At 39.5% G+C, this 144,179-nt stretch overlaps 1 long non-coding RNA gene across 1 annotated transcript; it reads right to left on the bottom strand.

Annotated features, from left to right (window-relative positions):
- Positions 1-38,503: 38,503 nt before the first annotated feature.
- Positions 38,504-131,754, bottom strand: LOC144365513 (uncharacterized). The gene is made up of 3 exons (XR_013424030.1): positions 130,706-131,754; positions 126,082-126,240; positions 38,504-38,742 (listed from the first exon to the last, which is right to left on the bottom strand). It is a non-coding gene; the product is annotated as an uncharacterized LOC144365513 (long non-coding RNA).
- Between the last annotated feature and the right edge of the window lie 12,425 nt (positions 131,755-144,179).

Here is a 144,179-nt window from a genome sequence, read left to right as displayed (position 1 = left end):
TAAGGGCTTGACTTCCACGAGGTTTCTCCCATATTCTGATGAGACATGATTGTTCATACTATTTCCAGGTGGCTATGGTCCTAGCTTCCAGCACAGTTCCCAGTCCAAAGCAGCTTCCTGATATCTCTTTATTGGGGGATTCCTTCCGTCCATGAGGGAAGGATGGCAAGACATCGTAGAAGAGATGGAAGTCAATAAGTGGAAGGGGTTTCAGCAACTTGAGAAGAGGAATGATATCCAGCATCACCAGCAGTCAATTAAACATTTATACATTAAAAAGATAATTAACCTTACAGAGGAGCATACAAGGATATGTTTACCCACATAGACTATATTTAGCAATTATGAATGAATATAGTACATAAAGGCCAGGGAGGGGCAAGGGAAGAAAAGAAATGATAAAAAAAAATCAAGAGTATTGAGACTTTGATCTGGGTCTTGTCCCTGGACATGGGTTGGTGGAGAAAAAAGGCAGAATGCTTCAGGTGAAAGAAAACACATACCTACTTACAAACTAACAATAAGGCCATGTATCCCACTGTCTTGAGTAGGGAGAACATACATGGATGTGGGAGGTACAAACTTATAAGTGGAAGAACCTTATCTTGCCTCCAAGGGAAATTGAGCTTTCCTGTATGCTACCCTCCTCTTCAATTATTCCAGATTCAAAATCAACCATAACTAAAAAAGGTTGGATTTACCCACCCACTTGCTGCTGCCTTCTGTACCCAACACTGGAATGACAATAAAACCTGAAAAAGCAAATATTATTATATAATGAGAAACTTTGGTTCTTAATGGCATTTCATCAAGGAGCATATCTGACTTTTAAAAATTTAATTCAGGTTAAGTCAACATGTCTTTACTGAACAACTTCTATATACCAGGAACCACTCTAAGCATGAATCTGTGATGATCCCTTCTTGAGTAGAGAATGAAAATGAACAATTGAATGAAATGCTATGTGCTAGTGCTGCAATGTCTGTTAGTCAGCTTTCCAGTGCTGTGACAAACTACCCTAGAGAAACAATGAAGGAGGAACGATTTACTTTGTTCATGGTTTCAGAGAGTTCGGTCCATAGTTGCTTGACCCCATTGCTGTGGGCTTGTGGTGAGGCAGAGCATCTTGGCAGAGAGCACATGATGGAGAAAAACTGCTCACCTCGTGGTGGCCAGGAAACAGAAAGTACATCCCCAACCTCATACCAATGCTGACTATTTCCTCCAACTAGGCCCCACTTACTAAAGTTTCTGACACCCCCAGTAGTGCCAGCAGCTAAGAACAAAGCCTTCAGATTTCAGATCTAAACCATAACAGCATCCTTTCAGAGCTACTCTCCCCCAGAAATGTAACTTCCTATTTATTCTTCATAAACTAGCTCTCAGCTTTCTTCATCCCTGTTGAGATGTTCTGGAAAAGTCCACAGAAAAACCCATGGCAAACAATCTCAATAAATAAAAACTATTTGTTGAAAAATTTATAGATTGTTCTGGGAAAATGCCACACTAAAGGAACTGGGAGCAACTGGGCTGTGTGCAAGTCAAGCTTAGAGCTGTGGCTAGAATGAGTCAACAGGAAGAGAGAGAGCTTGTCATCTCTGTTATTGCACCTGGCCAGCAGAAAATCATTTTCCTTCCCCCTCCTAGCAAGTGTGTAAAATAAAGCTTCTGCTTAACTCTGGTAGGAGCCATTTATTGGGGGGTTAAGGTAGTTCTGGACTACTAGACCTCTCTGCCTTCCAGGCCAGCTTTAGATCTGATGAGACTCAAGGACTATGCACCTTAGCTCAGAGGTCTTGGAGCCCTTGGGGAGGGGTGGGTGAAGCTGTGATGATCCAGTAGCTCTGCTCTATATGTGAGATAAGGGAGCAGCACCCCTCAAACAGCAAACAGAAATGAGAGAGCGGGTGTATCCAGGGCAGCAACTTTGAGACAGTCAAAAAACAAAGATTCTGCTTGTGGAGAGTGGGCACAGCTAATACAATTCAATTAGAATCCAGAAGACGAAAGTCAGCCAAGCAAGCACAAATACAGTATTTGTTGACTTGCCGGGGTTCACCCACACAGCAGGAACACTACAGAGAACAAAACAGACGAGGATGCTGCCCTTATGAGTATAAAATATTTAAAGGACGAACATTAAAAGCGTGAAAGCGTGATTACAAGTACAGTGGATACAGAGAAATGCCAAGGGCTGCCACAGCACATCCCAAGGTTTCAGCCTAATTTGGAATTGGGGGGGGGGGGGATCAAGGAAGACTTTCCTGAGGAAGTGATTTTTTTTTCTTTTTTAATGAAAATGAAGGTTGAAGAGATGTTGGCTAAAGAGAAAATGCTCACCACTGGACGATGATAGAAACCGGTCGCAGACCCAAGCCTGAGAACAGGGGTCTAGAAGTGGAGTTGGTCGAAGGACAGGACAAACGTGCCCACTGCCCTGTGGGATGCTTTATCCCAGCTGCATTTCTAGACACCAGAGCAAAGCAGGGCTGGCAGGACTGATATCCAGGGATGCTTCTGGGGAACACATGAAGCCATCTCAGGAAGGAAGCCCAGAGGCCCTTGCAGCCAGCTCCCAGAAGGGTCTGAATGGATATGAGGTTCCACAAGAGTGACAAGTTTGTCTGTGAACAAGGGAGGGAAAAGTGTATCTTTCTGATCTTTAAATTTCCATACTATGGTCGCCCCCCCAAACCAATAAGCAGTTAGAATTCAACTCAACAGAGAAATGTGTGTCAACAGAACAAGGAGCCTCCTGGAAGCTGTGGTGACTGTTTTGTTTTCTCTTGCTCTTGTTTTCCATAAACTTAGAAACCAAACATTGGCCGCATATTCACCCACACACATGTATCTTAATTAAAAAAAATATTGATTTCTGACCATCAGTTAAAAACTGGCATAAATAAAATATACACACTTAAATGCAATTAAAATTATAATTCTGCTATTTCATTCTCCTCTTACACTTTATTGTTGACAATGTATGTGAGTTTCAGATAAAGAAAGATGGTAGCCAGGGAAAGGAAAGCTGTTCCCACGTGTGAGACGTTTTGCACTTGCCCTTGTGAGTCTCCAGCCTCCATCACTTGCTGTCTGTCCATTCATTGCCCTGAGGGTGAGGGTGTTTGTTGTTTGTTTGGTTGGTTGGTTGGTTTGAGACAGCAATCTCACTGTGTTGCATAGATTGACCTTGAACTCCTGGGCTCACGTGATCCTCCTACCTCAACGTCCCAAGAAGCAGAGACAAGTGCATACCACCACACCCAGCATATGGGCGTCCCCAGTAAACTGGAGGACCAGAGGAGAGTCCCAGGTGTGTATTCCAGGACTTGCTGGACTTCACCATGATACCTGTAGGCTTCTGCTGTCCTGGTAACTGCTCCTGCCCCATCTCACACCCCTTAAGGTCTAAGGTTAGGGTCAGCTCCCCACTGTGCTGGCTCAGCATTACCTTAATACCCTTTGCTAGTCCTGTTAATGTTGCATGTACATTTATAAAAAACTTTCCTTGAACTTTCAGTTTCCTCACTAAATAAGCCAGAACCCTGGCTAAGACTCCAGAGAACTTTACACCAAATTTAATGAGTTTTTCCACAACTAGGGATGAGACATTGAGTTCAGGTAAACTAAGGGATAAAAACAAAGAAACAGCAGGAGAAGGAGTTGCCTTCTCCTCATTTCCCAGAGCTTCAAGGGGGTCTCAAGGAGACAAATGCAAGGGTCTAAGGCTAAGGAGGGAGAAAGTTTCATTGCTTAGATTAAAAAGGGGAGGGAATAGAGGGGGAAAGTCCACACTAAAAAAAAATAGCAAGAAAGCTGACATTCATTAAAAATGTGCACATGCATGACATTGAGTTTAATGTTCTATTTGCATAAGATCATATGATTCCATTAAAGTCCATTTTCCAGAAAAGAAAATTAGACTTAGGCAGGTTACTTTTCTTGGTCATGGTGGAAGGAACAGGATGTGATGCCAGTCTGTCTGCCACAAGACCCCAAGGCACCCACTACATGTTCCCTCAATAGTGCAATGCCCATAGCTGAGACTGGGGGAAACTGTCTAACAACTGCCATGTGTTGAAAAGAAATAGGGCCTGGATGCCCTATAAACACTGTGCCAGCCCCCAAGAATCTGCAGCTTCGTTTTACTATCAATCTGTTTAGATAATGACCCCAACATTTAGATAGATGGATTGTTGTGGTTTGAATGTTTGTGTGCACTCCATAATTCATGTTGAAATAATTTGCAGTGCAATGGTCCTTCGAGGTGGGGTTTGTGGGATGTGATTAGGTCATGAGGACTCATGAATGAAACTAAGACTCTGATAAAGAGGCTCTTCAGGGGACTGGCCTCTTTTCTGCCCTTCTGCTTTCTGCAGTCACCAGAGAACAGTGCAATAATGAGATAAGGAGATACCAAAGTCCTCACCAGACACCAACCTTGCTGGATCCTTTATCTTGGGCATCCCAACTTCCAGACTTCTATAAAGTAAATTTATGTTCTTGGTAGGTTATGCAGTCTCAGGCATCGGTTAAAGGGGTACAAACAGAATAAGCTATGTTCTATGTTCCTCACTATTTTCTTATGCTTTTCTTTCATTTAAATCTTTTTTTTCTCCCATAACTTCCATGTTCCTTAAACAATGACCATAAACAAACAAACAAAAAAAAAAAACAATACAACATTGTCTTACTTGAAATAAAAAAAAAAATAGTGATATATCCACATATAGGCCAAGGACTCTAAGAACCCGGAGAAACCCAAGAGGACCCAATTTAATTTAGCCATGGCAGCAAGAGAGGGCTCCTCTAAACTCTCCTCTCTGAAAATGGAGAGACTTTGGCAAAAGTTTAGCAGGACTTTGCAGGGAAAAATAAAATAAAATAAAATTATAAAATACAATAAGAGGGAAGCATTGCACAGCTAATTTTTGCTGATCTATTCCTAATAGGATCAACTACATAATGTGTGGAGCCCAGTATAAAATGAAAAGGCCAGAATTCCTTTTATTATTATTAAAAATTTCCAGCAGAACACTAAACCAAGTACAGACTTCCTGAGCTCAGGGCCCTCAGCGACTACACAAATCTCATGTCCCTTAAAGTGGATCTTTCCTGTCAGAGTGAAATTAACTTGTTAAAGAACTTTTAAAAAGCTCGACTCATAAGAGTGCAGAGAAAGCAGATTGGCATGGACCAAAAAAATCATGTGGAATATAACAACTCTTCCAAATTGTCATCTTATTAAAAAAAAAAAAAAAAAAAAAAAAAAAAAACCAGCAGCACAGAACACTGATCCAAAGGCTCATGAGAATCAGTCATCCTTCAATCTGAAGTTCACTGTCAGAGGCAGGGCCTCCCGGACCCACCCACCAGGACCTTTGCAGGAAACAGTTCTCTTCACTCATTCATCTCAGAGACAACACAGCTGTAGTTTCCAGGAAACAATGGGGACCCTGCTGCAGCCGTGTCCCCAGAAAACAGTCATTTAAATGAATCTCTGTTGTCTAAAATGTCAATTTCAACAACAACAAAAATGTTAATCAACAAATCCTAGCACTTAGAACCTGCTTCAAATTTGCCTAAATGTTGATTAATTGCTATTAATTTTGCACAGGAAAGGCCAAGTTATCATTTGTTTCCATCTGCTCATTAAAAATGAGTTTAATCTCTAAATATTTATGAGAAGCTTTCATTTATATAACCAAGGAACTTTTTTAGCTTTCTAGATACTACCATCACCCGTATAAATTAATCAGAAGTGTGTCAGCAAGGTCAAATTAAAGACCAATAGAAATCCTCACTAACTGGAAAAATCAAATCTGGCTAGATATCAGGCTTTGGGCAGAGAGTAATAATCTCCCCCAGTTCAATCTACATAGCTGAAGAAAGTAGAGTATGCTTGTTATTTTCAATTGTGAAATCAAATTAGGTCATTTATCCTTAAAGCACTCACTCTCTGGAATTGCCATTCTTCTGTTGTTGTTCCCTTCCAATTTTTTTTCAAAAGTAACAGCAGCACATCAGCTTTCTTTTGGGGACACACTGTGCTCCACACTGGTGGGGGAATAATTGAAGGAGCACCCTGTTGGCCTGAGCTTGGGTAATAAGACAAGCTCTCCCAGGATTCTGGATTTTTTTTAAATTAGCTACACATGACATTACAATGATCTTGGCAATTCATACATTTGAATCATTGAGGATTCTGGATCTTGATAGATCAAAATGATTGTTGAAACCTTTGTCATCCCAGCATTGGGGGTCTGCAAAGACAATTGACTTATTTCTGGTACATCTGTGTCCAAAGCTATCTGTATTGTGGCATTTCCCAACCTTTTTCTCCAGCTTTTCTAATATTTTTATGAGCTATCCAATATCCTTTTAGTAAATTACTTTTCTGATAAAGTTAACTGGAGTATCTGCTGCTTGAAACTAGAGGTATTCTTCACGTGACTTAAACTTCCATTTTGTACTGAGGAATGTCTTTGTTCCCAAAGAAATCAATCAATTTGTCTATGGCACATCAAGTTAGGTCAAGTGATGCACTTTAGTTTTTATTCACAGGAGAAACCCTGGGATATGTTTGATTCATGAAATACTTGAGCTACAAAAAAAAAAAAAAAAAAAAAAAAAAAAACCCTAAGGGCAACTTCCATGGGAACAATTTAGTATTTTTTCAATAATGTACAAATTTCAGTGGCTAAAAATATTTACATTCATATCCCTACCCCACTCCAGGTAAAGTAACATAGTCCTGTAAACAGCTGTAACTATTTGAAATGTACATTTTAAAAAAACCTTAACTTACTTTATTTTTAATGTAAGTAAAAATAACTGGGTTAATTTACTACAATGTATCAAGAAAACATAAAATATCAGTTTAGGGTAGCCACCTTTTGTCTGCTCTACATTTGATCTCAACATGAATCTCCTGTTGTAATGCACTGAGACCACAGGCAGGCTTCAGTATGCCCTGCCTGTCATCTGAGGCTTAGCTGCATTTCTTGGCTACTAGCTCTCCCAAGAGATCCAGTGCCCTAGCTTTGGCCCTAACCCAGCTTGCCTTTGTTCTCGGATGCTGCAGTTCCAACACTGTCAAAGCTCATCCTTCAAAGCTCTAATAGTTGGGACACAATTACCTCTCACCCAGAGATAGGGAGACTGGGAAACAGATTCCTCACCAGTCCATGGCAGATGTACCTAACACCCAGTGCAGTAGTATTACTGCTGCTAATCAAGTACAACCAGCTTTGCTTCCCAGACCCAGGGTAGGCTGGCACTACCTGGATTCCTTATGCTGGATCACACCACCTGATCAGTCTCAGCCAATTTTACACAGGAGCAAATGACACTTGCAGGCTAGAGCTTTAGTTGTCAGCAAAACACCTTCCAGAGCCTTTTTCTCTTGGGCACAGACAGCAGCAATACTCAATATAGCAGCTGTGCTAGATGAAGGGTTCTGGAGTGAAAAGATGTGGACTGGAGAAGCTAGCTGACCTGTGGTGGACAGGAAACATGAATAAGAACTCAAACTTTGCAGTTAGTTGTCTCTAGGATTCACAGCACAGCATCACTTATCTGACAGATAGAGGGCATTAAGCGTCAATGTCATCACCAATGCAATTTTAAACAGTACCTTCAAAAAGCAAAGCCAAGCTCTCAATTTTATCTACTAGGTCTTCAATTCAGTTGTCCAAAATGATACAGTTAAATACCTGTTCATCCTGCCACTACTGACCTGTGACATGACCACACCCAAAGAAGGTTGTTATACTCCATGGAGGCCACAAAGAAAAGAATTTTCCTCAATGTTTGCTCAATTCCACAAGTACCATCTGTGCATTTATTGTATGCCTAATGATTTGCTGAACTTTGTGAGGAATACAGACCCCATGATGTAGCCTTAAGCATCATATTGGCAAAGCCACTGCTTATGAGAAGCAAAATATAGACTTGGAATTTCCCACTGAATGTGACCACTAGAAAACCAAAAGCCGAATGTTTTCTTTGATATGAAGATGCAGACACATAATAGTGATGGGAGTGAGCATGGGAAGAATGGAGAAACTTTAGATAGGGCAAAGGGGAGGAAGGGGAAAAGAGGGGTTAAGGGGATAGGAATGATGGTGAAATGAGTTAGACATCATTTCCCTAAGTACATGTATGAGACACAAATGGTGTGAAAATATTCTGTGTACAGTGTCTTGAAAAATTGTGCTCTATATGTAAAATATGAAATGAATTGCATTCTGCCATCGTGTATAACAAATCAGAATAAATAAAAATATATATTAAATAATAATAACAAAAAAGTAACTTTTTTCTTTACTTCAGTGAGAAGTAGATGCCCCCTGGGTATGAAGGTTCGATGGGCAGTGCCACAGACAGGTTTGTGTTACCTCTTCTGCCAAACACATCTCTGCTGGTACATAAAGCACCTCTTCTTTGAATCTGAGCTTTGCATCCACTTATGGCTGGATATGAGATGCTAAGCTCATTAAGAGACTCGGGCATACATTAAAGTCTTTGCCAAAAGCTTATTTGTAAAAACTGGACTAGGCTTGTTTTAGTCAGACTTTTTGCCACTGTGACTAAAAGATCCAACCATAATACTTGTAGGGGATGAAAGTTTATTTGAGGGATCATGGTTTCAGAGGTCTTGGTCCTTGGAAGGCTCTCTCCATTTCTCAGGGCTCAAAGTGAGGCAGAACATCATGGCAGAAGAGTGTGACAGAGTGAAGCAGCTCACATGATGACCAGCAAACAGAGAGAGAGAGAGAGAGAGCTCCACTTGCCAGATAGAAATAGATACCCCAAAGACTCACCCACAATGACCCACCCTCTCCAGCCACAGCCCACCTGGCTCCAGTTATACTATTCACTTAAATCCCATCAGGGATAAATTCACTAATTAAGTCTAGACTATAACCCAATCATTTCTCCTCCAAACCTTCTCGAATTGTCTCATGTGAGTTTTGGGGGGGACACTGAATCTAAACCATAACAACACGTGTTACAAGGATGTGATTTTTTTTTTCTTTTTTGTACTGTGGATTGAACCCAGAGTGCTTAACCACCAAGCTATATCCCAAACCCTTTTTGTTTTTTGAGACAGGGTCTTGCTAAGTTGTTTCAGGCCTCACTAAGGCTGAGGCTGGCTTTTGAACTTGTGATCCCCTGTCTTAGCCTCCTGAGTTACTGGGATTAAATGCATATTATACCCAGTTACAAAGATGTACATTTTAAAGTCAAAATCTCAACTAAAATCCCAAACACTCATCATGAACAAGCAATGGATCATTGAAGGAATCAGAGAATCAGTTCCAAATGATGGTTAAAGTACTAATAAGGTAGGAGTAGTAAAGATTTAGAGGCTAAGGAAGGTTTCACTGAGGCTTGAAGCATGAGTAAAACCCAGAACATCGACAGACACATGCTGGCTATGAACATTTTTGGACCACTGTTCTTGGTATCTGAATGCATCTATTTATTTTTTTTTTCATTCTCTCATAATACTCTATTCATCTATGACTATAGGGCTATCACATGCAAGTTCAAAAATGAGTCCATATTGAATCATTATGAAAATGAATAATAGTTGATGAAATTTGAATCTGGACTGAATATTTGATAATTTTACTTTTTTCTCTTAGCAATGCAATAACTATGATTATTTGGGGGTTCAGTGTGCTATTTCAATACATCTATTTAATGTACAATGGTCAAATAAAGGTAATCAGCATTCCCATCTCCTAATCACTTCTTTAGATTTAGAGACTTTAAGCTTCTCTCTTCTAGTTCTTCATAAAATATTAATAAGTTATTGTGAACATAGTCACCCTCATGCTGCACAACACTAGAATTTATCCATCCTTTTTAATTTTATTTTGGTTCCTCTTACTAAACCTTTCTTGACCTGACCTCCTCCTCCCTTCCTACCCTCTAGTAATTGCTACTTAATTTCTACTGTAATTTTTGGCTTCCAGTTTCTGGTTTATTTCACCTAACCTAATATCTTCCAGTCCCATCCATTTTGCTTCAAATGACAGGTTTCATTCTCTTATGGCTCAATAATACCTCATTGTGTATATATGCCACAGTTCCATTATCCATTTGCCCCTCAGTGGATGACAGTATGTCCCATCTTGGCTCTTTTGACATGGGATTGCAGATACCTCTGTGATTCACTCACTTTGCTTCCTTGGATATATATACACACAGAAATGGGGGAGCCAGATCAAATGGTAGATTTATTTTTGGTTTTGAGAAACCCCCAAATACTGTTCTCCATAAATGGCTGGACTTCCATATTTGTTCCCAAAAGCATTGTTTTGGAGGTCCTTTTTCTCCATTGTCCCACCAGCATTTGTTATTTTTGCTTTTTGATAATAGCCATTCTGCCTGGGGTAGGATCATATCTCATTGTGGTTTTGATTTGCATTTCTCTAATGACCTGTGATGTTGAGCATTTTCTCATATACAGGTAAGCCCCTTGTGTTTTTCTTTTTATTTAAAAAAAATGCCTATTTAGATAACTAGCTCACTTTTTAAAATGGATACTTAACACTTGTTGCTGTGGTTTTCGTTGCTGTAAAGTTTTTTTTAAAAAAATTCCTTATATATTCTGGATACAGTTTCCAAATATTCTTTCCCCTTCTACAGGTTGTCACTTCACTATGTTTCCTAGTTGCTTATCTATTAAGTTATCCAAAGATAAGCAATAATACCTTTATTTTAGAGTAAGGTAATTCCCTATTCTTGAGGGAAATAAAAAGCATGTAATATGTCTATGTGACATCCTTTTTAACGACCTGGGGCAACACTTAGAACTTCTTTGAGCATCAGTTTCCTATTCTAGGAAATGTAGATCTGGGGCAAAATGATCTCTGCATTCCCTAACAGCTTGTTAATTCTCTAATGACTATATGCTATGATTTTATAGCCATCTATTTTCTTTAAATTTTACACACACACACACACACACACACACACACACACACACTTTTTTTTTTAACTTGTATTACAATTGACATGCTATTCATCCTTCTCTTGGCCAAATGAAGAAAGAAGAAATAAAAAGCAACCACCACATTTAAATGAAAGAGTTATCAGTCATTCTTGTATATTGCAGCTGCTCAAGAAGCCATAGGGCAAAGGCATTTATATGGAAGATAAGCTCATTGTGTTGAACAAATTAATGCTGGATTGTGAATTAAATGGCGTGTCTTCGGACAGCTAATTAGCTTTGTGCTGCTCAATTAAGTTTTGAAAGGACATGTTGTGTTTCTTGATGGAATACAGAATATACTTCCAGGCTATTGCTACTCTGGATAATTTCAATTTCAAACCCAGTGGAAATGAACAAAAAGAAGCAAGGGCTTTGTAAACTCCAAACAATTCAGACCACCCAAAGCGCTCAACTTTCAAACCAGACATAGCAAAATAACACGTTGTCTTTTTAGCCACATGTGGACACAGCTTCCAAACATAAAGCATAGTATCATTAACATTGTGAGCAGATATTTTAAAAGATAGAGAGAACACTAAATTGAAATAATCAAAAATCTTCCTCATGTCCTTTGAGTCTATAAGATGAATTCATGAATGTTCCCTCTTCTAGAACATAAGAGTAAGTGTTGTTGGTGGAAAGAGTCTCTGGTGCTGCAGAATGTTAAATAGAACTTGTTTATTTCCAATATTAAACCCAGCTACTGACTGTGGAAGAGTCCTTAACCTCTATCCGATTCCCTCATCCACCAGATGGGGTTATGATTCTTATCTTACAGGGTTACTATAAAGTCTTTAATAGTCCAAGGGCAGTGTCAACCCCAATTAAACCCAATATCTCTTAGTTTCCTGTCTATACACATGGGTCATGAACTGACCTAAGCCTATATATGGATCTTTTGTTAAATACAAACAGCCTCCAACAATCAGAAATATGCCTGCTCCTGTAGATACATTACTACCAGATACTGTGCTATAACAAAAAAGTTTTAGATGGAATTCTACCACTCAAACAAATACAGCGAGCAAACACACGATCCATCCTGCAATCTGTTTCTGTATGGCTGGGGATTTTCTTTTAAATTTCCCTGCATCTCTATCAATCCATCAAACCCCTAGAATGTAAAGTGGAATTTGCAGCCCACCCAGCAATGCTCCAGAGACAGGATCTGCTCACCTTCTTGTCACACCAGGTGGCAGGGTCAGGCAGGGAGCAGGGCACAAAGCCAAGCTGATCCAGACCCAGAACCCAGTCGCATGAGAGCATGAGAGGTTAAGACAGATATGCAGTCCCCACCACAGTCCCACCTCTGCCAGGGTGTTTTGAGTAGACCCAAAACCATGACTTCTCTTGGACTTATATAAATGCCCATTTTTCTCACTAAATTTGAAACCACAGAATGTATTTTTCCCCAGGTTTTCTCATTATCTGAAAGCCATCCACTTCTGAGAACTGAGAACTGAATATTTGCCTTGTCCCACATAGCACATTCTCGTTGGCTTGTTTCTTTTTATCTTAACTCACTTATGAGGCTGTGACACATAAAACCTTTGCTGTCTGCCAGAAAATGGGGCAGGCTTCCTTCCTGACACTCTCCGGAGCCCAGGGGGGAAAGCCCATTCTGCTTTGCTATGCTGAGGCCATCTTTCATTTGGGGGCTCTTTGACAAACGATGTGTCACTGGGTTTGCCTGACTTTTATACTTACTGCCCAGTCACATTCCTGGAACTCGGATCACTCCCCCACTGAAAAATTCCTTCCAGCATCTCACAGGCAACGGAACCTCTCCCCTGCAGATGGCAACAGCACATTGAAGCACGTGCAGAAGCCAGCTCTGAGGAGTGGATTCCTGATAAGTTTGACTCAGATGTTAACTGACCATGTATACAACGCAGAACTTTACCATATGTGGCAGATAATGTAAGGGCATCGTGGAGATATTTCTAGCCATACCTTACATTGTGGCTTTAGATTTTTAACCATCTATCTGATTTATATAAATGTGGTATGGAAACAAAAGGAGCTAAGTATTTTTATAGACTAGTTTAGGAGGGAAAAGGCAATAAATGAATTTTTTTTTTTAAATGACACAAGTTGACTGAGTCCAGTAGCTGTGCTTTATGTCAGTAACAGGGACTACACAGTATCCCCTGCTGGGAGTTCCAGGAGGGAGAGACACATTCCCAGTCCACAGGAAGCACCTAGACCAGTGCTCATGGAATCTCAGATGGTGTCCTGATCCATCTAAGAATCATTTCTATAATGTCACAAGCATACTTGATCCAGCTGAATACACTATAGGGACTAGAACCTTCTCTGGCACTCCTCTAGAGTAAGTTAATGGACTAGCTAATTTTTAAGTTGTGCATGTTTAGTTTTAAACTTAGTATCTGGTAGATATAAAAGATTGTCTTTGCTGGAGAGTGTATTTGCATTTCTATAACAGATTCTTATCTAAAGATCAAGTCATCACAGTGAGAACTCTCGGCCTGGCAGCAGACCAATCAGAAGGCTATTTCTTGATTGGGGTGCAAAAGAGATTTTTTTTTTCTTTGCCCTTCAAATCATACACCATGATTGGTTGCCTGTCCCATATAAAGGATCAGTCCTGCTTCTAAAGGATGAGTAATTGTGAAGAATAAAACACTTTTCTTTTAAGAAGTCACAAAAATAACCATCTCTGCCCTCACATCATTTCCCTTCCTTCATTCCACTATAATTTATGAAAATGATTTAAAACTTTGGACTTCAGCGAATACTGCAAAATCCGGTCTCCAATTAGTTTTGTATGTTTAAGGTTTCCTTCATCAGAGCAAATCATAATTCTTTAGAAGAAAAGTTAAGCTTTGAAAAAGATACGAATCTGCAAGCTTCCATTTTTAGAGAAATTGATTTATAAGAGAAAAGGACTTTAGTATGATATCCAAAGTAGAAAACCCTCTAAAACGAAACTCGAGGAAATTGGCATAGGAAGCAAGTCATCAGACTCAAATTCTCAGCACTTGGGATCAACTTGTATTATTCCAACAGCCAGGGACTATGCTGGGTGCTTTCATAGCATTAAACCATCAGTCTTGGGGGACTCACTATGTGCAATCTATCTGCAACCAAGTCGAGAATAAAGTATGAGAATATTATGAACTTCAGGCCTGTGGAACAATTGATAAGAAGTTGCTTCAAATCTCTCTCTCTCTCTACTATTTCTATGTACACCCCTTGATTAGCATGTGGCTTACCACTTAATTGTACCAGCAAATGCTTATGAAACTGAGCAAATGCCATATCAAACCTGAAACCTGCTGCCTCCAACATCTCTTCCAGCCTTCAGAAAGTTTATTGAAAGGCGGACTCTCCCACAACAGTCTGTCTTGGTGATTGATGACATGGGTAGAAGATGATTAAACATTCTCTAACTTGGACTCCTTAATACATTGGTAGTAATCTCTTCAAATAAATCACACATAAGTAATAAGTTAAGGATGTTGTTCAAAAATTACAAAAGAAGTCAAAATCTATTTACTGGGACTCTTAAAAACTGATTGATTGTTATTATCAGAAATATAATCCTAGATTACTTTCAAACCTGCTTCTTGAGTGACTCTTGTTTTATTTCAATGATGAGTCTGTATTAATTTGGCACTTAAATCTGCTTGCAGGACATGAATTTCACTCCATATTATGCATATTGGTTTTAAAGTCATATGTGTAAGGCCAAAGAGAAAAAAAACAGCTTGGGAAACAATGACCACCAACCAGTCCCTGAGTAAGTCCAGTAGACTGTGAGCATTTTCTTGGTTTGCAGGTCAAAGTGAATAACATCTAAACTGCATTATTTTTTTTTCTAAAAGAGACTCTTTTCCACCCAGAATTTCAGCTGCTCTAATACAAGAAATTCAGGATATCCCATGATCACAATGACCTCTGATACATATAGAGATTCAAAGTTAGAAAATAAAGGGGCTGGGGTTATGGCTCAGAGGTAGAACGCTTGCTTAGCTCGTATGAGGCACTGGGTTTAAGCCTCAGGATCACATATAAAATACATAAATAAAATAAAGGTATTGTGTCCAACTACAACCAAAAACATAAAGTTAGAAAATAGAATTTCTGCTCACCTGGAGCAGAAAAGTAGACACAGACAGATTGATGAGTTACTTAAAAGATTCCCCAATGTCCCTGTCAGGAGAGTGCCTTTAAGAAGGTTTCTCTAGTCCAATCTTAGAGTGGCATTTCATTATTTCTCATTGTTTACTCTATTTACTTATTCAGTATATATTTTTAAGAGCCTACTAAATCATCAAGTGCTGGGAATAGGAGAGTGTTCAAACTAGATAAGGCAGCTCCCATCGGGGAATTAACATTTTAATGGCAGAGAGAATCACAACCAGACATCACAGTTGAACGTGTAAACCTGCTTCAAAGGTCACACAGGGAACACCCACAATCGTGGACTTGACCTAGGCAAGGAGGTCTAGGAGGGACTCTGAGAGGAAGGGATCCTTTACTCTGGAATGTGAAATTGAACTTGCGATGAGTGCTCCAGGCAGAAGGAACCCCTGCACAGCCCTTGTCTCTGGAAGGAGCACAGTGACCATCATGTGGCTGAGACACAACGTAGGAGAGAGATGATGCAAGATAAGTTGGAGAGGGGACAGGAACAAGCCTGGGCTCACCTTGAGCAAGGGAAAGTGACAAAGGGTTTTAGATAGAGGAGGAGTCATGATCAGCCTTGGTTATTTTAAAGACAGATGCAGGGAGGAGAACATACTGGAAGGGGCCAGTGTGACTCTTAGCAAATCAGTAAGAAGACTCAGACCAAGCAGATGATGAAGGTTGTTATGATTTAGATATAAAGTGTCACCCAAAAACTCATCTGTGAGATAATGCAAGAATTTTCAGAGGTGAAAAGATGAGATTATGAGAGATATAGCATGACTGGTGTGTTAATCCACTGAAATAAGTTAACCAGGTGGTAAATGAAAGAGAAAATAGGTCACTTGAGGTGTACCTTTGGGGCAACTTTTAAGCTGACCCACAAGGTGAGCTCAGTCTTGTTTCTGTCCTCTCTCTACCTCATCTTGCACCATCTCTCTCCTAAGTTGTGTCTTAGTCACATGTTAGTCATTCCTTTCTTGCCTTGTTGTCACCATGCTCCTTCTGGGGACAGGGACTTTGCATTTGGAGTTCCTAGTCCCTGGTGAGCAGAGCTCTCTCTCTGCTTCCTGGTTGTCATGTCCTGAATTAACTCTGTGCCACTCCTCTGCGCCATGATGTTCTGCCTCACCTCAGGCCCAAAGCTATGGAGCTATGGAGCTGGATGACCATGATCTGGACTTCTAAAAACCATGAGCCCAAATCAACTTTTCCTCTTCTAAAATTTTCTTGTGTCACAGTAACACAAAGGTGACTAAAACAATGGAGTTTGGAGTGGAGAATGGCAGTAGCCAGGGAGATGGATAGATTTAAGAGAATTTCTCCTATCCACTTTCATTGGCCAAAAACTCCACTCTTCTTGGCATTGATTTTCTTGCCTGCTTAATGCTCTCATCTGCAGTGCCAGCTTTCAGTGCTAAGCTTTATAGTAAGGACTCAGCGTATATTTGTTATGAATGCGTAGTTCCCCCTTTCATTATGTTCTTTCCTGCACCATAAAATTTCTGCAGTTCAATCTGTCCTGCAATGTACCGTGTAGGCATGCACACAATGAGGTCACAAAACTGGCCCAAGGACCCCATGAATAAAACTGGAGATTCCCTTGGGGAACCCCCTTCTCCCCTCCCCAAGGCCAACCTTAAATCCAAGTGCTGAGCTGAGCCATTCTAGTGAGGAGCAGTCAGGAATGGATTTATGTCTGCACAGAATTTACTCCATAACACCTACTACTGTGTCACCAATTCCCGTCTCCTAAATCACCATTGATGTGATTTCTGTTAAACTGTTTGCACCTTTTCTAAATCTCGAGTAGATTTTTAATATTCTAATAGTCCATTTCCAAGACCGTATTCCATGAGATAATTCATAACCTAGTAATGACAATGTAAATAAAAGACATTTTTGAGAGGTCTTTTATCTGCATTACCTTCTCTGGTGCTTAAAATAATCCCACAAGACAGTCAAGACTGGGACCTTTCCCCAGACTCTTTTGACTATCCAACCAAACCTTTCAGGCAACAATTCAGCAAAGCAGTGACTTATACATCTAGTGAAGAAGATGCAATGGCTTCATAAAGAGCCACACTCAGCCCAAGGTCAATCTCTCAGACCTAGAGCACATCCCATTTCCCTCCTGAATTTTGTTTTTTTAGAATAATATCCAATTTTATTTATTTAAATTTATTTTTTATTAGTTCTAATCAGTTATACATGACAGCAGAAAGCTTTTCAATTCATTGTACACAAGTGGAGCACAACTTTTCATTTCTCTGGTTGTACACGATGTAGGGTAATGATGTTTGTCTCATTCCACCGTCTTCCCTACCCCTAGGCCCCCACCCTTCCCTTCCTCCTCTTGGCCCAATCAAAGTTCCTCCATTCTCCCCCCCACCCCCCACACACCCCCATTATGGATCAGCATCCACATATCAGAGAAAACATTTGGCCTTTGGTTTGGGGGATTGACTGACTTCACTTAGCATGATATTCTCCAACTCCATCCATTTACCTGAAAATGCCATAATTTTATTCTCTTTTAATGCCGAGTAATATTCCATTGTGTATATATACCACAGTTTCTTTATCCATTCATCTATCTAGGTTAGTTCCACAGCTCAGCTATTGTGAATTGTGCTTCTAGAAACATCGAAGTGGCTGCATCACTGACTTAAGTATGCTATTTTAAAGTCTTTTGGGTATAGACCAAGGAGTGGGATAGGTGGGCGAAATAGTGGTTCCATTACAAGTTTTCTAAGGAATCTCCATACTGTTTTCCAGATTGGTTACACCAATTTGCAGTCTCACCAGCAGTGTACCTCACGAATTCTACTTCTCCAAGATGCTTGTGATACTTGAGAAAGTTAATTGCACCATTTCACTTAGACAATGATCTGAAACTAGAAATAACATTCACTGCTTTGTTAAGCATACCCACCTTCTCTAATGTCAAGCAATCATGCCCACTAGAATTCCCTATTTGGGTTATTTACCAAAAGGGAGATGCTCTCCTGCAGTAATTACAGAGGCAAACATGGATGGTGGATAGATTAAAGCTGACTGTGACACTTCCCAAACTTTCTCTGGCTTAACTAAAATTGATAACAGAAGCAGAATTCCCAAGCAGACACTCTGTCTGCACCATTGAGACCTTTGCCTACATCAACACATAGGTACTTGCAGGTTTGTGGGTCCAGCCATCCATCTGTGAACCTGTGGGTTTATGTCAATCATCCTATTTCCCCAAACATTTTAGAAATGTTTTCTTTGGGAACTGTCATTAGAGTTACATTTTAAGCTACAGCAGGGAAAAAGTAGTGATTTTCTTTGAAGTTGCATTTCATTTTGACCCAGAACTTCAGACCAAGTTCTTAATGATAAATAGCATTTGATAATAAGCAAATCTACTCTCAAGGAATAAATATTGTGTCATTAAAGAGGATCAAGAAAATGTGGCTATAGGTGTTGCAGGCCACAACTGGCCTTCTAAAATGTATTAGCAACTTACTGTCATGGGCCCATCTCTAAAACGTGCGCTTGTTGGAAGACGGCATATTCAATTGCATGTAGAAGTTGGTTGCTAGTGTCTCTGCTTTGAGAAAAGGTCTGCTGCTACGTTGGAGTCACATTCTGGGTTTCCTCTGGCTTCTGCACATTCCCAAGGTCTCAACCACAGTTGCACCTTCCTTCTCTGTTCACCCAGCAGTACACAATCTGGGATGATGACTTAGTTGATTATAACAAAGCACAGTGACAGGCATGCTGAAACGCTCAAAGAACTGCGGTGACAATGACAAAACTCCTGTCTCAAACAACTTTACTGTCTGTGTCCATTAACATGCGGGAAGTGGCCATGTATTACATCAATTGATTTAACTATAAAGATTAAAATATGTGCAACATTTAAAATTGTCTACTGGCAATTGGCTCAGTGTAAGACTGGGGAGAAGAGAAGAAGGTGGAAATTGTATATCTTCTCTTGGAAAGCAGGGTTCTACAACTAAGAAACATGAAACCAAATTTTTTTTAGAATTTTTCAGGGGCTACATCTATTCTACACTCATTACCTTTCAGCCAAAAAAAAAATCTTTGAATCCAGGAATTTTACTTTTAATACTTTTAATGCGAACAAGGATGTTCGCACTTTATCTAAAAATGTACGTTTCTCAGAAATGTTTACAATTGAAAAAAATAAAAGCAATCCAGATCAAGAAGCTTATCAAATAAAGCATGGTATATAGGTAGATAAAATATTGTTCCACCAGTAAAACTCAAATCTTAGTAAAAAAAAAAAAATTAATGACAAAGAGAAAGGCTCACCCCACACCCAGGAGCCCTGAGAAGCAGATGGCCAAAGACCCCAGCTCTTCCCAGTCCTGGGTGTGTCACCCTCTTCCTCAGAACCCACTTTTGTCTCTAGATGCATCCCTGGGATTTTAACGTGTGGGAGTGACTCAGTGTTACGTTACAGTCACGCACCACATAATGACATTCCAGTCAAAAACCAGCTGTGTATGACAGTGGCTCTATAAGACTATATGACCTCGTGACATCATAGCCTTCTTGGTTTGTGTAGGTACAGTCTTCAGTGTTTACACAGTGATGAAATCAGTTAGCAACACATTTCTCAGAATGAATCTCGCTGTTAATGCCTCACTTCACATTTCCCAACAGGGAGCCAGGACACCACACTGCACAGCGCCACCTAGGAAAGCACCAGATTTGGTCAGAGATCCAAGGGGTGAGGGGAAAATGTGGCCCAGCCTTTAAAGGTGAGGAAGGGCAGAGGACACAGCATAGCAACGGCTAGTGAGAATCATGCCAATGGCTAGGGGACAACAAGGGATGGCTCTGGTTGTCCCAGGGTACTTAGGGCAGAGAATTATCATCTCCTGGAGTATAAGAGCCAAACAGGAGCCACTTCAGAGTGTGGCCCTGGATTGGTTGGTGTGTATACGCAAGCATACACCATGACTCCAACACAGCAGCAGACCTTTTCTCAAAGCAGAGACACTAGCAACCAACTTCTACATGCAATTGAATATGCCGTCTTCCAACTAGCGCACGTTTTAGAGATGGGCCCATGACAGTAAGTTGGTGTGTACATGCAAGCCTTTTGCTCTAAGAATTAGCTCATCCTAAGAGGGGCAATTCAAATCTCTCTTCAGCCAATGAGGCTACCAAGGCTATCACATCAAAAATACAGAAATTAAGAAAATATAACTAACATAAACTCTATGAAGAAGCACCTGTTCCCAATGCCTCTGGGCCACTGAGCAAAGCATTGCTTCATATGGGACATGTCTGTCTCCTTCCTTGAAGAAGTTAGACCAACCACATTGGCCTTCATGACACTATGTCACCAACTCCCCAATTTTTATAAAATATATACTTATATAACTCAAATACAATCATGGTCTTCTGCCTTACTGCTTTCCTCACTTACAGTAAGAGTGGGGCCATCATTTTATTCACCTTTACAAATACCACAGTGCAGACACTTCATAGATTGAGCACATTTTCAAGGGGACAGTTTTGACCACAGTCATTCCCATTGGCAGCTAGCAGGTCACCAAAGACCCTACATCAAGAGAGGACGTGTACATCAAGGGAGTGCACAGATTGTTGGCCATATATACCCAAGTGTGCTCACTATCTCTACCTGAGGTTCCAAAGTTTTAAATATACTCTGTCACTCTGAATGCAGTTTAAAAACCATGCTTAAAATAATTCTGTCAAATTGCCAGATTGGCCAATTTTAGGGGATGGGAAGATTACAGGGTGAGAGGACAGACAGAATAGGGTGTAGTAGGAGGGGTGTACTTCCTGAATGAAACTCAACCCAGGAATTAAAGGAAGGGGACAAAGACCCCAGTCAGAGATCCAAGGGGTGAGGGGATAACCAAACCACGGCTCTAGAAATGGCTTTTGTCTAATAGCTGAATGTGGCAGCTGATCCAGATGAAACAGGAGAACATCCTGGGTGAGGGGGCCAGCGTGGAGCTCTTCACATCTGGAGGCTTGTTAGGCAATTTCACATTCCTCTGGAGTTCAGCCAACTGATGGGCTGTGACATGAGATAATCGGTGCCACTGATGTGTGAAGGTCCCATAAGAGATGACAGGCAGACTCTGGAAATAGGAATCCCAGGGCCTCTGCATGTGCACAGACAGCGCAAATGCGAGTAATAACACGATGCCCATTTGCAGAGCGACAGCCTGTTTCTGCAAGATGACAGTAACAAGGATTTTCCCAGGGTGTTGCTCTTCATGATTTGGAAGGAAGAAAACATGAACCTCATTTTCTTCCTGGTTGTAAGGTACACATGGTGTATGTTGAAGATTTTCGGTTTGGGAGCAACGGATACTTGGAGGAAATGAAATGTATCAGTGTTTTGTTTTGTTTTGTTTTGTTTTTAACTGACTTTCAGGTATAAGAGCATGAAAGATGCAACGTATTGCATCAGAGATATTTATTACTGTTTTCCCTATACTCCTATTTAACCCTGTATCCACTGTATCTCAACTCCCCTACATCAAACCACGCTCCAGCTGGGGGGATCCCACTAATGATTTCCATTCTCTCAGCCCTCATTCATTTCTTTTTTTTTTTTTTATTGGTTGTTCAAAACATTACAGAGCTCAAGACATATCATCTTTCATACATTCGACTCAATTGGGTTTTGAACTCCCCAAATACATAATACAGACTCACTTCTGTTACATACTCACATTTTTACATAATGGCATATTAGTGACTGTTGTATTCTGCTACCTTTCCTATCCCCTACTATCCCCCCTCCCCTCCCCTCCCCTCCCAACATCCCTCTCTACCTCCTCTGCTGTTGTTCAATTCTCTCCCCTTTTTTCCCCCCACCCCCTTGCCCCTCATAACCTCTTATTATTTTGTGTATCACTGAAGGTCTCCTACCATTTCCATATGTTTTCTCTTCTCTCTTCCTTTCTCTCCCCCCATTCATCTTAGTTTACTGTTAGTCTTTTCCTCATGCTCTTCCTTCCTGTTCTATTCTTAGTGGCTCTCTTTATATCAAAGAAGACATTTGACATTTGTTTTTTAGGGCTTGGCTAGCTTCACTTAGCATAATCTGCTCTAATGCCATCCATTTCCCTGCAAATTCTATGATTTTGTCGTTTCTTAGTGCTGCATAATACTCCATTGTGTATAGCTGCCACAATTTTTTTATCCACTCATCTATTGAAGGGCATCTAGTTTGGTTCCACAGTCTAGCTATTGTGAATTGTGCTGCTATAATCATTGATGTGGCCGTATCCGTATAGTGTGCTCTTTTAAGGTCCTCAGGGAATAGTCCAAGAAGGGCAATAGCTGGGTCAAATGGTGGATCCATTCCCAGCTTTCCCAGGAATCTCCATACTGCTTTCCAAATTGGCCTCACCATTTTGCAGTCCCACCAGCAGTGAACAAGTGTGCCCTTTTCCCCACATCCTCGCCAACACTTATTGTTGTTTGACTTCATAATGGCTGCCAATCTTACAGGAGTGAAATGGTATCTTAGGGTGGTTTTGATTTGCATTTCTCTGATTGCTAGAGATGTTGAGCATTTTCTCATGTGCTTGTGGATTGATTGTATGTCCTCCTCTGAGAAGTGTCTGTTCAGGTCCTTGGCCCATTTGTTGATTGGATTATTTGTTATCTTATTGTTTAATTTTTTGAGTTCTTTGTACATTCTGGATATTAGGGCTCTGTCTGAGGTGTGAGGGGTAAAAATTTGTTCCCAGGATGTAGGCTCTCTATTTACCTCTTTTACTGTTTCTCTTGCTGAGAAAAAACTTTTTAGTTTAAGTAGGTCCCATTTGTTTATTCTTGTCATTAACTCTTGGGCTACGGGCGTTCTATTAAGGAATTTGGAGCCCGACCCCACAATATGTAGATCATAGCCAACTTTTCCTTCTATCAGACGCAGTGTCTCTGTTTTTATATCTAGCTCCTTGATCCATTTTGAGTTAACTTTTGTGGCTGGCGAGAGAAAGGGATTCAATTTCATTTTGTTGCATATGGATTTCCAATTTTCCCAGCACCATTTGTTGAAGATGCTATCCTTCCTCCATTGCATGTTTTTAGCCCCTTTATCAAATATAAGATAGTTGTAACTTTGTGGATTAGTCTCTGTGTCCTCTATTCTGTACCATTGGTCCACCTGCCTGTTTTGGTACCAGTACCATGCTGTTTTTGTTACTATTGCTTTGTAGTACAGTTTGAGCTCTGGTATCGCTATACCTCCAGATTCACACTTCCTGCTTAGAATTGCTTTTGCTATTCTGGGTCTTTTGTTTTTCCATATGAATTTCATGATTGCTTTATCTATTTCTACAAGAAATGTCTTTGGGATTCTGATTGGCATCGCATTAAACCTGTAGAGAACTTTGGGTAATATCGCCATTTTGATGATGTTAGTTCTGCCTATCCATGAACAGGGTACATTTTTCCATCTTCTGAGATCTTCTTCTATCTCTCTCTTTAAGGTTCTGTAGTTTTCATTGTATAAATCTTTCACCTCTTTTGTTAGGTTGATTCCCAAGTATCTTATTTTCTTTGAGGATATTGTGAATGGAGTGGTTTTCCTTATTTCCATTTCAGAGGTTTTGTTGCTGATATACAGGAATGCCTTTGATTTGTGCGTGTTGATTTTATATCCTGCCACTTTGCTGAATTCATTTATTAACTCTAGCAGCTTCTTTGTAGATCCTTTTGGGTCTGTTAAGTAAATTATCATGTCATCTGCAAATAGCGATAATTTAATTTCTTCTTTTCCTATTTTTATGCCTTTAATTTCTTTTGTCTGTCTAATTGCTCTGGCTAGTATTTCGAGAACTAAATTGAATAGAAGTGGTGATAGAGGACATCCCTGTCTTGTTCCAGATTTTAGAGGGAATGCCTTCAGTTTTTCTCCGTTTAGGATGATGCTAGCCTGAGGTTTAGCATATATAGCTTTTACAATGTTGAGGTAAGTTCCTGATATCCCTAGTTTTTCTAATGTTTTGAACATAAAGGGATGTTGTATTTTGTCAAATGCTTTTTCTGCATCTATGGAGATGATCATATGGTTCTTGTCTTTAAGCCTATTGATGTGGTGAATAGCATGTATTGATTTCCGTATATTGAACCAGCCTTGCATCCCAGGGATGAATCCTACTTGATCATGGTGCACAAGTTTTCTGATATGTTTTTGTATTCGATTCGCCAGAATTTTATTGAGAATTTTTGCATCCAAGTTCATTAGAGATATTGGTCTGTAGTTTTCTTTCTTTGAAGTGTCTTTGTCTGGTTTTGGGATCAGGGTGATGTTGGCCTCATAGAATGAATTTGGAAGAGCTCCTTCTTTTTCTATTTCTTGAAATAGTTTGAAAAGTATTGGTATTAGTTCTTCTTTGAAGGTTTTGTAGAACTCCGCTGTATACCCATCAGGTCCAGGGCTTTTCTTGGTTGGTAGACTTTGGATGGCTTCTTCTATTTCTTCCTTTGTTATTGGTCTGTTTAAATTGTGTGTGTCTTCCTGTCTCAATCTGGGCAAATCATATGCCTTAAGAAATTTATCGATATCCTCACTATCTTCTATTTTATTAGAATATAGGGTTTCAAAATACTTTCTAATTATCTTCTGTATTTCTGTAGTGTCTGTTGTGATATTGCCTTTTTCATCCCGTATATTAGTAATTTGAGTTCTCTCTCTTCTTCTTTTTGTTAGCATAGCTAAGGGCTTGTCTATCTTATTTATTTTTTCAAAGAACCAACTTTTAGTTTTATCAATTTTTTCAATGGTTTTTTTTGTTTCAATTTCGTTTATTTCTGCTCTAATTTTAATTATTTCTTGTCTTCTACTACAATTGCTGTTGTTTTGTTCTTCCTTTTCTAGGTTTTTGAGGTGTAGTGTGAGTTCATTTATTTGTTGGTTTTTTCTTTTTTTGATGAAAGAACTCCAGGATATGAATTTCCCTCTTAAAACTGCTTTCATTGTGTCCCATAGATTCCGGTATGTTGTGTCTGTATTATCATTTGACTCTAAGAATTTTTTTATCTCTTCCTTTATGTCTTCTGTAACCCGTTGATCATTCAATAACATATTGTTCATTTTCCATGTGGTGTAGGATTTTTCCTTCCTTTTTTTATCATTGATTTCCAATTTCATTCCATTATGGTCAGATATGGTGCATGGTATTATCTCCACACTTTTATATTTACTAAGATTTGCCTTATGGCATAATATATGGTCTATTTTTGAGTAGGATCCATGTGCTGCTGAGAAGAACGTGTATCCACTTGATGATGGTTGGTATATTCTATATATGTCAGTTAGGTCTAGGTTATTGATTGTGCTGTTGAGTTCTATAGTTTCTTTATTCAGCTTTTGTCTAGAGGATCTGTCTAATGGCGAGAGTGGTGTGTTGAAGTCACCCGTAATTATTGTGTTATGGTCTATTTGACTCTTGAACTTGAGGAGCGTTTGTTTTATGTAGATTGCAGCTCCATTGTTTGGTGCATACAAATTGATAATTGTTATGTCTTGTTGGTGGATGGTCCCTTTTAACAGTATATAGTGTCCTTCTTTATCCTTCTTAATTAACTTAGGTTTGAAGTTGATTTTATTTGATATGAGTATGGCCACTCCTGCTTGCTTCCGAGGGCCATGTGAGTGGTATGATTTTTCCCAACCTTTTACCTTCAGCCTGTGTATGTCTTTTCCTATCATATGAGTCTCCTGAAGGCAGCATATTGTTGGATTTGTTTTTTTGATCCAGGTTGCTAGCCTATGTCTCTTGATTGGTGAGTTTAGGCCATTAACATTTAAAGTTACAATTGAGATATGATTTGTACTTCCAGTCATGCTTCTTTATTTATTTATTTTAGTTTGGCTAGTTTTACTTTTTTTGGTTATTTTCCTCCTCCTTTACTGAGATACCTCTTGTTAGTTTTGGGCACTATTTTTCAATTCCTCTTCTTGTAGTATATTGCTCAGAATGCTTTGCAGTGCTGGTTTTCTTGCTGCAAATTCTTTTAGCTTTTGTTTATCGTGAAAGATTTTAATTTCGTTGTCAAATCTGAAGCTCAATTTTGCTGGATACAGTATTCTTGGTTGAAATCCATTATTTTTCAACGTTTGAAATACATTGTTCCAGGATCTTCTCGCTTTCAAAGTCTGTGCTGAGAAATCAGTCGTTAACCTAATTGGTTTACCCCTGAATGTAATCTGTCTCTTTTCTCTGGTAGCTTTTAATATTCTCTCCTTGTCCTGTATGTTGGCTATCTTCATAATTATGTGTCTTGGAGTTGGTCTATTATAGTTTTGAATGTTTGGGGTCCTTTAGGCTTCCAGGATTTGGCAATCCATTCCATCTTTCATCTCTGGGAAGTTTTCTACAATTATTTCATTTAATATGCTGTCCATTCCTTTGGTTTGAATCTCTGTGCCTTCTTCTATCCCGATGACTCTCAAATTTGGTTTTTTAATGACATCCCATATCTCTTGAATAGATTGCTCATGGGATTTAAGCATCTTTTCTGTGTTGACTATACTCTTTTCAAGTTGATAAACCTTGTCTTCATTATCTGATGTTCTGACTTCTACTTGATCAAGTCTATTTGTAATATTCTCGTTTGAGTTTTTAATTTGGTTTATAGTCTCCTGCAATTCTAGGATTATAGTTTGATTCTTTTTTAAGATCTCTATCTCCTGGTAGAGCTCGTTCTTTGCCATTTGAATTTGTTTGTTTAATTCATTTTCAAAATATATTTTTATTGCTTGGACTTGCTGTCTCATGTCTTCTCTAATATTCCTTTCCATTTGAGTTAGGTATGCCTTGAGTTCTTTCCCTATCCCTGCTTCTGATGTTTCTATGTCCTCTTGTAGAATTAAGTTGTCTTGCATTGTTTGTACTCCTTTTTTCCCTTGTTTTCTCATGTTGTCCCCGTTGCTTTCCAGCTCTATTTGATTGTCGTGTTTCTACTCTCTTCTATAGATTTGTTTTGGTTCTGTATTACTCTGATGCCTCTCCTTAGTGTTGTTAAATTATGCCTGCTGACGTGGATTCCACTGTGAAGGAAGATCCGACGTCCGAGCTCCAGTGACGACACTACTTTGCTATGACCGGCCCCAGTTCCTTGCCTGGGTATCCTGATGAGGTGGTGTGACTGGACTGTCTCTGTTTGATTTCAGCTCCCAGTCGCGGCAGGCAGGCGGTCTCTAGCCGCCCAGTATCACAGGCGGAGGGCGGGTGATCGGTCACCTGCGGCCGGGTGTTCTCCTACCGCCCAGCTATGCAGGCAGTGGGTGAACTGTCGCCGGCGGGCCTGCAATTTCCAGCTGCCCAGTCTCGAGGGCCTTGCCTCTAGCCTCCTGGTTTCTCCTGCTAGCCTTCTGTAGCCGCAGGGCAGGCCGCACGAATCAGTGGGCCTGGATCTCCGGGGTCCCACAGTTGGCGATTGGGATCCCAGGCACTCTGTCCTTTGGATTTTCCTGCTTGCCCCTCCCCCAGCTCTAGCTAGACAGGTTTCCTTTTGGCTGCAGATGGGTAGGGGGGGTTGCAGGTCAGGTGCCTCTAGTTCCCCCCTAGTCTTTATGCAGGCTCACTCTGATTCTCCCTCCCCCGGCAAGCCTAGGAGAGAATTTATGCGAGTTCCCGATGTATGGGGGATGGGCTGAGTGCCACACACCTGTTTTGTTGTTGAGATCTGTCGGAGAATGGCGGTGGATATATCAGCTGTTCAAGATGCTGACTGCTGATTCCCTTGGTGGAGTGTCCGCTGTGGGGGATGGGACTGTACCGCTTCCTTCCCCGTCTAAACTCCCGAACTCAGCCCGGGGGTCAGTGCGGGCTTGGCTGGTGGGATTCCACCTGATCGCAGCCGAGCCTCTCCCTGCTTGCTAATTAATGGCTTCCCTGGGGCGCCACGCCTTCTGTAGCCGCAGGGCAGGCCGCACGAATCAGTGGGCCTGGATCTCCGGGGTCCCACAGTTGGTGATTGGGATCCCAGGCACTCTGTCCTTTGGATTTTCCTGCTTGCCCCTCCCCCAGCTCTAGCTAGACAGGTTTCCTTTTGGCTGCAGATGGGTAGGGGGGGTTGCAGGTCAGGTGCCTCTAGTTCTCCCCTAGTCTTTATGCAGGCTCACTCTGATTCTCCCTCCCTCGGCAAGCCTAGGAGAGAATTTATGCGAGTTCCCGATGTATGGGGGATGGGCTGAGTGCCACACACCTGTTTTGTTGTTGAGATCTGTCGGAGAATGGCGGTGGATATATCAGCTGTTCAAGATGCTGACTGCTGATTCCCTTGGTGAAGTGTCCGCTGTGGGGGATGGGACTGTACCGCTTCCTTCCCCGTCTAAACTCCCGAACTCAGCCCGGGGGTCAGTGCGGGCTTGGCTGGTGGGATTCCACCTGATCGCAGCCGAGCCTCTCCCTGCTTGCTAATTAATGGCTTCCCTGGGGTGCCACGCCTTCTGTCCCTCATTCATTTCTTAACCCACCTCAATCTGGCTTCTCAGAATCTCCTTGAGCCAAGCTCATCAGTGGCCTCATAAATGCCAAATTCAAGGAGCATATTGGTCTTCACTGACATCTCTATTGCATTTAAAATACTCTGGCTAACGCGATTCTTGCACTTGGAAACTTGATGGTCCAAGGAAGAGTTCCATCAGGAAATCAGAGGTTTTCTTCCGTCTTGTCCTGGACCAGGAATAAAAGGGCAAGAACGCGCTGCTCAAGCACCCTGACGGGACACCATTGCCAGGGCAGGAGGAAGGGAGACTCTAGGAGAGGAGACTCCTAAAGCTGGATTTCCCTGGAGGCATGGGAGCAGGGGTGGTAAGTTCTGTAACTTTCCAGATAAAAACAATACAATCATTAATCAAAAGTGCTAAGTAGTACATTTTTGCACACACCTTTGTTTAATTTTTTTTTCAGAAAATTTTTACTCCTATGCAACAGGAGAGTATGATTTAATTGAAAGTATCTGTTCCATAAACTTGGGGGAGGTCAGTACTGGGATAGAGGTGTCTGTTGCACACATCACTCAACCAAAACGGATGGGTTCTGTGTTTCAAAACTGGAAAATGTTCCTGAGTTACATAGTCATGTCCAACCACCACGAACCTTTCTCTGAACATGTCATTGCCCCTGAGCAAAGCATTGCTTCATATGGAGCATGTCTGTTCCTTCCCCCAACTTCTTTTGAATGCTCCTACTTCTCTTTGGGAAGTCTTCCCCACCCCATCCCCAAGCCTGGATTAGATGACCATCATCTCACCTTCTGCCCAGTTCTGCCATAGAACTTAGACAGGACCCTTAGGCTAATTTGAGCTGAGTCTGTCTCCCTTGCTGGCTAGACTGCAAAATCACTGACAATGAAGGTGGCATGTCCTCCTCGTCTCTATCCCCAGGGCCTAATGCAATGTCTGGTAGTGAGTAGGCTCCCAATATATTTGTGTGGAACAAATGAAAGGAACAGTATTATTAAAAGCCTACAATAGCACCAGTTCAAGTTCACGAACATTCTAACACACAAGTGCTGAACGGTAGAATGCAGAGCCATACGCAAGTGAAATTACTGAGCTAATATCAGGAACCAGGACAATTAATGCTGCATGCTTGGGACCTGCTTGATACAGGAAAAATATAAGTCCGAGAATTAGTTTAATGCTTCTTGTGCTGATAGCACCCGTGTGCTATCTGTCTTCATTTAGCTTCATAGCGGTAGGTTACAAGAACACCATTTGAAAGGGTGTCATATTCTTTTATTGAATATTCAATAAAAGTGAAATAAAAATGAAATGCTAGCACCCAGAGAAAGCATTGTAATACTCCTATTATTTGTTACACCTTAAAGCAAAATCCTACTTTGAAAGAATTTAAAAGAGTTTTTTCAGTTCTAATCTCCCCAATAATGCTCAGTGCTATGAGAGGCAGACTTCTTGATTCTTCTGGAAAATGAGCATTCTCCCTTGGCAGAGTGACAAATTCCATATTTCCTAAAACCACTGTGTGCCAGAAACAGGAGAACTAGGCGATGCATATGTTCCTGAGAAAAGCCAATGTTGTTGGCCTCAGGAAGGAGAGAACAGAGCAGAGCCCCAGAAGTGACCATCCAGCCATAATAAATAAGTAAATGCATAGAGCAAATCAGGATCAGCAAGCTCTCCAGCACCTCCAACGAAGCTCACTCCTCGTCCTCCAGCCTAGTGGGCTCAGGGTCTCTGCAAAGAGTCCTGTGATCTCTCTTGCTTCTCCAGGATTCTCAGCCCTAACTTTCAAATTCATTTTTCCTTGCCTTCTCCCACCTCAACAGTCCCTTCAGAATCTCCTAAATGATTATATGTTTTTAAAACCAAAGAATCATAGGACTAACCAGCTACTTGTACTTTCTACCATGCAATGTAGGTCTCCCAAAGGAGTGAATTTGCTGAGCTGGTTATCTGCATAAAGGAAAGTACAAAAAGAAAAAAATAAATGAAGCAATTAGCCTCTCCATGTATCTCAGACTCCACATCCACAAGCACACAGAGATGGATTCCTATATGTCTTTTATAGAGAAAAGCACATAATCCAGAGACTTGGTTAGGATATTTGTTGGATTTTTTGATAGTACTGGAGGTGTTCTTCGTGGTTCTGAAGACCCATGCAGAAATGCTGCTAGACTTCCAGGTGAGCATATGGGAGCCTGACCCTGTGCATTCTCTCTGGGTTTCTGCTGAGTGGATCAGACAGCTGGGCGTTCTTGCCAGCACAATTGGGATGGAAGATCTCACCCTGTCTGCAGACAGTGATCAATCCAATTTGCTCACCTCCTGAAGCTATCTGCCCCCTGCCACTCCTCCTTGGGAAGTGGAAATGAAGCCCCCTTATGAGTCCCTGCCATGATGGATTTCCCAGTAACTGACAGTGACAGAAGCAAGGCTAATAGCTGGGCATGAACAAGAAGCAAGTCACCAGATCCTGAGCTGCAGCCCGGCAACCTCCACCATGACCTCCTTTGGATAATAAAGCGGGCAGCTCCAACAGCCACATCTTGATTTTTTTTTTAAGAAAATGTTAATTGGGAGGGAGGGTGCTGTTTAAATCCACTGCTTTTTTTTCTTCACAAACTGACAGATGATTTAATCAACTTTCTTAACAAGCTGTGAAGAACTGACCTTTAGAAAAAGCTTCCTGCAAGCAGGAATATTTAAAAGCAAAGGCTTTTCAAGCACCCACAGACCTAAATGTTATTCATTCATGTTTTCTGCTCCAAGGAATATGCAATCTTGGGTCAAGGATCTAAGCAACAACCAGAAGTATCTCTTGTATGCCCCGTTCAATCATTGGTGCTTTTGCATACTCTACCTCATGCATTCTTTCCTGGCAGGACTTATTATCTCCACTCTCTACATGAATCGTCTGAAGCTCAGAGATGTTAAGTAGATTCCCCAGGGTCACACAGCTTATGAGATCCCACTAGACAGGAGTCATATATCTGCAATTCTTATGACTCGTAACTTACTGCAGCCAGAAAACTAAATGAAATTGTGAACCGGCATATTTTCCTTGTCCCTTTCTCACCTTTGCGAGATCCTCTGCCACCATCAAACTTTGGCAGCCATATCCCCATGGAAAGGTGAACCCAGCCCAATTGCACACAATCTAACATACCTCAGGACATCAAAATGATTCACCCTTTTCAAGTACACAGGAGAGACCGTAAATCCAACGTCTCTCCTTCATCTGGGTCCAGGTGCTTCTTGGTGTTCCCATTTCATTCTCACCCCCATTAAAACATGAAACTGTTTCATTGTCAATTCATCATAACACCCGTAGCTGAAAGTTAGCACTGGAAGGACTTTTAGTTTTTTTTTTTCCAATGCTATCCCTTCATTTTTCAGGTAGGAGAAGTAAAACAGAGGGGTGGTGGCTTGGCAGAGGCCACCTAGTGGCTCAATGATGACGCCACTCTCCCTAGCCCTAGTCTATTGCTCTGAGCCACTCCATGGTGCTCCTGGATGGAAAGCACCTGAAGGCAACTGCAGAGATGAGACACAAAGGTAAGGAAGCTGGAGCAAGGAGCATTTGTGAACAGTTATGACCATTCCCCCCTCTTATTTTTAAACCTGAGATGGGGCATCCGATTTTGTTCACTTTCCAGGGAATTTCTGGCATCAGCCATTCAGTGGAGAAGTGACTGTCTCTAAAAATCACACAATTAGAAATCTCATGTCAATATTGCGGAGTCAACATGGAGCCTTTCTGCAGAGGCAGGGGCAGGGCAAGAGTGGAAGGAACAGCAAAGGGTCCTTTTCCATATATCCCCAGTCTGCACCCGACCCTGAGTGGCTGGGCCAGCCCTGCACCTGGAGTTTCTGAGTGGAGAATTTTATATTCTTAGGTCATTGTAGCAGCAACCTCAGGACCCTACTGTCAGGTCCCAGGTCCAATCTTATCTCTCTGCCTAAATATTTTGCACACATGCAGGCAGAGAATTTGGTCTTAACCCCTCAGCCTCACAATCCTCCATGCTTATTTAGCAGGATAAACAGAAGATGTAGGAAGGAGGATGTGCTTTTCAAGAAGCAGGAGGAATAGATAGGAGGAGTGTGGCTAGGAACAAGCAGGAGCCATGCCCCGGAGAACAGAAACAACAGCAGTCTCACAAAACTGTTTAAAATTCAGAGGATTCAACTTGCAATAAGGGTGTGTGTGTGTGTGTGTGTGTGTGTGTGTGTGTGAGAGAGAGAGAGAGAGAGAGAGAGAGAGAGAGATGCACATGCATGCAGTAGTGCTTCTATGAGACACAATCAGCCCTCTGTATCCACAAGTTCCATGTTTGTGGATTTCACCTACCACAGTTTGAAAACAAAATGCATCTGTACTGAACATGTATAGGCTTTTTATTGTCCTTATCCTTTAAACAATAGAGTGTAAAGGCAATTTACATAGCATTTACATTATGTTAGGAATTATATAGAGTCTAGAGATAATTTAAAGTATGCAGGGGGAATGTGCATAGGTTATATGCAAATAATGTGCCATTTTATATAAAAGGCCTGCCACCTGCAGATTTAGGTATGTGGGGGGGGGGAGGGTGTCCCGCGTCAATTTCCCTTCGCTTCCAAGAGATGACTGTATATGTGCACATGTGTCTGTGATGGTTTCTAGGGAAGAAAGTGTATGTGCCCATTTGTGTGTGTGTATGACCAGGATGATATAAATAGCACGGGGGAGACTGTCAATTACACCGAATGCCATGGTAGCTAGAAAGTCACTAATAGTAATGAGAAAATAAATCTGTCCAAGTGCAGTATCCGTGTGTGAAGCCATGGAGTGGACATCAGAGCAAAGGGCAGGACCCCGCTTGGGAACCAGTGGGGTGGGACACTCCTGTCACATAGACGTCCCTTGGATCATGGTGATGAGTATGTGAATCTGCACTGTGTCTGGCCCACCCTGAGGGCTTACTGAGTGCTTGTCCTGAGTGAGCTGGTGGGTGAGGGGTGGGCAATCAGGGGAAAGGAAGCCAAAAACCCATCATCCCTCTCCCCTCTGTTCTGAAAAGGGGACACATCAAGGAACTTCACATTTAAAATGCTTACACCCTGTGTCTCTTGACATCTCAGATACTGACTAAACATACTCTCAGGAACAAATAGCAACCTGGTCCTTCTAAGAAGATTGAAGCAGGCGTCAGCGGTGGTCTTAGCTATTCCAAAGAGCCCACTCAACACAGATCCTGTGAACGCCAAGGAACGCTGAGGCAGTGGACAGAGGAAACCCCTTCAGAGAGAGATACAGTTCTTAACAATTACTGCTAACGATGCTATGAAAGAGAGAACACTCTTTCAATTACCAAATGTCAGCTCTAATCCCTACTTATGAGCACTGGAAATGAAATGATGCAATAATTACACAATCTGCAGGAAAATTGACAAATATATTCCCAATACAAATGATTTATTGGGCCTGCCCAGCCACAGCCTGTCTTCCCTCCTTAATGGAAGCTGTAAAAATGGTGCCCTGTGCTTCGATAATCACAGTGATTTCTTACAAACCCCTGATTAAGCGATAGATGGAGCAAGCATTTGGGAAACTCTAAAATAGCTCTGATTTGTAAGACATCTCTCCAAAATGATGGTCTCTCTGCCTAGGTGGTCTATTAAAGAATCATAGAATGGTATTTCAGAAAGGGCCTTTTACAATTGAGGCCATTTCAAGGGTGAGAGGAGGTTAGGTGCCATACTGAGGGCGTGTGGTAGAGCCAGAATAAAACCCAAATGCCCCAGTCCTCAGCCTTGTCCATGATCCCACACCGTCCCACCTATTAACAAGGAATAATCAAATGAGGGCCATTAAGCTTTATTACTTCCCACTTGAAACTAAGCCAATCAATACGTTATTGTCACCAATAAGGTAATAATTTGATAAATTAATGACTTAGATAATATAGAAGTAGTAAAAAAAAAATAATAAATAAATTCTACTCTTGGGCATAAGATGGACTGGAAGAATCAGGTGAGAGCCAGAGGGCCTGGTAACGGCACTGACCCAGGGGGAGGCTCACAGTGGGCCACAGGCTTTTTTCCAGAGGGTTGCTGAAGCTCTCTGACACCCTAAGTCAGAAGAGGAAAGTTACTTAGAGATGAAGAGGATTGTGAAGCTAGCCCTGTGGGAAAGAAGATGGAAGAAGCAGGAAATAGTAGAAATAGAAAAGCAACATGGAAAAGATCTGCATGAAAAGATTATACTGCATTCCCACCGGCGCAGTGGCGCAGGCCTATAATCCCAGAGGCTCAGGAGGCTGAGACAGGAGGATCATGGGTTCAAAGACCGTCTCAGCAAAAGCGAGATGCTAAGAAACTCAGTAAGACCCTGTCTCTAAATAAAATACAAAAAAATAGGGCTGGGGATGTGGCTCAGTTGTGGAGTGTCCCTGAGTTCAATCCCCAGTACGCCTCCCCTGACCCACAAAAAAAGATTATACTATATTCCCAGGTCATGGAAAGTATAAAAGTCAATAAATATCTAAACTTACATATCACTATGAGTTTACAAATCACCAGTGGTAATCCTAATAATCAGTTATATTACTCTATTGATCATTTCAGTTAAATAATTGTGACTCCTTGAAGGAGTAATTATTACACTATTTGGATGATGAATTCTTTGAAAAGCTGATAAAAGACAAGAATTCATTCCTCAGAGAACTTCACATCTCTGCCATTGTAGCTAGAAAATCACTAACAGTAATGATGGATACAGTTTCAGGGTATTCAATGTTCTCCTGAAAATCCAATGTTGGATTCCAAGATAAATTTTAGCCAAGCATGTAAGTATAAATGTATGCATACACACACTCACACATACACACACACTCACACACACCCACCCACACACACACCTTACCCATGGTTTTGCTTTCTGAGGTTTCAGTTACTCTGGTCAACTATGGTCTAAAAATATTAAAACACAAATTCCAGAAATAATCAATCCATGGTTTTACATTGCATACTATTCTGAGTAGTATGATGAAATCTCATGCCATTCCACACCAGCCCACGAATCATCCTCTTGTTCAGCATATCCACACTGTATGCACTACCCCTCCATTCGTCACTTAGCGGCTGATTATCAGACCAACCATAGAAGAGTCACAATGCATGTGTTTGAGTAACCCTGATTTAATTTAATAATGGCTCCAAAGTGTAAGAGTAGTGATGCTGACAACTTTATATATAAAAATATTTTTATTATTTTTCTAGTTTGTTATCAATTACTGTGTGTAATTTATTAATCTCTTACTGTGTGTAATTTATAAGTTTAACTCTGTCTTAAATATGTATGAACAGGAAAACACAGGTGGGGTTTGGTTTTACGTATTCACAGGCACATGAGGGGCAGTCTTGGGATGTATCCGCTGCTGATGGGGATGGGGAACACTAAGTCCTGATGTTTAGAGTACTTCAAAATTTCTTGCTCTAAATACACTTCTGCTAAAAACTTCATACACTTGAGATGAATTTCAGTATTTCTGCACATCCTCCAAGCTTTCAGTGTGTTGCATTGTCTTTATTTTCTTTAAAGAGAGAGAGAATTTTTTAATATTTATTTTTTAGTTCTCAGCAGACATAACATCTTTGTTTGTATGTGGTGCTGAGGATTGAACTCAGGCCACACGCATGCCAAGCAAGCGCACTACCGCTTGAGCCACATCCCCAGCCCATTGTCTATATTTTTATTTATTCTTTTTAGCTTATAGTATATTTTGGTATATTTATACAATCATGGGGTACATCTTATTCTAATTAAGATCCCATTCTTATGGATGTACATGATGGTAAGATCCACTATGGTGTATTCATATGTGTACAAAGGGAAGTTATGTCAGGTTCATTCCACTTTCCCCACTCCCTTCCTTTCATTTCCCTTTGTCTAATCCACTGAAGCTTCTATTCTTCCCCCACCCCCTATTGGGTGTTAACATATGTATCAGAGAGAACATTCAACCTTTGGTTGCGGGGAATTAGCTTATTTCTCTTAGCATAATAGTCTCCAGTTCCATCCATTTACCAGTGAATGTCATAAAGTCATTCTTTTTAAACAACCCCATGACAGTTCAGTTCTCTGGACCTTCTTCTCTGGAAATACATGTGTGTTATTTTTTACTGTTCAGTGAATATGGATGTGTGGGTTTTTGCATGGCACGAAGCGTAGGGCATGACCTTTCTGAAGATCAGTTCCCTTATATGTAATATGGGGATACTAGTACTACCATATTACTCTCAAAGTTTCTAAGAAACTAAAATGCAATTGTGGATGGAAACATTTTTTAAAAAATAATGTATAAAAGATCACAAAAATCATAACATTGTCACTACTAGTGTCATCGTATTGTAATTGCATGTAACACTTCAGTGTCACGTGTGAGTATGTCTTTCAGGATGTTTAACTGAAATGTGTGTTCACTTATAAAATAAAGGTACTCTAGCTTTCCAATCATATTAATCACATTGGCAACACCTTTTGCTCTAAAAATAAATAGGGCATAGTCTGTATATGTCTTATTAGTAAATAAATGATCTGCGCCCCAGCAGGGCTGACATTTTGCAGGTTTTCAGAGGCGTGGCGTTCGTCTCTAACATCTGTTCTGACTGGTTGGTACATCACTTGCACCACTTACTCAATACTTTAAAAGTTTCTTGTGGTACCCATTAGGTCTAAAACACCATGCTGGGTGCTTTAGAAAATGAAAAAATAAATAAATAAATAAAACATGGCCCATATTCTCAGAGCCAAAAACCGGTTTGGGGAGTTAAGATTACTAAGAAGGTACTTAAGTATTTGCCTGCTGATATTAGTGCTTCATTAGGTCAAAGTGGCACTAACTTCTGGAAGGAGTGATGGAAAAAAATACCATGGATAAGTGGGATCTATGGTGGTCCCAAAGAAGACCAGCCCAATGCTGCTGGTCAATTGCCAACTTCATAAAATTGCGTGCAGGGAAAAGAGAGAAGACCTTTCTGCCAACTTTTTTAAAAGAACAGAGAAAAGAAAAGCCTTTGTGTTCTATTTTACAGATGGCTTCTCCTTCCTTCCCCCACTCCCACTTCCAGGCAGAGACTTAATTACTTTAGAGGTGTAATTTGCAAAGTTCTGAGACCTTCAGCCATCAGATGCTACATTGCGTTCAGGAAGCTGAGCGCAATGACTCCTGTATCTATTTTGGTGCTGTGGGTAATGCACCATTAGATTGGATCGACGTGGCACTCATTTTACGCTACCAATTTCTGTCCTATTAATTCTTTACTGAAGTCTACTAAGCACCTCTTCATTTGCCTCGCCACTGTTATAATTTAATATGTACAATCAGAGATGGGGTTTAATTGTTTCTCGAGTGAACTAAAAATCCAATATTTGTAAAACGCATCCATTTAAATGAAACCCCAGCAAAATTCTGCTGCTGCTTTCAGCCCCATCTGTGATGGCTTCGGTTTCGCTTCTGTGAAGACTCGCTGCTTCACAACACTGATTCCATTAGCCAGGAGAAGGCCACAGCCGCCTGGGGACTGCCCTCCAGTGGCCCTGCAGTACCCGCCAGTCCTGGCCTCCCTGCTCTCTCTCTAGGTTGGAAGAATTAAATGTGGCAGGAAGAACACATTATGTATGAGTGTCCACAGCCTGTTCCCCTGCCACCTACAAGAAGAAACTGGCTTTGCTTTCCTGGATCAAGAAGCAAGAGTCCAGCTGGAATTTCGTCAAACTGAAGAGGAACATAAAAGAGAGTAAGAAAGTCAAGAAAGCAAAGGAGTCTATGTGACCCAAAGGGGCATTTGACTGGGAAGTTGGGGGCTGGGGGTGGGAAAGGGGCAATATATAAAACGGGGGGGACTGAAAATGTGGCTCTGTGCAACGAAGCTAATCCGTCTTTGGCTTTTTCTCAAGACTGAAGTCAAAATTTAATTTGTTTTTCAAGGATTATTAGTTGCTGGATGGGAATTTCTTTGGTTGAGGTGTTGCCAAGAGGATGGGCCTGAGGGTGGCTTGCTTTGCAGGTTCTTGGAGGGGCTGCAGGCCCAGTCTCTGTCCACTTCACACCTGGGGACGAAGACAGAGCAATATTAGTGCCTTAAAGTTCCCCTTCACAGGCAGGATGAGGTTGGCCAGAACACTGCTTAATCACATGCACCCCAGACATCCAGTGTGTGTGCTGTTGTCCTGAACCAGCAAGTTCACACATCAAGTCCAAAATCAAGTCCAAAATCATTAGACTGTAACTCAGTAGACCCCAGAATCATCTCCTTACTACTTTTTACTATTTCCTGGTCAGGACCTCCCTAATCTTCTAACTACCCTTTTTCTCAGCCCTTCTTCACAAGTTGAGGTCATTTCATTTATCCCGAGATATTCCCTCTGGAAAATTCTCCTGCATGTTCATCATTTTTCCCCCCGAGGCCAGCCCCCCTGTATGAGGCCTGCTGAGGTCCCTTCAGTGCACACTAATTTTTACTCCTTCTAAAGCTGGCAGGCTGATTATCCTTTTATATGACTCATGTCGTTATTAATTTATTGGAAAATTATTGCCTGAGGGGAGAAGCAGCAAGCATAGCAGGCAAGGAGATGTAAAAGAGATGGTTCCATAGAGAGTTCCAGAATAGTACCAGTAAAACTAGGCAAAAAAAAAAAAAAAAATAGAATGTGATACTCAGGCAAGACCCATTGCCCCTGGGTAACTGTGGCAGAATAATTGCCCCTCAAAGATGTCTGTCAATTTCCTAATCCCTGAAATGTGTGAATACATTACTTTACGTGGGAAAGTGGAATTTAGGTTGTAGACAGAATTAGTGTTGCCAATCAGCTGACCTGGAAATGGGGCGGGGGGGACAAACCTGGACTACCCCAGTGGGTCCAGTAGAATCACAGAGTTCTTTTAAGTACAAAGAGGAGTGGAAAGAGAGATCCAGACAGATGGCAGCATGACAAGGACTCTCCTGCTGCCACTGGCTTTGAAGATAGAGGAAGAGGGTCATGAGTAAGAAACACAGGCAGCCCCCAAAGGCTGGAGAGGTGAGGATTCCACTTCTGCCCTACAGCCCCAGAAGGAATGCAGTCCTGCTGACACCTTGATATTTGCCCTGTGACACCAGTTTAGGACTTGTGAACTTCACAGCGATATGACAGTAAATTCATGTGGCTTGAAGCCACTAACTTTGTAGTCATTTGTTATAGTAATTGTGAGAAACGAATTCAGCACTCTAGGCCCCATGGCCTGGTTCTGGCTTCCTAAAACCCCAACCCCAGACCATAAGCCTTATCATCAGCAATATGGAGCTAATGAAGTCCTTGTTCACATTTCACAAAAAAAAAAGAAAAAAAAAAACTTCTCATCCAAGTAGAGCTAGCAGATATCTGTGGAGTCCATAAAATAGCTCATTTAAAGGTGGCAAGCTGGGAAACCTAATTATTATAGTTTTATTAAGGAAATAAACACTAATGCCAAAGAGCCAACTTCATCTTGAGTATTTGGAATTCCTCATATTGGCCAGTTATCTGTGCTGATAGATAAATACGAGTCATGAGTTACAGACTCCAGGCCTGTAGGAGTCAAATTATTATTAATTTTCAAGGGTATGAAATTCTAGCTTGTTACCTGATCCAGAAAAACTACCTGCCTTAGAAAGGACATCCCTGAGTACCTTAGTAGAGTTTTCAATCCATGTATTACATTACACACACCCAAGTTTGCCTTGCAAGGAACACATTGAAACACTCCTGAGACCTTTTCTTCAGAACTGCATAAACTGGAAGAGAATTCCACCAGCATATTTCACTAGACAGCAGGGGTTGGTAAGTAAGATATGTGCAATATCAAATGTATTTTCTGATAAAATTACAAAACAGATATTAAAAATGCATCTGATTGTGTTCTCCTGTGAGTACCATGACCATGTGCCTCAGCCAATAACAGCCCAGCTTTTATCTACTGCATATCCTTAATTATCAGTCATTTTCCTTTTAATTCTCAGAATTGTACCATTTTGATGACAGATCATGTGGTCACCATATATATAAAAGGCACAACCAGGTACTCTTAAATGTCTCAGGGAAAACATATTAATGTACTTAAGGCTCTTATGTTTTCTTAAATTAGAGTAATTTTTTGCATCTTCTCCTAATCTGATGAGATCTTGCATATTTCAGTATTGATACGATAAGAGAAATACAGAAAGCAAGCAAAAAGATTTAACTGAAAAGCACATGATATATACTTATATGTAATTTTGATACAATGCAACTAAGGAGCAAAGCTATGCCTGGCGTGTGTGTGTGTGTGTGTGTGTGTGTGTGTGTGTGTGTGTGTGTGAGTGAGAGAGAGAGAGAGAGAGAGAGAGAAATCCCAGACCCAGGCCATGAACCTTGTTGTCAGCCACTCACTTTTAGTAGGAAATAGAACCATATTTCCTGAGAAAAACATTCTTGTTCAAGCTAGTAGAGCTCTATGCAGTCAATAATACAGATATCGATATAGATGAAGATATATCCATATACTTTAGTATATATATATAGTCACATGCCATAGCCAGTGACAGACTGCTTATGTGACAGTGGTCTCATAAAAATTATATTATCTAGTGACATCACAGTTCATCCTAGTTTGTGGAAGTATATGTGCACAATGATGAAATCACCTAGTAACATGTTTCTCAGCCTGTATTCCTATCATTAACATGTGATTCATAAAAACATAAAAATCATATTTTTTAATGGAGTACCATTAATGTGTACCCCAGTGTACCCCATATCATCAGGAAGAAGAGACAAGGCTGGGTGGATAAGGACATGGCCCCCACCTGCAGATATTTGCTAAATAACTTACAAAAAAGACTATTTTCAAATCACAACCCACATGACTGAGGTCTCTGCCTCTCCAAAGAAGGAAAAACGCCTGATTGATGTTTTGATTGGACCCAAGTCTGCATGAATATCTCATGGACACTGAGTGCCTTACCCAGGATTGGCAGGGGACTGACTTTCTTAAACCTGTAGATCCACATAAACTCCTAAATAGCCACTTTTCAGTATCCTTCTCTTGGGAACCCTCCCACTTTGGGAGCTCTGCTTTCTTCCTATTACTCTAATAAATCCTGTTACTCTGCTCTCACCCTGTGTCTCTAGATTTTATTCTTCGAATTCATGAAGCAAAAAAACTCAACCCCATGCTCTGTGCTACACCCTGTGTCATTTGGATATATATAAATCGGGCTACACACATCTACCACCTAAATCACCCATCATTTCTTCTTGATGAAAACATTCAATACCCTTTCTTCTTGCTTCTTGAAGTCTATAGTACATAATTGTATCTATCCTCACGGTGCTGTGCCAGGCCACACCAAAGCTTCTTACTCCTATGTAACTGTAGCCCAGTACCATTGATCGACCACTCTTCTGTGTCTCCTAAGACATATTCTGTGACAAAGAATATTTGTCACACAATATGGTTAAGTGGCAGAGTTGCTTCAGGCCGTCTCTGTGTTAATTGCTAATAGACTGCTTTTCCATCACAGACCATGTTAAGCCTTAGACACATCAAAGATCTTCCCTACTGATGTCAATGAAAAGGAGAGGAACAGGCAACAATGATGATAAGAAGCATATGAGGTCAGTGTAATCTCTTTATGAGTAAAGTAAGTAATGTGTTAAAATTTTAGTAGTTTATTTATTTTAACCCCTTTTATTATTATTGCAAATAAAAGTGTAAATAACTAGACAGGCACAGCGGCCCACGCATATAATCCAAGCCATGCAGGAGGCTGAGGCAGGGGGATTGCAGTAGTACCAAAAACCCCAGTGGAGAAAGGATCATATCCTCAATAAAGGGTGTTGGGAAGCTAGCTATCAACACATTAAAAAAAAAAGTGAAATTGAACACTTACCTATCCCTTTATACAAGAATCAACTCAAAATAGACTAAAGGCTTAAATGTAAGATATGAACCTGTAAAACTGCTAGGAGAAAACAGAGGTTAGAAAGTTCTATGACATTGGTCTGGGCCATGATTTCTTACATGTGACCCCAAAAGCACAGTTGTTTTTTTTTAATGGACAAATAGCATTGCATCAAACTAAAAACCTTCAGCACAATAAAAGACACAATTAACAAAATGAGACAACACACAGATTGGGAGAAAATATTTACAAATCACATATCAGATAAAAAGTTCATATTCAAAAATACATATGGAATCCAAATTACTCAATAACAAGAAAAACTGATATTTCTTAAATAAATAAATACAAAAGGACAAAAGATTTTTTTTAAATGCTCAATATCACTAATCATAAAGAAAAGCAGATTAAACCCATCATGAAACATTACTTCACACCTGTTAAAACCACAATTGTTAAGAGATAGCAAGCATTGGTAAGATTGGAGGAAAGGGAACCCTTGTACACTGTTATGGGAATATGAATTATTATACCTATTTTTTAAACAATATAGAGGTCCTCAAAAACTAAAAATAGAATTATCATATGATCCAGTAACCACCCTTCAGATTCTATTTCCAAAGGAATTGAAAAAAGTACATTGAAGAGATGTTTGTATACTTGTGTTTACTGTAGTCCTATACACAATAGCCAACATGTAGCTATAAGCTCCCATTAATAGATGAATTCCTTTTTTCTAATATGGCTTATATGCTCAATGACATGCCAGTCAGCCTTTAAAAGGGATTCAATCACATCATTTCCACAACATGGATGAATCTAGAAGACATTATGCTGTGTGAAAAAAGCCAGGCACAAAAATACAAATATTGCATGATCTCACTTTCATCTGGAATCTTAGAGAGTCAGATTGATAGAAATAGACTAGAATAGTGGTCACCTGAGGTTAGAAGGGTGAACGTACATAGGGAAAGAGACTTGGGGTCAAAGAACACAAATTTTCAGCTAGACGGGGAAATTAATTTGATGATCTATTGTGTAGCAAAGTACAAATCCAAAGAATTCAAATTCAGTATATTAAAAAAGTAAATATAGTTGATAATAACATTTATTTCAAAATCGCTTGAAAGAGTACAATTTAAATGTTGTTACCTCAAAGAAATAATAAGTATGTGATGAGGTCATGGATATGTTAATTACACTGATTTTTTAAATTCTACAATGCATACATGTATTGTACCCTATAAATATATGCAATAATTATTTCTCTATTTAAAATTAAAATTAAATTAGAAAGAAGGCATGGCCTATACACACACACACAAGCAGTCCATAGAAACTGCCCCCGAAAAAGTCTAAACATTAAAGTAACAAATATTCTAAATTAGTCATTCAAAATATTTTCAAAGAAATAAAGGACACCATGTCTAAAGGACTAAAGGAGAGTATGAGAACTAATAGAGAACATCAACAAAAACCTAAAATTTTTAAAAGACAGAGCAAAATAGAGATTCTAGATTGAAAAGTACAGTATCTGAAAACAAGCAGATTTGAGCAGATAGAAGAATCAGTGACAGTGAGAGATTCAGTGAGATTATCCAGTGTGAGGAAAAGGAAGGGAGGAAGGAAGGAAGGAAGGAAGGAAGGAAGGAAGGAAGGAAGGAAGGAAGGAAGGAAGGAAGGAAGGAAGGGAGGAAGGAAAGAAGGAAGGAAGGAAGGAAAGAAGAAAGGGAGGGAGGGAGGGAAGAGAGAAAGAGAAAGACAGACTTCAGAGAGACCAGCAAGTGTGCCAACAAACATAGTGGGAGTTCTAGAAGCAGACTAGAGAGATAAAAATGCAGAATAAATATTTAAAGAAATAATGGCTGAAAAACCTTTCAAGTTTCATGAAAAGCATCAATCACATATCCTAGAATTCCAGCACCTCCAACTTGATTAAACTCAAAGATTCATGCCAAGATATCTTATAATCAAACTGTCAAAAGCCATGAGAAAAAAATCTTGAAAGCAGAAAGAGAAAAGCAACATGAACAAAGGATAGTCAATAAGGTCAACAGCTGATTTCTCATCAGAAACCATCACAGCTGGAGGCAATAGGATGGCATTCGTATTTAAATAAACTTCCATTTTCAATAGCATCAAAAAGAATACCATAGTCAGCATACATTTAATCAAAATGACAAAACTAGCACATAAAAAAACTATAAAACATTATTAAAAAATTAAAGGACATTTCCAGCTTCCAGATTGGCATGAGTCACCATTCCATTTGATCAAGTAAAGAAGCTAAACAAACTGAAATAATTGACCATGCCCTCAGGCAAGTGAGGTCACAGGCAAACAGCTGCCTTGAAAATGGGAGAGACAGACAGGCTGGCACACCGAATCACACTGAGAGACCCACAGCTCCACAGGAGCTAGTGATGGAGCAGGAAACCTTGAGCTAGAACTGGCAAATTGCTAGATCAATGCTGACTGCTCAGGGGGACTAAATCACAGTGAACACTCACGCTCTCCTGAGTTGTTTTGCCTCCAGGAGCTCACAGTGAATAGATGAGAGCTCCTTATGATTCTGCAGGAGAAGGAGGGGATGAACCTTTTTGAAATATGCCAGAACTTTCTATGCTTCTTAATAATCCTGCCCTCAGGAGAAACTGTTTTACCAGGGCCTAACTTTCTGGGGTTAAATTATAACATAACCTGCCAGCAGGGAGGAAAAGCACCCATCTCCAGCTTCCTTTAGCTTTCCTCATGGGGAAAGGGAGACACCCAGTTCCAGCTGCCGTTAGCTGCCTCGCACCTCCTAGAGCAGAGCAGTGACTGTGAAGGACTGGTGGAGTTCATAGTACCAGGCACAAGCTCACCAGAAGACTGAGACCTGACTACAGGACTCCAGAACAATTCCCCTTGTTCCATACTTGACCACGATTACTAAAGGACATATCTGATAAAGGATCATTATCCTAAATACACACAAAAAAAATACATTAAAGTTCAAAAATAAGAAAATAAACAATCTGATTTTTTAAAGGGTAAAAGAAGTGGACATCTTACAAAGATGGCAAGTAAGCAGTTTAAAATATATTCAACCTCATGCGTCATTAACAATTGTAAATTAAGACAACAAAGAAGTTCCACTACACACCAATTAGAATGACCCAAATCTGAAACTAAGTCAGCATCAAACAATGGTAAAGATTACTTTCCTATGGACACACAACCATGAAACTCCATATCATATACAGCCACAAAAATGGCAAGTTATATTCCATGTATGTTTAATACGTCAAAATACATCCTATTGCCATGTATAACTAAAAAGAATAAACAAAAAAAACTTTTTAAAAAGATAAGGATGAATAAAGATTATCATTGACTGCTGGGGGAAATTCAAAATGGTACAGCCACTTGGGAAGATGATTTGATAGTTTATTATAAAACCAAACATACCCTTATTATTTGATCCAGCAATATTGCCCCTTGGCATTTGCCCCAAAGAACTGAAAGCTAATGTCCACATAAAAACCTTCACATGATTTCCATAGCATTTTCATTCATAATTGCTCAAACTTGGAAGCAACCATGACATTCTTCATTAGAAGGACAAGTAAACGGTGATGTATCCAGACAATGGCTTTCTATGCAGCACAAAAGAAATGAACTATCTGACCAACCAAGACACATGGAAGAAACTTAAATATATGAAATAAATGAAAGAAGTCAATCAGGCTGCATGTAATACAATTTCAACCATATGACATTGCTGAAAAGGCAAAATGATGGAGACAGTAAAAAATTTAAGTTGCCAGGGGTTTGGAGAAGAGAAGAACAGGCACAGCATAGAGAAGTTTTGGTTTGGTTTTTGTTTGCTTGTGTGTGTGTGTGTGTGTGTGTGTGTGTGTGTGTGTGTGTGTGTGTGTTGCTAGGGATGGAATACAGGGTACTTTACCATTAAGCTGCATTTCCAGCATTTTTTATTTTTTTATTTGAGACAGGATCTTACTAAGTTGCTCAGGCTGGTCTGAAACTTGAGATCCTCCTGCTTCAGCCTCCCAAGTTATTGTGATTATAAATGTGCCCCACCATGCCCAGCTGAGCATAAAGAATTTTGTGGACAATGAAATCATTCTGTAGAATACTGTGATAGTGGATACCTATCATTATACTTAGGGCTAAGAATGTAGCTCAGCAATAGAGTTCTTGGTTATGAAGAATTAGGTCCCAGATTCAATTCCTAGACCCACAAATAAAAAAACTTGCTTATATTTTTGTTAAAACCCATATGATGCATAGCACCAAGAGAAAACCTAAGGTAAACTATAGACATTGGGAGATAATGATGCATCATGGATGATTTTCATCAATTGTAGCAAAAACATCACTCTGTGAAGGATGTTAATGTTAGAGGAGGCTGTGTACATGTGGGCACAGGGAATACGTGGGAACTCTATATTTTGTCTACTTTTGCAATAAATCTAAAACTGCTCCAAAATAAAATTTATTAATGAAAAGAACTGAGGAACACCTAACTAAATGGAAACACATCCCAAATTCATAGATGTGCATAATATCACTGATACTAATACGTACCAAATTGATCTGCAGTTTCAACACAAGCCCTATCAAAATCTCAGTGCTTTTTTGAAGAAATTAAGCTGATTTAAAAATTTATACAGAGATGTAAGGAGTCTATAATTTTCAAAACAATTGTAGGAAAAAAAGACTTGTAGAAATTGAACTTCCTAAATTCAAAATTTACTACAAAGTGATAGTAAGCCAAACTGCTTGATATTGGCATGATGATAGACACTTAAATTAATGAAAAAAATAAGACTCACAAAATATATGCATACATTTATGGTTATTTGATTTTCATCAAAGGTACCAAGAAAATTCAATGGGAAGAAAATAGTCTTTTCAACAAATGGGAGTTAGGACTTCTGAATATGCACATTGAAGTTGAACCACCCCCACCTCATAACATAGGCAAAAACCTTATACACACCATATAGAAAAATTAACACAAATGGATCAACATTCTAAATGTAAGCACTGAAACTATAAAACACCTAGAAGAAACTATAGAAGAAAACATCTTGACCTTGTATTAGACAATTTTTTTGATATGACACTGAAAGCAAAGACAATGAAAGAGAAAATAGATTTAAAACATTAAGCATTTTTTTGTTCTCGAAAGATATTGTAGAGAAAATGGAAATGCAAACCAAAGAATGGGAGAAAATATTTGCAAGTGGCATACCTGATAAGAGTATTCTATCCATAATATATAAAAGACTACTATGATTCAACAACAATTAAATTAAAACTTGGCAAGAAATTTGAATAGAATTTCTCAAAGAAGATAGAAAAATGGCCTAAAAGCACATTAAAAATGTTCAACATGATTAATAACTATGGTCTATATCACAATGATATATACCACCTCACATCCACCATAATGGCTATAATAAAAAAGTGCTGGCAATGCTATGGAAAATTTCAAAACTTCATACATCACTGGTAGACCTGCAAAATGGTGCAGCCACTAAGGGAAACAGTTTGGTAATTCATCAAAAAGTTAAATATAGTGGGGCAAGTTTGGCACACACTGTAATCCCAGCAGCTTAGAAGGCTGAGGCAGGAGGATTGCAAGTTTGAGGCCAACTTCAGCAATTTAATGAGGCCCTAAGCAATTTCATGAAGAAATTGCTTCATGAAAGAAGAAAAAAAAGGGCTAGGGACGTGGCTTAGTGGGTAAGCACCTCTGGGTTCAATCTTTTGTACCAAACATAAATTTTTAAAAAATATAGAGTTACCATATGACTCAGGAATTCCTCACCTAAGTATATACCCAAGAGAACAGAAAACATGTGTTTATACAAAAATTTACATATGCATGATCATATCAGCATCATTCACAATAGGCAAGAAGTGGAAAACAACCCAAATCCATCAACTGACGAATGCATTAAAAAAGTGTGGTATATCCATAAAATGGAATGTTAATCAGCCATGAACTGCAACAAGGTACAAAGTGGATGAATATTAAAATAAAAGGCTAAATAAAAAGGGCCAATCATAGAAGACCACATACCATATGGTTACATTTATGAAATGCTCAGAATCAGCAAATCTAGAGAGACAAAAAATACATTAGTGGTAGCTAAGGGCTAGAGGTTAGGAAGAAATGAGTTGATTTACTGAACTTCTTTGGAAGATGATGAAAATGTTCTGGAGGTTAATAGTTGCTCAGCAATAAAAGAGAATAAAATCATGGCATTTGCAGGTAAATGGATGGAGTTAAAGAAGAAAATGCTAAGTGAAGTTAGCCAATCCCAAAAACCAAATGCCGAACATTTTCTCTGATATAAGGAAGCTGATTCATAGTGGTGTAGGGAGGGGGAGCGTGGGAAGAATAGACAAACTCTAGATAGGGCAGAGGGGTCGGAGGGAAATGGAGGGGGTATGGGATTAAAAATGATGGTGGAATGTGATGGACATTATCATCCAAAGTACATGTATGAAGACATGAATTGGGTCAAATATACTTTGTATACAACTAGAGATATGAAAAATTGTGCAATAAGAATTGTAATGCATTCTGCTGTTATATATGAATAAAAAATTAATTTAAAAAATAAAATAAATAAAATAAACATCAGTACAATTTGGAAACCAAAACTCAATGGCTCTACCTCAATGACATGAAATAATAAACTAAGGGCAGAATGAAGGTCTTAAAGTTGAAAAAGTATTTTTAAATTGTTAAATGATAAAGATGCTTATTTTGGTTTTTTGTAATTCATTTTCATTTTGATTATCTACATTCAAATAAAAACTTTGCCCCCCTCAAAAAAAATAGTTGTGATAGTCGCACAATTCTGTGAATAAACTGAAATGCTCTTTTTGAAAGAGTGAATTTTGTCATTTGTGATTAATATCTCATTCTAAAAACAGAAAGGAAAAGGGATAATAGTGCTACCTCCCCTCCCTCCCAAATGTTACTATGAGGATTAGAAATAAAGAAAGCTATGTAAAGCAATTAGCATAATACAGGTCTTGATGATAATGGTAGCGGTGGTAGCTTCACTTTGGGGGAATATATTGTGCTCACAGGTTTAAAGCCTACATTTCAGATTCAAAAGTGATCCATCTGCCTTCTACTTTGTTTTTTTCCCATCCCTGACTCCCCCATATTCCCTTTTTCCTGTCCCTGGTCTTTCTGGATCTGGTCCTGAAAAACCCTTTTACTCAGATCACTCCAAACACCAGTATCTACTCTTGGTCATTTCCTGCTACCTGTTTCCTGTGTGGTTTGCAAAGTGAGGCTGTCTCAGAATTGCTCCAAGCAGCTGCATCTTCTGGCACACAGCCCAAGCACAGAGATCAGCTCAACACCCACTGACACAGCACAGCAGGAACCTCAGGTGTGTGAGGAAAGGAATGATTCTGGAAACTAAAAGACGGACGACCATCTTCATGAAATAAGAAAAGGTTTTTGGGGTTTGCACCCATTGTCAATGTTGCCACTCACCACTGAGAAACTTCTCAGAAAAGGTGATTCATCAGTCAGCCATCCCAGGGCAAGCAGTAGAGAAACAAATCACCAAGCCGCACACATCATAAAAATGGAAATCGAGGAGGCTGTTCATTAATGCAGATTAGTTTTAAGCTAGGCACAGCTTTGCTCTGCCGAGATTAATACACATGCAAAAAATTCTCAGTGGGCCTTGGTTCCTGGTAATATATAGTCCTTATTACCTCGCTGACTAATGAACCTTCAAGTGCAGGAGGGACAACTTCCGACCCTCCACTTTCACACTGGACCCTGCAGATGGGCCAGGGATCCCAGTTGCCTGGGAAAGGGTTCCCATAGGTCTGCCTTCCTCCGCCACGATGTCTCTGCAGCCTCTGCCCTCCCTGAGGCAGCAGGGATTGCTACAGTTGGTCTGTTCTTTCCAAAACCAAAGATTGATTCTGTATTCCCGTCTCCTACCTACTTCCCATCGAGGCAACTGAGCACCAAGTCATTCAATGAGCTAATTAACAAAGAGTTAATTATGGCTTCATGTGTTGCCCTTTTCAATATCAGAATACAAATGTATTTTAAAGAAGACCTTAAATTTCCATAATCTGAAGAGTTGACTAATGAGAGAATTTCAGACTTTGAAAAAACCCAATAAGGACTTTTTTTTTCTTTTTCTTTTTTTATTTTTTTGACCTATGGGATGACCTTCTTAAATGCTTTAAATTACACCTTGTAGGCACCTGTGTACTGCAATCAGATTAGAGTTGGTTTTAATGTCCAGCCTAACTCTAGAGTATAGGAGAGCCCTGCATGTGCACCACTGGTTACAAGGTAGTGTGTCTTTATTGATTCTCTTTCTTCCACTCTTCTTTTCCTCTTCTCTCTGTCTCTCTCTCCTTTTCCTCTCCTCTCTTCTTCACTTGCTCTCATATTTGATCTGGTCACAATTCCTCTCTTACTATGTAATCAAGCAATTTGTTCTTTTTTTGTACCAGAGATTGAGCACAGGAGCACTTAATCCCTGAGCCACAACCCCAGCCCTTTTTCATCTTGTATTTTGAGTCAGGGTCTCATTAAGTTGTTTAGGGCCTCACTAAGTTGCTGAAGCTGGCTTTGATCTTGAGATCCTCCTTCTCCTGAGCCACTGGGATTATAGGCATGCACCATAGCACCTGGCTCAAGTTCATTCTTACTCCATGGAATTGACATGATGAAAATACAAATATTGCACAAAAAAAGAAGATGTATGAGAGTATGATGGTAACACATGACTGACAAAGTAACTAGAAGACTAAAATGAAGTAACATGTGAAAGTATCTCAGAGATGCCTGGCTCCCAACTGGTCCTCACTAAATAGTTTGTATTCTTTGCTCTTTCTTCCTCATCCTCATGTCTCAGTATCTCTAAAACAAAAAGATCTCTACCAAATTCACATAATAACTGTGAAGACCTAAGAGATAAGAAATAAATATGCCTTTGGGCTAGGGATGTGGCTCAAGCGGTAGCATGCTCGCCTAGCATGTACAGGGCGCTGGGTTCAATCCTCAGCACCACATAAAAATAAAATAAAGATGTTGTGTCCACTGAAAACTAAAAATAAATATTAAAAAATTCTCTCTCTCTCTCTCTTTAAAAAAAAGAAAGAAAGAAATATGCCTTAAAAAATGGAAACTTCTCAGTTCATGAAATATTGGGGTCTAATTAAAATCAGTCTACACTATCTCAATCTCAATACATTGTCACCTCATAATTCTTTGAATATCTTTGGTCACCAAAAGGGGAAAGAAATCTTCTACATTCCCCCTTCAAAAGAGATTGCCACCAATTAATGCTAACCAGGTACCTTCTGTGTTCATTGGCAAAGGTTCTTCCCATGCAGTTTCAAATGGCCCATGAGGAGAATATTATTCCCAAAGACTTCCCTTCTGTAATCATATCAGCACCAGTCTTGACAGACTCGACCCAAATTCAAATCAAGATGATTAAGAAAAACAAAGGAGAAATGCAATTCTTTCTCCTTTTGCAACATCCCACAATATAACCACAGGCCAGAGAGCTTTAAGCTTGTTACCTGGAAGCTGTTCTAGGTATTCATCCATGCTGTATGATCTGAGAGAGGCCAAATCACTTCTGTGTTCAAAGCCTATACTACACATGACCTAAAATGTCAGGATTATCAATTTTTTATTCATGGAGAAATTTAGCAAATATGTGTGGTTTTCTCTTCAAGGCACATGGCAGAATTGGACATGTAATTGGTTCTAGCCAATGAGAGGCAATCAGAAATCTCACCAGCATCCCCAGCTAGAGGATTTAAATGCCAATGGGAGACATTCCAGGCCTCTTTTTCTGCACTAGTATGGTGATGTACAACATTCAAGATAGTGGCTGGTCCATTAACCAGGGTGAGACAGATAAGCAGAGCTCATAACCACTTTATAATAGACTTGCTATATAATTATAAAATAAATCCCTGGGGTTTTTTTAAGTCACTAAGATTCAGGAATCACTTGTTAATGCAGTATGAAACAACCTATCCTTTTAGCTATACCAACAAAATCAGTCTTTTTTGTTTTTCATTAACAGTCAGTTCTTCAAAATATGACATAGTGCCAAGGAAGATTGGCCAGATTGAGAAAGTATTAGAAATTCCTTTGAACACATAATGGCTTGAGAACAATAATGTACTTATAGTCAGTAATTATTATTACAAAAATTGTAAATATTTAATAAGAATCTACTGTACGTTAAGAATTGTGCCAAGTGCTTTACATCAAATATGGTATCTCATTTAATCCTTACAAAAATACTAAGAGATAAAAAAGTTATTCCAATTTTGCATGGGTGGTAGAGAAGGTAATGAAAAGATTAACTTATTTGCTGGTTACTTTCAGATTTGTCTGAAGTCTGATTAGTCTCTAAAAAAGAATATTAATAAGTAAAACCTTAGCAGTGGTACACATTTGTAATCCCAGCTACCCAGGAGGATCCCAAGCTCATAGCCCTCCTTGACAACTTAGTCAGAACCTATCTCAAAATAAAATTTGAAAATCCTGAGAATATACTCAATAGAACACTTGTCTCTTATACATGAGTCCCTGGGTTTCAATCTCCTGTAACACACACACAAAAAAAATAAATAGATGATAGATAGATAGATAGATAGATAGATAGATAGATAGATAGATAGATAGATAGATAAATGGTAATATATATATATATATGATAGAAAGTCAAAAGATGAAAGGGAGGGAGGAGACATAATGTTATAATAATAGATATAAAGCATATGAATCTTCCCTTATTTGATAATATTGAATATTTGTATTCCAGGTTCTTGCCAAAGAACATAATTTCAAATTTCTATTCCCTGATCTTTATCTAAAGCTCAATGGTAAGAAATCATTTTTCCTGGAAGACTGCCTAAAGAATATATTCTCTACCCCTTCTTTGAGATCAATGGCTCTTAATAATTAGGTAGAGGGCATAGATACCTTTATAAATCTAATGAAACCTTTGGACCCTTTTTCTAGAAAAATATATGTACACAGAACTTTAGAGGATCCACAGACAGCCCTTTGAGCTCCATTATAGATTCTCAAGGGGACCATAATCTCAAATGGCTTTTTCTAGTAACTAGTAACTGCTCTTGGATTATTGGACCCTGTGCCCTATAATCCCATGCTTTCAATCACATACTGGGACTTTGTCCTGTGCCTACAGAAGACTTGGTGGAGTTCTGATAGTAAAAAAAAAAAAAAATACTCTGGTGCTTACATCTCATAGAAGTTGCAGGTGACAGATCCCAGTGACGCATGCCCCTCAAGGTGCAGAGGAAATATCAGGCAGGAGACTGTTCAGTGAGCATGAATTCTCTGTTCACCTGATACTCTCATCTTCTCTTGGTCCAAAATGAAATCCAGGGATGTCAGAGTAAGCCATTATACTAAGCCTCTTATACCTCAAACATGCCAACTTGAAACACAAAAATAATCACTTTGTATGATTGCAAAAACTGCAAAATCTACCCACCAGATTTCATCCCTTTAAAACATGACACTTTAGGGGGCCAAAGTGCCTCCTGGCTCTGGCTTATCTCCCTACTACCCACCAGTCAAATCTTTCTTGTACCCAGCCCTATCAAGTCTAGACACAAAGAATGTAGTTCCTTCTCACAACTGATTAGGGGAATTCTCTCTCAAGATGAGTATCAATGTACCAATAAGTGAGAAAAGCAGGTTACAGCTGTACATGAAAAATGAACAGCTGCCCCATCATGGCTTAATCAATGGGAAAGAATACCAAAATGCTAATAGTAGTTCTGTCTAGAGGGAAGACTGAGTTTTGTTTATAATATTTGATGTTTTCTGAATTTCTCTATATAAGCATATATTTATAATGCTCATAATATGAAAAAATAAAGGCTATAAAAATGATCATATCAGACAATGAATGGATAAAGAAAACATGGCATTTATACATAAGGAGTTTTACTCAGCCATAAAGAAGAATGAAATTATGTCATTTTCTGGTAAATGGATGGAACTTGTGAACATTAAGCTAAGTGAAATAAGTCAGACTCAGAAAGTCAAGGACTGAAGGTTATCTCTCATTCGCAGAAACTAGAGAGAAAAAAATGGGAAACAAAAATGGGAGGTATCATGAAAATATAAAGAACAATGATGGAGTAGAGGAAGGGGATCAAGGAGAATGGAAGGGGAGTGGGTAAGGGGAGCAACTGAGAATAAAATCAAATGACTTGTGCTACATGCAGGTATGAACACATCATAATGAACAGCACTTCTGTATATAATGATAATGCACCAATTTAAAAAAAAACAATAATTAAATAAAAGGAAGACCAGTAAGATAGAGAGAGATGGAGGGAAGAGAAAGAGGAAGTACTGAGGAACGAGGAGCAACTGTTACATGATCCCCATTATTATGCACTATTTAAAGCACGTTTAAAACTATCAGAAAAAAATAAATGCTATTAAAAGGATAGAAGAACTATTAATTCTTACTAGCATCCAGCCATGCACCACCCGGCAACAAGTCAGATAATGAGGGACAACATATATAGTAGTATATTGGGATTCATTAAGATCCTAATACAGCCTAGACTTGTGGTAGGTTATGCCAAAGTTTGTCAACTACACTCTATGATGTTCACACAGCAATGCAATCAGCTAGCAATGCATTTCTCAGAACATGTCCTGTTGCTCAGTAATGCAGCACTGTATATTACTAGTTCTGAAAACGGGAAGAAAACTGATCAACATTTATGTGTTAATAATTTCATGTTCATTATTTTATAAAATCTTCACAAAAGGCCTATATTATAGATGCTATTCATCTTTTTAACTGGGAAAAAAATAGTATAAAGATTAATGGAGGTTTAAGAAAGTTACCTATAATCACATGGGTAGAAAAATAATAGAGCTGAATTTTACTCTTGGGTCTTCTGGATTCTACCATCTGGACACTTTTTACTACTTCACAAATGGTAGCAATAACCAAACAATGAAATTATTAGAGATGGCTTTTCACCTTACAAGCCTCCAACATGACCGGTGAAGATGTTCTGTGTGTGGACTGTATCCACGCAACAGAAAATCCTAGTTTCTCCTTTTAAAGCCAATATCATCAATTTACTGGGTACAATGTTTCTCTCCTTGAAACACAAAAAAGTTTTAGAACTTGAAGAAATGTGAGAGCTGGGCTCAGTAATCAGGTAATGAGCTTTTCCAAGGAAATCAGGTCACTGACTATAGCTGCAGAGAAGACCCTGACCCGCAGTCATGGCTCTGGAACGCCGGCTCCCACACAGCCTGCCCATCCTTCCATTAATCCTCCAAAGATTCCTAGAGAAAAGCCATGTGACTTCTCATTGCAAGACTTCGGGGCCATGCCTGGGGCCTGGAGCAAGACCGTACTTGCCTGGAATTTGCATCAGATGACTGCATGACTGACTCTGTGGATTGAAGCTCATAAGGCCAAGGTTGCTGTTTCACTCCAGTTATCTTTCTGAGAGAAAAAAAAAAGGGGGGGGGACTCTTTGTAGAGGCTGCACTAATCTCTACCAGCTGTCTCACAAATGCTCATGTAGGGCGGAACTGAGGCTGCAGGGAGGCTGAGGGAGAGCAGAATTACTTTTGATGGGTCGTTTTTGACAGCTGTGACTTTAAACTAATGAGACTTTTTAAAAAACATTTTGTAAACCAATGTATTCATCAATGTCACCGATTCTGGAAACATGAAGACAGCCTCTCATCCTTCCCAAAATTCACCATGTGACAATTTTAAAAATTTATAAATAGAATAAACTCACGGAGCTAGACACAGGGACACACACCTATAATCCCAGTGACTTGGGAGGCTGAAGCAGGAGGATCACAAGTTTGGGACCAGCCTCAGCAATTTAATGAGACCCTAAGCAACTTATTGAGACCCTGTCTCAAAATTTAAAATTTATGCAAAAAAAGGGCTATGTCTCATGCTCAGTGGTAAAGTGCCCTTACATTCAATTCTCCATATCAAAATAAATAAACAAACTCATGGCAACATTAAGAATAGGAGAAATGGACCTGTATCTGATCATAAAAGTTTACAGCCTTCCGGAAGGTAAAAGGGGGATGGGGCCACACTCTTCCATAAGTGGACAGAGGAAGCCACAACCCAGAATGAACAAGGAGAAAAGTCTCCCATGGTGGGGGCTGATCCTCCTTTCAGGTCTGTAAAGTTTACTCCATGAGTATTAGTTTTCTACTGCTGATGTAACAAATTACCACTAATCCAATGGCTTGAAACACTACCAATTTGTGATCTTATAGTTCTGGAGCTCAGAAGTCTAAAATGAGATTCAGAGCTAAAATCAGAAGCTGCATGCCTCTTGGAGGCTCTAAGAAAAATTTCTTCTGTGCCTTCTAAAGTTTCCCACATTCCTCAGCCTATGGCCTTTCTCTGCTTCAACCGCCATGTCTCCTCTGACTCTGACCTTGCTGCCTACCTTTTATTTACTTATTTATTGGGGAGGGGGGAGTACTGGGGATTGAACTCAGGGACACTCAACCACTGAGCCACATCCTGAGCCCTATTTTGTATTTTAGTTAAAGACGGGGTCTCACTGAGTTGCTTAGTGTCTCGCTGTTGCTGAGGCTGGCTTTGAACCCACAAGCCTCTGGGATTACAGGCATGCACCACTGCACCCGGCTGCTGCCTACCTTTTATTATTACATTAGATGCACCCAGATAACCTAGGGTAATCTCCCATCTCAAGACCCTTAATCACATTGTGAAGTTCCTTCAGTCCTGTAAGGAGTTTATATCTACAAGTTCCAGGATTACAGTGTGGACAACTTTGGGGGCCATTAGTCTGCCTACCATGCTTGGTGAGTAGGCACAGAGAGGGAAACAAAAGAAACAAGGCTCTAGAGTCAAGATACCACAAAGCAACTATAGAAGCTGCTCGACACTCTGCACTCAGAACCAATTAGTAAAGAAATGTTTGCCCCTGAAATGAAGCTGGAGAAACACTCACCAACAAAATTTAACCGTCTTTAAGGAGGACCATCAGTTTTCATATGATAGGAAAGATCAAGAAGAGCACACAAAACAACCAATTCCAGAGGAAAGAGACATGGAGCTGGAGAGGGGTTGGTTTTAAAATTTTAATAATTATCCTCACAGAGATTTTAAAGTGATTGTGTTCACAAAACAAAATAGTGCGCTATAAAAATGAAGCAATTGAATAAATGCTGTTGGAAAATAAGACAATCATTGGAGGATTAAAAAAATACCAAAACAAAATCTGAGGATCACAAAGTAAAGAAACAATGTGATTCTGCAATCTGTATATGGGGGAAAGATGGGAGTTCATAACCCACTTGAATCAAATGTATGAAATATGATATGTCAAGAGCTATGTAATGTTTTGAACAACCAATAAAAAAAGAGTGGGAAAGAATGAAAAAAAAACAAAGTAAAGAAACAAGGATAGAAAATATGAATGAAATAGAAGATAAATCCGGAAGGCCCAACATCCATCGAACAATAGTTTGAGAGGGAAAATAATTAAGGGGCATAAATAATTAACAAAACAAAAGAAGAAAATTTTCCTGAACTGAAGAGAGATCGACTCTTCTTTTAAGAGGGCCAGTTAAGAGTCCTAGCAGGGTAAATAATGTGATTCACTCTAAGACACAACTTCAGAATATTATTGACACCATAGTAAGATGAAAGACTGAGGAGCCTCCAAAGAGAATTAAAAAGAAAAAAAACATCCTCACCTACAAGAAACAAAAATCAGTTCCCAATAACAACATTATTCAGAAGACAATAAGCAGTGATTTCAAGATTCTGTAGAAATTTATGATATTAAATGTAGAATTCTAATCCTCAGACAAAGAGACTGAATACAAGGGGTAGTAAAAAATCAATATGTTTTCTGACGAGTCTCAGGAAGTTTTCTCAGGAGGAGTATTCAGGAAGTTACATCCTTCTTATAATAGTTTGTGGGAAGTATTACCACAAAGAAGAAAGAAAAGAGGAAGATGTAGAATATAGCTATAGCACATACTGCCACTAACTCACCCACATTCACTCCAAGCCCCTTTGCCATGTGCCTTAATGCTACAGAGACTGGGAAGTCAAGAACTCTATTTCCCCTAAAATTCCTGTAGCTAGATGCTGCCCATTTCTTGGTTTCACTCAAGCAGATAAACCTCTTAAAATTTGGAATGTGGGAGCCATGTGAGCAGGAGGCACCTGCTGAGACCTCCCAGGTAGAGAGGTCCCTCTATACCCCACCCCTAACTCCACAGCACTGCATCACAGCACAGAGTTCCACTGTGACTTTTCTATTAGGAGCTTGGGGGTTTCTCCTGGCAAAATCATTCATCCTTGTCTCTGTCACATCTTTTCTGAAGGACATATAAATTCTGTAAACCATTCATTACCTTGGAAAAAAAAACATTTTCTGTTTACATAAAATAGTATGGATTCTGTTGCTGGCCTTCGGAGTTCAGTGGCTAGGATAGAAAAGTGGTTATTGTTCTGTTATAAATGCTTTTGTGCTGTTTTATGTTTTACTATGCACATGTGTTATTTTAAGTAGGAAATTAAAACTTTTGAAATATAGCAATGAGCAGAAGAAATGAAGACCTTTATCTCATTCACAGGATAACAAATCCAGGGGGCCACAAACCTATGCGCAGTCTCCAAGTCACTGGTAACTACACAAATGCAAATTGAATTTATTCTGTACCCATCAAGTGGCATAAATTTAGAAGTGCTGTATCTACTGCAGGCTGAGAGGTAGACAAAATTGTACTTTCAGGAGGAAATGTGAAAAGTTGCAGCCTTTTTAGAAAGCAATCTAGCAACACTGATTAAACTATAGATTAAAATTCAACCCAGCAAACCAAGTACCAGAAATTTATCCCACAGAAAATCAATAAAACCCCCCAGAACTTAAGGACTGTTTGTTACAGCATTGTTCCTAAAAAAAAAATGGTGTAAAAGGAACGTAAATGGCCAAGAACAGTGAAAAGACAGAATACGTTAGGGTTCACCCACTGCATGCCTTTTAAAAGAATGAGTCTGAGTCCATAAGAAGGAGTTTCCATAAGATGTTGCTGTGTGTAAAAGAGCCTGCTTAATAAAAATGTGAAAACTCTCCAAAGATAGTAAGTATTTTCCCAACTCCCAACTTTTTCTCATACTGTTCCTTCCACTTAGAATATCTTCCCTCCCTGACAAGAGTCCCTTAACTCAGTCTAGCAAATTTTACTCTGAGGTAAACTTAAATCAAGTTAACCTTTTCATAAGAGCTGTACAAAAACATGATTCAAAATATAAAATGTATTATAATTTGACCCACAAATTAAATATCTCTGAATTTACAATGCTGAAGTAAATACATACATGGAACATGAATCATGTATAGGGAATTTTATAAGAGCAAAAATAAATAATAAAGACACCTAAATATTCATCACTGGATGGCTAAATGAGTTATGATTCATATACTCAATAAAATATTATATGATGGTGGAGTTCATACCAAACACACAAAAAAAATCTAGGACATACTTCTTGCATAAGTGATAAAAGTTAGTTACAAAGGACCATATTATGATATGATATAAAATCAGGTCTCTCTGGGACTGGGACTGTGGCTTGATGGTAGAGCACTTGCCTAGCATTCATGATACACTGGGTTCCATCCTTAGCACCACATAACAAAATAAAAGTATTGTGTCAATCTACAAAAAAAAAAAATCAGGTCTCTCTGTGAATGTATTTATATTTATTTATGGAAAAATTGGTGTTAAAAAGATTTTCTAATCTATAGACCAATGGTACAGAATAGAGGACACAGAGACAAACCCACATAACTACAGCTATCTTATATTAGACAAGGCGCCAAAAACATACATTGGAGAAAAGATAGCCTCTTCAACAAGGTGCTGGGAAATTTGGAAATCCACATATAACAAAATGAAACTAAACCCCTATCTCTCACCATGTACAAAACTCAACTCAAAGTGGACCAAGGACCTAGGAATTAAACCAGGGACCTTGTGCATAATGGAAGAAAAAGTAGGACCAAATCACTATCATGTTGGATTAGGCCCCAACTTCCTTAATAAGACTTCTATAGCACAAGAATTAAAATCAAGAATCAATAAATGGGATGGATTCAAACTAAAAAGCTTCTTCTCAGCAAAAGAAACCATCATTGAGGTGGATAGAGAGCCTACAGAATGGGAGCAAATCTTTACCACAAGCACAACAAATAGAGCACTAATCTCTAGTTTATGTAAAGCACTCAAAAACTTTATCACTAAAAAAACCAAATAACCCAATCAATAAATGGACTAAGGAACTGAACAGACAATTCTCAGAAGAGGATATATAATCAATCAACAAACATATGAAAAATGTTCAACATCTCTAGCAATTAGAGAAATGCAAATCAAAACTACTCTAAGATTTCCACTCCAGTCAGAATTGTAGCCATCAGGAATACAAACAACAGTAAGTGTTGGCAAGGATGTGGGGAAAAAGGCACACTCATACATTGCTGGTAGGACTGCAAATTGGTGCAGCCAATCTGGAAATCAGTATGGAGATTCCTTGGAATGAAACCACCATTTGACCCAGCTATCCCACTCCTCAGTTCAAACCCAAAGGACTGAAAAACAGCATACTACAGGGACCCAGCCATATCAATGTTTATAGCAGGACAATTCACAATAGCTAAATTATGGAACCAACCTAGATGCCCTTCAGTAGATGAATGGGTAGGAAAACTTTGGTATATATACACAATGGAACATAACTCAGCATTAAAAGAGAATAAAATCATGGCATTTGCAGGTAAATAGATGGAGTTGGAGAATATAGTGCTAAGTGAAATAAGCCAATCCCAAAAAACCAAAGGCTGAATGTTTTCTTTGATATGAAGATGCTGACTCATAATAGTGATGGAGGGGGAGCATGGGTAGAATGGAGGAACTTTAGATAGGGCAAAGGGGAGGGAGAGCAAGGGAGGTGGCAAGGGAGTAGAAATGATGGTGAAATGAGTTAGACATCATTACCCTAAGTACATGTATGAAGACATGAAGGTGTGAAATTACTTTGTGTACAACCAGTGACTTGAAAAATTGTGCTCTATATGTGTAATATGAAATGAATTGCATTCTGCCATCATGTAAAACAAATTAGAACAAACAAATAAATAAAAATACTAGAATAAAAAAAGAAAGAAAAAAAAAAGATTTTCCAAAATGTTATAATAGTGGCTATCTTTGAACATATTGTATTTAAGCTAGTTCCAATTTCTTTTTCATCTTTATTATTTACATTCCCTTAGAATTTACATATAGAAATCCTAACTCCTAAGTCAAAAATATTAGAAGGTGGGAGTACTTGGGGAGTTGACCAGGTCATGAGGTAGAGCCCTCATGAATAAGATTGATCCTCTTATAAAAGGTCCAGCAAATGTGTGATCTTTTCTATCATGTGAAGACACAGTGAGAGGACCCAATCTGTGAATCAGAGCACATGTCCTCACCAAACACCAAATCTGATGGTGGTAGATCATGGATCGGGTTTCCTAGTCTCCTGAATTATGAGAAATAAATTTATGTTATTTATGAATTACTCAATCTACAGCATTCTCAAAAATGCAACTCAAAAGTACTAAGGTATGTGCTGTTTTAATTTTTGACCGATGATATATTATTTACTAAAGTAATAATGCTATTTTTAAAAAATAAGTTTACACCTATATATTAAATTTTAGAAGATCAATTATGTTCAGTAGACTCAAAATAATAGCTACCCTTTCAGGATCAATATAGCAGGTACCATCCTACCATCCTACTTTTCCATATATTAACTTAGCCTCACAACAAATGTATGAGGCACACAGAGCTGTTATTACCATTTTACAGGGAGAAAAGTAAAACATAGAAATTTCACTTACTTTAGAAAACTTTAACAGTTTGGAGGGATTTACAAGTTTTGAAACAGTAATAATAACAAGTTTTCTATGTAATGGCACTCACCCAATTACCTAGAAGAGCCAGTATTACAGTTTAGATGTGAGGTATCCAAGAGCCCCCGTGTGAGACAATGCAAGAAAGTTTAGAGGTGAATTGACTGGATTATAAAAGGTTTAGTCTAATCAGTGCATTAATCCCTTGACTCTCTCTACCTTCTGATCATAATTGGTAATTTTGTAGGATATCCTTCAGTTTGGGTTAGTCTGATGTTTTCTTATGAGTAGATTTAGGTCTTGTAGTTTTGACATGGGGTATCTCAGAAGTAATGATGTGTTGTTCTCAGTATATCATTTCAAGCTTTAATAACATTAATTCTATCAATATTAAATTTCAGACTGTTTTCCCACTTTTTAAAAAAAATCATTATTTATTTTTATGTGGTGCTAAGGATCAAATCCAGTGCCTCTCATGTGCTAGACAAGCACTCCACCACTGAGCCACAAGCCCAGCCCTGCTTTCCTACTTCTAAAAATACACATAGGAACCAGGCTTGATGTTGCTTTTATCTGCCACACTCTTTTGCTATGATGGTCTGCCTCACCTCAGACCCAGAACAATGGAGTTGGCTGTCTATGGACTGATACCTCTGAAACAGTGAGACCCCAAATAAACCTTTCTCCTCTAATAGTTCTTGTCAAGTCTTTTAGTCACAGCAGTGAAAAAGCTGATTAAAATAGCCAATTAAACATAACTTCTTATTCAATCTTTTATTTTCTAAGCAATCTGTGTTTCAACTCTTTCTCTGTTCTGGTTTTTTGTTTTGTTTTTATTTGTTTTTGTTTTATTTTGTATCGGGTATTGAACACATGGGTGCTCCATCGCTAAAGTACATCACTAGTCCTTTTTAGTTTTTATTTTGAGACAGGGTTTCACTAAGTTGCTGAGGCTGGCCTCAAGTTTGCAATCCTCCTGCCTCAGCCTCCCAAGTCCTTGGGATTATACACAGGTGCCTCTGTACCTGGCTCTTTTCCCTTGTTCTTGTGTACCCTCTCTTCTGCTGTATTTTGCATCACTTTTTTACACATACAATAGTTGTACTATATTCTATAGTTGTACTTGGTTATGTTAATTTGCATGCACCAGTGTCTGTGTGGTTATACAAATCATCCTTTGCAAATTTTCCTTCATGCTGAGACCCCCAGAAGGCAAAAGAAGCATAATAAATGACTCAAAGTTTTAGAGCTTAAAGTGTTGTCATATGGGAAAAAAAAGTTCCACAAACACAGCAACCCAACACCCATGCACATCATATTTCAGAGCACGCAATGGAAGAGATGTAATTACTATGGTTAATTGGCTCCTGGTAAAATGTCACTGGAAATGAGAACTCATTAATACATCATTTCAATCACTGGAAACACCAGGTGCTCTTACTTAGGGTCTGCTCTGTGGTATCCTGACATCTTTCTCAGGGTTACTTCCCTCTATGAAAAAGAAAATAGAAACATCAATTTGAACATAATGATTAGGAATGCATTCTCTACAATTTCTGTTCAAAAATCATATAAATTATCTAGCCAGGTAAATGTCTATATAATTCAAGGAGGTCCCTGTGAGATTTCTGTCTGAAAGCCCAACCTTTAAGCATTAAACAGGTGTGTGAAATTTGGTAAAGTTAAATGCAAGCTGGTTAAAAAAAAAATACTCTGACTTCTCTTTATTAACATTGATTTGGAAATTTAAAAAAAAGAAACTGACCAAACAGAAAAGAAACCTGTTGTACCAGGGCTATCTCACAGGCCAGAATTCTACACCAGAGAATTTGATCAGCCCCAGAAATTAGAATAGTTTGAGGAAAAGTCCCAAGTGCATTCCACTAGTTTTTAAAATTGTCTCTTTTGCTCTTGTGTATCTCAGCACCCATGTAACTCCCAAATCTCTAAGTATAAAGTTGATAATGATTAAAATGCTGGCTATCAGGAAGAAGGAGAAGGAGATGAAAGGGAATTGGTAGAGGTGATGGCAGTGACGGTGATGATGGTAAAGATGATGATGATGAAGGAATAGAGAAATCGCAGATGTCTTTTCCTTTAGCCACAGACCCACTCTTTCAAGTTTTGAATATACCTAAAGTACATTTAAAAGACAATGTTTGGAAGGGAAAAGAAAAATTACAGTACTATATTAGATGTTCTTCCTTTTACTCTTTAGTTAGTTCCTACTTTTAGCACCAATCTCCATTATTACCTTCCATGAGAGATACTTTTAACATTTCCAAAGTGATATGCTTTATTTTTAGCTCAACAGGTTTGTCTCTATGCTGAAAAAACTCATTCTTGAAAATAGTTTTTGTGCTTTTTCAAATGAGTGTTTATTAATATGGAAAATTCATCTTGAAATGATAAGTGAACAAACTCAGGTTACAAAATAGAATGCATAGCGCGATACTCATTTTGTACAGAGATATAACATCAATATGTGGTTGGCTCTAGAATTACAAATGATTGTGTAAGTTCCTCGAGTTTGCTTTCTTCTACTTTTTTCAAAATTTTATTTTATTTATACTTTGTTGCAATAAGTATGTGATACTTTTTATGATGAGAAAAAAAAATATACTCTTTTAGCCTATGCAAAGAAAGAGGACATTTTTTTCTGGTTGTGGCTAGAATACTAACACTGGAAATAGAATGCCTATATTGAGAAGCAATGAAACCTGAAAATACAGACCTGACCTCTCTGCTAGGGCTCAGTTTACAGGCGTGAAGGAGCTCTGGGAGTGGTGAGGGGAGATAACATGAAGTATGGCAGAGGAAACATTTCAAAGGGTCAGAGAGAAGTGTCTGAAGGAGACAGAGTTTATTTAGCTAGCAAATACTTATTTATCACTGCTCTGTAGCCAGCATTGAGCTTTGCAGCAAGTTAGAGAATCAGAACATACTGGAACCTTATCTTTGATGAACCTATAGCCCAACAGAAGTGAGCACTGATATGGGAATTGGATACAGTGGGAGGGATGCCATGCAGGGAGCAACACTGGCTTCCATGAGATCCCGGAGGAGAGGGCTAGGAGGAGGGCATGAGGGTAGCTCAGAGAGATGGTATAAAATGACAAGTGAATTTGAGGAAGGGGAAAAGGAGGTAGAATGTTCCAGGCAGAAGGAATGGCACTAACAAAGATGTAGTCAATGGCCAGGTGTAGCCTGGGGTGTGGGCTGGGTGGGCATCACTAGAGTGAGAAGCAAGTCAGGACATGCTAATGAGGCTGGGATGTCCTCTCCTTATGTCACACCAGGCATGTTAGGATTTACCTGCAGGAGTAGAAATCCACTTGTGGATTTTAATAGGACTGATAATGTTACTCTCACATAATGGCTGTGGTTAAGAAATCCCCCCACCCTTTTGAGTTCCTCAGAGTTTACCACAAAAAGAAACCACCCTTCCTTGTGTGACTTAAGCAAGACATTTTCCCCTTTCTCCCAGGACCCCCATAAGACTCCAGATACCTCTCTTGAATATCTATGACAAACTTAAACACAGGCCTTTCCTCTTTTACTTGAATGTGTTGGGGCTGGGGATATTGCTCAGTTGGTAGAGTACTTGCCTCACATGCACAAGGACCTGGGTTCAATTTCCAGCACCACAAGAGACAAAAAAGAATGTGTTGACAAGGTGGGACACAGACTGTATGAGTTAGCTAGGGCTGCTATAAAAAAATAAGTCACTTAGACCACCCTGTGATTTATTGTCTCATAGTTCTGGAGGCTGGAAGTCTAAAATCAAGGTGTTGTCAGGGGCATACTTTCTCAAGACTTTAGGGGAGAATCTACTCTGTGTCTTTCTCATAGAGTCTGGTGTTGCCAGCAAACCTTGACATTCCTTGGCTTGCAATTACTAACTCTGCCTCTGTCACCATGTGGCATTCTTCTCCCTGAGTATCTCTGTTTTCTCCTCTTCTTTAAAGACACTAGTTCTTAGTGCACCTGGATTAGGGCACAGGATAATGACTTCTTGATTACATTGGCAAATTCACTGTTACCAGATAAGGTCCCATGCACAGGTGTGGAGGTGTAGGATGCCAACATGTCCTAGGGAGAAGGAAGGAACACCATTCAATTAAAAACACAGACCCTCCAACTTTACATTCTGCATCTCATAAACAAATAGCTGAGATTAGAGCTCTTGTGTCTCTGAAACTAAACACAGGTTAAAAACAATTTCTTATACAGATAACTGAGACCTACCCTGGTTGCAAAACAATCCCAGCTGTTATGGTTTTGATGTGAGGTGTCCCCCACATAATGCAAGAACATTCAGAAGTGAAAAGATTAAATTATGAGAGCTATGCTTTAATCAGTGGATTCATCGCTGATCTAGATTAACTTGGGGGTAACTGTTGGCAGGTAGGTATGGCTGGAGGAGGTAGGTCACATTGGCACATGCCTTTGGGGTTATATTTTTTCCCTGGTGAGTGGAGTTCTCTGTTTCCTTGTTGCCAAGTCCTGAACTGCCTTTCTCTGCCACACCCTTCCATCCTGAAGTTCTGCCTCACCAGGTCCATGGAGTCAGCCATCTGTGGAATGAGACTTCTAAAACTGTGAGCCAAAATACATTTTCTCTCCTCTGTGTTGTTCTGGTCAGGTCTTTTGATCACCGCAATGAAAAAGCTGATTAAGATACCAGCTATAACCCGTCCCTTCTGCCCAATGGCAAAAATGACCCAACCTAGGTTTTGTGATCTTAGATTTTGGGGCATTCTCCCTTTTGCGACAACAGCCTGAATAAAGTTAGTCTGTTTATTTTTTTGTTTTGTTTTGTTCTTCGACTGAGTACAGTTATCACAGTTGGATCTTACGTACCTACATATATTTTGAGTAATCATCCAGAGATGAGCAGTGGCATTGAGGACTAATACTTGTTGCTTGGCAGCATGTGCTACAGCAAATACCAGGGTGCTCAGTCCAGACCCTTCCATGGTCCACTTCACTCACACCCTGGTTGCTGAGACTATGAGCTGCATCTCTGGTAGGAGGTGACTCAGCTTGTTCACTTTCAATGCTCTGACATCTCGTCAGATGCATCTGTGCCTTCTCACTTCTAACTCTAGGTATTTTCCCTCTCCTCTCACTCCAGCAAATACAGACAAGGAACCAAGCCTGGTGTTGACTTTTCTCATGAGCTTTTGTGTCACACTGACACACTGAACAGACACTGATGAGCACCCAAGATCCATGACTCACTGAAGCAATGAGACTAAATGGTCCAAGAGCAATGGAGTGGAATCAGGGAGGGCAAATGGAAGCTCAAGAGAGCTTGTAGGTCCTTCTAAGATATGTTGGAAATGAGTCAAGCTTTGGTAGTCCCTGTGGTACTGAAATTGGCTCAAGGATGGTAGGGAGACTAAACAAGAGAAAAACCTAGTGAGAACACTAGACAAAGACACCAGGCCAGTGCTGGACATGGAAGCAGCTAAAGACACTCACCTCCAAATAGACACATCAGTTTGAACCAAAAGAATCTCAGCCAGCATAATGATGGTCTATAGTCCAAAGGCCCTTCCATCATCCATCATCCTCACTGCTCTGAACCCCGTGTGGCTATACTGAAATGCAGTGACCTTCCAAACAAGACTGAACTCTGATTTGTCATGTTCTGGCAAGCTAAAGCTAAAAGTCAGAACAAATTTAATTGACAAGAACATGATATTGCTTGACACTCATGTGTATAGATCCAACTTATGCTTTAGAAGCAAATGCAAGACAGACTGACAAAAGTCTATTAATAAAAGAAGTACAGATTGCTCACATATGTCCCACCAACCTCCAGCTCAGAGATCAGCATTAAAGGACCTCTGGAAACCCACCATTAAGAAAACCTTGGTGGATTGCCCTTCCCAATGCCCTGCAACAAAAGCAAACCCCTTCTCTCCTACTTGCCCCTGGATTATTTCATAAACAGAATATTTAAATGCCATGTCTGGATACAAATTGACTTAAATCCAGGTGTACAAGAGCAGGATCAGCAGGTCTTCCTCATCCCTGTGGTGAGTGCAGAAAAGGAGCCAGGTGCTCCTTCTTCCAAAAGTCCCCCCAGTTGGTTCTCAGTTCCTAATAGCTAAAAGGGAATAGCATGAGAAGACAGACTCTCACACTCATGAGGCAGCAACAAACCAACCAGCACCATGTCAGTGGGAAGCCCTGCAGGACCCTGGGAAGGAGGGAAATAGAAGGGGCTGCTTTCAAGAGTAGGAGCCCATTCCCAGGAAGTCTGCGTAAGCTGTGGAATATCCCTTTGTTGGTTGTTCACTTAAATCACTTCGGCAACTTATCCTGTAAGAGATGTTAAAAATCCCATCTCAAGGCTTTCACTGCTGTCTTCCTGGTAGCCCTGTCCACTCTCCCATCAGGCCCAGTCATGGAGATGCTACCTCGGTACTCCTCCGCTTCCCCATCTGCCCAAACCCCACTTCCAGGTCCCCTCTGGTTTCTGTAGCTGGTTTATAGGCCTCAGTGGGATGCAGGGAGAAATGTCCTTAAGGAGACCTCTGCTGCATTTCCCTTCCATGCACCAGGAAAGAGAACAGCTTTCCAGTCCTTCTGACTCACAAGAGTTTCATCTGAGCCATTTAGAAATGGAAAGTCCTTCCCAGCATCAATTGAAAGCCTACCTCCCCTGCAACAGAGAGTCTGTTCCCTTCTCCAGGTCCAGCCTGACCTGCAGCTTGGACAAAAAAAGGCACGATCGTGTCTGTACCCCTCCCCAGCATCCACCTCTTACAATCTGGTCTCCCTTCTCTTCAAGATTCAGAGTCCAGAAAGAGGTATAAAGGGAGGAAGACTGGTGGTGTTCTTCTTCACCAATGACACACTCACTGTGACAAGTGTTCCACACTAGGTACACAAAGGTTTCAGGAGTAAATCCTTCAGGGATCTCCCTGCTACCTGGTACCGGACTAAGACATACAAATTCCTCATGACTTCCTGTAACCTCCCTCCCTTTGCCTCTTGACCCTTCAGGTACCCCACATCTATCCGTGGCTGAGAATCTTCTTTGGCTAGGCTGCCCTCTTTGTCTGCCTCCAAGTTGGCCCAGGAACATGTGGACCACAGGAAACTGACCCAACCCTAGCGGGTTAAGTGTTAGAAAGGCAGAGAACCCTACAGCCCTGACGTCACAGGTTGCTCCCACTGACACCCACCTTAAAAAAATGATCTCTGCAAGAAGTATGTACCAGTCATAATATTCACAGTGCGTGTGCACAGGGCTTATGCCTTCTCCCAAGTCTCTCCCACCAGTCGCCATGCTGGAGACACCCTCCCAGATCACCTACGGTTTCATCTGCTCTGCGGCTATCAAGCCTAGTAGTGGCCTGCCAACCTCTCATCTTAGAAGAGGTGGGAACATCTTCTCCCTCCTCTGAGAGGAAGGGAGAGGAAATGTCTCACCACTTTCACTAGGCAGTCTACCTACTACTGAAAAAGCCTGGAAAGGACCTCCTCCAGCATTTATAATCATCTGCTTTTATGAACCAGGGGCTGCGGGCACAGAAGTAGGGAGTGGGCCGTGAGAATCATAGGATGTCCTAGCCACTTCTCTATAAGCCCTGACTAGTGCCGGCAGCTTCTTGGTGAGCTCTTTAGGCTGTGGCAATAATTAGGTCATGTTGTTCTCAGCCTTAAAGCTTCTGCAAAATATCTGAAACAATAGGAAAAGTTTTGCATGTGATTCTGCTACCCATTGGAATGTTCCAGATTCTTCAAAGCCCTGTGCCAGCTGCCAGCCCCTCCAAGAAGACTCTCTGCTCTGAGGACTCTGGCCTTCACCAGGAACTCCTTTTCTGGAACACTTAATGTCAAAACCACAAATTCTCATGCCAGTCTCTTGTTGCTTCTCCCGTGTTGGTCCTGATAGCACTGCAGACTTTTTGAAGCAAGAGCCTGTACTTTATACTTATTTTGTATCCCCTATGGCTTTTACCACTTTGCTGCCAACATGAAGGTGCTCAATACATATTTGAAGTGAGTTGAATTGAATTTTCAATCAGACCCACTAGACAGAGAGAGCCTCCATGTAGCTAGGGGTGCAGTGCATGGAGCTGAAGAAGAGATGGCACACAGTTTCTTTCTGAAATTTAGGAGCTATAAAATGAAACAGGAACTTTGTAAAGGTAACAGCTGCTGCTTTTACTTGGAGGTGGATGGTGTTCTTTATACATTTCTGAGAATAATAACCTCGGCTCAGAATGCAATACATGGGGTCCATTTGCATAGGCAGCCCCTGGCACTGAATGTAAGAGGGGAATGAAGGAAGGAGCTAGAATGTGGGCTCCTCCCGCACCTCAGTTTAAACCCCCTTCCATCCAGAATGTTCCATAACCAGACAAAAGTGTAAGACACTCAGATACGGTGGACAATCCCTGTGGGACCAGGTGCTGTCATTAGATGGGCATATCTATTTCTCTTCTCATTCACACAAAAGCACACAGAGCCATGCACACACTCACAGCGCTTCAGGAGAAAGTTACATACCAAAATGCAAATAATCAATGCAGACTGAGATAGTTCCTCTCTTTTTCCTTTGCATACCTTCTCCACCAATGCAGAATGCGTGTGTATTTATATGTGTATGTCCACATGCTCTAAGGCCTTGCACAGGCTAAGCACCAGCTTTACCACTGAACTAAAGCCCCAGCCCTGGGAATTTTTTCAAGAAAGATTACTATACTATTCAACCCCAGCAAAGTGCCACTTAATATATCTAATTTAAGATGCTGTTATGGTTTGGATATGCTTTGACCCCCAAAGAGCTCATGTGTTGGAGGCTTGGTCCCAAGATGATAGTATGACCATATGAACAGGTGTGGAAACTTAAGAGAGGTGGGGCTTAGTGTTAGGTATTTAGGTCATGGGGGTATTGTGCTTAGCAGGGACTAATTTAGTTCTCATGAGACCCCAGTGAATTCCCACAATAGTAGGATGTTAGGACACCTCCCAGCTTTCTGGCTTCCTGTCTTACCATGTGTTCTCTCTCTCACACACTCACTCCTACTGTGATGCCATCCACCATCAAGTGGTGTAATCAAGAGAGCAATTACCAAAGCCAAACAGATGTTGATACTGTGCTCTTGAACCTCCAAAGCTGGGAGATAAGTAAGCCTTTTACTTCATAAGTACCCAGATTTTGATATTTTTTATAGCAATGGAAAGTGAATAATACACATGCTTATTTTGAAACAGTGAAAAAGCACTTCAAGGTCTTGAACCTACCAGCTAACAAGGGTTGAAATATTTCCACTAATATCAACACCTGACACCCCACAGGTAAGAGCAGGAAATACAGACTAAAAACATTCCCCCCTACCTATATAGTTATGGGAATTCTTAGGCAGGTAGCCATCATTTGCTTCTAAAACTGGCTGGGTTAAAGTTCTCAGTCTCATCCCCTGGATGTATGAACCTTCTGCCTCTGTCCTTGAATCAGAAGGGCAGTAACGAGGCCCTCATCTGTAGGTTCACCTATCCCTCACCGCTCCCACTCCCCACAATGAGAAAGCAGACATCCTGGACCTACTAGAGCAGGAGGTCCCTCTGCCACTAGCAATCAAGTTCCTTCCCCCTGATTTCCCTCCCAAACTTCTCCCAGGAGCTCAATGTATACTTTGGGACTATAATGACACAGAAGAGTGAAGCTAATTTTGAAGCAGTTATAGGTCATTCATGCTCAACCCATCATCTTAGGAGCCAAAAGATGTAGAGCTAAAGAAAAGGCATTAGAAGCTATCTTAGTCCATTTGTGATGTTAGAACAAAATACTTTAGACGGGTTGAGGCCAGAAGTCCAAGATGGTGGGGCCGACAGTGTTGGTGTTTGATGAGAACCCACTTCCTAGGTGGTCATGTTTTCACTGTGTTCTTGCACATTGCCTCTCAGATATCTTCCCCTCTTTTTCCCTTCCCTCCCTCCCCTCTCTCTCTCTCTTTTTCTCTCTCCCCCTCACCTCCCTCTCTCCCTCTCTCCTTTTGCAGCTGGGGACTGAATCCAGGGATTGCACATACTAAGCACATGCTCTACCACTGAGTTACTCCCCCAGCCATGGGGGCCTCTTTCATAAGGACACTAACCCTATTCTTGAGGGCTCAGCCTTCATGACCTACTCACCTTCCAAACTTTCCACCTCCAAATACTGTCCATTTGGGATAGAATGTCACAATACAAATTTAGGGGGGACATATATTCAAACCCAGCAGGAGCTCTCCTTACCACCTTTTGGGTCCACTTGACATCCTCCCATCCTATGAATAAAGACTCGAAGAGTCAAACGTTAACGCAAGGGAGTAGAGACATCTGGGGCACATGAGTTCTATCTCTGCTTGGTTTCATGGCTGATGGCATCGTATTCCCCAATGTAATGATTCTTTCTAGGTGACAGGAGTTGGAGAAAGGGATGCTGAGCGAAGGAGTCTATATATCCTCCATAACTCGAATTACTACAATGAATTGCTCCATTACTCACCTTTGCACTGAGCATTAATCACAAAACCCAAAAACTGCAGAGCCAGGGAGTTAGCAAGGATGTGCTATTTCAACCCTGTACCCTGTGCCAAGTGGATGCAGCTGCAATGAGGGATCTGCAGTGCTCCCCCTTCCCATCTGTTTCTGAACCATTCGTGGAAAAGTTTGTGGGAGAAACAGCAGTGGCTGAAACAGAGCTGGACCCTTGGGAAGTTCTCCTGGAGTCACCTGCGAGAGCCACCTGCCTAGAAGGACTCACGGGGTCCTTCTCTAGGACCGAGTACCTGCCCTTCAACCTGCCTATATGGGCTCATGCCTGGTTTTATCAAACTATTAAAAATATAAAATATTAAAAACATTCATACTAAGAAATATTATGTAGTCACAAAAGATAAGGATAAATAAAATATATTTATTTTAAGTTCCATAAGGAAAGAGATGAATTATTAAGTTAAAAAGCAAGTTGACAAGATATGTGTAACTATAATCTCACTTATCTGTGTGTATATATTAACAAAATATATAATATTCTATTTTCTACCAGCCTATAGAAGACATGCCTAGATTTGAATCTAAATATGCTTATAGAAAATAAATCCTCTTAATATGTCAAAAACAGTCAAGTTTGGGAGTAGGATATCCCTTTAACATGACTTCCTGAAGTGTCTTCTCACTCCCACTTGTGCCCTAGTCCTAGGATGGGGCAGGAAGCTGGCCATCAGTCACCTGTCCATGCAGGCAGCATGTGTAGCTTGGAACAAGGAACCATCTGCCCTGGCTCCCTGTCCTGCAGTTCTGACACTTCCCGCAGTTATTTCTCTCTGGGTCTTTCCATCTTCTATTTCTCTTCCTGGGATTCAGCCTGGTTTTCCATACACGAGCATATACTGAGCTCTTCTCTCCCTTTCTCTCTTTCTCCCTCTTTGTCCTGAGGAAAATCTCATTTCACTTCTTTCCTTCTATACATTTCATAATCCTTGGCTCCACCAGAGGCTTTAGCTTTGAAAACAAAAACGGGAATTCCTTACAGTCATTCACATTCCAGCTTGCCACTTATCTCCTTTAAAATGTTGATAATCTTTATGAATGAGTAAAACGCCATTATGTATATATACTACATATTCTTTATCCACTCATCTGTTGACAAGCACCTGGGCTGGTTTTATAATTTGGCTATAGCGAATTGCACTGCTATAAACATCAATGTGCCCATATCACTATAGTATACCGATTTGAGTTCTTTTGGATAAATACCAAGGCATGGGATAGCTGGATCACATGGTGGTTCCATTCCTAGTCTTTTGAGGAATCTCCATACTGCTTTTCAAAGTGGCTGTACTAATTTTCAGTCTCATCAACAATGTATAAGTGAAAATTTTCTCATAAAAATTGAAGAAAGATCAAGTGAGGGAGAGGGAGGAGAGATGGGGAAAGGAAGAAATGCAAAATGAAAATGACAAATTAAGTTATGTAAATATATGAATATGCCACAGTGAATGTCACCTTTACATATATCACCAACTTAAAAAAATAACAAAAAATAAATAGAAGGAAGAGAAGTAGAGTAAAGGAAGGGGAGTGGGAGAGGGGAGGGAAAGAGGAAGTCCAGGGACTGAATGGAGCAAATTATACTCCAATCATGTATCATTATGTCAAAATAAACCCCTCAACTATGTATACCTACAATACACTTAAAAAGGTATTTTTAAAATGTTGACAATCAACCTGGCCAATTGCTTAAATGTCAGAGGGGAAAAAAGGAGAAATTAAGCTTTAAAATACATTTTGGTAGAAAACTACAGAAAAATAAAATTATCAGAACAATCATATGGTACTTGAACTTCTCAATCTATAGCCTTCTTACCTTAATTTTGAATTTTAAAAAATACAGAAAATGAAAGTTTAAATGTCTATGAAAAAAATGAAATATCCACTTCCCTCTTACCTTAATTTTGAACTTTAAAAAATACAGAAAATTAAAGTTTAAATGTCTATGAAAAAATTGAAATATCCATTTCCCTCTATCTATGGCAATATTCAGTCAAATGAGTATTCTATTATTTTTCCAAAGCTTGACTGAAGTATCATTTAGGGAATATGTATTCTGGAGAAGCAAAACAGTCCTACAAGCACACTAGAAAATTATAGAAGATTGTCTGGAAACCCTCAATTGAAAAAAAAATCTTAGAAATTATAGTAATCCTTATATGTTTATTATATCCACAAAAGAATGTGGGTTTGAGAATGCCAATTGGGATTTCCTTCCCCAAAACTTGCTATTTTGAAAGTACCAATAATGAAGTTGATTGCCACCATTGTTGTATGGCACACTCCTAGAATTCCTCATGCACCAGGCACTGTTCAAAGTTCTTAATGTGCTAGTTTATTTATTCTTCCCAATAAACTTAAGAGACAGGTATTCTGATTTTCATCATTTTATAGTTTAAAAATTATACTCACTGTAATCTGCCTGGCTGAGCTGAAGTTTCAGTACTGTTAGGCTGGACAGCACCCTTTCCCAGTATCCTCTCTCCCCAATTAAATAACTCACCATCAAGATACACATCTGCCCCTTTGCCAAGAAACCCTACTGTTCCCTGTGTTCCTTCATCCTGAAGTCAGATTATTATTTCTAATTAGAAAAGAGAGGGAATATTGGGAAGAAATCTGAGGGGAGAGAGAAAAAATGATATAGAGATGAAAGATGCCTGGTAGCTGCCCTCATATAGCCGCTCTGGCTGGGGCTGAAGCTCTATTTGTTGGAAGGTAAAACCCAGGAATCAGAGTATTTATCATGACAGGAGCCTTCCTAGGACTCTGGGCACCAACAGAATAGAAAAACCTGTGACCAGCCTCCAGGGACTATTTTCTCTCTGGATCCACATGCAGCCACCCCTGTTCTGACCTCCAGATGACCACTGCTTTTTGAACACTGGAAAGGAGCATGCTTAGCAGGATCAGTGTTTCTGCAGTGGGCACCTCCTGCAGCTTCTTTAGGAGAGCCAGTGGAGGACATATATTGATCACCAGGAGTCAGTCTAGGAGAAAAAGAGCCCAGAGACTCTGTGACAGAGCATTCCAGGTCGATACATTGTAGGAGACTTCTTTTCAATGGACAAGAGAGAGACTCAAATTGCAGAAAGGGAGATGCTATTTGAGCAGGGGGAGAGCATTGTTGGCATAGCTCCTTCACACAGACAGTAAGGGTGCCGTTTGGACAACACCTACTGTCCTTGTCTTCAGTTTTGAGCTCTGCAGAAAGTTTATTGGAAACTGGAGTATTTACAAGAAAAGGGGGAACAAGCTCAGAGAACATCCAGATAAGGAGCAATCAAAGGACTTGGACCTTCAATTTTAAAACAGAGAACACAATAACTGAAAAATTTAAAGGATTACCCAGTAGAAGGTTAATTGATTTTTTTTTTTCACTAATTCCAGAGAAGAACATGGGACTTTGGAAGAGATCATGGGGACACAGCTTTCAGTTCAAAATGAGGAAGACATTCTGCCGGAAGAGTTAAAATCACAATACAATGGTTCTATGCCCAGAATGGCATAAATGTAAGATTGCCTGAGATTAAATTGCCTCAACACTGCCAGGGCTGAGTTTTAAAATCTGAATGTGATAAACATTATTCTCAATTCTGAAAGATTCTGATTCAGGCTTTTGTGTTTTCCTACCTATAGAAGCCACTGATTTCATTCAAACCACTACATAAATTAAGCATAATGAGTAGGGTATTTTATGAATAAAAGCACTGAAATGGTTAAACAATAAGCTTGGTTCCACTCCATAATGTTCTACATAGTTATAAGCATTTTTAAAAAAATTGTTTTGTGCTCCCTGAGCATCAGTTTCTTTATCTGTTAAATGGGTATCATCATTAAGATGAAAAACTCCTTGGCAATAGATCAAGTCTAACTAGCCATGGAGCATTCTGAGTTTCCCCCCAAAGTCAGAAAGGAACTGGCCCTTGACAAATTGGGGAAGCGGGCAAAATTTTCTCTCGGTGTTCTCCCTTGTTGTTTTTCCCCCCTAGGAATTTCCATACACTACATTTTTCTTCTCAGAAGCTTGAACCCATTTCTTCCAATTCTTCTCTGTAAGGGAGGAAAAAAAATCTAGGACATTCCATTGGAGGAAGACATTAGAGACTTTAAGGTGTAGAACCTTGTGGACAAGTTAAGATTTTAAAAAATATATATATGTGGGACAAAGGGAACACTGAGCACATTGAATGAGTTGGCAATGTGACCCCCAAATATATGGCTTTGCATTTGGACTGCGAAATCTTTCTGGCATAGTTCAAAGTGGCAGGTGGCTTAAAAATGTGTAAATGTGGAGCCCAGGGATTTTTTTTTCCTCCCCCACGAAAGGCACTCAGCTTCAAATTGAAGAATGATTGCATGGAGCTGCACCAGGCATTGCCTCCTAATAAATGCAGCCGCAGGAGCCAGCCTATGAAATGTGATTTTCCAGCCTGTTTGGCCAAAGCTGTTATCATCTAAGATATCACTTACATGAAAACATTCTCTCTTAAAACAATAATCAATATTAGACACCTGCCACCTTCCCATTCAAATCCTATAATCCGCTGAGAGCTGTGAGCTGATGAAATTCTGAGCTTGTTTCATCACTCACACGAGCCAACTACAGGGACCTGGGTCAAGAGGGAAGAAAAGCATCGAGGCTGCCATCAGGAAGGTCTCGGTGTGGCTGGCTGGGGTCACTCCTTCTTTTCTTCCCACCTCCACATCGGTTGTGGGGTGAGGGTAGCTATTGGCATAACTCACTGGAGTTGGGCCACAGGGAATCATTGCTATAACAGCAGAAGAAAAGTTTGCTGTTGCTTCACCAGAGACATCCGAAAGGCCAGTACTGATCTCAGAGGGACCTGGGTCCTCAGCCTCAAACTCTGGGGCCACAGACAAGGCTCCAGTCTTTAGCATTGGGGGCAACTGGCATCATAGAAGCAGAGAGGATGAAGGGTATAGAGGGAAGGAAGGATGGATACCAAGGGGGAAGGGACCCCCAGGCTCCTCCTCAAAGGGTTTGGAATCGCTGCCTGGTAAGAGAGTGCTCATCTATCCTCTGCTCACTTCTGGCCTCACCGGCAGTGGGACTTGCGGCAGGGTCACACTCCCTGCAGAGGAAAAGCAAGTCCTTGGAATCAGAAGACTGAACTGGTTTTGAACATCTAGTGCAATATTTTCTGGCCTTTGGAATCTTTCTTAACATTTTTGAACCCATTTTCCTCTCCCCTGTAAAGTAAAAGTGATATTTTGTGAGGCAAAAGTCCTACCTAATGGTAAATCACTTGTGAAATTCATCCAACAAATATACATTGATTAATGATTACAATAGGTATCTGGAATTTGTTATATCTATTCTTTACTACCAAAAATAGTAGTATTTTCTATAAAATATAAAAAATAAATTAAAAAATTAATTTTAAAATATTTATAAATATATAGAGAGAGTTAAAATTTGCATTTGCATAACTTAGAAAGTATTCTTCTCTCCCTCTATGACTGGGAAAAAATTACAGTGAATACAGCAGATTCATCACAAGAATAACCCTTCCTTGAACCAAAGGTGCTCTGTGTAAATAGAATAGGCTCATGAAGGTGGTGAAATTAATACCGGTTACTTGTAATGGAATCTCCATCTACACTGATACCTTAGGGGCAAAAGGAAATTTCCCTCTATCCCCTGAAGTTTCACATGAACAAAAGATGGGTTCACTAGAAGAAAAATCACATAAATGTAATAATGTGCAAAAGGGGGGAAGTTAGTACACAGGGGAAAAAAATCACAGGAGTATGATTACCCCTTAACCCTAAATGAGTCATAAGCTTATATCCCCCAATTTCTATAGAATAAGGGGAGAATGAGGAATTTAGGCAATTTTTAGGGGAATAGTACATAATTTTTAGGTGAGTTCAATGGGCTTGGAGAACATACAATGGCCCTGGGCAAATTCTGTTGGCCCTGGAGGATAGTGGTTTGTGAATGATCTTCTATGAAACCAAAAGTCTATCCAGGTGGGAAGTCTCTTGCTGCATCGTGATTTTAACTAATGAAATATAAAGGAAGAGAGCAGAGGTAACTTTTCTTTGGCAGGTCCAGACTTTAGCCAAATGAGAGAAATCTGCAAAAACCCTTTCCCAGATCTGGAGGGAGACAAGTAGGAGGAAGTCAGAGAGACCCTGGCTTTTTAGGTAGATTCTAAAGCCTCTTAACATGTCAGCATACTGGTCTTTGGTATGCAGGTTTTCTGAACCCCAACAGCATAATAAAAAAAAGAGAGACAAGTCAGAGCAGCCTTCTTTGAAACAAAAAGCACAGCTTGGTAAGAATAAAAAGGAGTGCATTTGGCATTTGTTTTTTAAGGATTGGCTAGCTTCACTTAGCATAATCTGCTCTAATGCCATCCATTTCCCTCCAAATTCTATGATTTTGTCATTTTTTAATGCAGAGTAATACTCCATTGTGTATAAATGCCACATTTTTTTTTATCCATTCATCTATTGAAGGGCATCTAGGTTGGTTCCACAATCTTGCTATCCTGAATTGTGCTGCTATGAACATCGATGTAGCAGTGTCCTGTAGCATGCTCTTATTAGGTCTTTAGGGAATAGACTGAGAAGGGGAATAGCTAGGTCAAATGGTGGTTCCATTCCCAGCTTTCCAAGAAATCTCCATACTGCTTTCCAAATTGGCTGCACCAATTTGCAGTCCCACCAACAATGTACAAGTGTACCCTTTTCCCCACAACCTCTCCAGCACTTGTTGTTGTTGGACTTCATAATGGCTGCCAATCTTACTGGAGTGAGATGGTATCTTAGGGTGGTTCTTTGATATAAGGGGAGTAACCAAGGACAGGGTAGGGATGAAGAGCTTGAGAAGAAGATTAACATTAAACAGGGATGAGAGGTGAGAGGGAAAGGGAGAGAGAAGGGAAATTGCATGGAAATGGAAGGTGATCCTCAGGGTTATACAAAATTACATATAAGAGAAAATGAGGGGTAAGAGAAGAATAATACAAGTGGAAGAAATGATTTACAATAGAGGGGGTAGAGAGAGAAGAGGGGAGGGGAGGGGAGGGGAGGGGAGGAGAGGAGAGGGGAGGGGGGATAGCAGAGAATAGGATAGACAGCAGAATACATCAGACACTAGAATGGCAATATGTAAATCAATGGAAGTGTAACTGATGTGATACAGCAATCTGTATACGGGGTAAAAATGGGAGTTCATAACCCACTTGAATCAAACTGTGAAATATGATATATTAAGAACTACGTAATGTTTTGAACCACCAACAATAAAAAATTTTTAAAAAAGGAGTGCATTTCCTAAAAATGGAAAAATTGAAAAAAGATCTCAACATGTTGGAGGAAGGGAAAAAATTTTTTGAAGATAAAGAAGTCAGAAGGAAATATTTGGATTAATCTATATTCTCTCTCTCCGCATCCTTCTTCATGTAGGGCCATTGAGCCGCTGGAGAATTTTGCACAAAACCTACTTGTCAATAACTTGATGACACTACATATATACTTTGTGATTTCTTTAAGATGTTACTTCTTAAAAATATTTTAATCATTTAATTTTCAATTTTAATATTAAGTTTTCTTACTCTATATAACTTTGGTTCTTTTATGTTATTTCACTGCATTGGTTTTATTAACTAATAACTTAAATTAGAATGGACATCTTTTTATCTTTTATACTTTATTATATTTTTACCTCATGTTCTATAATATAGTTGTACATTTTCATGCTTAGAATCATTATGTGTTTGGTTTAAATATTGTGTTTTTTGAATTCTGAACATTTTTATATTATATGGGATTAACAATATTTAAGGATTACATAAAATAAAGACTGCAATGTTGATGTTGTTCTATTGCCCCAGTATTGCAATTGCTGATATTAACTGCTTTTATGTGCCAGGCATTATAAAAATATAGAAAAACAATAGTGAGCAAGACCTTTCAGAAGCTTATTGCTTAAATATATGGCCAGGGCCTTCTGTTTCTCCTAACACTATCAAAAATATATATACAGTTATATAAGTTGCTGTTAGATTGAAACTAAAATCACTTACTATAAAAATTATTCTAAGGACTGGGGATGTTGAACACTTGCTTGGCATGCCTGAGGTCCTGGGTTTGATTCCTAGCACTGTAAAAAATAAAATTAAATAATAATAATAATAATATTCCTGTGATTGTCAAATTATAGCACAGGCAGCAGACAGGTATCAGGGTCCTCTACTATTCATTGTAAATGTCCCCATTACTCAACATCTTTTGAGGGTGTATGGAAAAAGCTCTAGATTCCTCTCTGTTCTTTCCAGCCTCTGTTTCTGGTTTTTGTTTGTTTATTTGTTTTTCAATTATGGATGTGTTGCTAGCATTGGAAAGTTAGGAAATCTTAAGAGATCTTAACACTGAACAGATTCTTGATGAAGTTTATAAAAAGCCATGGTAGAAATACCAGGATTATTGTTGGAAAGACACAGAAAAGGAAGAGAAGCTGAATCACCTTGCAGTCAGAACCAGGGTGATGGTAAACTAAGTTTTTCCAATATTTAGAGTTGGATCTGGATTTTTTTGTCCCAGAAAGAGTGATTTGGGTGATAGAGCAAAATAGTTGGAATCTTTTAAGGAGAAAGCATCAGGAAGAAATATGAGTGACCAGAGAGGAAGGAAAGGAGGGGGGTAATCAGGGGGATATTGAAAGAAATCATGAAATTATTTAATTAATACAGTTGATATCCATGTGTAACAGATAAAAAAAAATAGACAATTTAACAAAGAGCCTCTCACACCATTAAGCACTTCAACTCATTCCTAACTCTGCAGGCTTGAGACACCCCTCCCCCATACAAAATTAACCAGTAAAATAAAAGGAAACAAAAGAACTAATTATGGGAAGACTTTTCTGGATTAAGAAAAAATAAATTAAATTATTAACTACATTTGCATTTCTTTCTAGCAATGAGAAAAACATCAGTGAGTGATTCCCAGATCATTTACCAAGCGGAGTGGAAAATTTTGCTTTAGTTCATAGAATGATTTTTAATCAACACATCAAAGTGAAATTTTAAATAAGCACTTCTAGGACATTTGTCTTTCTTAACAGCTTAAACATTAATTTCCTTCAGACTTGTAATTCTATATTACTCATTAACACATTCATTAGTATGACACTTGTTATTTTGTATGGAGAAATATAAACATCTCAAAATATCATCAATTCTAAATTACATCACGTCCAAATGCTTGGAACGGGTACCAGAAACACCTTTAACTAAATATGGTACTATGAGAGGGGACCTTCTTGGGGCTCACATTTTACCTGGAGAAAGACAATAATAAAAAATTAGACATGGAGTATATTGTCTTTCAGGTGGCAATAAATTCTATGGAGAAAAGTAAAGAAGGAAAGGTGAATTAGGAATAGGGCTTTTGCCGCAAGTTCTTCAATTTTAATAGGATGGTTGGGGAAGGAAGGACCCATTCATTAATACTATTTAAACAGAGGATTGAAGGAGATGAGGGAGCAAGACATATGATCAGTTTCAAGAAGAGCATTCCAGTAAATGTAAAGGCCCTGAGGCATCGTGGGCTGGATTTATTTAAAAGATCCATTGTGACTGAGGGAGAGTGGGGTAGACACAGAGATTACTGCCTAAGGCAACCAGCAACAGCTTTTCCTGGTCAGCTCCTTCATGATGTGCCTCAGCTGCAGACAGCAGCCAATGCCAGGACTCAGTCTCCTCATGTGCAGCTATGTTGGCCTGATGGAAGACAACACTAGTAAGCCATAGCAGCCCCCAGCCTCCTGTCAGATGACCTGAGGTTTTCTTGGACTAACTTCACAGTTCAACCTCCTTTCTTCCCCAACTGGTCTTGCCCAGGTACAATGAATTCCCTCAGTGTCTGCTTCTAGAAACCCCAACCTACCACTGAGACAACAGCTGAAGATGAGTTCAGAAAGTTACCTGGGACCTGGAAAGGTGGTCTTACCTGTAATCCCAGTGACTGGGGGTTGCTGAGGCAGGAAGATCACAAGTTAGAGGCCAGCCTCAGCAACTTGATGATACCTTATCTTGAAATAAGCAAGAAAAAGAGCTGGGTATGTAGCTCACTGGGCTCAATCCTCAATACCAAAAAGGGGTTGAGGGAGAGGAAGAAGAGGAGGAGAGGGAGAAGGAGAGGGAGACTGAGAAGAGGAGGAGGACATGACGACGATGACATCAATGAAGGAGGAAGAGGAAAGAAAAAAAGTTATCTGGAACCTTGACCTTTGCTTTTACTCTATCAAGGGCTCCAAATGATCAAGAACAGAGAAGTGGCTTGGTCTGATTGACATTTACCATTTGAGAATAGGATGGAGGAAGACACTGGAAAAAGTGGGAAGGGGACAGCACCAATACAAGGCAAAAGATGATGATGTGGACCAGGCAGCAATGAAAGAGAAGGGGATCATGGGGGGTGGGTGGGACTCTGGACGTCTTGTGAAGGAAGAGCCTGCGAGCCTGCAGGATGGGCTGATGAGCCCGAAGTCGGTGAGAGGGAAGACAGAAGTCAAACATAACTCCTGGGTTTTGAATGAAGCAACTCGAGGAGCAGAGTTGCCTTTGACGGAGGTAAAGATGTAGAAGAAGCAGTTTCATGGAGATTAGAAGCTGAATTTTGGACTTGTGACAACAGACATTTTTAGGCATCCAAGTGAAGATGGCTAGAAAACAGCAGCATAGGAGATTAGACTGCTGCAGAGTCAGGTATCTTAAGAGTCATCAGAATATGAACGGTGTCTAAAACCACAAGTTGGGGGACAGAGACCGTCCAGTGAACAAGTCCTGGGCCATTTATTATATTTCACTCTCCCTGGTGGTCCCAGTACCCCTCTTATTATTGTGAGTACTGTACCTTGTGATAAGCAGGAGTGCTAACAAGAGACAAAAGAATTGGACAATCGTTGGGAACTCCCCCTTAATTCTAAGGTGCTTACTCTCAGAAGCCTCACATCATCTTTCCCGTGAACTGAAGTATGAAACAAAAATGATTCTACAGAACTCTCCTTACTAGACATCTTTAACTTCCTGAAGTTCAGCACCAAATCAACCAAATGCCCCATATGTGATCAAATGCTAAGGAAGCTAAGGAAGAAATATAGCAAAACCAAAGTGATTGCAATTTAACCTCCTGTTTACTAAATAAGGTAATTCAGGTTTACGATGGCTACAACTTTACCTGATGCTGGAAGGCAAAGGTCAGCATTATTAATCAACATAGTTTTGACTATGGATTAAAATACTTTCCCTTAAAGCATCATGCACAGAACAGAGCCTCTACTCTTGACTAAAACAACTTTTGTCAACCCAGTTGCAATTTTTTAATTTTTGTTGTCACTGGGACTACTTTAGTAGTAGTAGATCACCTAAAAATGCTCCCTCTTTCAATGAATAAGCAATTAACATAAAGGAAAGTGACCTTAGAGCTCTGAGAATCCATTTAATAAAGACAGAAAGGCATGAATTATAAATCCACACAAAAGTATTAAAAGAAATATTTTTCTTTTCATGCCTGCACTAGGAAGACAAGTAAAATCCAGGTGTCAGGGACATGCAAACACAGTAAAAGAGTTTCTTTAGTTCAGTGCTTTTCAGACTTTAAGTGCAAATTAACTATGTGGCATCTTGTAGAGATCTGGATTTCCTCATTTTTAAGTCTCCCAGGTGTGCCAGTGCTGCTAGTTCACAACCTCCAACAGCAATACTATATTCAACATTATTCAATAAAGGATAAGTTGATCACAAGGCAGAAAAAAAGACCCCATATACTTTGCATCATCAGAAGATCTTGAATGTGAGTGCATATTCACAAATAAGGAATTCTTTTTGACTATAAGCAGAAAGGTTCTTTAATGAAGAATGCCTTTTCAAATATGAGAAAACCAGAGTGAAAAAAAATCATACGATTTTTAGAAAAGTGATCAAGCATTTACTGAAAACCATAGACCTTTCTGTTGAAATTGTACCTAATAGTAGACAGATCTTTGGATTTCTTGACATTTTACAATCTAATTTGATTTGTGATCCTGTTCAAAGGTAATGTTTATGTAAGCTCTTAATAGCTTACTTCAATGCTTTTGCTTACTTTTCAAAGAATAATTGGGCAGGGATGCTTTTTGTAATTTAATGAAAACAATTGCCTAAATATTTTATAATCCTGACTGCACATTATAACCTAACTTTAAAAGTACTTATTGCTGGTCTCATCCCTGGGGGGATGTGATTTCATTTCTGTAAGGATGGTTCTGAGCCTCTGCAAATGTTAAACCTCCCCAGGTGATTCTAATGGGGAACCCAGGGTGAGAATCAGTGAATTTAACCAAACCTAAGAGAACTTGTGGGCTCCATGCAATAATAACTCAGGAAACCCTGTTCAGATAGTGGCAGAGTATCAGCAAGAAATGACTTCTGGAGTCTAACCTTGCAAACCCTCACTTATAAACTTAGAGCAAACATCATAAAGGATTAACCAAATCCTTTGATCTCAAAAACTTCTAAAAACCTAGTTATTTTTCTTTCCTTTTTCCATTTTTCCAAATCAAAGGCTTCAGACAGATTATCTTTAAGTAGGTTTCAAAAGACTTCCAATGAAATTGAAATGTTGGTAATTTCTAGCAGATATCAGACTGAAACCTATATGAAGAACCACTCTTGAAGTGTCAGAATTACCTATTGATCCCTATGCTGCTTTAAAATATACAGAAGGAAGGAAGGAAAGAAGTGGGGGAAGGGAAGGAGGGAGGGAGGGAGGGAGGGAGGGAGAGGAGACAGTAAGTAATAGTCTTTTTCTCTGTGAGCCAATTTTGAGCAGAAATAGTTCAAGAAATAATTTTCATGGGCACCAATGTCTAAGTCCAAATCTAAAGTTTAGAACAAATTTTTAAATGAGTTTTTTTTTCTTTTTCTTTTTAAATTCACAGACCTCACAGAACAGGAACCACAAAGATAGAACACTGAGAGCCCCAAACAGGTAGCTCAATTGATCAACAGTAAGATCAAGGTGAATTTGTAAGAGCCCATGTAAGTTAGTGCATTTCTTTCTATTCTGCAGTCAATGACGGCACCTCTAAATTCAAGCAGTCATTTTAGGAAATGTGGTCTCCTGAACCACATGGAAATTTGGAGAGAAACATTAAATGGCTCAGACAAATCTCTCCCACTAACCGGAAAAACCACTTATATATACAAGGGGTAGCACTGATCCACAGCATTATCTTTGGCTCCTCCATCTGTTTTCCGGGAAAATAAGAACTTGCCTTTTTTTAGAGTGGAAAATCCAGTGAGAATCTGAAATATAATCTGCTCTCTTTTCTCTTTGATTTTGTTTGGATTTCCACTGACGAGCAACTGTGTATGAAGCAATCCTTCTTGCTGGGTTTCCTGGTTAAGGTGCTAGCAGGGACCACGGACTTCCCTTCTCCCTGAGGGAAATACTTACATGGTTTCAGCATCCCAAACAATAGTGCCCCTGGAAGAAGAACAAGTTTACAGGGGCCTTGGGACACGTGGTGCTTAGAAGCCAACTTTCTACAAGTCTTCTTGAAAGTCTGGCACCTATTTCAGACTCGCCAGCTTCCATGTAGTATATTTTTCCTTCTTCTGATGAAGCAACTATCCCACTTCCGTGTTAAGAGGGTCCCCCCAGCAGGGAGAATTGTAAACCCCCCAGTGCTCAGCAAGCCTCTCTTGGAAAGAAAGGAGTATTAAAGCATTGTTCTCTCCCCTGCTGACCCCGGCTTCTGATAGGCTTCCTCATACATGGAAGGTCCACTGGCTGCTGGATGGGTCCGTTGACTGGCTTTTGATGAGGATGCCTCACTTCTCTTCATTTATTCACTAAGCTGGTACATTTGCCCGCTAGGGCTGGCTGCCATAGCTGAGAACTACAGACTGGGGGACTTAAACAACAGAGTTTATTTCCTCCTAGTTCTAGAGACTGGAACCTAGAGTTTAAGATGTCTGCAGGGTTGATTCCTTCTGAATTCTCTCTTCTTCACTTGTAAATAGCCATCTTCTCCCTGTACCTTAGATGTTGTTTTTTTTTTTCCTGTGTGTGTAAGTATAATCTACTCTGCTGAGACTTCTCTCATTGTTTATAGCTGGTCACATTCTTCCTGTCTTTCTTCTGGGTGTATCTGTGAACTTGAATTAGGAACTACCCTAGTAGAAGTAGGTCCTAATTCAAGAACTTTAGTTACCTCTTTAAAGGGCATATTTCCAAACATAGTCATATTCTGAAGTATTGGAAGAAAGGACTTCAACATATAAATTTGGGAAGAACATGTCTCAGTCCATATAGTTTACATGAGCTCATGCACATTGAAGTCTCTGGGTTCCAACCACAACATGAGAAAAAGACCAATACACAAATGCTTTATAAACCTCTGCTTGCATGTCATTTGCTTAATTCCTATTGACCAAAGCTAGTCTCAGGGCTGAAGTCAGTGTGGAATGGTACTACTAAAGGATATAGATGGAAGCAAAGGAACAATTTGTAGCCATTTTTGCAATCTATCGAATGTTGTGGTGGAAATAAATAAAAGTAAGAATAAGATAAGAATCCACGTAGCATTTCCCCTAGAGACATTCACCCTGGCAGAAGTAAAGTTCAGATACCTCTTTCTCTTCCAATACAATGAAATCTCTATCAATGGACTCTGACTTATTACAGTATCAATATGAACAAGTCCTGCAATCTCTTTATAAAATAAGAAAAGCAATTCTCATCCTTCTCTTCCTCACACAATCTTTATGAGATCAAATTTGAAAATTCTTTGGAAGAAATGTGTCCCATTGGTCTTTTTCACTGGTCTGTGTATTAGACCAGACAAACTTCAGGTATCTGAGCTCGAACAATGTGGATACTTTGAATCAACACCAAGTCATTTAATAGAGCTGTGTTGTCCTCAGAGTTTCTACAAACATGCTGTTTAACACAACACCTCACAATACAGTAAGCCTTTCAAGTGACATTGGGAACTGTCACTGCCAAGCCTCCATCAAGCTAAGCTCTCTGTCCAGTGGTCAGTAAATAGCATAAGATTTGCACAGTCCATTTGCTCCAACTCAATTTGACTGGTGTCAGAATCTTCAGAGCTTCCAAGAACCAATGAGCGCAGAAAATGAGTTTTTGTAATAAATGCTTCAGAGGAAAGAACAAGGTCAGACATCTATCTGCATCCAGCCCAGCTTTTAAGACACAGCTCAAGCCCTTCCAATCCCATAACACTTTCTCTGATCATCCTCACCCACAATGGTCTCTTCTTCTTTTGAACTTCAGTCATGTTTTATTGAATGAATATCACTTAATAGGGAACAAACAAAAACCAATTTCATCTTTTCTCACCTTTTTTCCATAAGCTTGGTCACATAGTCATTCTTTATAACTTCTTTTTGATAAAATTCTGAGCATTTTCCCATTTCTTTGGTCACCTTTATATATAAAAATGTCCAGTGGAGATGTCATTGGAACATCAGTCGGATTCAATCTTATAAACATATAACAATAGTATAGAGCAATATAATATCAAACATCTTCCTAATTAAACCTTCTCTTCTCCCTCATCTGATGCCCACCTCAGGCTTGGAGATCTGCCATGGTGGAGTGGCAGTGGTCACCCCTCTGTCCACCACAGATGTCTTTCTCTCCTAACAGCTGTTTGCTGGCTTCTGGAGCTTCTCCACTTTTGACTCCAGTTTTGTCACCTCATGCAATATTTTTCCACATCTGAATCACACTTCTGATTCCAAGGACTTGTGTTTGAGTTGTATCAACCCTCCACGTGATCTTCCTGGGCAGGATCCAAAAAGGATGCACCCCCAGTCAGTCACCTCTCTTCTACGAGACGGTATCTTTCCAAAAACTACACTCCTTTATCGCACCATCACCTGATATTCAGCTCACTTCCCTCATTTTACTGCCTCAAAATTGTTGGCCAGCCACAAACTTAACCTTTATTTATTTTAGTCAAGAATCAGATATTGATCTCTGAGTTTCCCTAATTCTGAATGTGGCCAGACTTTTCTGAATACTTTCCTTGAATTTCCCCTTCATTGGGCCTAAAATCAGGGAGAGGTATTGGAGAGGTTGAAAGAAGTGGACAGAGCCTTCTCGGCTTTTTCCAAAGACATCCTTTCTTCCAACTCTTCAGTCTTTCTGCTAGAGTTGACGAAAGTGGGTGGTGGACCAATGAGGACAGAACCAACCTCACCGCCTCTTTACATATTCTGCCCAGGTGGCCTCGTCTAGCACATCATCTTGTAAGAGTGGCTACTTGGCAAGAGTTGGTTTGTTCTCAGACTTTGGAATCTTAACTGAAAATGTGAGAAAAGAAGAAGATAACATATAGCAACTTGTTACTCTCCTGAATGCCTCATACTTAACAAACTTGCCTTATTTTACTGAGTACCACTATATAACTAGCCATATTTAGACCTTGGAATGAGTTTAGAAAAAAAATAAAACAAGAAGAAAATTTGTGTTCTTGAGTTCCTCACAAAGTAGTAGAGGCTATGGTAGAAACTCTGGAAATTATTTATCTGTCCCAATGGCCCAAGGCTCCAACTCTTTGGAAACTCCCCAACAGCCATGTCTGTATGGTTAATGCCACTTGCTAGCCATGACCTACTAGACCTCTGGCTGACATTGTCTTTAAGATGGGCCATACATTACTCTTTAGGGAATCAAGAATTAGACTGAAAATCATATCAGATTCTTCGGCTAAACGGGTGGGTATTTTTTCCCCCTTGTGGAACAGAGAAACAGAAAAAAGTTGATCTGTGAGGAAGATAGAGAATGGGGTAATATACAAACACATGGACCGAGAAGAATCTGAAGTTATCCCTGGTTTCCACCCTGTTGTCTGGCTGTATCTCTGCCCTTGATGCTTATGGTACCCCCTATATCTTTATACAAATTCTCTTGATTGTTTAAGCTTACTAAAGGAAGTTTCTGTCCTAGAATCCAAATTATCCTATGCAGTACAGAAACACATAAAATTTTGAGCATATTCCCATTGCTTTGGTCACAAAGAATAGTGAATAAGGCATCATCATATAGACAATGCTGTTAACTAATTAAGGCATTACAGAGACAACTCATAGGGTAAGCCTCAGAAGATGAGTATTATTAAAATACTCTAGTTTAGGGGCACTTTTGTGAGCAAAAGCAAGGAGTGGGGGGAACCCAATACTTAGCTGAGGGGCCTAAGAGAAGTCACTGGAAAGAAAAGTAAATAGGTAAGGGTGAGATTTTAAAGAAGTTGGAAATTCTTGAAGACTTTTTAGATGAGGATAACAGGATAGGATCTGTGCTACACAAGCTAATTATTAGTTCTTTGGACAAATTAGAGGGTAAGTGTATTGAATATATAGAAGGTAATTGCAGCAACCTGAAAAAGGAGTAATTAGGGACCATTCCAGGAGAGTGGCAATTGGAAAAAAGGGGCAGAAATCCAATTTGATATTTTAGTGCTAAAATCAGAGTAAGGAGTGATGGCTCTGTGGCAGAAACAAATCCATATCTAAATGGTGCTTCCCACAGTCATTTCCCAGCCCATTTAATTAATAGCTGCTGCCCTGGTAGAGTGGACAATTAGGTGAACTGGATGCATGCTGTATCAGACATGTGCTATTTCCCAACTGGCAGCAGCCTTCCCCCAAACTCTTCCATGAGGAGTAGCACCCCAGTTTGTTGAATATTTGAGAAACTGGGTGAGGAATCTATCTAAAACACACAGGCTCTGTCTTGCAGCAAATCTTCTGGTGTGACACAAATACCAATGTGTTTTCAAGTCTCTGTCATGGAAAGGGACACAATAGGCAATATCAGACTCTGTAGCTCTCAACTCTAAGAATGAAGAGTCAGGTTTATAAAATTCTCACCCTAAACTCACTGGCTATGATACTGGTCTTGGAGATCAGGATAGAGTCCTCATTACCCCGGTGTTGAAGACTGAACACCCAAGAAACACCAAGGCAATTATAGAAGGCAAGTTTTACGTAAGAAAGAGACAGAGGTAGCAGGCTTCTCTACAAGAGACAAGGGGCCCAGAGCTGGGTATATATCTTGCTCTTTTATAGAACCCCAAGGCCCCCATCTTCTCTTTCTCCTCCATGTACCTTCCTAAGAGCAAGAAGGATCAGCCCAGGGGTAATTGCTTGTGTTGGGAAATGCATCCCCACAGGTTTTAGCAACCCACTGAACTGGGAGTGTAATCCCAGAGGTTAGATATTAGCAACCCATTGATAACCAGCCATCATCCTCTCTATCCTTCCTCAACCCCATCATTTGTTACCTACATTGACTGCCAGGCCTTCCACCCCCTGCCTTTGTTTGTTAAGGAATGTGACATTTTCTGTCCCCTTAGGCCAGGCAGGCTGCAGGCAGATTACCTTTTGCAAAGAAAGCACGTGGGGAGTCAGTACAGTGGGCTCATTTTATAGAATTAGTCTCTTAACTTTATCTTCCCATAACAGCTATGTTATTCCTGCTCCAAGTCAGACATCCTTGATGAAGAAGATGCTTTATGAGCTTCAAACAGCTAACATAAAATCAATCTTTCAAGCCCTCTCATCCTTTATTTCACACTTGACTCTATCAGGCAGAATCCCCTGAAATGTACTGATGGCTCTTCCACTTAGCCACTATGTGACACTGACCAAGATAATTAATTGGTGAGTCACCATGACTTGCCATTTTCATTGGTAAAATGGGCATGATGGTTGTACTTACATGAATGGGATGTTTTGAAGAATAAATAGCCTAAGACTTAAAGAGTGCTCAGGAAATTGTCTGGAACATCAACAAAGTTCAAAACAAACAAACAAACAAACAATAACAAAAAAAATGTTAGCTAATAGTATGGCAAGTGCTTGAACCTGTTGCCTGGTTATTGTCCAAAAGAAAAGCTCCGCTTCTCATTGCACAAGAGCTCAGATAGTTCATTTGGCACATTTTCTCCACATTTCTCATAAACAAGGCTGCCCATAAAGTAATTTCATGGTCTACTTAAGAGCACACTTTATAGCAAACTCATCCTAGTGGGCCTATTCCAATGATGCAGCTAAATTTGAAGTCGGAATTTTCATGGAGATTATACTAGGATTCTTCTTTGATGAACTAAATGTTTGCCTGGTAGCATGTGCCCCCAATTTTTTCATAATAAATGTTAAAGACATCCAAGTCTACGCTGTATACTTTTGCTAATGTTTGTGAGATCTGTAGCTGCTTTTTTTTTTTCTGGAACTGAAGTTAACCTTCTCTGATTTAAATAGGACATGGCACATGTGACAGCAGTGTTTTTCCCCAATACTCTATCACCAAAGATCTCTGCCAAGTTCAGATGCAGTCTCAGAACTGCAGTCAACCCAGAGGAAGACAGTCACCCCTGGCCCTTCAAAGATAATTAAAGATAAGATCAATTTTGTTATGTAGGGTGACTCATGTCAGAATGAGACTTGAAACTTGTTACTTCCTCAACAAAATTATAAGCCTGTCTCCCCACTCACTTCGATCAACAATGCAAAATTTCCATATACTTAAGAATCAGTATGTAGGTGTTTGCTAGATAATTTGATTATCAATAGACTGAATATTAAAACAGTCACTCTAATGGATGGAATTAATTCATGATATTCTAGTGGCTTTATGCTTGTTCCCTGTCTCCAGAGAGCCAATGACTTGAACCTAACACAGGACAGTGAGAAGAGTTCAGGGTACAAGTACCAGTTCAGGCCTACCACTTGTCTACCATGAAATACTAAAGCAATAATATCTGTGCTGCTGACCTCCAAAGGTGTCGTAAAATGAGCCAGAGTGATCATTCATGTTTGTGAACATGCTTTGAATAGCCTCGTATGCTCTAGATAGAGCAAACATGTTATGATAACATAAACCTCCCAACTCCCATGAAAAATTCTTTGGTAAGATGTGCCCAGGGAGAGCCCTGTTGTAAGAAGTATCCATAAAGGGCTGTCATCCATGTTTAAAGGCATTGCTGACTAATGACAAAATGTTCCCTTTAAAGGCACTTGTGGATAAATTCCACCTTTATCCTTAATAAATTCCTTAATGCCAAGGAACATTTATCAAGATTTTGTAGAATCTCTTTTATCTGACAAGGAAAATTATGTAACTTTATTTCACTTTTTAGTTTTGATGTAGAAAGCATGGAGCCAAGATCAATGAAAAAGTGTTAAATTAGCACATCCTAGGTGCCTGGGAACATCTATTCTTGTTGTTCCTTTTAAAGTATGAGCTCTGCTGTTATTTTTAATCTAACTCTTATATATTACATTGAATTTTAGATGAAAACTCACATTTTTCTCATGAGGAAAAGGAGTAAAATTTACAGAAAAGTGACTGAGGAAATCTGCATCAGTGTTCACCCTGAAGATCTTCCAGAAGATCTTCCAGCAAGGTCAGACAATCATTTGCCTTGGAGATAGCTTGCAGGGTCTCATAACTCAGAGAGTTTCCTATTCCATCTGCACTTGTGGCAGTGCTTCAAATTTAGGATTATTCAAGACAGACAATAAACCCAAGGAGTCCACCTGGGTGCACAGCCTCATCCATTGTCCTTTCCTCTTGGTCTCATCAAAATTGGTGGGTTCTCTCTGGATTCCAGAAGGTTCCCCACTAAAGTTTGACGAGAAAGACCCAAGGTTGACCTCTTTCTCAATCTCTTGAGCTGACAATAGAGACAAGGAATTCCAGGGACTACACCAGCATGCTCTTTTATATTTGGCAAATAGCCAGAGAACTACTCTAAAGCTATTTTGTAATAAAGTTAACAATCATTTATTGTTCACCCACTATGACCACCAACACGTTATAAGGAAAGCAAACACAAATGTGAGATGCAATCTCTAATCTCAGGAAGTTCATGGTGTTGTGCTGGGAAGGAGGCCAGAGTTGAGGTAACTGCAGTATAGGACAGAGTGGGAAGGAGCAGAATGGGAAGCATAAATCAGTTCTCAGAGCAGGAGCCGAGGGGCAGAATAGTGGACTCGTTAATGGCCTGGTCTCTGAAGCAGACACTGGCTGGTTCACAGGCCAACTCTGCTGCTGAGATGATGTGTGACCCATGTCACTTACCCTCTCTGTGCCCCAGTTACCTATAGGGCCAGGATAACAATAGAGCCTGTATCTCTGAGTTGTTCTGATGACTAAATAAGATGATAGAAGCAAAGTTCTTAAGATGGTACCAGATATAGAGTTCCGTTAGGCTGGAAAGAAAGAATGATCATTTCACCAGGGAGGACAAGAGGGACAGAAAAAAACAGACAGGTAACCAGTCTAATTTCCTTGTTAACCACATCCCATGGTAAAAAGTCCAGTGATAATTCCTAGGAAGAAGACCCCAGGAGATAGACTATTCTTACCTCCTGACAGACCAACCACCTGAATAAGTCATCTAAGAAACCATTCCATGATCACTGGGAACCCTGCATTAAATTCTAAGCTTCATTTTAAATGCAATTAAAATAAATTCAAATGATTTTAAAGAATTAAATGGAGTTGTTGAGTGTCCCTTTCACTATACAATAGCAAGTTTCTCCCCATTTGTTTTTGGGGTACAACTTGTATTTAAGACGTTTAATAATCTAATGGTTAGTATCTCCCAGTTAACTTAGTTATGTCTCAAATATAAGGGGAAATAAAAAAGCATCCTCGTGTGCCCAAACAGCACATGGGGAAAGAATTGTTTAAAAGGGAGGGTGGATGCAATAGACAAAAAATATTGCTCCTTCCAAACTTTGCCCATGACCTGACCCTTCTTTACACATGGGGGAGAGGTCAGAATTCAACACATATACACAGAGTGTATATTGGAGTACTCTTGCCTCACCTGAAGAGATGCCAGGCTCATAAATTTCTGAGCATAGATAGCCATCTAGTGTTGCTAAACAATAAATCGTGGAGATGAAAGATGGTGGAGAGATTCATACATGATAGAAACATAGATCTTTTTTAAGTTTCAAGATAACTTTCATGTCCTCAAATATTTTCCCCAATACAAGATTTACTTATGCCTGAAATTCCATAACTAACGTACCTTTCAATTAAGTGACACCCCTTTGCAGGCATTATTTAACAAATACAAATAGTCTCAAAATCCGTAGCTCATGTGTCACACCTGGACAGGGACATGGTGCGTGGTAAAACTGCCTTCCTCTTAACTAGAGAGACAAGGACAATGGGGGATGGGAACCTGTGGAGCCTTCTGCAAAGGCCATCAGCAAGAAAAGGAGGTAGCTAGTGCCTGGGACAGACTTTCTTCCTCACTGGCTTGCTGAGAGCTTGTTCTAGATTCCTGCCTTGTCCAAATATCATCTCTAACTTAATACCGAGGACAGAAAAAGATTTTATCATTCAATCTTTGCTTTCACCTTGTAACAGGAATTTCAGAAAAAATAATGATTGAATATGCTTCACTTGGTCAGGCAAACGGAGTTTTTTGTTGTTGTTGTTGTTTTTTGTTTTTGTTTTTAGAGAGAGTGAGAGAGGAGAGAGACAGAGAGAGAGAGAGATAATTTTTTAATATTTATTTTTTAGCTCTCGGCGGACACAACATCTTTGTTGATATGTGGTGCTGAGGACCGAACCGGGCCGCACGCATGCCAGGAGAGCGCGCTACAGCTTGAGCCACATCCCCAGCCCCGAGCACACTCTTTAATTGCCAAAGAAAAAAATGGCCAACGGGCTGGTCTTGTGGCTCAGTGGTACAGTGCTCTCGCCTAGCATGTGTGAGGCACTGGGTTCGATTATCAGCACCATGTAAAAATAAAATAAAGGTATTGTGTCCACCTACAACTAACTAAAACATAAATATATTTTTTAAAAAAGAGAAAGAAGAGGAAATAAATGGTCGACTTACAATAAGTGGTGATTGCTCTGAACGGCTCAGGGTGGAAAAGAGAAGTAAGTGGGAGTGAAAATACCCAGAACAGCATTGTCATGGGCATCTAAAACCCAATAGAGGCAGCCAAATCAATCAGGGTTAAAAAAAAAAACCTGGCTAAAGGCCATCTTCTAGTCAATCCTGGAAAAGAAAACTGTAGCGACATATGTTCCTTTAAAAATGGAAAATTGCAATTCATTTCCAAAGTAATCATTTCTAAAGCCTGCCCTGAGTTTTTATGTCTCTCTCTGAACTTCCCCGGGTATATTTACAGCGCAAAACTTTCTTCCTGTGTATGTGTTCACGCTGTGTTTTATTTGCATTGCAGAATATCACTGTAACCCTCCCAGTCCTTATAAATTAAGTTTATTTTGAGATGAGAGAAATGGAACAGAAGTAGTTCCTGCTGTGACTTAATGCCATAAGAGTTTATTTCTTTGTTTTTCTTGGGAAATTTTATTGATGAAGCAGGCAGGGGGAAAGAAAAGATAAAAGCCCTCCCCCCACACACTCCATGCTTGTTTTTATTCCCATTTTTAAAAAGCAAATGTATCCAAATAATCTCCTTCCAGATGTACTCAGAGCAAATGGGGACACTGGGTAATTGAGAAACAAGATTTCCATCTGCTCTATCAATTGAAAAGCAAAAAGTGGGAAGAAAGAAAAAAAAACTGAACCAATCCTCCCTTGCCCGTGAGCACTGTGAATGGATGGGTAATTCAAGTGCTGCAGAGACTGGGACAAACTGAGATCTTTGAGTGGCTGACAGCTGCAGCTATGGCTCAGCCTTGTGGGTGTCTGTGTGCTGGAAGGCTTTCTCCCAAGAGCAGAAAATACCCCTACATCTGTCCTGCATCATTTTCATTGGCTCCAACAATCTCTTTCCCTATCCCCATTGGCTATCCTGCATTCATTTACTCAACCATTTAACCAATAGTCATTAGACCCCTCCCACCTCCTTTTTCACTCATTAATCTCACCTTGACCCTTTGAAGTAGATGCAGATAGTTCATTGTCCTAAAGTGCTGTTCAGTCTGGTCCTTAATCTTTCCACATATGTGTGCTTTGTCTTTCAAGCTATTGAAAGTTTTTCGATAGCAGGAAGCTTGTCTTTCATTCCCCTATATTCTAGAGAGCTTGTCTTTCATTCCTATATTCTAGAATTGGCTTCTAGCAAAGAGATCTGCATATAAAAACTGGAAGTATAATAACTCAATTAGAAAGAAAAAAGGGAGGTAATTTTATTTCACTTTGAAAAAAAAAAAAGAAAGAAAATGGTAACTATGTATAGGGTATTGATTTAACACCTGAGCAGCCAGCTTAAATGTTAACTGCCATCTTATAAGTTTTGCTTTCCTGTACTTCCTTTTACCAGAACTCCCCAAACCACATTAGTGACCTACCCCATGGTACCATAACCCTAAACCGATCCCAGAAGGACACACCCCCTTGACTCTGCAAAGCCCATGGTACCATTGACCTCAGCCAAGCCCATGTTATTCCCCACCCACCTAGCTCTAACGCAAATACCCCAGCCTATCCCATAGCACCACAACCACAACTCCAAACTCCTACCCCACAAAAGCTGAACACCTGAACATCTCAGGGCCTCTCTCCATCTATGGAGACTGACTTTCCAGAGTCTTGGCCCTTCCTGTTTACAGCAGCAGAAACACTAGCTTGGAACAATCGGTTGTTTGGAAAAAAACACTTGAGTAACCTCTTTAAATTATTTAGGTGAAAGCAAGTGCCTATTCATTCTACAAGAAGAGTGTAACTGGGTGTCTTAGTTTTAGCAAGGATCAGGGCTCCACTGTTAGGAAGTAACAGTCCTTTCCCGGTGTTTATACCTGCAAATGAACCCTAGGGCCTGGGAGACACCTAATAGGACAGGGAGTAAGAACCAGGACTCTGTCTGTTGCATTTTAAATTGTTGGACATGTCCATGCACTGGGGTGGCAATTGTCAGAAAAAGAGAACTAGTTTCTCCAAAAGAAATATACTGTAATGGGGGAGTGTTCATATATTCAAGCCTTGCTCTTCATCGGTGAGGGCTAGACTTTATTGGTGGATTCCCTCCATACTTGACTTCTTTACTACTAAGAAATAAATTTGTGGAAAATGTCTGTATGCATGTCGTTATGGACCAAATTATGTCCTCCAAAAATCATATGAATCCCTCACTACACACACACACACACACACACACACACACACACACACACACACACACCAGTGTGACTATATTTGGACATAGATCCCCTAAGGGGATAATTAAGTGTAAATGATATTATGGGGTAGTGCCCTGAACTGATAGAACCGATATTCTTTTTTTGTTTTTGGTGCCGGGGATTGAACTCGGACACTCAATCACTGAGCCACATCCACAGCCCTATTTTGTATTTTATTTAGAGACAGGGTCTCATTGAATTGCTTAGTGCTTCTCTTTTGCTGAGGTTGGATTTGAACTCAAGATCCTCCTGCCTCAGCCTCCTGAGCTGCTAGAATTAGAGGCATGCGCCACCCACAGGGAGTGGCAGGGGAGCCTAGCCAGAGGTGAAGGCCAAGTTAGCAAGCACCTGGAACTACTCATTACAGCTCAAGCTACCACAGTCAGAGCTGCAAGCCCCATGAGCTGTCCATCTCATGGTGCTGGGGCAGGGCCTTACACTCTCAGGCATCTGCACTCTCACTAGTGCCCAACAGGGTCATCCACCCTTATTGCCTTATACATGCTTCCCTTTCCAACTCCTAGAGCCTATTGCAGTGTGTGTGTGAGTGTGTGTGTGTGTGTTCTCTTCTACTTATTTAATCCTCACAAAACCCCTGGCAGTAGGTACTACTATGGCATCTCCAATGTCTAGATGAGAAAACCATGGTGCAGACTGCCTAAGGTCACACAGAGCTAAGCATCAAACCCAGGCAGTCCTACTCCAGATCCTGGCTTTAACCACTAATCCACACTGCGTCTTGTTATTCAGAGTATACAGAAAACCTCCTGAAACAAAGGGAGGAGGACTCAAGTGATAGTGATGGGGAAGTGGAAGAAGACCAGCAAGATACAAAGTGGCAATGGGCAGACATTCATCCTCACTGAACATGATCCATTCTCCACATTGAACTCTCTGGGCCCATGATAGATCTGTCAATATAGATTTAAACTACTTCAGGTCCAGAGCCCTGCCTTATTTACCTTAATACATATATAACCCAAGGACAGTGCTTTGTACATGCAAACAGCTGAATGAATGCTAAATATATTGAACTGCTAGCAATTATTGATAAAAGTTTTATGATTAAACATGTTCTTGTTGTGGAGCAGCCCAAAGGATATATTTATCAGAAACATATAGGGATACCACAAATGGAACAGCCTTATTTCTTTTTTCTTTTTGGAGACAGGGTCTTGCTAAGTTGCTGAGACTGGCCTTGAACTTGCAATCCTCTTGCCTTAGCCTTCTGACTCTCTGGTATTACAGGTGCATGACATCTTGCCCAGCTACAAATGGAACTCTAAATGTCATAGCATCCTCCCACTTGGACCAATACCAGTCTTTCATTCTCTAGATAGCTCCAAGTGGGGAAAAAAACTTACTTTTAATAGTGTTTTAAACTTTCCATGGAGTTTTTTTAAAACACACCACCTCAGTTAATTTTCACCATCTTTGAGTGATAGTTAAAGGGGGAGTTATTTGACTATACAAGCTCAGAAACTGAGTTATAGAGACATGAAAGGATGCATCTGAGATCACATGGCTACTCCCTAGCAAAGTTAGGACTTAAATATCAATACAATACCGGTGCCTGTTTCCCAGTTTCTGCTTTAGCATTCATTCCTCTATATGTATATCCATCTCTTGAACAACAAATGTATTTCTCATTCTTCGATTCCATAAGTTTTGGCCCACAATTAGTCTTTCTCAGGCTGCAGACAAGTTGGAGAAGGACTTGGCTAGGGCATTTTGCATAAATCCTTGCTAGTTACACTACCCGTTATCCTTTCCACAAAAAAGCAGCATCACTACTATCCAGGAGCTATTGAGAAATGCAAAATCTTGGGGCCAACTGAAATACCCTGAATCTGAATCTGCATTTTCACAAGATCCCCAGGTAATTTGTGGGTACATAAAGAAGATTTGACCATCAAGAGATACCAAGTGAGATGTTCTCAGGTGTATTCTGTGGGAGTGAAGGGTGTTTTTTGCATTTGACTATGTTCAGATATTAGCTTGGTAAGCATCACCTGGGACTTGTGCACAACAGAAATCAGCAGGATACCAGCTTGTGCCTGGGACTAAGACGACCAGTTACAAACTTCAGGCAATATGTGGTGCACAGCAAACATCACATTCCTGGCAGTCTCTTCCTTGTGGGAAGCCTTGTGGGAATAGGACACCTATCAAAAGAAATGTACATGTGGCTTTTCTGCCCATAAACAGGGTTGGTGGGCACCATTGTCTTTCATGAGCTTTCTAGTGCTGCACTGGGGTGCTGTGGAGCTCAGTGACCTGGACACACCACAAACCAGAAAAGTGAATCTTTTCACTATGGAACATACCACTGCCTGAACTAGCTTCATGAAGTGGACAGGTGGAGGGCTGACTGGGATCTAGGCATCTCTTTCCACCCCATCCTTCCTTGCCAGCTCTCATCCTGGAGGAAGTCTGAATCAAACACTATTTTTTTTTTGTAAATTGTTTCTATAGGATGGTATTCAGGCTATCATATGTCATGTTTGAAAGAACCAGCTCTTTCAATTTCTCTGAAATAGCTAAATAATTTGATAGGTTTCCTTACCAAGAGGAGCACTTGCCAAATCAAGATGAATTTGTTAATTTTTATGGTACTATCATGGGATGAACAGCATCCCCCCAAAATCTATGTCCCTCCAGAACCTCAGAATATGGTCTTCTTCAGAAATAGAGTCTTTACAGATATAAGGAGATAAGATGAGGTTCTCCTGGACCAGGGGCATGCCCTGAATCCAATGACTGGTGTGCTCAGAAGGAAAGGGAGATATGGAAACACCCAGAGATGAGGTCGTGTGATGACAGAGGTAGATACTGGAGTGCTGAAGCTACCAGCTAGGGAATGCCCAGTGCTGCAGGCAACCAACCAGAAGCCAGGAAGAGGCAGGGCAGGGCTCTCCCTTGAGCCTTCAGAGGGAGTGTGGCCTTGCCAATACCTCATTGTTGGACTTCCAGCCTCCAGAACCATGAGAAAACAAATTTCTGTTATTTTAGGCCACCTGGTTTGCAGTACATTGTTATAGAAGCCCTGGGAAACTATGACAATATCTAATAACTAATGATACCAATTTATTTTGAAGGCTTGTCCTGTGCCCCACACTTCTCTGAGCACTTCATGTGTATTTACCCATTTCACTCTTGAACAAATCTTTGAGGAAGATACTATTACTCTCAATTAAACAAATGAGGAATCAGCATCAAGAGAAATACGAAGTTAGTTGCTCATATTTGTTCTCCAGCTAGGGAATGGTTGAGCATGTTCTAACCCAGTAATCCAGCTCTGGAACTAGACTCCTAAATAAGTCTGGGACAAAAAGACAAATACAACATATTGTCACTTATGTGCAGAAGCTAAATTTGATCTCAAAGAAATAGAGAATTGAAGAGTGGATACCAGAACCAGGAAAGTGTGTGGGAGAAGATAGGATGGAGAAAGGATGGTTACTGGGAACAGGGATGCAGTTAGAGAGGAGAAATAACTTCTAATATTCTATCGCACAGCTGGATAACTATGGTTGACAACAATTAATTGAATATTTCAAAATAGCTAATAGGATTTTTTAATGTTCCCAGGACAAATAAAGTATGTGTCCAAAGTGATAGATATGCCAGTTATGCTGATCTGATCCTTACACATTGGAATATATACTACCATGCCACTTTGTAACCCATATGCACAGTTACTATGTGTCAATTTAAATATGTACAGTTACTATGTGTCAACTGAAAATGCATGCTAATAAAGAAAGAAAAAGAAAAAAGAGCGATGGTGTGAACACATAGCATCTTGTATTCCTACTCTGGCTCCATCCCACTGATGGAGCAGGAAAAAAATCCTAGGGACAGGACCTACAGGAATCAGTAGAATGATCAAGAAGCTTAGCCACCTGTTAGTAGAAATTAATGCTGTTTAGTTTCTAGGAAATGAAGTTATTAGCAAGTGCTCTCAATTAAAAAAAAAACTCTATGTGATAAGCTAAGCTGAAAAGAACTTAAGGGCTCTGGAGCCGACATGCCTGGATGTCAGCAGGACCAGAACTTCAAAGAGTTACTCAGTACAACTAGAAGACTCGTTTTCACTCCTAGACTCTAAAGGGGACTTGCAGCAGTAGCTGGGAAGGAAGTACTGAGTAGAGAGTGATCTTGCTGAGATCAGCTGTGTAATTCTTTGAATATATTTCCCTTAAATGTGTTATGGCATTTTCTGACAACTGCTTCTAAAATTACTTTACTAATGTACAGAAAAAGTTGGTTGAAAAATAAAAAAGGTGGGCTGGTTGTTCAGAATCTTTCAAATACCCACTTTCAAAGAGGGTCCCACTGTCAGACTACAAACTAGAAAGAGCCAGAAAGTGGTGAGGTGGCAGATAGTTCTCACTGTAAACACAGTGCCCGAGGCTTTCAAAAGATGTGTGGAACAAGTGTGTCTGACAGTCTAGGAAAGAAATTTCCCAATTCTGTCACTTGCTATGTAAAGCTGGGTGACTCTTTGTTGTAGAGCCTCCCTGTGCATTGTAGGGTGCTTCGAAGCAGGGACAAAAATATCACACCACCCCACAATGAAAAAAGAGGTATAACAGAAGTATGCCACCATGGACCTAGGGAAAACTTTCTGCTTATATAGGTTTATTCAATAGCTGAAGGTGGGGATAGGTAACTCTTTCCTTCCACATCAGCTCCATTCACATGCTCTTAGCTCAGATTTGGCCATCAACCCCTAAAATTTTTGCTTCATTATTGGTTTCCTTTTTTAAAACCTTTAAATAAGTGATCATTTCTCCTAGGTATTTATTAAATAAATGTGTGAGATAGTTAGATAAATATGCTCTATGCATGATTTTGGTCTACTAGAAATAAAATTAATGAGACCCATCAAAAGTTTTCCAAGGCTGGGGGTATAGCTCAGTTGGTAGAGTGCTTGCTTAACATGCACAAAGCCCTAGGTTCAATCCCCAGTCAAAAAAAAAAAAAGGAGGAGGAGGAGGACAAGGAATTATTTTTCAATATTTTCTGTTCCGATTAGTCATTAGAAAATGTAATAAACTTTTTTGTCATATGTATATATCTGGCTAACTCTTAGGGGGTATGAGGATAAGAAAGATGGTAGAATGAGATGGACATCATTACCCTAAGTTCATGTATGAAGACACGAATGGTGTGACTCTACTTTGTGTACAAAGACATGAAAAATTTTGCTCTATATGCATAACAAATTAGAATAAATAAATTTTTAAATGCTAGCTTTATAAATTATATGATAGAACCTCTGCTATCTGGACTATTTTGGATGAAGAATATTCAAGGTATTGGATGCTCTGGAATTTTTAAGACAATTATTATGACCTCACTTTCCTGTTTTCCCATACTTAAGAAACTCGATCAGATTCATTTCATTGTTTTTGCCTTATCCTGTTCCTCTTCCCTCCCCCTCAATTCTCTTTTATTTTGCTGATCTATTTTGGTAAAATTCCCACATTGCTCCTCTCTCCTTCCCTATCTCTATTTTATACTACCGTCTGCATATTCAAGAAAACATTTGAACTTTGACTTTTGGGGTTTGGCTTATTTCACTTACTATGATATTCTCCAGTTCCATCCATTTATCAGCAAATGCCATAATTTTATTCCTCTTTATGGCTGAGTAATATTCTACTGTGTACATATACCATATTTTCTTTAGCCTTTCATCTGGTTAAGGGCACTTAGGTTGGTTCCATAGCTTGGCTATTGCAAATTATGCTGCTATAAATATTGATGTGGCTACATCCCTATACTATACTGATTTTAGATGTTTGGGATATATACCAAGGAGTGGGATAGCTGGGTCATATGGTGGTCCCATTCCTAGATTATTGAAGAATCTCCATACTGCTTTCTAAAGTGGTTTCACTAATTTGCAATCCCAATATTAATATATGAGTTCACTTTTTTCCCACATCCTTGTCGACGTGCTTATTATTATTAGAATTCTTGATAACTGCCATTCTAACTGGAGTGAAATAAAATCTCAATGTGATTTTGAGTCACATTTCCCTTATTGCTAAACATTTTTTCTCATATAATGGTTGACCATTTGTATTTCTTCTTTTGAGAAGTGTCTGTTGAGTTCTTTTGTCCATCTGTTAATCAGGTTATTTCATTGGGTGTTTTGTTAATGGTGGTGGTGGTATTTGTTTTGGTGTTAAGTTTTTTTTTTTAGTTCTTTATATATTCTGGAGTTTAATGTTCTATCTGAAGAGCAAGTTACAAAGATCTTCTTCCATTCTGAAGGCTCTCACTTTATGCTCTTAATTGTTTCCTTTGCTGTGCAGAAGATTTTTAACTGGATGTCATCCCACTTATTGATTTTTGTTTTTATTCCTTGCACTTCGGGGATCTTTCATTAAAGAAGTCAGTTCCTGTGCTGATATGTTGGAGGATTGGGCCTACGTTTTCATCTAGCAGTGGCAGAGTTTCTGGTCTAATTCCTAGGTCTTTGAGCCACTTTGAGTTGACTTTTGTGCAGGGTGAAAAATAGGGATTCAGTTTCAATCTTCTACATGTGGATTTCCAGTTTTCCCAGCACCATTTGTTAAAAAAGACTATATTTTCTCCAACATATGTTTTTGGCAATTTTGTCTAGTGTCAGTTAACGTAAGGATGTGGGCTTGTCTCTGTGTCCTCTATTCCACTGGTCTTCATGCCTGTTTTGGTGCCAGTACCATGCTCTTTTTGTCACTATAGCTCAGTAGTATAATTTGAGGTCTGGTGTTGTGATACCGCCAACATCACCCTTTTTACTCAGGATTGTTTTGGCTATTCTGGGTCTCTTGTTTTTCCAAATGAATTTTAATACCACTTTTTCTAATTCTATAAAGAATGTCATTGATATTTTGATGGACATTGCATTGAATCTGTATTTTTGCTTTTGGTGGTGTGACTGTTTTGACAATACTAATTTTGCCTATCCAAGAACATGGGAGATCTTTCTGTCTTCTAAAGTGTTCTTCAATTTCTTCCTGTTGTGTTCTATAGTTTTCACTGTAGAAGTCCTCCACCTCCTTTATTAGATTAATTTTGAGGTATTTTATATATTTTTTGAGGTCATTGCAAATGGACTATGAAAGAACGATCAAGGCTTGCCGTCAGAGAAAATGCCCATTTATTGAGGAGCAGTTCTGCTTATTTATACAGATGGGGGTGGTTTTACAGTTTAACAGTTTAATGGTTTGACAGTTGGCATGAGGTGCTTTCTGATTGGTGGGTAAGGATCATGTGAGTCAGCAGGACTCACCATTGGATGGCTCTTCTCGGGGCATGGGGAGGTTAGTCTTTGAAGCTGGGCTGACTCCCAACATTCCCCACTCTGTTATTAAATGAGAGTGGGTGTCGACTCTTCTGGCTGCTTTCTGCTGAGATGGGGCGGTAGGGGAGAATCAGAGAGGAGGGAAGTAAGGAGCCCCCACAGGAGGGCAGAGAGGACCAGTATCAACGAAGGTTCCTTGCCACCACAGATCCATGATGATGTCAGTCCTAATTTCTTTTTCAGCAGATTCATTATTGGAGTTTAGGAAAGAAACTGGTTTATGTATGTTGAGATTGTGTCCTGCTACTTTAACAAATTTGTTTATCAGTTCTAGAAGTCTTCTGGTAGAGATTTTTTTGTTTTGTTTTGTTTTGGTTTTTTTTCCAGAGGAGAGTGGGGAGTGTTCTTCTAAATACAGGATCACATCATTAGCAAATAGATAACTTGAACTCTTACTTTCCTATCATATTTATTTAATCTCTGTCTCTTGCCTTATTGCTCTGGCTAGAGTTTCAAGACCATGTTGAATAGGAATGGTGACAATGGGCATTCTTGTCTTGTTCCTGTTTTTTTTTTAATTAATGGCAAATTGATTTTAATTTCATTATACATCAGCTATATAATAATACAAAATACTAATTGCCTCTCATGTTTTAACCTCAAAAGGATCTAAGGTTAAATCTAGGATTTCTCAGGTCCAAATCAAATAATAAGTTTATTCAAAACCAAAGTAAATAAATGAAAAGACATATTTAAAGGACATGCTTTTAGTTTTTCTCTGTTCAGTATGATGTTGGCCTTGGGTTTACCATTTACAACTTTTACAATGTTGAAGTGAGTTCTCCAATCTCTAGTTTCTCTAGCATTTTAAAAGAAAAGAACAAACATCCCTCTGATCCAGGTATAAACTAGTTGTAGTGGAATAGGTCAAAAGATTAATTATTAAATAAATATAGTAAAATTGTTTTAACATTATGTGAGGGTTGAGGGGAAATAGATTAAGCAAAAGAGAAAAAAGAAAATATATAAAAATGAAAATATATCAGAGTAAAATGAATGGGTGGGAGTTGAGGCTGTAGCAGTATAGTAAGAGGAAGAATGGGGGTAAGAGAATCAAGAATAAACCAGAGCTAAGCAAACATAGAAAGATTCTAATTAATGTTTTTAGCCATGAGAATGAATACATTCAAATGGGTTGAAGGTACAATATTGACTATTAGGGTTACAACCATCAATCAAGATAGAGCGATCTAGATAATTGAAGTTGACATTACAGTTATTTATAATACATCATACCAAGGTGAAGAAAGTTCTTGTTGAACCTTGGTTCATATTTTATTAGAATCTAGAACATTTAGAAGATGTCCATCATTCTTTGGCTTTGGATCCCTCCAGGGGTACTGAGGCACAGGAGCCACTCCCTTAGTTTCCATGGACCTCCCACCAGTTGTTTCTCTTTTTGTTAGCTCAGGGACCTACAGCTGACTTCTCATAGGGTGCAGAGTTGTGTCTGTTGTTTCTATTGTGTGGCAGAGTTCAGGATGCAGGACTCTGGGCTGTCACCGTAATTGCTGTGGGTCACTGTGTAGTGTATCTGGTCCCCTCCACGGGATTCTTTTAAGTGGCATAGAACCTGGTAGCTGTCTACAAATACAGATCCTGTTGTAGGTTTTCCATAGGTGATCTGTGTGCAAAAGCATTTTCCTGGGATGACACAGCTCACTGGGGTACTGCCTTATTACTGAGTGAGGTGATTCAACTAATTCACCTAGGTTCTATATACTACTACCCAAGGTTGCAAATAGTGAGTGGTGCTTCCCTCTGCTGACTGACTGAGGGAGTGTCCAGCCAGTGTCCAAACAGTGCCTAGACCCCCTCAATTGTGGTCATGGATCAGACTGAGTTGCGATTGCTTTCTGCTGCCTGGAACCCAGGCAGTTTCCCCTTGACCAGCCTCCCACCAGTCATGATCATAGTCCAGACACTTTCCCTTTAAGCTTCTTGGGACTCAGGCAGTTTCTAGTTCTGGCCTTCTACCAGCTGCTACCACAATCAAGGGACAGCCTTTCTATGCTGCTGGATATCCACCCAGCTTCTCTCCAGGATGGGTCCCATGCAAGCTGTGGCCACTCGCAGGGGAGCAATCCCTATGTGCTTCTTAGGACTCAGGCAACTTCCCACAGTGACTCTCCCAAGGGTCAGTGGTCAGCGGCAGGCATCCTGATGGCTTCCCTTTCCTCTGCTTAGAGACAAAACTGCCTTTCTGCCTGCACCTGAGTTTGCATCCTGTCTCTGCAAGTTGCAGGCAACCTCTCCACCTCTGCCTGGGATCCCATAGGAGGGTGTGCAGAGCATTCCTTCTCTGCCTGGTTCAGCCTGAACTTTCTGGGATTGGTGTGCTACACCTCATTTCCCTTGTTCACAGTGATGGGAAGGGGGTTTCAGCAAATTTCAGCCAAGTAGGGAGCCCTCTGTAAGTTCTTTCTAGATAGATTTCTAAGAGATCCCACTGCAGGGGTACTCTCTCTGGTGAGTACCCTGATTTTTCCGCTGATTTTTCTTCCTTTTTGTCTCCAATACTATTCTCTTCTTTGTTCCGTTCCTAATTTGTTGATCTGGAGGTGGGAAGATGCCATGATAATTTAAAGGGTGACAGGTCAGCTGTGTGCTCTACAAAATGGCTGCAGAGCCCAGCATGATATTCTATTCATAATTTGTTTTTAAACTGCTTGATCTGCTTCAGGCACACTGTTGCTTCTACCACAGTTTAGTATGTTTTTTTTTTTCCCAGATGTTCTTAAGGAGGTGAGCGTATGTGCTTTTCTGCTCCATCTGTCTCTTTTTCTGTTGCCCCTGCTCCTTTTTCTCCACCTTGGTGTGGGTTCAGGTTTAGGGAACTCTGCACTTATTTTCTACTCTGGTATCAAATCTTTTAGTTTCTCTAGGTCTCAGACTTTGTCATATTAGATCTTAGAGCATTTAGTTTGTCACCTACATCTCAGATAAACTGTTCCTTCAATGTCTCCTTGTTTTATGGGGAGATTGGGAATCACTGTCTAGTTCTGTTCTTTCATCTTTTTCCCTGATTTTTCTTCCTTTTTGTCTCCAACACTATTTTCTTCTTTGCTCCACTCCTAAGCCTCTCCGTCCCTGCCTCTTTTCCTTTACCTACCCCTAAAATATTGATGTTCCAACAGCTTTTATGCTTAAACCTTCATTTTGCTTTCCCTGGTTAATTTTTTACTTTATCCTAAGCCCTCATTTCCACGTGCATATTGATGACTAACTTTTAAATTTGAACCGGAAGCCCAGTCCCTTGTTCTAAAGTATGATTGAAAATCAAAATTAAGAATTTTTAAAGTAATTTACTTTAATCATAAAAAGTACTAAACTAGTATTTTTGGTTTTCTCAACTAGGTATCTATACATCTTCCACTGGTAATATAAAATCAAATTATCAAAAATTGCAAAATATTTATGAAAATTCCAGACAGCTTAGTTTTAAGTCACCATCCATCTGATCAAAATTCTATCAAAGATGAGTGGCATATCTTCTTCAAGCCTCTGACACACACACCACCAATGGGTCACCAAGCAATCCTGCAGATTATGGCTGCCTTCTCAGATTGGGGCCCTCCTCTTCATTCCTGCATCTGCTGCCCCAGCCCATGCTCTAAGACCAGGAAGCTGAGGCTTTTTATCTCTAGGTTTCTCCCACTGCTGCCTGAGGTGTCTTCCAGAACACTCTTAGGATCGAATCCACCTTTTCCTCCTATTCTTCTGTCACAAGACAGGCTCCAAGATCCACACAGCAATCCACCCTTCCTCCTTCCCCACTCCCATTCAAACAGTCAGTACATTGTAATCATCACACTTGGGGTCCATCCACTCTTCTCTTTCTACTACCACCTTATAAAACAGCCATTATTTCTTTCTTATACACCACAGGAAGTCTCCCTGCTCACTATATTGACATCATCCCATCAGCACTAGAAGGAAGATCTTTAAAAATAAAAATCTTCTGTAAGATTCAGATATTTATTTATCCAAAAGAATTGAAAACAGGTCTCAGAGACATATTTGCACATCCATATACATGACAGCTTTCTTCATAGCCAAGGGGTGGAAGCAACCCAAGCATCCATGGAGGGATGAATATATGAGCAAATTATTGTATCTAAATACAATGAGATACTATTTAGTTTCAAAAAGGGAGGAAATTCTGACACATGCAACAACAGGAATGAAACTTGAGGACTTTATTCTAAGTGAAATAGACCATCACACATACACACACACACACACACACACACACACACACACACACGTATGATTTTACTACATAAGGTAACTAAAGTAGTCAAACTCAAACTAAAATTGTGTTGTCAGGAATGGGGGTGGAGAAATAAGGACTTATTGTTCAATGGGCATAGAGTTTCACTTTTTTCCTATTTTTATAGGATGAGAAAGTTCTAGAGAATACACCATTTTTTCAAAAAAATGGGGAGACCAGTAAATTTTATGCTATGATTTTTATGATTTTATGATTTTTGCCATAATTTTGTATTTTTAAGAATGAAAACATTTTTATATAATTTCCATTTGTATACACTTCTATTACCAATTAGCTTAGGGTTTCTTTGCTGAATTCAGTTGGAAATCATAAATAGGCAAAGTGCAGTCCCTTTCATGTTAGCAGCTCTGATCTTTAAATGCCGGTGGCTCTTAGCACTTAGTGATAGCAGCCTTCTTTGCTATTCTTCTACCTTCAGAGCCAGCAGCTACTGGGAGCTCCTGGAACTTTTCCAGCAGCCAAAGCTAGTAGCTCTACACAACTCTGCTCATCCATCTCCAACATTTTTTCTGAGCAGCCTCAAGGATTGGGGTAGCCACAGATGTCAAAGATGGAAAAAAATAAAAATTTTAAAAGTAATTCCTAGGGAACATCAGGTCTTTCTCTTCTGTCTCATTTCCCACAGGAAGATTTCAACCTTATTAATCCTAAGGAGTCATGGATTAAGGTCTCTATTTTCTGAAATTTCTTACTACTGACCAGGAGCCTCAACCCTATGATTCCTCAGAAATATAAATATTTCTCTCTCTCTCTCTCTCTCTCTCTCTCTCTCTCTCTCTCTCTCTCTCTCTCTGGGGATCACAAGAAGGCAGAGTAGAGGAAGAAGGCCCTTCCCACTTGCTCTGCTATTTGAAATTTGAACAGGAATATAGCTTCATGATGAGGTTTTTCAGAAGAAAAACATTATAAATCATTATTTGTCTGTTAGAAATTCAGAGAAGCCCAGAGGCTCTGGTGTAGTGAATGGAGGATTTAAGGAAATACACCTGAGGCCAGAGCAACAGTGGTGCTGTCACTGCAGACCAAGGGACAACACAAAGGGAGAGAGAGATACAGTGGACAAACTTGGCACACAAAATGTGCCCTGTGTTTCTCAACTTCTAAGTGAATAACCAAGGTGAAGATCCAAATCAAGGAGTTTAACCAACTCTTGTTCCTACAGAAATCAGAGTCCTTGACAAATACTTTCACTCTGTCTCAGTCAAGGCTTACTGCATGACCTAAAGTGTACCCAAGAAATTATTATGACTAAACAGTTATAGAGAAGAGTGTATCTAGAGATATTCAAGACAGAGATACAGAGGAGAATGGTATCTGCTCTCCATTGGAGTCCTATGGTGCATGAATGTCCAGGCAAAAAAGATCAGGGAAAGTGTCCAGGTAAGCACGATTACTTGGGAAAAGGAAAGTACAACCTGACTTCCTTTGGAGCTCTGTGGAATACATGACCAACTGAAAAGGATCAAAGGAAATTGATCAGCTGAGTGTGATTACCTTCAGGGATGCAGACTTGGAAATTCATATTCGGGTGGTGAGGTGGCTACAGGAAACCTGACATGCACTCTCCACCCAGAGAGGTCTATCATCCTGCCCCACAAGGAGAACTCTGAGCCAAGACTGACATCTACTCAACCTGAGGGGTGAGAGGATTTAAGTACTCCAGAGTACATACCCCAAACAAAGATCCAAAGTTCCATTTAGAACTTGTCTCCAGCAACTGGAACTTCCCAAATAGTCCTCTGCACCACACTCAACCAGAAAGAACAGTGATCCAAGACACCAGGACAAAATCCTAACAGATAGTACTCCCAGTTCCTTCCCCTGTACTGGTGAGCAGAGATGCTTAGAGCCATTTCAACAAACTACACTTCCAATCTACTGCAGCAGGCACAGTGAGGAATACCACAAAAGGAGGTTGGGTTTACTATCACCCAGCCTTGGCTCCGTTTAAGAGGTGCATGGTCTATGAAGTGAGGGACAGAGGACTGTCTGCAATTGTATGTAAATACTCAACTTCAGGTACCTCAGTGGGAGAGTGGGGCATTTTTACTTAAGAGTTTATCTTTTTATGTTTTATTATTAATAATTTAGTTATTCTGGGCTATATCTGCTGGCTGACTTATGTATATACATAAACACATATGTTTCTAGGGTTTTTTTCTTATTTTATAATTTCTTTTCCTTTTACCAACCTTTTTCTATTTTTTTCTGTTCTTCGAAGAGGTAGTAACTTCTTTGTTTTTTGGTTTTTTTAATTGATTTTATTTTTTAATTACATGACAGCAGAATGTATTACAATTCTTATTATACATATAGAGCACAATTTTTCATATCTCTGGTTGTATATAAAGTATGTTGACACCAACTCATGTCTTCATACATGTACTTTGGATAATGATATCTATCACATTCTACCATCATTGCTAACTCTCTGCCCCCTCCCACCCCTCTGCCCTATCTAGAGTTCATCTATTCCTACCATGCTCCCCCTCCCTACACCACTATAAGTCAATCACCTTATATCAGAGAAAACATTTGGCTTTTGTTTTTTGGGGATTGGATCACTTCATTTAGCATTATCTGTTTTTGTTTGTTTGTTTGTTTGTTTATGGGAGATGTTGTTTGTTTATTTGAGGGGTTTTGTTTTTATTTTCTTATTCTTTAGTTTTTAGATTTGCCATTTGATATTGGGATTTGCTGTTATTCTGCTGTATTTATTCACTTGTTTTCTTACTCTTACTCTCCTCACATTTCCCTTTCATAGCAAAAGGTCTTGTTCCTTTTCTACTTCTTCACCTCCTCCTCATTATGGCGATCATACACAGACTTGCTTCCATTTTCTCTCCTCTCAACTTATGAATATTCCAACCTTCTTTTTACCTTCACATCCTAACTTCCTTACTCTTAATAAACCATATTTTAACATCCTTTTACTTCATGCAATCTATTCCATGGAGGAATAGAATAATCTTGTTTAGAAGAGGCCACATGTTAATAGCAGCTTCCCAAGAGTGAACCCAAACAGCAATTTAGCACTGGTAAATTGAGTCCATGAAGCTGAAAAGAGTGAAGAACTCTTCCACTTGAAACAAGTGGTCTGAGCTATTTGATAGGGAACCTGACGGATGCTGGTGGGGTTTTACACTGAGATCAATTATATTCAGACCAAATCTGATGATCCTCAAGTCATCTCTTCCAAGCCTAGAAAGGGTTGGTGGATAGGGTGACACATTCCACTCTCCTCCACCTGGTACATAGTCTGAGACTCCCAGAAATAGAGGGATATCAGAGCTGTTCAGCAAAGAAGGGATGAAACTCTTCAGTGAAACTCTACATACAGACTACCCTAACAAGTATTACTACTCTGGATCAGAGCAGAGAATAAACAAACTGTATAATAACTGGAAGTCTAGCAATGCAAACTCCCTACTTCAAAAACCTGACCAAGAACAATAGATTAGTGGACTGCTGAAGAACACTGTTAATAATTTTTTTTCTTGGGGCTGGGGTGTGGTTCAGAGGAAGAGCACTCGCCTAGCATGCATGAGGCACTGGGTTCAATCCTCAGCACCACATAAATATAAAATAAAGATATTGTGTCCACCTATAACTAAAAAAATAAATATTAAAAAAGAGCTGGTTAAAAATAATAATAATAATATTTTTCCTTAAGAAATATTAGTATAAGGCATTATTCTGAAGTGGCTTTAATTACTGGGGATTAGTATGTCATCTCAATATGGTGTTAGAGACTGGACATAGTAGAAAGTCCAACTTGAATGAAAATATTGACACTAAGACATTTGCCCAATGGAGAATGTATAATAAAGAAAAAGCATCTTATTACAAAGTCCCTCTATAAAAGTAGAAGAGAGAATCATCCCATAAAATGGGAAGAAACACAATATAAAAAGTCAAGGGAGCAAGCTACACCAAACAGCTCATAACACAACTGACCCCATTGATACCATAATGAAGGAAATTTCAGTAAAATAATTTAGAAAGTTGATGACTAAAATGTTCAATCAACTGAAAGAAGACTTAAAAATAAAATAAGAAAGAATATACAGGAAATGAAAGAACATTTCAATAAACAGATTCTGAAAAATAATGAAATGGAAGTTAGAGACTCGATAAATCAACCTGAAAATTCAGTTGAATCACCAACAGATGAGACCACTTTGAAGACAGATTCATAGATATCAAAGACAAAGTATATAATCTGGAAAATAAAGTCAACAATAAAGAAAAGATGATGAGGGGTTGGGGCTGTAGCTCAGCGGTAGAGTGCCTGCCTCGCACATGTGAGGCACTGGGTTCAATCCTCAGCACCACATAAAAATAAATAAATGAAGATATTGTGTCCATCTACAACTAAAAATAATCATGAGACATGACCAGAATATTCAAGAAACCTGTAATAATATAACAATTATAAGATCAAATCTAAGAGTCATTGACATAAATGAAGGCACCAAACTACAAACTAAAGAAATACACCAACTTTTCAATGAAATAATATCAGAAATTTTTTTAAACTTTAGGAATGAGACAGAAATTCAAATGCAAGATGTTTTTAGAACCCCAAATATACAATATCAGAAAAGATTCTATCCAAGTCATATTATAATTAAAATATCTAATATAAATAGCAAGGATATAATTCTGAAAGCCACAAGAAAAAAAAAACACAAATTACATTTAGAAGTCAGTTACCATTTGTATTGATTTTTTAGTTCAAACCTTAAAAACTAGGAGGACTTATAATTATATATACCATGCCCTGAAAGATAACAGGTGCCAACAAAACTTGCTATAGCAGCAAAATTATTCTTCAGAATTGATGATTAAATAAACTTTCCACGATAAGCAGAAACTAAAAAATTTACAACCAATAAGCCAGCACTATAAAACATACTCAATGACATAATTCATGCAGAAGAAATTTAACAAAATGAAAACCAGTATAGGGATGATTCTTGCTAGAAGAATTAAAGGAGAATTAAGCATCAGAAATAAATTAGAACAGAAGGAAATAAAAATTATCTCTCTACAATAACACTGAATGTGAATGGTCTAAACTTTCCAATTAAAAGAGAAATTGACAAAACAGATCAAAAAACAAGACCCAACCATATGTTGTTTACATGAAATCCACAGGATGAAGGTGGAAAGAAAAAAAAGATATACCATACAAATAAAGACCTAAAAAAAGCAAGAGTAGCTACTCTTATGTCTCACAAAGTAGAATTCAAGCCTAAATTAATCAGAAGAGACAAAGAAGGTCACTTCATACTTGTTCAGGAATCATCCAATAAGATATTATGACTGTAAATATTAATGACCCTATATTGGTGCATCTACATATATTATACAAACCTTTCTCAATATAAAGAATCAAGTAGACCCCAATACAATAATACCAGGTGATTTCAACATACCTCTCTCACCAATACACATGGCATTCAGACACAAACTCTTCAGAACTAAAAAGTAAATTGATCTAACAGATATTTATAAAATAGATCATACATCCATAACTGAATTTACTTTCTTCTCAGTTGCACATGGAAACTTCTCTAAATTAGACCATACATTAGTACACAAAGCAAGTCATAGCCAAAAAAAAAAAAAGATAATGCCTTGCTTCCTATCAGATAATATGGAATGAAATCATAAATCAATGCTAAGATAAAGACAGAAGTCATTTTAAAACCTGGAGATTAAATAATACACTTTCAAATGAGTATTGAGTCATGGAAGAAATAAAAAAAAGTAGAAACTAATGGGAACAGAGATATAACATATCAAAGTCTCCAGGACAGTATGAAAAAAGTTCCAAGAACAAAATTTATAGTATTGAGTGTCTACAATAAAAAAAGAGAAATATCACAATAATCTAATGTTACACTTCAAGCCCTACAAAAGGAAGAATGAACTAATTCTAAAATCAGCAGAATACAGGAAATAATTAAGATCAGAGCCAAAATTAATGAAATTTAAAATAAAAAATACATAAAGGATGAATGCAACAAAGAGTTGTTACTTTTAAAAGATAAATAAGACTGATAAACTTTTATCAGCTAAACTAACCACATAAAGAGAGATCCAAATCAACAAAATTAGAGATGAAAAAGGAGATATCAACACGGACACTTCTGAAATCCAGAGGATTATTAGAAAATATTTTGAAAACCTATACTCCAATAAATAATAAAACCTAGAAGATATTAACAAATTTCTAGATATATATGACCTATCAAAATTGAACCAAGAGAATATTAAAGTCTAAACAGACCAATATCAAATAATGAGATTGAAGCAGCAATTAAAATCCTTCCAACAAAGAAAAGTCCAGGACCAGATAGATTCTCAGTCAAGTTCTACCAAATGTTTAAAGAAGAAATAATGCCAATCTTCCTCAAGTTATCCCATTTAATAGAAAGGGAAGGAACACTCCGGAATTCATTCTACGAAGTCAATATAACTTTAATGTCAAAACCAGAAGACACATCAAGGAAAGAAAACTACAAAAATATCACAAAATTACATTTGGGATAAATATAGACACAAAAATCTTTAATAAAATATTAGCAAACTTCATTCAAAAACACATTAAGAAGATAGTACATCCTAGATGGTTTTCATCCCAGGGATAAAATGTTGCTTCAGCATATATAAACTAAATAAATATAATTCACAATATATATAGAATTATGGACAAAAATCACATGATCATTCCAATAGATGGACATAAAGCCTCTGACTAAATCAAGCACCCACTCAAATTTAAAATGCTTAAAGTAGGATAGAAGGAACTTACCTTAATATTATAAAGGGTATATATATGATAAACCCAAAGCTACTATCATACTGAATGGAGATAAACCCAAAGCTATCATCATACTGAATATCGACTCTCACCTCTCTTATTCATTATAGTCCTTGAAACTAGCCAGAGAAATCAGGCAAAAGAAATAAATAAAGAGGATACAAACAAGAAAAGAAGAAGTCAAATTATCTCTGTTGCTAATGACATGATCTGTATCTAAAAGACAAAAAAAAAAAAAAAAAAAAAAAAAACCTCCACCAGGAAACGTCTGGAGCTGGTAAATTCAGGAAAGTACAAAGATACAAGATCAATATATATAAATTAATCATTTTCCTATACTCCAAAATGAATCTGAGCAAGAAATCACAAAAACTATTTCATTCACAAAAACCTAAAAAAACAAACAAAAAAAATACCTGGGAATAAATGTAACCAAGGAGATGAAAGACCTCCATAATGAAAATTTAGACAACCAAAGAAAGACATTTTTTAAACTTTTTTTGTTGTTCTTTTTAGATATACATGACAGTAGAGTATATTTTGACATACTGTATATACATAGAGTATATCCTATTCTAATTAGGATACCATTCTTGTGGAAGAAATAAATTTAAGAAAACCTTAGACAATGAAAGACCTCCCATAGTTTTGGATAGGCAGAATTAATATTATCAGAATTGCCATACTACCAAAAGCATTACAAAGATTCAATGCAATCCCCATCAAAATGCCAATTACACTCTTCACAGAACTAGAAAAAAAATAGTCCTAAAATTCAAAAAGTTATTTGGAAGAAAAAAAGATCCAGAGTAACCAAAGCAATCTTGAGCAGAAGAGTAATGTTGAAGACATTACAATAGCAGATCTCAAATTATATTACAGAGCTATAGTAACAAAAACAGCAAGGCATTGGCATAAAAATAAACATGAAGACAAATGAAATAGAAGATACAGAGACAAATTCACATGGTCATCTGATATTCAACAAGGGTCCAAAAATATATGTTGGAGGAAAAGATAGTCTTTTTAACAAATAGTGCTAGGAAAATTGGATATGTAAAAGAACAAACTGGAACCCTATCTTTCACCCTGCATGAAAATTGACTCAATGTAGATCAAAAAGCTAGGAATTAGACCAGAAACTCTGCAACTGATTTAAGAAAATGTAGGCCCAATACTACATCCATTGGTACAGGAACCAACTTTCTCAATAAGACACTGAAAACTCAAGACATAAACCAGGAATCAATAATTGGGACAGCATTAAATTAAAAAGCTTTTGCACAGCAAAGTAAATAATAATGTAAAGAGAACCTCCAGAATGGGAGAAAATATTTGCCAACTATTCCTCTGACAGGGAATTAATACTAGAATGTATAAAGAACTCAAAAAACTTAACAAAAAACAAATAAACCAATCAACAAAATGGGCAAAAGAACTAAACAGACATTTCTCAAAAGAAGAAATACAAAGGACAAACAAATGTATGAAAAAATGTTCAACATCTCTAGCAATCAGGAAAATGCAATCAAAACTACACTGAGATTTCATCGCACTCCATTTAGAATGGCAATCATCAAGAACACAAATAATAATAAATACTGGTGAGGATATGGGGGAATGGTATACTCAGGTATTGTTAATGGGACTACAAATTAGTACAACCACTCTGAGAAGCAGAATGGAGAGTCCTTGAAAAACTAGGAATGGAACCACCCAGTTACCTCACTCCTTGGTAATTACTCAAAAGAACTAAAATCAGCAACTTCAGTGATAGCCACACCAATGTTTATAGCAGCATAATTCACCATGGCCAAATTATAGAACAAGCCCAGATTCCTGTCAACAGATGAATGGATAAAGAAAATATGCTATATATACACAATGGAGTTTTACAGAGCCATAAAGAAGAATGAAATTACGGCATTGGCCAGAAAACAAATGGAACTAGAGAACATCATGTTAAGTGAAAAAAAGCTAGTCTCATAAAGTCAAGAGTTCAAATATTTTTCTTTCGTATGTGCAGGTAGAGCAAAACAAGGGGAGAAAAGGGGGTGCATTATATGAAAATGGAAGGAAAATCAGTGCAATGGAGGAGAGAGATTGAGAAGGAGAGGAGAGGAACTGCAGAATGAGATTGACAAAATTATACTTTGTGCACAATGAATTCCACCTTTATGTACACTTATCAGGTATTAATTTATAAAAACAATAAATAGATGGAGGGAGGCCAATAGATGAAGGGGAATGGGGGAGGAATAAGGGGAGGGAATGAGGAGATACTGAGGACTGAAATGAAGCATATTATATTCCATGCATGTGTGATTATGTCAAAATGAACCCCATAATTATATATAGCTATAATTCACTAGTAAAAGCAAAAAGTCTCTCACTGGCTACTGATTATAGCAACCCAACTCTTCCCTCAAAGGTACCAGCCAGAATCCTGGCAGCACCATCAACTTGACATAAAACTACTACCACTTAAAAGGGAAGAGAGATGTTTAATCCTAGAATAAGATGTAAAAATCATTATAAATCATAGAGCATAGGCATAGAAAGGAAGCAAAATTAAGATGCCCATGCTCCTCTGTGACCACTGGGTCATTTAATAGTGCAGGCACTTAGTAGATTCTGAGTCCAAAGAATTCAATGTCAGTGTTCTCACTTACACCACAACACACCCATGTTCCCAGTCCGATCATGCCCAATGCAAGCTCTGTCTTTCGCACAAATGGCTGATCTTCATTTCTAATCTTCATTTCTAATCTTATCCTCAGATAACAAACCGCATAGTAGATCTGACAGTGCTCAAGAGTCATTCACATGAACAGCCTGCCTTGCCCAACCCAAGCTCGGGTGCTTTTCCTTCCCTGACCGTGAAGTTGTGTCCCTCTTTTCAGATACCACAAGTTTTGAACTAACCAAACGTTTATATTGTGGGTTATACAGGGGAGAGCCCTACCAGATTCCATGATGAGAAATGGGAGATAATGGGAGGGTTTCCCTTTTTCAGTCCTTTCTCTAGCAGTTGACTTTGAGTCACTGCCCAGACATTTTACTGCAACAAGAAGAGGTGGAGGGGTGTAGAGGAAGAACGGAGAAGGCAAGGAGGTGAACAAAACCCAGTGAAAATTTTGCGTGGTTGTCCAAACTCAGTGCCCTGTGGACAGAGCTAACTGGGAGTTAGGTCAGGCCTAGGACAGTTGGCACAGGGCTCAGAACCCCTTTTCAGGTCCAGTTTAGTTCTCTCTGCTTTTCATTACCACCAATTACCCAATTCTTTGTGGGGATTTTTCTCTCCTCAAAATGACCATGGAGTTGACAGGGCTGAAAGAGACTGGACAGAGTTCAAATACCATCTGTTATCTAGTTAAGACCATTAAACAGGAATAATAATAAGTTAGAGGACAAAGCTTTCTGTACCTGCCAAACCATAGCTCTGGGGGCAGGTAGATGAGCCTCCATTCCTTCCCCTCTCCCCTTTCCTTTAACTCCTTCCCTATTTCATCCCTCTTTTTTCTTCTCCACTGCCTCTCCTTCCCATCTATCTCTCAGCTGCTCTTGCTGTCTCCCTCCAAAAAGGACTCACATAAGTTATTCCTTTTTTAAAAAAAAAAATCCTCTCAGCCATTACCTGTATCTAGTTACTTTCCTATTGTCTCAAAATTTTTGAATGAATAGCATAAAAATGTTACCTGCATGTCTTTGCCATTCATTTACTTTCTAATCTCATGCCATCTGATTTTTATTAAATTCTATTTAAACATCACTGGCCAAATTTAGTCAGGAGTCTCTGTAGCTTTTAAAATTTTATTACTAATTTCCATATTGAAAGTCTTTTCCTTTAGATTCTAAAACATACCAATTACTCAGCATCTAGGTTTCTGCTTGGTTTTGACCACCTCTTATTTATTGGTGGTATACCTTCCTCTTCCCCTTACTATCAGTAGTTTTTCAAGGTCTGTCCCTAGCCTGGTGTCACTCCCATGTGGACCACAACTCATTATTACCCTCTCCTCAACTCTACATGTCCTTTTTAACAATCTTCTGACAATCCTACCTGCTCTCTAAGTGCTTATTCCAATAGAATTCACAGCTTCTCCCATCCCACATAGCCAAAGTTAATTTCACTCCTTTCAGCCGAACTATCATTCTCCCATTTACTAATTATTTCCTGTATCTTAAGCCTAAATATGAATAACTGCAAAGTCCTACAGATATCCCATCTGCAACACATTCTATTTTTACCCTTTTTTTCATTTCTTTCTATTTATTTATTTTTATGTGGTGCTGAGGATCGAATCCAGTGCCTCACATGGGCAAGGCAAGCGCTTCACCACTGAGCTGCAACCCCAGCCCCACTTTTGCCATTTCTATTAGCCTTCACACTAGTTCAGGACCTTGATATTTCTATCCCTCTTTTTCTAAATTTTCCTCCTTTCCCTAATGTCATTTCAGTATATCACAACTTTCCTACGCAGGCTTACATCTAAGAGGCTCTTGCCTGGCGAAGCTTTTGAAGCACTGGAGGCGTTTCTGAATCAAAAGCCCAGGTCCACTGGCAAAGGGTTCTACTTTAATTGGCCTGGGGTTGTGAGGGTCCAGGCACAGGTTTCTGTTATTTGGTGTTAGTGGTGGCTTTTATTCTCAGGTGATTCTAATGCACACTACAGTTCAGCCAAGAACCACTGTTAGCAAAATTAAAACTGGTTTTATTTTTCCATCTAGTTTAGCATTTTTTTATCTTGTTTCCTTCTTGTGAAACTTATTTTTTTGCTGTGAACTACCATTAATTTATTTTGGTTTAAACTTTTGTTTAATTGTATTGTTTATAAACTAACTTGAAACCTTTGTTTAATCCTCAGATCTTCAAGTCAAGCCCTGCCCCTTTTTTTTCCCTTCCAGCCATTTCTCACGTGTAATTTATTTGTGTAACTACATCATGATTTTATATAAGTAACCTTTCTGAGTCTAAAATTAAAAGATTAAATGACCTCAAGTTTTGTTTTTTTGTTTTTTTTACACAAAAAATTACTTACACTACTGGTGAATAATGCTTTTAGTATACTTTACCTAAATGCCTGATCTAAAGCAGGTTTAAATTCTATAATGGTTTTTGTAATTAGAATGATTCCTACATCAACACACCCTGTGAAGGTATCCATGAGAAGATTGCTGCCTTTCCCTTTTAATAGTTCACATGATTGTTCTTCGACTGCCTCCGCCCCATACCCATAATAGTACCTTTGTCTTTGGTTGAATTTCCTGCTATGTATTAGGCCCAAAATCAACCTTTTTTCTTCCTGCTGTTAAGGCCAACCACACTACTCAGGGATTACTTTTAAGGCCTTATGAGGAGTCTTTTGTCTCCTATCATTTTTTCCCCTCTACCAACTATGCCATCTGCCAGGATGAGTCAGGGACTCACTGACCATGTGGCTTCCTTCTGAAATACTGGGACATTCCTCTCTCCAGTGACCCTTCTGTTCGCAGGATATGCAATGGTTAGTTCCTAACCTCTGCAATTCTCATAATCCCCGGATCTGGAAGACAGGTGAATTACCGGAGTATCAGGGTCCTTTTAAACAGATCCTGTCATACCCTGGTTCTTGGATGACATTGGAAGGTGAGGAACAAAATATTGGTTGTTGTCTTAGCCCTTTTAACGTTCTTGGATTTAGTCTTCAAGTTTTGGTTGTTGAGCACCCAGCAGACTAGTTGCAACAGCCAATGGTTCACTGTTAAACTTGACCCTATTTTTCCTGGAGATAAAGGTTAGAGTTTTAGTCAGCTTTTTTCACTGCTGTGACTAAAAGACCTGACAGGAACAATTTTACAGGAGGAAAAGTTTATTTAAGGGCTCAGGTTTCAAAGGTCTCAGGCCATAGACAACTGGCTCCATTCCTCAGGACATGAGTGGAGGCTGAACATCATGGCAGAAGAGTGTGGTGGAAGGAAGCAGCTCACATGATGATCAGGAAGCAGAGAGAGAAAGAGAGAGACTCCAGTCACCACATACAAAATATATACCCCAAAGCCATGCCCGCAATGCCTGCCTCCTCCAACCACACCCTACCTGCTTCCAGTTACCACTAAATTATTCCCTATCAGGGAATTAATTCACTGATTGGCTTAAGACTCTCACAACCTGATCATTTCTTCTCTGAACCTTCTTGCATCGTCTCAGATGTGAGCTTTTGTGGGACAACTCACATCCAAACCAGAACAGTTAGTATCCGGTCCTTTACAGTGATCCCAATTCCCAATTGGTGAAGAAACCCCAGTTTCTATAAAATGGGTCTAGGTGTTTTGGAAAGCTACACTTAAGAGTACTTATCCTTCTCAGGACTCTGATCATAAATGCTTTAGAGATGAATCAAAACTGTGATGTCAAAGGACTTAGAACAGCGATGGTTAGAATTTTGACAAGAATTTAGCCACCAATGAGACAACTTAGCTATTTTAGTGTGTACAAGTGTTTCAGGATAACAATTATGCCAGGACCATCAGACTTCTGGTGAATTCAAACCTGTAAATGATTTTCCTTAATTATTGCCAGCTCAACCACACATATGGCTATTTCATAAGATTTACCCTTTACAAATTTTTATTCTTTTGACTTGTTCAGACCCTCTACAGCTTGCTTATATCTTTTGATTTTTGCCCTTATCTTACTCTTTATCAAGTCATAGGACAAAAATCTTATCATACAAAATCCTTTATTCTCCATAAACATTCCCTTTTTTCCCAGTCTTTTTAATCAAAACTATATCCCCTGTCTATAACTTTTTTATATATTTTTTTATTTCCTGGTTTCTTTCTACTTAGTTTTTTTCCTTAAATTTGTATTTTGATAATCATTTTTCACAAAATTGTGAAACTATTATTTTTCCCAATAAGGTAAAATATTTAATGCTTTTCCCAGTCTCTATCAGAACAGCTTTCCTTCCTTTTGTATTCTTACAGGATTACACATTACCCAAATATATTATTTTTGCAGATTTTAAGAATCCCAAAACATTTTGAATGTATATTTACCAGTCGACAGTTCAGGATTAAATGACATTTACTTTTTAACCATTTATCTCATTTATATTTATCCAACTTATTCATCCCTAATAATTGTGAATTTTGAAGACTTAGACAAGGCTAGTCTTTATTTAGCCATTTTTTGAATACCATGTGAATGTAACACATTTGTTACTTAAAGCTATAGCTTCATAAATTTAAATACACACACACACACACACACACACACACACGGCTAATCAACACACAATTGGCAATATCAAGCAGGTCATATCTACCTAAAAATTTTCCCAAGTTACAGGAACCTGAAAAAGCATTTGAGGCTTATGTTTTGTTTGATAAATGAGTCTTCATTCATTTTTAAGGCAATTTGTTACTATTTAAATAATAAACAAAAATATGCATGTAGACATACAAAATACACCTGCACATAAGCACATTTAAAATTGACAGAAACAAAGGCTTAATACCCATGAAAGCCCAAGAGATAAGATGGAAATAATGACCCAAGGTTCTGCCGGGTGTGATGTGGATGTTCTCTTGGACTTACTCAGTCCAGAGGCCAGGATTTCCTACTGGGAGACCCTGATTAAGCTTGTGCTTGAGATGGGTCACTGCCCACCTGGTCCCCTTGGGTGACTGGGAAAGTCCCTCTTTCAGTGCCCTTCCTTCCAACAATATAAACACTGGTTTTGACCCAGGGATCAAATCTTGTTTGGAAAATCTGGGGGCCTTTTGTATTACCCTGAGGTGGTGGTTGTGTTCAGACAGTCAGGAGTTACACCCTTTCTCTAACTTCCTATTCTTTCTCACTGCTTCTATCCAGGTCAGTAATAGCCTCTGGGGTCCTGCCTCAAACTCTTCTGACTTCCTTGGGTCAGGGTCAAATTAGATGAATGAGGTAAAAAAGTACCTAATAAATAAAATAAGGAAAGGAAGAGGAAAGAGAAAAATTTTGCTATTGCTGGGGGAAAAGAGTGAAGAAGGGATAAATAATAGAAACAAAATCCAAGATACCAACCAACAAACAAATGTAAGATCAAAACAAATCAAATCCATATAAAATCTTATCCCACCAAGTCAAGCCAGAGTTAAGTAATAAATGGGTGAAGAAGGGAGCAATTAAGAAGAATAAAATTATGACATTTGCCAGTGAATGGATGGAACTGGAAATCATCATGAGACGTGAAATAAGTCAGGCTCAGGAAGCCAAGGATCCAATGTTTTCTTCTATGTGGAAGCTAGAGCCAAGTAAGGAAAAAAGGAGCTGGGGTGTTGGATACTGTAAAGAGAGAGGGAAGATCTGTGAAACAGAAGATTGAGGGCCAGGTATGGAGTTTTAGCTGCTTTGAGCTTTGAATGCCAGCATCTCTCACTTTTTGGTATTAAGAGCTCTCGTCGCTACTCTCTTGGCAGCAGGAGCCCAAAGCCCTGGGGAGCTCCCTGGAACTCTTCCATAGGCACAAGAGCAGCTCCTGTCAACTCTGTTGTTCTCAATTGTTCTTCACCATCCCCTGGCTGCCAGCAGCTTCAGTGTTACCAACTCTTAGCATAACCATCTGAGCCTGCTCTACTCAAGATAGAAATCACAATTAGGCAAAATAAAATCCACCTGGAAGAGGTTTTATTAGGGACAAATGGGGGGAAGCAGCACACCAACTGTTCTGATGAGGGTCTGGGCTTATAGATGCAAACAGAGCAGACTCACACATGGTCCACACCCTGGCAACTAACTGCAGACTTTCTGCAGAGTCAAGAGTGGGGAGGCTCCTCACAGATGAGATTGGAGACAGTTGATGTGTCTACAGAGAGGTAGGGTCATTTAGAAAGGTTGTGGAGTGGGGTTATCTAGGATCCACATATGAGTGAAGCACCCCTGGCCAAGGTCAAAGTCTGAACGACTGTGGGGTGTCTGACATAGTTGCTACCTGCCACAAGGCATGAACGGGGCAGCCACAGGTATCAAAGATGGAAGAAAGAAAACCAATAAAGTACCTCTTGGGAAATATCAGACCCTTCAGTTCTTTCTCATTTCTCTCTCATTTTCTTTTCTACTCTGCTTAGAACCCTCTTTAAAATGACTTCCCTCCGGACTCACTTTACTTGGGGCAGATTCCTCCTGGTTCTAGAGAATGGCTTCCCTGATGCCCCTCCTTTGTGCTTGCTTAGCCCTTACACTTACCTCTGGTGCACTCACCTTAAGTACCTGCTGCCGGTTTTCCATGACACACGGTGAACTCCCCCTGCACAGGAACTCCAGCATTTCTCACCTCGGTGTCTCTAGGGGCGAGCAGGGTGCCCTTTTATCACTTGTCAGCACATTTATCAAGGCATTCATCAGGACCCGGTGTTCTGCCTAAGAGGAATTGTCTCAAATTACATTTTCTCCACCTCATTCCACCTGAAATGAATGTTTCTCCTTTTTTCCCCACACTGGTTCTTTTTATAGTCTTCTCACTAAACTTCCCACACTGGTCTGGTCCTACCCTATCTAACTTTAACCTTTCCAATTTTATTTTTCTTACACCTCTCTCCCATGGCTGCTGGATTCCCAAAGCTAGTCATCAATGTATAGTTCTCCTCGGACAGTAGACAGGACGACCCACTGAACCATAAAGGAGACTCGTTTTAACTGAGACCAAATATAAGAAAGCAGTGACCCATTGGGATTATTTATATCCATTCTGGAAGATTATCCTTAAATCTACTGTCCTGAGACATCAGAGAGTGGGTTCACAAAACCTGTCTCTACCTCTCTGTTTTGAAGCAAAGACTTTATTACTATTATTCAGCTCTGGCAAGGACAACAGATCAGAAAAGGATTGAAACTGAAAAGATAGTTTGTTACTCACTATTCTCAAGAGAAAGAGGCATGCCACAGCATGGGTGGGGACAAAAAGGGGAAGCACCAGTGTCAATCCAGAGGGAGAAAAAAACAGGAGGTATAGGTGAGAGCCATTAGTGCAGGTTTCCAAAGATGGAATGGAGGATGCAAGGTAGCAGCTAAGCAAAGTCGAGTGGCTAGTTTGAATAAAGTCAGTGGGTCGTGGGGTGTGGCAGCTGTCCTGAGGTGTCTGATACCTTTCCCTGGGATGATTAGATTAGAAAGAGAGTAGTCTGAAGTGTGTCTGATAAAGGAGAAGGTTGGAGGGTGTGGTCTTGGGATTGACTGGTTTGCATAGGAAAGATTCACTCAGAGGGGAGTCATTTTCGCTCTCTAAGAATTAGCTAATCCTGGGAGGACAGCCTCTTCCAGGTCAGCAAAGCCCAAGATATCAAAGCATCATGAAAGACAAGAAAGAGGAAGCAGTATTCATACCCTCCATTATACAAGAATCAGGACATGGAGTGTGGAACATGGCTGCAGGGAGGACCAAGGGTAGGGGACAAAAATAAAGATAATGCTACTAATAACATTGTGGGTTCCCTGGCTGTTTAGAAAGTTGATAAGAAAAATTCTCCAGCTATGGATTAAAAATATCCATGAAATTTCTGAGAAATCGGCTTCAAAAACATTTGCTTTAGATTTCTTTTTATATGAAGTGATAAATATACATTTTCCCCCCATGGAGAATATTTATGAAAACTTTTCTGGGAAACGTCTTTTCACTAAATATAAGGTCTCTGGAGACAGCTCGGGAATGCAGCCTCCTGAACGTACTGTCAATTGTGACTTGACAGCCTGAATTACCATATTTTTACATTGTAACTCACTTCCTTTAATGATATATATTTTCTACTAATGGTGTGAAAGGGATGGAAACTGGCAGTTTTAATGGTGTGTGATGTATGTGTTCCCTAACCATTAAAGGGGAGATTTTGCCTTGAACAAGATGCAGTTTTATCTGGGCTTTGCTGGGGCATGGGGTTCAGCATGACCCTTGGCAGGGGTGACTGTGGTAGTGACACAGAGTGTGAAGCCTGTGTTCTTCGTGCACAGCAGAGGTGACCGCACAGCCAGACGGATAATTTGGTAACTTTTGAACCCTTTACACACCCCTTCATCCTCCCTCCTGCTTCAGTTTTTCTTTCCTTTCTCTTTTATCTTTTTTCCCCTTTTCCTGGATGAGGCTCCTAGCCCCCTCAGCACTTACTGGAACTGATTGTCAATTCAAATGCCTCCACCGCAGGGTCATCCTGCTGGAGAAGAAGTGTGGCTGGCATGCACCTGCGTTTTGAAGAATATGAACTAGTGCTTATACAGTAGGAAGCCTCTGCATGCCCCCATCTGGCAGGTAAAGGGTGACCACCACACACTGCACTCTTCATTATTTTCTCTTTTGTCTTTCTAGACCTCTCCAACTCTACAGACCCAGTTGGTGGGAGGAAATGCAAACCTAGAGTAATGGGTGTTTGTTTTCCCGGGTTCCTTCTGTTCCCCTTTCCTGTCATCATACCCCTTTGTTACCCACCTCTCCTCGGGCTCTGAATGCCCTTCTACTAACAGAGACCAGAAAGGGATGCGCTGTTATAGTTATTTATACTTCACTATCTAAGCGTGCTCTCCCCAAGGCATTTCAAACCCTATTTCTGACTGCAAAGGACAATATTTAGGCTCTTCTCAAAGACATTTCAGACCTGGTCCTGCAGGTAAAGGAGGAATACTTGGGTAGGGTAGAAAGTGGGTCTTTTCTGGAGCCCAGACATCCCAAGAAATGAGCTGATTGCAGTCCACACAGAAGAAATCAAGGCCATGTCACTGTTTGGATGACTACTGGGAAGGAATCTGGGCTTCTAAGCTTGATAGGAATTTTGAGATGGAATATTTTGTTGTTGCAGCTTTCTGTGATGTGCTGTGTTGGCCCCTAACACAGATGTGGGTTGCACTGTGCCTTGAACCCCAGCAGCGCAGACTAAACAGACACTACTGTTCTCTGAATTTCAATCAGCTTTCCTTCCTTCCTTCCTTCCTTCCTTCCTTCCTTCCTTCCTTCCTTCCTTCCTTCCTTCCTTCCTTCCTTCCTTTCTTCCTTCCTTCCTTTCTTCTGGGCTTTGCACATGCTAGGCAAGGGCACTATTACTAACTTACTACCCCAGCCCTTTCCTCCACTTTTTTATGAATAAAATCTCCAAATCTTCCTTCAACCTTGTCAACCCTGACTATTATTTGCCTTCTAAATATGAGGACTATAAAAAAAATTTTTGAGACAAAAATTATCCAGGTGTTTTATATAAAATGCAAATACACACACATATAGATATAAATAGATCTAAAGAGATTTCTCAAGAGAAATCTGACTGCATAAAAACCAATAGAAAGACTTGTTTCTGATGAGCCTGACCCAGTATGTGCCGTGGACCTTAAGTGGAGAAGGAACCTCAGTTTTTTAATCAATTATGCAGGCATATGAGAGGTACAATAAAATAAAGGATATTTTAGAAGCTAGAATAAATAAATGGATACACTGTGCATCTGTATTTGTAAACTAAATATTGCTAAAAGTATCAAATATTCCAAAACAAATTTTAAGTTTCAATGTCATTATATTCTTAATTTTGTATCTTCAAACTTGAAAAATATAATTTCTAAAATTCATCTAAGAGAACAAAGCATATATCAATAATAAACAATAACAAAAAATACTATTTAATTTAAATGGAATAAGTAGTCCAAATTATGTACTTTAAAATAATAATTCAATATTGTGAAAAGACATCATGGGTCAATGAAGTTAAAGGTAGAAATATTAATAGTCCTGATAAATAACATTAGAGGAATAATATTAATATATTTTATTAATATGTTTTATTAATATAATTAAGATATTTTACATAAATTAAGAAATTAAATGTAAAACTCCAATCATGAAAATATATAGAGAGATATTCATATAATTGATAGTTTAGGCCACTTGGAAGTTTAGAGAAAAAAAATTGTCATTAAAAAAATATATATTGGACAAATATAATATAGAAGTGATTTATATTTTTAACACATAAAAGTTAATACAAGGGCTGGGGCTGAGGCTCAGTAATAGAGTGCTTGCCTAGCATGTGTGAGGCCCTGGGTTCAATCCTCAGCACCACATAAAAATAAATAAAAATAAAGGCATTGTATCTATCTACAACTAAATATATAAATATAAATGTATGTGTGTGTATGTGTGTGTGTGTATATATATATATATATATATATATATATATATATATATACATATATATATATTAAGTTAGTACAAGCCAGGTATGGTGGTTAGTAATCCTAACTACTCAGAAGGCTAAAGCAGGAGAATCATAAGAGATGTTATCTCAAAAGGCAGGGGAGGGCTGTGGATATAGCTCAAAGGTAGATCACTCATGAGTTCAATCACCAGTATCCAGAACAAAAAAAAGAAAAAAGTTAATGCAATTTGAAATGAATACTAAGACCCCTGTAGATAAACCAGAAGACAATAAGATAGTAAAATTATCAAGCATAAAAAACAACTTTTCCAGATATAAAAATAATGGAAATTAAACATTAAGGCACACAGTTTATATAGGTTAACAAAATAAAAGTCTAATGGTAATTTAAATTTCTAGTATCAAAAATATTGTCACCTACCTTGCATACAGTATTTTAAATTGACACAATTCTTTTGGAAAGTTACTTGACAACATGTTGCAGATTGTACTGTTTGACCTAACAATACTACTTTCATATAAAATAGGGGAAAACCTACAAACATGAAAATTGTTGTAGCAATGTTGTTTGAATAACCTAAGATAGAAGTAAAAAGTATCCAATGATAAAAGAATAACAAAACTGGTTATGGAACTGTGACAATGTTAAAACGTTTGCAATGTCTTTCATCCCCCTGCCACTGACATGTATTTCCTACCCTCAAATCAGGGTTGACCTTGATGACTAGTCAGCCAAGAGGGTAGAGCTGAGGAGTACTATGTGAAGGTCACAGAAGACAGTGCAGCTTTCTGCCTGGCTTGCTAGAATACTTGTGCTGGAGCCCTGAATGGATTTCATTTCTGTGACAAATACCTGTGAAAAACAAGTTAGAAGAAGAAAGACTTATTTTATTTACAGTTTCAGTTCACGATTGACTGACTCTGTTGCTTTAGGGCTGAGGTGAGGCAGAACATCATGGCAGAAGGGTGTGACAAAGGAAGACTGCTCATCTCCTGGCAGCTGGGAAGTAGAAAAAGAGAAAGGAAGAGGCCAGGGATAAGATAAACCCTTCTGAGGCATGTCCCTAGTGTCCTACTTCCTCCAAGTAGGTCAAAGTATTAATCCACCAAATGAATTAATCCACTGATGAAGTTAGAGTCTTCATGATCTGATCATTTTCTGACCTCTCACTTCTGGACATTGCTACATTGGTGACCAAGACTTTAAGTACATTAGCCTTTAGGGAATGTTCCAGATCCAAACCACAGCACTGAACCACAACAGAAGAAGCCCTAACATCCAGAGGCTGCCATGATGTGAGGAAGACCAAGAAGTGCTAGCACCCGGAGGCTGCCATGATATGAGGAAGACCAAATTGGCTCAAGAGAAGGGTCTATACTGAGATGCCCTGAGTCTACATAGAAATAGAGGTATGCCCAGTCAGTCCCCAGTTTCCCCAGCCTCCTCTGTTCCAGATCCAGCCACCATACGGCAGCAATTACATGAACTAAACCACCAGACAAGTTCTTCCCCAATCCCTGACATACAGACACTGTGAGAAATAATACAGGAATCATTATGCTTTATGTCACTAATTCTGAGTAGTTTATTGGGTGGCAATAGATGTTAATAACACGAATCTAGTGGAAAGAACAAGATATAGTCATTAAAAGGCTCAATTTAAAAGACTGTCTAGAAATATAGATTCTTTTTCATATTATTCAGCAAGGAAAAAAAAGACAGAAAAGAGTACATATATTTTGGTTGTAACTTAACAAATCCAAATTAAAAAGGAGTAACCACAACAGTAAGGGGTACATTAGGTTGGTAACCTGATTGGTGGAATTATTTTCTTAATGTCTAAATTTACAAACTGTAGTTCTAATGATTGTGCAATTAATTAATGAGATTTATCTATCCCTCAAAGAAGAAAAACTAAGTAACAGAGTTCCATTTTAAAGTAGTACATGAGCAAAAATTTTAAAAAATATAATAGAAGCACAAAGTTACTGTCAATCTACCCCTATCCCAAGAGTGATTAACCAGTGAGATCAAATCCCTATGGTTTGTATATTAAAATGTAAACGTTGTTTCTTGCACATTTACAGATTTTTAAAGGGAGCCCATAAATATTGCCCATGGCCAAAAATGTACTGCAGAAGTTCTTTTCATCTTATGGTTTTTATTTTATAAGACAGAAGTTATGTAGGTGTTTTGTATATAATGCAAACAGTTTGAAATGTCTAAATGAAAAAAATGTGTTTTTAGGGCTCTCTCTCCTCTCTCTCTCTCTCTCTCTCTCTCTCTCTCTCTCTCTCTCTCTCTCTCTCTCTCTCTCTCTCTCTCTCTCTCTCTCATTGACCCCCAAGTGCTGGGGTTCATTTAGAGAGATTCACTCACGGTATGCCACCTACAGATCTCTCCATCAGGAACACATGTGACTCCTTGTGACTCAGTGGCACATCAATTAAGGGACACACACACTCACTCACTAAACAATGATAGATAAGACTTGATAGTGGCAAATAAAACTACTATTAGTCAAAGGGACAGTAGGGAAACACATAGCAGTCACTGGCTTGTGGTATTTGATAAAATCAACCAGTTGATAAGGGTCAGCAAGGATTTTTAAGTCCCTCTTCAGGCTGTTAAGTTGCTCGGTAACCCATCTATCACCTTATGTGTTACCCTTGAAGAATGAAGGAGGCCTTGGAAATTGGATTGCTCAGCTTTCTGTTGTTATGACAGAATACCAGAGAAAATCAACTTAAAGGAAGAAAACTTATCTTGACTCATTGTTTCAGAGGTTTCAGTCCCATGGCCAGCTGGCTCCATTGCTCTGGGTATTTGGTGAGGTAGAACATCATGGCAGGGAGTGCATGGTGGAACAAAGCTGCTCAATTTCAAGGCAATCAGGAAACAGGGAGAGAAAGAGAAAAGGAGCAGGGGCAAAATTAAACCTTCAACGTGACCTACTTCTTCCAACTAGGCCCCCACTTCCTGAAGTTCACACCACATCCCAACAGCTCCACCACCTGGCAAACAAGCCTTTGGCACCCAGCCTTTGGGGGACATTTCAGATTCAAACCAGAACAGAGAGTGCCATTGGAGGCTACCAGATTACACAGACTCCTTCCTACTGGTATAAGTTGAGATCAGGGGCCTTGCTGTGAGGGTGAGAAAATTAAAGTGTTTTTCAGGTGAAAATAGTAGTTGTTGTAGCCATAAAATTCCCTCCAAAATTTGCTAAGCTTCTTATCTATTTACTTGCCTGTAGTCATTCTGTGTGCCAGATCTTATCAAGACACAATGTCTTTATGCCTAAGACTCTGATCTAAAGGGGAACAAACTTTTCCTCCCAAGGGCCACATAGTAAATATGCTAGGCTTTGTGGGCTAAAGGGCAAAAATCTATGGTATTATATAGGTGTTTACATAATAAGAAAGAAAACAAATGTCCACATTTTTTTCCCTACCTGTTTTTTAACTCAGGACCTTAGAAAAACAAGGAGGCATCCAGATACGCCCAGCAGATTCACCAGGTGCCAGTCCTGATCTGGTCTGCTATTTGTTGGCCTCTGCTCCATTCTCTTCCTGAGCATCTTAATAATGACCACCTTAGGGCCACCTGAAACAGTAGGCTGCAGAGAGAAAGCCACACTCAATCTGATCTCTGTTGCCATTTGTCTTTTACTGTGCTTATGGTGCTGTTTGCTAGGGGACTCTTAATAGAAGATGCTTGATAAAGCTTATCTTCTGGTAAAGTTGCCTCTCCAGAGTCACCACTAGCTGCTTCATTTTGCAGTGGAGAGGTAACTGGACTTTTCGACCCTGCTTGACCCCCAAGTGCTGAATTTTATGTCCATTTAGAATTCATGAGGCAACAGAAAGGTCTTCACACAGCAAAACGGTTCTCCCTTCCACCAGTGCCTACAGGCTGTTGACCCTGGCCAGAGTTCATCGGTTTTACATCAGTAGTGTCAAACAAACAGTCAACGTGTACCATATTGTGAAATTTTCCTAGCAGTACCCTGACCCTACAGATTGTCACTGGTCTGACTCCCAACAAACTCAGGAAGACAGTTTTACCAGATGTTTTGCCACCACCTAGCAAGATTCACAAGCTTTCTGGCCTGTGCTGTGTATTCCCACCTACTACCTGGTCACTGTAATGAATCTTAGGCCATGTTCTGTTGCTTGAAGCCTCCCTTTAGGTTCCAGATTCTATTCTGTGGTTATGGTGTTCTTAGCTTTGATCTTATGGTCCAAGATTATAGCATCAATTTCCATAATTTGAGACAGAAGAAAAGAAAAGTCAAAAAGGGACAGGACATTTTTCCAGATGCTTTTGAAAGAAAGCTCTAAGAGCTGCTGAAGGATGCTTTGGTTTGCATATCAGTGGCCAGAAGGTAGAAACATAGCCATAACTAACTAAAAGAAAGGCTAAATGAAATGCAGAAATCCCCAACCTCAGCAGACAAATGCATAGCCCAAAAATGAGGCTACAGATTACTTTGGAAATGAGAGTGGTAATGAGAGCTGACCGGCAGTCTCTGCCACAGAAAGGTACCAGGGTAATTCCCACTTTGAAGATGAGAACACTGAGGCTTGAAGAGGCTCAGTACTGCTTGAAAGGGCTGGGTTAAAGCCACAGTTCCAGCCTGGGCAGTCTCTGAGGTGGCCTACTGTCAACCAAGATTTAACAAGCTTTCATGTGGCCTTCACAACACAGCTTGAGGTACCCTCCACCTATGCAGCGGACAGCTTCTGCTAAAGGAAATGGCCGTGGGCTTTGTCTGCTACTTTGGGAATATTGCCATTGCTCATTAAATTTTTCAGACCTAAACTAAGGAAATAGAGAGAAAAAAAAGGAAGCTATGGCCCATCGATAAATGAATGGATAAACAAAATATGCTATATCCATATGATAGAATATTACTTATCCCTAAAAGAGAATAAAGCATCGATAGGTAGTACAACATGGATGAACATTAAAAATGCAATACCAAGTAAAAGAAGCCACAGGGAATCACGTCCTGTGGATGAAAAGCCCAGAATATACAAATCCATAGAAAACAGATAGTAGATCAGTGATTGCTAGAGGTTGTGAGATGGAGGAAAGGGAGTAACTGCTCATGGACACAGGATTTCATTTTAGGGTGATGGGAATATGCTAGAATTGACTGTGGTGATGGATGCACAACTCTAGGAATATACTAAAAAAAAAACACTTATTATACATTTTAATGGGAGAATTGTGAGATAGGTGAATCCTATCTCAATATAGCTCTTACCAAAATAAAAAGCGCAAGGTGACACTGAAACAAAACGTGAACCCAAGAGTTGATGTACAGTGAGCATTTCAATCACTATCAATCAAGCAGTGCAAATAAACATGCTATGGTAGAACCATACCATTGTGAGGAATGGCTGTGGTCGCCATGGTAAAAATAAAACAGAAGGAGAAGTATCAAAGACTCTATGACCATCAAGTGATTCAGCATGAAGGAACTTCTTTTTAAAGTTTCATGCTGGTTACAGACCTGATCAGCCATCCTTGACATATTTCATGATTCAACATGGGGACAAATATTTGCATTTACATTAAAGGTCATGTTAGAAAGAAGATTTTTCCTCCAGCTGTGTTGCCTTGTTCTGGCAAAAGATGGTACCAAGCATGCTCTTCCAATTAGTGTCTGGAAGGAATTACTCAGAATTCCACCTTTTGCAGAACCAGATACCCCAGGGATCAACTGATCTAGCTCCTCCTTATTACCGGTTCAGCAACTAAATAATCCTAGTGTCCCATAATTTTACCAAAGTGATAAATACACCAAGGGAAGACTTCTGCTCCTGGCCCCACCCTGACACCAATATACTTGAATTCCTACCAAGCTCAATCCCAAAATTTTTCAGTGGAAAAACCACAAAGTTAAGAGCCTCATGTTTAATATACAAACATATTGTTTTTTTCTTTTTGTAGTACTAGGAATTGAATCCAGGGATGCTCTTCCACTGAGTTAGTTATATCTCCAGTCCTTTTTATTTTTTATTTTGAGATATGGTCTCATTAAATTACTAAGTCTACCCTCAAACTTGCGATCCTCCTGTCACAGCCTCTGGAGTAGCTGGGATTACAGGCATGCTCCACAGCACCCAGCTACTATATAAATATTTTCGATACTCCATAGGAACAAAAATATGATTGTGAAACAAGGACAACAAAAATGTATGTGTGATTATTCATTCTGGCATCTATAAAGAAAGAATTTCTGCAAGCCAGGTGTTTTAGTCAGCTTTTCATTGCTGTAACAAACATACTGATAAAAACAGCTTAGAGGAGAGAAAGTCTATTTTGGCATAGAATTTCAGAGGTTCAGCCCTGAAATTCAGAGGGCAGAAGGGAAAGTGCACCTTCCAGGGCACACATGCAGTAACCCACCTCCTCCAGCCACACCCACCTGCCTACAGTTACCCCTAGTCAATCCATTCAAACTAGGATGGACTGATGAGGTTACAGTTCTCACAATCCAAATATCTTACCTCTGAACATTCCTGCATTAACATCAGAGTTTGCGGGGGGGGGGGGCTCATATTCAAAGCATAATTCCAAGTCGGCTCTTGGGCTGTCCTGCAGTGTAGACATTCTGTATCGGATGAAAGAGAAAATAAAGGAAAATTGCATTTTCGTGTGTCAAGAGATGGTTTTCAAGAACAGGAAAATGAAAGTGGAAGACAAAGATTTTAAGGCAGCCTCTGCTACCCTGGGAAATGATATTAAAACAGGAATGATAAGGGAAAGTATTTTCAGGATGGTGACTATGCAAAAAGAATTCTCTAACCTCTTTTCCATTTCAACAAGAAGTGGAATAAAAAAATGAAATGTCAGTAACACCCTTTTGGCCACTGTATTATAGTAATGCCTAGTACTCTATAATGGAAATACCACTGTGTACATCCTATTTTGAGTTTTAGTGATATTGCAAGGCAGGGAAGTGGAAAAAACATTGGCTTTAGAGTCTGGGCTCTGAGGAGACCTGGACCCTCAAAGTCTGTTTGCTCCTCTGTTGGTTGGAGATCATCATTCCTGCCAGTAGTCAGAGCCTTCCAGGGAAATCCAACCAATGGGTATACGCAGGGAAAATAACTTATTTTAAGGAGTTGGCTCATGGGATTGTTGTGGTTGGCAAGCCTGTGATTTGTGGGGCAGTCTGGCTAGCTGGAAATTCAGGTAAGAGCTGTGGTTGAAGTTTTAAGTACAAATTCTTCAGGACAGTACGGTTAAACACACTTAGGCTGGGTGGAAGTCTTTTTTTCTTTTTCTTTGTTCAGGTGATTATACCCAAGTTTGCTTAACCACTGAGCTACCTACCCAGTCCCTTTTTAAAATTTTGAGACAGGGTCTCACTATGTTGCTTAGTACCTCACTAAGTTGTTGAGGCTGGTCTCAAACTTGCAATCCTCCTGCCTCAGTTTCCTGAGTCACTTGGATTACAAGCACCTACTACCACACCTGTCTTGTATTACAATCTCCAGGGGGAATTCTTTCTTCTCAGGAAACCTTTGTTCTTAAGGACTTTAACTGGTTGGATGAGGCCCACCCCTATTATGGTGAATAATCTAATTTATTTTAAGTCAACTTGTTGTAGATGCTAATTACATCTTTTTTTTTTAAACAAAAAATACCTTTATAGCAATATCTACAGTAGTTTGTTTCAAACAACCGGTCTCCAGAGTCTGGCCAAATTGATCCATAAAATTTACCATCACACTGCCTTTCCTGTTCCATGACTTCACTGATACCTATTTTGTTTATTTCCTTATATGTAACACCTACACAGTATCTGACATTCAATAGGTACAAAATAAATAATGAATATACAATGTGATAGCACTTCAGAACTATGAACCAGTGTTCATGCAAGGCTCCGCCACTGTGGTTTGGGAGAATATTCATGTTTTTGAGCACAAAATTGCGGTTTCATTCAGTTATGTCCTAAATTCACCACTTAAACTAATAAACTAACTCAGCAATTCCACTCCTAGAAATGACTGCCACAGATAAACTCACACAGATGCAAATGTATTCAGGGACAAGACTATTCATTACAACACAGTTTTGCAAAAGCAAAGATTGGAAACAATGTAAGTGTCTATCTATGTGGAATTTGGCTAAATGAACCCTCAATGGGTTTTAAAAGAATGAGGAAGCTCCTTGTGTACTGATACAGATAGCTCTACAATAGATTACCCATTAAGTGAGAAAAGCAAGGAATATAACAATTAAAAAACAGGCCCAGTTGTATAAAAGAGAGAAGGGGAATATATAAAAAATGTAAATTTATCTTTATCCACAGATATACTTATGCATAATATATAGGGTTTTTTAATGATACATTAGTAATTAATCATATTGAGGACTAGAACTGGGCAGTTGGGATATGGGTGTGGGAGTAAGGCCTAATATTACACAACCACTTCAATTTTTCTAATTTTTAACTACATGAATATATTACACATACAAAAATTAAATCTTTTAAAAAAGAAAAGAAGAGGCTGGAGTCGTGGCTCAGTGGTAGAGCGTTTGCCTGGCATGTGTGAGGCCCTGGGTTCGATCCTCAGCAACTCATATAAATAAATAAAAGATCCTTTGACAACTAAAAAATAGGGTTTTTTTCTTTTTTTAAAAAAAAAAGGAAAGAAAATGAGTTTATTTAGTTCTTTGATTTGACTTTTCTCTAATTTACTTTTATCTGCTTTTGACCTTCATGCCATCTCTTCTGGGGTCTGAAAATGGATGTTATGGAAGGAGAGGTTTTTGAGAAAAGGGGCAGACTCAGTTTCTGTAAGGGGGAGTCCTAACTTTGAGAGTTTGCAATTGATATTTGGATTGTAACAGATCTTCCTCCTGAGGAAGGAAAGAAATGAGAGCAAAAGAGTTTCAGAGGAATATTCAAAAAAATCAATCTGAATCAGAAGTAGCAGGAAAAGTTCTTTGAGAAGATGGACAAAACACACCGGCCCCAACATAATGGCAAAGCAAAATAATGCCAAGTTAACCTAATTCAATGACCGAATTCCAATGCTTTCAATGAAGGCAGCCACGGAACTGAAACAGAAAACCAGGAAAAAACATCAGATGACAATGTAAAAGGCAGATCTTTAGAAAACTAAGCTTGCAAACTTCAACTCTCAGGTGGCCATAGACTGGCAGTTCAATCTATGAATCCAGGCTAATTCTTCATTTCTTTCAGATCTCTGCTTGCTTTTTACATTTTGCCAACTCTCTCAAGCCTGGGAGGGAAACAGGAAAAGAAAAATTAGAATAGTTCATCTGAAAATTTGTATTATCAGGGCTTTTTGTTGTTGTTGTGCCAGTGATTGGATGTTTCTCTACCTCACAATCTCTACCATTTGCAAATTTTGTGATCTGCTGCTTCCTGCTGTGTCAGTCAGTCAGGGATATTCTGGGTTATGGTGTAGTAACTAACAATCCCCAACTCTTAGAAGTTTAAAAAAGCAATTCTTTATTTCTAATTGTACCCCAAGTTCTCACACCATCTGCAGTGTCCCCCTGTCTCTACAGTTTGTTGTTGTTGTTGTTGTTGTTGTTGTTGTTTGTACCAGGGATTGAACTCAGAGGTGCTTAACCACTGGGTCACAACCTCAGCTTTTTTTTTTTCTTTCTTTCTTTTTTTTTAAGAAAGGGTCTCATTAAGTTGCTTAGGGCCTCCCTAATTGATGAGGTTGGTTTGAACTTGCAATCTTCCTACCTCAGCCACCCAAGATGCTGGAATTACAGGTATGCATCACCACACAGGACTCTCTTCACTGCCTCTTGCTGTGATTGCTGCCAAAGGGAAAGAGGTAACATGGAGAAACACATACCAGTTCTCAAACACTCCCACCCAGAAGACCTATACCTCCCCCACTCACATTCCATTGACCCAAAAAAATCACATCCAATGTTTACTTTCAGGAAGTGGGAAGCATAATCAAGGGAGACAGCAAAAATATTGCTGGGCAGCCCTGTGAACTTCCAAACTTGCTGTGCTCTTAAATATAAGATGCCTAGTTATTTCTTAGGCTTTAGATTTTTATACCCACATGCATAGTAGAAAGTTCTGTTCTGATGGTTGAGGATAAGAGCCTGAATGGAATAATTTTGGAAACACAAGCTTAGTCATTCTTTCCTTCCTTCTTCTCTGAGGTAAACTACCTTTTTTTTTTTTATTGGTTGTTCAAAACATTACAAAGCTTTTGACATATCATGTTTCATACATTAGATTCAAGTTGGTTATGAACTCCCATTTTTAACCCAAATACAGATTGCAGAATCACATCTGTTACATATCCACATTTTTACATAATGCCCTATTAGTAACTGTTGTATTCTGCTCCCTTTCCTATCCTCTACTATCCTCCCTCCCCTCCCCTCCCATCTTGTCTCTCTACCCCATCTACTGTATTTCACTTCTCTCCTTGTTTATTTACCCATTCCCCTCGCAACCTCTTATGTGTGATTTAGTATAACAATGAACGTCTCCCTCCATTCCCATGCAATTTCCCTTTTCTCTCTCTTTCCCTCCCACCTATTGTATCTGTTTAATGTTGATCTTTCCTTCCTGCTCTTCCTCCCTGCTCTGATCCTGGTTATTCTCATTATATCAAAGAAGACATTTGGTATTTGTTTTTTAGGGATTGGCTAGCTTCACTAAGCATAATCTGCTCTAGTGCCATCCATTTCCCTGCAAAATCCATGATTTTGTCATTTTTAGTGCTGTGTAATATTCCATGGTGTATAAATGCCACATTTTTTTAATCCATTCATCTATTGAAGGGCATCTGGGTTGGTTCCACAGTCTAGCAATTGTGAATTGTGCCGCTATGAACATCGATGTGGCAGTATCCCTGTAGTAAGCTCTTTTAAGGTCTTCAGGGAATAGTCCAAGAAGGGCAATAGCTGGGTCAAATGGTGGTTCCATTCCCAGCTTTCCCAGGAATCTCCATACTGCTTTCCAAATTGGCTGCACTAGTTTGCAGTCCCACCAGCAATGTACAAGAGTACCCTTTTCCCCACATCCTCGCCAGCACTTGTTGTTGTTTGAGTTCATAATGGCTGCCAATCTTACTGGAGTGAGATGGTATCTTAGGGTGGTTTTGATTTGCATTTCTCTGACTGCTAGAGAAGGTGAGCATTTTTTCATATATTTGTTGATTGATTGTATGTCCTCCTCTGAGAAGTGTCTGTTTAGGTCTTTGGCCCATTTGTTGATTGGGTTATTTGTTTTCTTATTGTTTAATTTTTTGAGTTCTTTGTATACTCTGGATATTAGGGCTCTATCTGAAGTGTGAGGAGTAAAAATTTGTTCCCATGATGTAGGCTCCCTATTTACCTCTCTTATTGTTTCTCTTGCTGAGAAAAAACTTTTCAGTTTAAGTAAGTCCCATTTATTGATTCTTGTTATTAACTCTTGTGCTATGGGTGTCCCGTTAAGGAATTTGGAACCCGACCCCACAATATGTAGATCAGAGCCAACTTTTTCTTCTATCAGGCGCAGAGTCTCTGATTTGACATCTAGCTCCTTGATCCACTTTGAGTTAACTTTTGTGCATGGTGAGAGGAGGTGATTTAGATTCATTTTGTTGCAAATGGATTTCCAGTTTTCCCAGCACCATTTGTTAAAGATGCTATCCTTCCTCCATTGCATGCTTTTAGCTCCTTTATCAAATATAAGATAAACTACCTTTTGAAAGTTCCCCTTCTGTTATGCTCGAATTTGGAACCCCCAAATACCACCAGAGACCAAGATCGATGTAAACAGCAAAGAGATTTTTATTGCGAGCTAGCTCAGTCCTCTGCGCGCACACGCAGCAACTGGTGACGCTGAGAGGCCCCTAGCCCAGGGTTTGCAGCAGTTTTATACACTCTTTGGGGAAGGCAGGGACTTCACATACATGATAGCATCTCTTAGCAAATCATCACACACTGCAGGAAAATCATAAAACAACTCTAAAACATGATTAGCACATTCACTGGCGGGAACAAGTTGGGTAGGGGTGATTGGTTACTGCAAGAGGGGGATTCGTTTGAACTGATTGGTTTAAGCCAAGAGGGGTGTTGGTGCTAAACTACATGGTTTCCCAACATGTTATCAACCACCATAAACTACTGGGAGGGTCATCTGGTATCCCAGGTAGTTTCCCTGTCTCATGCTGATTGGTCACTGCTAGGGGGTTGCTATGGGTCCCCACCTAGCCTGACTGAGTCAGGGACACCTGGTGCAGCAGATCTCTCCTGTTATTTGTAAATAAACAACTCAGCAGGGTGGGTATGTGCCTAGGAGTGCTCTGTGGGTCTTTCCAAGGACAAAGGTGATGTCCCTTCCTTGGACAGGCTTTGCTCTGAGGTAGAGGCTGGTTTTTCACTTCATATGACAAGGTGACCCAAGGGCTCTATTGATAATAGACATTCAACAGAGTTCCAGTTATTCTAACTATTCTTGGTCAGTTTTTGTTACTGTGACAAAATACTTAAGACAGACTAACTTTATAAAGAACTTTATACATAAGCTGTGGTTTATTTCGCTCACTTTTGGGAGATTTAAGGGCATGGTGTGGCACAGGCATCAGCTCTGCCATCAGCTCTGGTGAGGACCCTCTCACCTGCATCATGGCCAATGGTACAGTCAGAGCACAGGTGGGAGCAGGTGACCATATCTCTCATCCCTAGTGAGTCGCTGGCTCTCCCAGTGCCTTCTAATGACCTGAGGACTTGCCACTAGAATCCCTCATAAAGATCCCCATCATGTCCCAGTGATGCCCCTGTGAGGACCAGACTGAAGGTATGTGAACCTCTGGGAGGACACACTTCAATCAAACCCAAACCACAGCATCCTTCTTGTAACTAATGCCAAAATTCTAAAATTAGGGAATCCTCTGTGATCTGAAAACCAAGTTTTAGAAAGTCTAAGCTGATAAAGCTCTTACTTAGAAATCATTTCTAAATTACCCACTGCACATTACAGATGAGAAACCTGAAGCCCAGAAATGGAAGCAACTTCCCCCAAACCAAAAAACTAATCCACAAGTATGATTTTAAGTGATTAAATGTAGAGTAAATTAATAATTTCATTTAAAAACATTTTTTTAAATGTATAGTAAATTGTTACACATCAACAGGAAACTAATACAAAATTGTAGACTTTTGAGAGAACTCATATTTTATCCTGGCCTGTATTAAGTCCTAAAGGCACAAAAAGCTATAAAAAGATCTTGGCATCCCACAGTAATTTCCATGTGTGATTCAAATGTTAGTTTTAAAATTACACATAGCTTACATGTGTGGTGTGGTTAATATGATTTTTTATGATTTTCTGACTATAAAAATCTGGATCTCTCTCAAAAATAAAGTTTGACTCCTTTCTTTTTATTAAATAATCTACTCTGATTTTTAAAATACTCAAGGAGCCTATAATGAAATAATAAATGTCTGGAATGTCTGGAATTTCAGAAATCAGGATGGGAGTAAGTAGTGGCACAGGGATTACAGCAGGGGGTGGGGGTGCTCCCAAGAGGTCCAGAAATTACCTCCATCACACTGAAAAGAACTTACTCAGAAATTCTTTAAATTTATAATTTAAATCTTAACATCCCCTTGGTCAACTTTCAAGCTTAGCCTTTGGAGGTCCTTTCTCCTCTGAGCCTTGTTGCCCAGGATAAGATAAAAACAGAAATAGGTGGTTCCCCTGAACTCTTTGGTCCCCATGAGGCTAGTCTAGTTAGTTCAAAGCAGCTCCAAAATCATAAATAAATAAATAAATAAATAAATATATATATATATATATATATATATATATATATAGTTGTAGATGGACACAACATCTTTATTTTATTTATTTTTATGTGGTGTTGGGGATCAAACCCAGTGCCTCATATGTGTGAGGCAAGAGCCCCGCCCCTGAGCTACAACCCCAGCCCAAAGTCTCCTGAGTAAAGTTGTCTGTCACTCAAAATCACAGGTGGAAAACTCAGATTCCAAAACCCTTTGGATAAGACAAAACAGTAGATACATTATCTGAACAACATTAAGTGAGGATTTCCCCCCCCTACTTCTTTTTTCAGCGTTGAATCATTATTTAATGATCTAAACCTTGTGGTTAGAATGTGGAGAGTCATTTATTCTGAAATGTG

This window comes from Ictidomys tridecemlineatus, chromosome 7 (assembly GCF_052094955.1).
Source record: "Ictidomys tridecemlineatus isolate mIctTri1 chromosome 7, mIctTri1.hap1, whole genome shotgun sequence".
Lineage (NCBI taxonomy): Eukaryota > Metazoa > Chordata > Mammalia > Rodentia > Sciuridae > Ictidomys > Ictidomys tridecemlineatus.
The sequence above is the reverse complement of the archived record's forward strand: the minus strand, read 5'-3'. Positions and strand labels throughout refer to the sequence as shown.